General features: G+C 40.6%; 21 protein-coding genes across 21 annotated transcripts in view; 9 read left to right on the top strand and 12 right to left on the bottom strand.

Moving 5' to 3' along the window:
- Nucleotides 1–7549: 7549 nt before the first annotated feature.
- Nucleotides 7550–10197, bottom strand: FSST1_001136 (uncharacterized protein; the record flags this gene model as incomplete). Its single annotated transcript, XM_083225370.1, has 12 exons — nt 7550–7906; nt 7957–7981; nt 8033–8093; nt 8141–8316; nt 8368–8404; nt 8453–8509; nt 8556–8579; nt 8630–8930; nt 8981–9257; nt 9311–9404; nt 9455–10042; nt 10095–10197. The coding sequence occupies 12 exons, from the start codon at nt 10195–10197 to the stop codon at nt 7550–7552; spliced, it is 2100 nt and encodes a 699-aa protein (XP_083091318.1).
- Nucleotides 10198–11119: 922 nt separating this feature from the next.
- Nucleotides 11120–13515, top strand: FSST1_001135 (ankyrin repeat domain-containing protein; the record flags this gene model as incomplete). Its single annotated transcript, XM_083225359.1, has 2 exons — nt 11120–11526; nt 11577–13515. The coding sequence occupies 2 exons, from the start codon at nt 11120–11122 to the stop codon at nt 13513–13515; spliced, it is 2346 nt and encodes a 781-aa protein (XP_083091317.1).
- Nucleotides 13516–13826: 311 nt separating this feature from the next.
- Nucleotides 13827–16107, bottom strand: FSST1_001134 (Zn(II)2Cys6 transcription factor; the record flags this gene model as incomplete). The annotated part of the gene is made up of 2 exons (XM_083225349.1): nt 13827–14868; nt 14915–16107. The coding sequence occupies 2 exons, from the start codon at nt 16105–16107 to the stop codon at nt 13827–13829; spliced, it is 2235 nt and encodes a 744-aa protein (XP_083091316.1).
- A 1686-nt stretch (nt 16108–17793) lies between these two features.
- FSST1_001133 (Protoglobin-domain-containing protein) lies at nt 17794–18701 on the top strand (the record flags this gene model as incomplete). The annotated part of the gene is made up of 3 exons (XM_083225338.1): nt 17794–17893; nt 17959–18229; nt 18281–18701. 3 exons carry the CDS (start codon nt 17794–17796, stop codon nt 18699–18701), a joined length of 792 nt encoding a protein of 263 aa, XP_083091315.1.
- Nucleotides 18702–26345: 7644 nt separating this feature from the next.
- On the top strand, nt 26346–29278 carry FSST1_001132 (trehalose-phosphatase TPS2; the record flags this gene model as incomplete). Its single annotated transcript, XM_083225326.1, has 3 exons — nt 26346–26510; nt 26733–28680; nt 28731–29278. 3 exons carry the CDS (start codon nt 26346–26348, stop codon nt 29276–29278), a joined length of 2661 nt encoding a protein of 886 aa, XP_083091314.1.
- Nucleotides 29279–29901: 623 nt separating this feature from the next.
- FSST1_001131 (uncharacterized protein) lies at nt 29902–32312 on the bottom strand (the record flags this gene model as incomplete). The annotated part of the gene is made up of 6 exons (XM_083225315.1): nt 29902–30424; nt 30477–30839; nt 30890–31224; nt 31287–31596; nt 31665–32095; nt 32154–32312. The coding sequence occupies 6 exons, from the start codon at nt 32310–32312 to the stop codon at nt 29902–29904; spliced, it is 2121 nt and encodes a 706-aa protein (XP_083091313.1).
- Nucleotides 32313–33603: 1291 nt separating this feature from the next.
- FSST1_001130 (C2H2-type zinc finger protein) lies at nt 33604–35828 on the bottom strand (the record flags this gene model as incomplete). Its single annotated transcript, XM_083225304.1, has 2 exons — nt 33604–35293; nt 35344–35828. The coding sequence occupies 2 exons, from the start codon at nt 35826–35828 to the stop codon at nt 33604–33606; spliced, it is 2175 nt and encodes a 724-aa protein (XP_083091312.1).
- A 7940-nt stretch (nt 35829–43768) lies between these two features.
- Nucleotides 43769–45520, bottom strand: FSST1_001129 (DUF2434 domain-containing protein; the record flags this gene model as incomplete). The annotated part of the gene is made up of 1 exon (XM_083225294.1): nt 43769–45520. One exon carries the CDS (start codon nt 45518–45520, stop codon nt 43769–43771), a length of 1752 nt encoding a protein of 583 aa, XP_083091311.1.
- Nucleotides 45521–46592: 1072 nt separating this feature from the next.
- Nucleotides 46593–47912, top strand: FSST1_001128 (Golgi transport complex subunit COG5; the record flags this gene model as incomplete). The annotated part of the gene is made up of 1 exon (XM_083225283.1): nt 46593–47912. The coding sequence occupies one exon, from the start codon at nt 46593–46595 to the stop codon at nt 47910–47912; it is 1320 nt and encodes a 439-aa protein (XP_083091310.1).
- Nucleotides 47913–48264: 352 nt separating this feature from the next.
- On the top strand, nt 48265–49455 carry FSST1_001127 (gelsolin family protein; the record flags this gene model as incomplete). The annotated part of the gene is made up of 1 exon (XM_083225273.1): nt 48265–49455. The coding sequence occupies one exon, from the start codon at nt 48265–48267 to the stop codon at nt 49453–49455; it is 1191 nt and encodes a 396-aa protein (XP_083091309.1).
- A 2179-nt stretch (nt 49456–51634) lies between these two features.
- FSST1_001126 (Endonuclease/exonuclease/phosphatase) lies at nt 51635–52534 on the top strand (the record flags this gene model as incomplete). Its single annotated transcript, XM_083225262.1, has 1 exon — nt 51635–52534. One exon carries the CDS (start codon nt 51635–51637, stop codon nt 52532–52534), a length of 900 nt encoding a protein of 299 aa, XP_083091308.1.
- A 546-nt stretch (nt 52535–53080) lies between these two features.
- Nucleotides 53081–54030, bottom strand: FSST1_001125 (uncharacterized protein; the record flags this gene model as incomplete). The annotated part of the gene is made up of 2 exons (XM_083225251.1): nt 53081–53596; nt 53647–54030. The coding sequence occupies 2 exons, from the start codon at nt 54028–54030 to the stop codon at nt 53081–53083; spliced, it is 900 nt and encodes a 299-aa protein (XP_083091307.1).
- A 2113-nt stretch (nt 54031–56143) lies between these two features.
- FSST1_001124 (uncharacterized protein) lies at nt 56144–60260 on the top strand (the record flags this gene model as incomplete). Its single annotated transcript, XM_083225240.1, has 3 exons — nt 56144–56223; nt 56276–59534; nt 59583–60260. 3 exons carry the CDS (start codon nt 56144–56146, stop codon nt 60258–60260), a joined length of 4017 nt encoding a protein of 1338 aa, XP_083091306.1.
- Nucleotides 60261–60921: 661 nt separating this feature from the next.
- FSST1_001123 (uncharacterized protein) lies at nt 60922–71368 on the bottom strand (the record flags this gene model as incomplete). The annotated part of the gene is made up of 9 exons (XM_083225229.1): nt 60922–61674; nt 61723–62359; nt 62406–62626; nt 62674–64442; nt 64500–67237; nt 67301–67578; nt 67741–68945; nt 69047–70878; nt 70938–71368. 9 exons carry the CDS (start codon nt 71366–71368, stop codon nt 60922–60924), a joined length of 9864 nt encoding a protein of 3287 aa, XP_083091305.1.
- Nucleotides 71369–73121: 1753 nt separating this feature from the next.
- Nucleotides 73122–74649, bottom strand: FSST1_001122 (uncharacterized protein; the record flags this gene model as incomplete). Its single annotated transcript, XM_083225217.1, has 3 exons — nt 73122–73949; nt 74013–74133; nt 74522–74649. 3 exons carry the CDS (start codon nt 74647–74649, stop codon nt 73122–73124), a joined length of 1077 nt encoding a protein of 358 aa, XP_083091304.1.
- Nucleotides 74650–75331: 682 nt separating this feature from the next.
- On the bottom strand, nt 75332–78227 carry FSST1_001121 (uncharacterized protein; the record flags this gene model as incomplete). Its single annotated transcript, XM_083225206.1, has 4 exons — nt 75332–75400; nt 75466–77943; nt 77997–78084; nt 78139–78227. The coding sequence occupies 4 exons, from the start codon at nt 78225–78227 to the stop codon at nt 75332–75334; spliced, it is 2724 nt and encodes a 907-aa protein (XP_083091303.1).
- A 21034-nt stretch (nt 78228–99261) lies between these two features.
- Nucleotides 99262–100131, top strand: FSST1_001120 (proteasome regulatory particle lid subunit RPN12; the record flags this gene model as incomplete). The annotated part of the gene is made up of 2 exons (XM_083225195.1): nt 99262–99801; nt 99859–100131. 2 exons carry the CDS (start codon nt 99262–99264, stop codon nt 100129–100131), a joined length of 813 nt encoding a protein of 270 aa, XP_083091302.1.
- Nucleotides 100132–100514: 383 nt separating this feature from the next.
- On the bottom strand, nt 100515–104458 carry FSST1_001119 (coatomer subunit alpha; the record flags this gene model as incomplete). The annotated part of the gene is made up of 6 exons (XM_083225184.1): nt 100515–100757; nt 100818–101938; nt 101988–103886; nt 103940–104259; nt 104321–104370; nt 104429–104458. 6 exons carry the CDS (start codon nt 104456–104458, stop codon nt 100515–100517), a joined length of 3663 nt encoding a protein of 1220 aa, XP_083091301.1.
- An 849-nt stretch (nt 104459–105307) lies between these two features.
- Nucleotides 105308–109854, top strand: FSST1_001118 (UDP-glucose:glycoprotein glucosyltransferase-domain-containing protein; the record flags this gene model as incomplete). The annotated part of the gene is made up of 4 exons (XM_083225173.1): nt 105308–105432; nt 105489–105842; nt 105894–106719; nt 106768–109854. 4 exons carry the CDS (start codon nt 105308–105310, stop codon nt 109852–109854), a joined length of 4392 nt encoding a protein of 1463 aa, XP_083091300.1.
- Nucleotides 109855–111212: 1358 nt separating this feature from the next.
- On the bottom strand, nt 111213–114346 carry FSST1_001117 (white collar 1; the record flags this gene model as incomplete). Its single annotated transcript, XM_083225162.1, has 2 exons — nt 111213–111554; nt 111608–114346. 2 exons carry the CDS (start codon nt 114344–114346, stop codon nt 111213–111215), a joined length of 3081 nt encoding a protein of 1026 aa, XP_083091299.1.
- Nucleotides 114347–117476: 3130 nt separating this feature from the next.
- Nucleotides 117477–120576, bottom strand: part of FSST1_001116 (importin PSE1) — a gene marked incomplete at both ends in the record, with an annotated part of 3551 nt that continues 451 nt past the window's right edge. The window contains 4 exons of the mRNA XM_083225151.1: nt 117477–117684; nt 117755–119826; nt 119888–120319; nt 120391–120566. Of these exons, the coding sequence (XP_083091298.1) occupies nt 117477–117684; nt 117755–119826; nt 119888–120319; nt 120391–120566 (2888 nt within the window). The remainder of the gene's footprint in view (nt 117685–117754; nt 119827–119887; nt 120320–120390; nt 120567–120576) is intronic.

The following is a 120576-nucleotide window of genomic DNA, read 5'->3' as shown; positions in this document are numbered from 1 at the left end:
TATAAAGGTATTCTCTTTTTTAATCTTATAATATAATATATAAAGCTATTACTTTTTCTATTAAATTTATTATAAATCTTTTTAAGAGATAAGAATATTAAGGAATTATAAGACCTTATAGTTAAATATAGCTAATACTATATTATCTTTAATTAAAAGTCTTTAGCCTATAGAGATATATCTTAGCTTTATTATTATAAGGTTATATAAATCTTAAAATAAGGCTAGGCTAATATATAATACTTTAATAATTTTATTATATATATAATAAAATTACCTTATATATTGCCTAGCTATAAGGCTATAGTTATAGGGTTAAATAGTATAGTAATATAGTATTAATATTATAATTATAATCTAGATTAGCTTAATATATTAAATATTAAAGGTAGGATAATTTGCTTTTTTATTATTATTCTTGCTTTTTTTTACTAATAGTTTTATTATATAAAGAAAAAGAAAGTATTTATTATTATCTTATTATTTTATATAGCTTTATTTTAATATAGAGTTTTATTAAAAGCTTATTTAAAAGTATAGCCTTATAGCCTTATAATATTATTAAGTTATTAGATATTTACTATTTAAGCTATTTTATTTCTTTATAAAATAATTAAAAGTCTTAAAGATATAAATAAACTTATATTAAGATTTATATTAATAAATACCTATTTAAATATTAAAAAAGCTTTAAAGATTAATTAAAAAGGAATTATTATTTTAATAGTATTATTATTACTAATAATTATATAAGTCTTATAATCTTTTAAAGAATATACCTCTATATATATTATTTTTTTAATATATATAATAAAATACTTTAGCTTATTTTATATTATATTAACTTTAATATTTACTTTATTAATATTTTAAGTCTTTAAAGTATTAAAATTATAAGCTATTATTATATTATTTAAGTACTTAAATTACTTTTTTATATCTTTTATATTAATAGCTTTATATTTTATATATAATACTTTATAAGCCTTTAATATTAACTTTATAAGCTTGAAATAATTATTATAAAAATGCCTATATTATATCCTATTTATAGGCTATACCTTTAAGTTATAATAGCCTTATAAAATATTTATAGTATTTTTAATTTCTTATTTTATAGTAAATATATTATAGCTTAAGATTAAATCTACTTACCTTATAGTTATAAGTAGGTTAAATTATATAATAATAGTATTATTATTATTACTTTAATTAAACTGCTAGTTAAATCTTAAATATAGCTCTTTAAGCTATATCTTATTAATAGAGCTTAACCTACTTATAATACCTATTTATAGCTATAGAATTTATTATACTTAAAGTATTTCCTATTTACCTATATTACTAGACTTAACCTATAATATTATATAGCTTTTACCTATTAAATACTAAATATAATATTTACTTACCTATTTTTACCTTTTTTATTAAATAATATTAAGTTATTTTATAATTATACCCTAGAATACCTAGATAATTAATTTAAATACTTTTAAAATATATATACTTATACTAAGAATACTTAAAATTATATATCCTAGCTAGAAAATAAGGCTTAAAATATAAAGGATAAATACTAAGTATATAAATAATTCCTATAGTAAATTACTATTAAATATAACTCTGCTTAAGCCTAGCTTAAGTATATTAAATAATAATATAAAAAGGCTTTAAAAAGGAAAAATAATAATATCTTTAAGGCTTACTTTATTAAATATTATACCTTTAATATTATTTAACTTATTATACCTAATATCTATAAATCCCTTAAAATTAATACTTTTACTAAGCTTTATATAATAACTCTTATAAGAATAACTTCTCTGCCTTTTTTCTAATTTATTAAATTAATTAATCTTATTAAATAATTACTTAACCCTAATAAGTTTAAGGATAACTAAATTAATCTATATTACTTTATTTCCTAGATATACTTAAAACTAAAAGCTAATTATAATTAATTCTTAATATACTTTACTTAAATATCTTATATAACTAGCTATCTTAAAGGATATACCTATACCTAGGTTTTATTATATATTTAAGCTAAAGAATATTAACTTTTAAACTACTAAGATATTATTAATTTACTAGAATATACTTTTAAAGATTTAAACTATATTAATAATACCTATTTTAAATTATTTTACTTTTATTAAATCTATAAAGATTTTAATATTTTCTTTATTAAGTTTTAATACCTTATATTAAAAGGAGAAATATTAAAAGAGGCCTTTTTTACCTTATTAAAGTAAGCTATTTCCTAAGAGCTATATAGAATATTAATATATAACTTATTGCTTAACTATTAATATTATAACCTAGCTGCCTTCCTATAAAAACTAGAAAACTAATAATACTATTTTATAGCTAACTTATAGCCTATAATATAAAAAATAAATATATTATAAAAAGAGTATCTCTAGATACTTTAAAAAAAGTCTTTATTACCCTATAAGGAAAAAAGCCTCTTTAAAAACCGCTAGCTAGCTAAAGAATCTATAAACCTTAGCAATTAATATTACTATAACTATCCTAATTAATAATAAAAGAATAATTAATATTTTTACTATAACTTAATTAATTATTACTTTTATAATTATTTTAAGCCTAATAATTATCTTATTAGGTTTTATTAAATTATTATTATATATAGCCTTCTCTATAATAGCTATTAATTCTCTTTTTAATTTTTTACTTTTAATTAATTAAGCTTTTATAGTTTTTAAGCCTTATAGGAAAATAAAGTAAGCTTATTATAAGTTAATATTAAGCTTCTGCCTTTATATTTACCTTAATAAGAAAAATAAAGATATTTATTATTACTATCTATAGAACTTTAATTAAAACTAAAAATAATTAATATTTTAACTTAATAATATTACTAATTAATATAAATATAGCTAAAAAAGAACTTATACCCTTATATATTATAGCTAATATAAAAGCAGAGGGTAAAGGATTTATAAATAAGAGTTAAATTAAATCTTAAAAGCTATTATTTTAATCCTTAAAATAACTATTTAAATTATCTATATTTAATAATAAATTAATAAAAAGTAACCTAATAATCTACTATATTTATATTAGCCTCTATATTAAAGACTTTTATTAAAAGAATATAATATTTTATATTATTTAGCTAGCTAGCTATTTTATTATATTAAGAATACCTTTATTAAAATAATATAACCTATAGGTAAGCTTTATTATTTATATATTTACTTTTAATAGTAAATATTATTAAAAGAATTATAATACCTTTATTTAGCCTATACAAATTAAAGCCTTATAAAATATCTTAAAGAAAATCCTCTACTAAATAAAATAAAAAATCCCTATAAGCTTATAATAAAAAGATATTCTACTAATATCCTTAAAAGCTATAAAGCTATATAATAAGAGGAAATACTGCTATTTCTTTATTATTACCTTAACATAAATTAATTATACCTTATAAATTAATATCCCCTAGATTAAATTACTAAAAGAATTATTAGAATTTTAAAATATCTTTTTACTTAAAGGGGCTAAAAAGCTATTCCTCTATAGGGCAAGGGATTATTATATTAAATTAAAGCTTAAGTTAAAACTGCCCTTTAAACCCCTATATAATATATCTTAAAATAAGCTAATAGCCTTATATAAATAGCTAAATAAAAACCTAAGGAAAAGATTTATTAAATTAAGCTTATTCCTTATAGCCTCTTTAATCTTTTTTATTAAAAAGCTAAGAAAAGGATTATAATTCTATATAGACTATAAGGCCTTAAATAATATTATAATTAAAGACTAATACTTATTACTATTAAGTAAAGAATTTCTAAATAATTTATTTAAAATAAAGTATTTTTTATATATTAATATTATATTTACCTTTAATAATTTAAGAATTAAAAAAGGCTAAAAGTATTTAATAGCCTTTTAAATCTACTTTAGCCTATATAAATTACTAATAATACCCTTTAATATAATAAAAGCATTAATAATCTTTTAATACTATATTAATAGTATACTTTAAAAATACCTAGATATATTTTATATTATTTACCTAGATAATATCCTAATTTATAGCTAGACCTAAGAAAAATATATTAAATACTTAAAGATAGTATTATAAAAGCTTTAAGAAATTAGCCTTTATATTAACTTAAATAAATATAAATTCCTAGTATTTAAAATAAAATTCTTTAGCCTTTTTATTAATAAAAATAAAATTAAAATAGACTTAGCTAAGGTTAAAACTATTAAGAATTAATAGACTTTAACCTATATAATAGATATATAAGCCTTTACTAAGTTTATTAGTTTTTATAGGAAATTTATTTAAGAATTTTTTAAGCTTATTGCCTTAATAAACTGCATAATATAAAAGGATATTCTTTTTATTTAAGATAAGAAATATAAAGTAAGCTTTAGGAAATTAAAAGAAGCCTTTATATTAGCCTTAATATTATACCTCTTTAATTAAATAAAGGATATTATCCTAGAGATAAATATATTTAACTATATATCTATTAATATATTATTATAATATAATAATAATAAAAGGCTATACTTAATTACCTTTTTTAATAAAAAGTATATAGCTATTAAATATAATTATAAGATTTATAATAAGGAGCTTATAGCTATTATCTGCTATTTTAAAGAATAAAGACTTAAATTAAAAGGAATATCCTTATTAATAAGTATAATTATAAATTATAAAAACCTTAAATACTTTATAATAATAAAGCTATTTAATTAATAATAAGCCTAATAGTTTAAGTTTTTATCTTAATTTAACTTTTAAATTATATATTAACCTAGGAAATAAGGAATTAAGCTTAATACTTTAACTAAGAAGTTAAAGGATTTCTTTAAAAAGGAGAATAAATACTTAGTATATTAGAGCTAGGTAATATTAAAGAAAGAGAATTAGTAATTTCTATTATTATAAGTTTAAAGAGCTTATATTTACTATTTACTATAATAAAGCTAGCTTATATTAATACCTAAGGAATTATTACTTTCTATAAAGCTATTAAACGAGATTAATTATTTACTAGATAAAGGATATTAAATTAATAATAACCTATAGTTAATATTATAAGCCTTAAAGACTAATATATTATAATACCTAAAGATTATACTTATAGAATATAAGATTATTTAAGAATAACTATTATATTAAGACTATATTTATATTTTAAATTATAATCCTCTTAAGATTACCTTATTAAAGGCCTATTATAAATACCTTATAGTAAAATACCTAGGTTATATTTATACTTATAATTTACTTTCCTAAGATTACTATTAGCCTAAAATACTAGCTTATATTAAATAATAAATTAAGAACTGCTATATATACTAAAGAGCTAACCTAGCTTAAAAAGTAAAATAAAATATATTAAAACCCTTATTTATTCTTAAATAAGCCTAATAATATATATTAATAGACTTTATTATATATTTATTGCCTAATAAAGAAAATAATACTATTCTAATTATAGCTTATTACTTAATTAAAATAAGATATATTATTATATATAAAAGAATTTATAATATTAAAGATATAATTTACTATTATCTAAAGGAAATATAAAAGCTATATAGGCTTCTATAGACTATAGTATTAAATTAAAGACTTTAATTTATAGTAAAATTCTAAAAAAAGCTTATATAATAATTATTAATTAATTTACTATTATTTACTATATATTACCTTAAGATAAATAAATAAACTAAAAGATTAAATACTATATTAAAATAATACCTATAAGTCTATATATTATACCTATAAAATAATTAAACCTAATAGCTCCCTTTAGTAAAGTTTATAATAAACTCCTTAAAATTTAAGACTATTAATATATCCCTATTTTTTATAAACTATAAGTTTTACCTTTAAATAGGCTTTAAGCCTATAATTACTATTAAAGGAATTTTTATTATTAAAAATATAAAATAATTTATAAAAACTATAAATAATATCTTAAAGTATTTAAAAGTAAAAAGTATTATTACTTAAGCTTATTATAAAGCTTAAGTAAATTAATATAAATAGCTAGCCTAATAATATTAAAAAAGAGACTTTATTTAATTAAATACCTAGAATATTAAAACTTTAAGATTATAAAAAAAACTAAACTAGAAAAATATTAGCCCCTTAAAGATTATAAAGATTATATTGCCTTATATTTATTAACTAGAATTACTAGTTAATATAAAGATTTACCTTATATTTTATATAAACTTATTAAAGCCTATAGCTATAGATTTACTATTTAAATAAAACTTAAAACTATTATTATTAATAAAAGCTAAAGGAATAGAAAAGTAAAAAGTTAAAGATATTATTAATTTATAATAAAATAAATAAAGCTAAAGAAATTACTTTAAGCTAAAGTATATTATAAAGTAGGCTAGCTATATTAATTTAATAAAGGTATTTACTGCCTATATAGAGAATACTATATAGATTATAATAAACTTCTATAAGAAATACCTTAATAAGCCTAGACTTTAATAATTTATTTTAATAAAGCTTAATATTAAAAAGGGAAATACTATTATAGCTTAAGACTAAACCTACTTATTTTATAATTATAAGTAAATTAAATTATATAGTAATAATACTATTATTATTACTTTAATTAGATTACTAATTAAATCCTAAATATAATTCCTTAAGTTATATCTTATTAATAGAGCTTAACCTGCCTATAGTGCCTATCTATAGCTATAGAATTTATTATACTTAAAATATTCCCTATTTACCTATACTACTAGGCTTAACTTATAATAAAATAAGCCTAATTTATATATTTAAATTATATAACTTATTATTATTTCCTTTTTTTCCTTTATTAATATATATAAATAGCCTTTTTTTAAATTTATAAGTACTTTAAAATTAAAAGTATTAATTACTTTAAGCCTCTTTATAATATAAATAATATATATATATAAAAAGCTAAAGAATTAATTTATAATAGCTTAAAGACTTAAAAGGTATTTAAGGCTATTAATAATATTATAATTAAAGGCTTAAGTATACTTAAAGTATAAAGAAATAATAGCTTAAATAGCTTTTAAATTAATTAATAAAAATATATTAAATTTAAACTTAAATTAAATAAATTATATTAATTTATATTTTAAGTTTTAATATATTTAATAAATAAAAGTTATTTATTTATAATAATTAGCAGTATCTAGCTATCCTAGTCTTTTATATATATCCTGCTATTTTATACTTAACTAAGCTTACTTAATTGCCCCCCTCTCCCGGCTAGCTAACGAGTAATCATTCTAGCCTGTACCTAGACTAGATAGAAGTGGAGATATGGAAAGTTTAAAAGTTTAAATACGAAATGCGAATAACTACTAGATAAATACCTACTGATAAACAAGTTTGGGATCGACGCCCAGAATATTAGTCTTGCTATCCAGTATCCGATGACGTTTCGACAAACCAAAGATTCCCAAAGACCCTCGAACCGAGCGTCAAAGCCAAGCCAGCCAAGCCAGCCAAGCAATATGCGATTCAATCCTGCTTCCTTCAATCTCGCCCGCCCCAATCAGACCCTTGTCTATTTTCAAGCGCCCATTCATCATACGCCTGAGGTCTCTCGGCATCTTTCCACAGCAGATACTTTCTGGAAAGAAACGGGAGACGGCGGGTCATTTGGTAGTTTACAAATTGCCTTTTGGGATTGTCAAACACTTGGTCGAGTTCTTCAAGAGTAAGTTGTTTCGTCTCCTCGACAAAGAAAAAGATGAGAATAAAAGCAACAACGTTGAGACCAGCAAAGAATCCCAGTGTGCCGGCTATCTTGAACTGTGCATTGATACGAGGGAGGAGAATCGTCAGGAGGCCTGCGAAAAAGAGATTGATGGAGATTGCAACGGATGCGCCCTAGCGAACATTAGTGACTTGAGATTATCATACAAAGCGGTATGGCATACAGCCTCTCGATTCTTTAGAGGGAAACTACAACATGTAAGTTATTGTTAAACAAAAGATCGAGCAAAAATGACTTGCCTCTCTGATGCCAGAGTAAACGGGATAGGGCCAAGCCCAGGGGAATATGAAGCAGCAAACACTGCAAAAGATCAGCGATCAGTCTAATACTGATGTGAGTCTACCCACGGTAAATAAAAATGATACCGGCGATTGCAGCCGAAGTGTTTGCTTCAGGCCTGGACTGGCCTCCTGTAGTATCTTGGGGTCCTACTGCGTATGCGATCGTTGCTGCCATAAGAAAGAGACTCATCAAAGGCAGTGTTGACAATAGCCAGCGGCGTCGCCCGATGATATCAATCGACCTACCGTTAGGTTAGAGATGCAAGCCAATAGATGAGTGTGCAGTGACGTACCTCATAGCCAACAATCCAAAGAAAAAGTTGACACAGCCTGCTTTTGTAAGCCGCCGATAGCATCAAATAAGGACAGGATACACACCAAAGCCAAAGCTATAGCCCATACTTGTTCTGACACCGTAATCGCTAAAGATTCCATCTAGTAGAGTGTCAGTAATGGCCGAGGTTGATAGTATGTGTCCTACTTGAGTAGAATGCGAAAACGTTGACTGCAAAGATATGTTAGCTAGGTACATTGTATGGCGCCAGAGCAACGTACTTCCACAGAGTTGCTGTGCGAGAGCGACAGTACAGCTACTCCATAGGGCGTTTCTAAGCCTTCGTCTAGTGAATAGAGGCTTGAACTGATCCGCCGATAGTTGCATTACAACCAAAATGAGCGATGAATACGTTAGTCCAGAGCTCGCTGTTCTACTGCTACGAAAACCGTCTGCACTTTCCGCGTTACGGTGGTCTTGGTGAATAGTCTCTTCGTTGTGGCTCTTGTGTGGTTCGGCAAGGACAGCTCTTCCCTCCTCATTAGACCACCATATTAGGAACAGATCACGGGTAGCTTGGAGCTTGTAGCACATCAGCACCGACAAGACAGCGTGTATACAGCTAGACTTACTCTTGTCTTTCGGACTTGGAGCAGAATATCGAAGGCACGGCCAAGGTTATAATTGGGCGTATCAGGTCGCATGTAGAACCGAGGACTCTCGTAGCAATAGCAGACAGCAATGAAAAGTAAGAGGGATGGGATAGCGGGAGCCGCAGCAATCCATTGGAGTGCGTGGTATCTACCACCGTGTTGATTGGGCTCAACGTTGGGCTTCCCATCTAGAGTGTTGGTGGCAGCAGAGATAATAAAGTTGGCAACAAACCCTATCATAATACCACAAGCGACCCTGCATATAAGCGTTAGCTATGAGAGAAACAGTATGGAAGTGGCAATGCTTACCAAAGCTGCCATGCCAGGATCGTGGAGCCTCTCCAGTATCCAACAGCTGTCTCAGAGGCGAGGATGGGTGCGCTGACTGCCTTGATGCCCATAGCTATGACCCTGATGTCAGTTTAAGTGTTGGTAATTAATTGTACTACCCACCTATTCCTCCAACAATTCTAGCACCAAGAACCTGCTGCCATGTCTTGGCAAAAGCAGATCCAATCGAACTCGCAATGATAAGAAGGGCTGAAAGGCCGAGTGCTCCTCGTCGACCGAGACAGTAATTGACAGGCAGTGATAAGGGTGCGCCAGGAAACGCGGCCGTGAGAAATGGTATCGCATTCATGGCTCCAAGTTGCCATTGAGCAATGTTGTCGGCGCCGTTTCCTTGCGTTTCACCTTGGCTTTCGATGTCGATGCCAACAGTCTCGACAAAGAGACTCATGGCGTTGATGGACGATTGGACATGACCCTGGAGGAAGGCTGCAAGTGAAACAGTGCAGATGATGCTAAGCATCCCTCTTTGACTGAAGAGTCGTTCTCGTTCGGATACGAGATTATCTTTCTCATCTTGTGTGAGCTCAACGACGGGGGAAAGGTTGGTGATCAGTCCTTTGGACAGGCGATAGTAGTAGTTCCCATTCTTTGCTACTTCGGCGGCTCGTTCGACTTGGACACGTTCGAGTGAAGGGAGTTCGGTGCAGAGAGCATCGATGCCTTTTCGTAAGACGGGCTCCGATACACCAGCTGGAATAGTAATTAGCATAGGAGGTGTTATTTTGACAAGATTTTTGTTCACCTAAGGAATTGCCGAACTCGTCGCGCTCGTGAATCTGTCTCTCAAAAAATGCTTCCAGTCTCTGTCTGAGACTGGCCAGTCTACCGTTATCGCTTCTGGACATGGCCGTTGTACGATGCGCAATTGATTCAGAAAGAGGGCTCCTAACCTCAAGACAAAATGATGAGGAAGGAACAAACGACATCTTGTCGTTCCCATTGTCTATCCTACGGCAGCCTGATTTAATTCCAGGCCTTGTGCATAATGGCTGAAACGAAATGTACCAACATAGCCCCCAAAGCCAAGTATGTAGGACAAGCAAAGCCTCTAGTCTAGAGTCATGAAGTTATGTACGACCTGCGGGTAAACCAACATGGTCAGCACTGCGAGCTCGCCACCCACCAGAACATCGCAAGAGAGCAGCGCAAATCAGCGGGTCATATCGCCATTTTGGGAAGCACCCCACGGGGAAGTTTATTTCAGCCCTCTCCTGGACTGTTTGCAAGAAGTCATGATCCTTGGACCCCAGTCCCTGTCTCAGCTCAGCAGGGAGCAGAAGAGTTGACCTCTAAGCATTGGGGTACAAAAACAAATAGTCTAAGAAGTATAGTCTAAGTGGCATAAAGTGGCTTACTAATTTCGTCTCTTTTGCTTTTGGCCTTGGCAGTTCAGGGAACCGGAATACTGATGCCCACCAGCAATTGATCGAATAATGTTGCAATACAATTACAAAGCCAGTGGTACAGCCTTATTCTCAAGCCAAAGAGAGTACCTCTTCGTGAGCCCAAATATTAATCACCGAGGTCATCTGACGGCAGGGTGTGTGTCACAGGTAAGAGAGAGATATTGGAGCGGGCTCACAGCCTGATTTCGTATGCGGGGATGCATGCTGCATAAGTATATTCCGTGTACAACCCAACAAGTACTTGCGTCATCCTCAAAACCCACTCCTGTCTGCCTTGAGGGTGCAGTATAGCGTTGTCAGTGGTCTGGCAAGCTTACCTGCGACAAACAAGAAAGATCACCATGATCCTACTGCGTCCAAAATGGCAGAGTTCGCCTCAGCCATCCTGAGTTTTGTTGTTGCTGGTCTTGCTTCGTGGAGGAGAATCGATCAAGTTGTCAACTCAATAAAAAATGCGCCGAGGAATGTCGAACATTGGAAAGTCGTGGGAGGAGTGTTGGCCGAGTCACTTCGTCTGATGGACACGAGGATCAGGGCTCGACAAGGCAATTTGACAAGACCCGAACAGAATCTCTGCAAAGCCATCGATAAGTTCACAAGAGACTTTATGGATGATCTCCAAAAGTTGGAAAGAACAATAGACCCAAGAAGGAGTGGTAACAAATATTGGCTACCTCTCAAGCTGAAACTTCAAGAGGACTGCCAGTTACTTGAACGTCTGAGTCGCAATACCCAGATCTTCCAGCTAAGTGCTATTGGTCTATCGTTGTATGCTGTTTTCACCCTCTCACTTTGCACGATACTAACAGTTTCGCCAGATTAGATCCCCCTTCTGCACCTGCATCTGGTCCTATTGTTAGTGTCAACCGAGTCCAACAGTTTCTCGAGGGCATCAGCGACGAAAATCCCGAGAAACTAGACGAAGACGAACAACCCGATTTGAACAGATGGAGAGAAGCTCTCTATGAAGTCGCCGACGTAGCAGCTCAGCGCGAATTTCCGGACCCGGTGGTTGCCAACGCCTCCCCGCCAGTAACACCAAGTACATTCAGCAGAAACGAGGCATCCAGAAGGCCTTCAGGTGTCATCAGTCCTGAGGAGCTTAAATATAGGTTTGAAGCCGCCATCTCTCGGTCAAAGCGCATGTACGAAGCCGGATTACCAATGATTGCAAAGAAGGCACACGAAGAAGCGATACAGCATCGAAAAGAGATGCAGTCAACGGATGAGGATGTGATTGCGACTTCGGTATCGGTTTCGATTCAGATGGAAATATCCTATATCCGTATCATCAAAGCATGTGTGCCAAACGTCAAATCTTACGAGGCCCTTGCATGGGAGCGATTGAAGAAACTTAGAGAAGGTCTTCTCGACAAATCTGACCTCGATGTCAACCCCGAGTTTTGCGATGAACAGGAACAGGTTGGAACCCTATGCGCCGAACTACGCGACCGTGAGGAAGCAATAGACCTCCTGAGATTATCTCTCAATACATATTTGTCTGATCGCAGCAACAACTCGGACAAGATACAGCGTATATCAATGCTGATATGCGAACAATACGAGTGTTTGGGACAATGGGACAATCTGGATGCTTTTAAGAGGATTTTATCCAAGACACTGCTGTATGACCCTACTTCTGAGCCCAATGCACTCGCAAAGACAATCAGCTGGTGTCACAAACATGACTTCCAAGCCTCGGAAATAGGAGGACGTCTTTCTATACCTGATGAGTACTTGGTTAACAGTACACTACTCCACAAGGCAGCTGCAGACATGGCCATTGAGCCAGAGGTAATTCATCAACTGGTTCTCACAGTATCTCATGCAGCTCCAGACACCAACGGCGATACGCCTCTACTGGTGGCGGTTCAGCACTCGAACAACACTGTACTGCGAGCACTATTGCGAGTCACTGGCTCAGTCCATGTATGGGATTCTAAAGGACGGACGCCGTTGCATCGATGTGATACCAAAGGTACGATGGAGTTGCTTCTTGAAGAGATCAAGAAGCCTGTGCACCATTCGCCTTCTACAGAGCTGGGCCTCAAGTTGGTTCATATAGACTCAACTGACGCATATGGAACAACAGCTCTTCATGAGGCATGCGATAGAGGGAACGAGAGCATGGTCGGGCTTTTGCTACACGAGGGTGCGGGCGTCAATCTCGTCTCGGGGCTGAATGAGACGCCATTGATGCTCGCTTGTGCTCCAAACGAGTACAAAGGCAGAAAGAAATTGAGCAGGGACAGGCGACGGATCTTAGAGATGCTAGTGAATCGCAATGCAGACACGACGTACAAAGACGGCCGAGGAAACCCGGCAGTAACCAAAAGTCTAAAGATTAGAGGCTACAGCGATGCCGATATTGAGAGAATGTTGTCACCGGACCCGAGAAGAAGATTTACTGGGAATTTGGGGTATGGAAGAAACTCAGACTTGACAGTTGACGAGTCTGAAAGATCATCTTCCGTGGCGCTAAGCACATCAAGTTCACCCGTTGAACTGACGGGGGACATCCCAACAAGGTCATACGAACTGGACACATCACCACCACATTCCAACCGCAATATGCCGACGCATGATACATGGTCCAACCTTCAGCTGGCTGAGTTGGAAGGATCCATGTCAGGCGCAACAGCTGTAGAAGCAAATCACGGGACAGTGAATGGAACGGCTGAACCATCGAACCAAAAATTCCTTGTGACAGGGCCTATGAAGAGTATACGGCGAAAGATGAGGATACGGAGAGGTTGATCTACAATGAAGGATGGGCGTTAATAAATTATGTTGGCAATGATTGACAAACGGGAAATGAATACATTGCGGGATTGCAAAGCTTGCGTCTGGCCTATCACATCATCTTTGTTAAGTTGCTAGCTCTTTGAACTTTGCAACCATGGACAGATGTTCCCCAAAACTCTATGAGACTATTCACCGCGCCAACGCCTCAGTATCATACAGGACTACTGCCTCTCACTAGCATCAGGTCTTCTTTTTCCATCCCCGATAGTGATGCGATGTAACAGGGTCGTTCGACGTGTCATAATCGCCACCCAACCTTTTCGTTACAGATTTCCGGCGAAGCCTCCCTGCATCGCGAATCTTATCTGATAATCTCGTAGATCCGCCCAGTGTCTCAGTTCCTCCTCCTCATCCTGTGATGTCATCTGTGATGGGTCCTGTGCATCGATGCCTCCTCCGCTGGCAGGGCCTGTCTTTTCCAGCTTGACCAAGATGTTGATTAACTGCGACAGTGCCTCTTCCGATTTAACCGCGAATGGCCCCTTTCGCTCCGGTGCGTCATTGAGAAGTGTTGACGCTACTTGACGAATCTTGTTGATGAGTGATCCGCCGTTGGGCTCCATATTTCGCTGCGAAATAGATCCTAGGACAGTGAGCAGATTCTGCACAATAAGCTCACGCTCCGCCGACATAAAATCGTGTATCTCCTTCTCGTCGGCATCTTGAGCCGCCTTCTCCTCCTCTGATTGGCCCTCGATAGGATTGTTGTCCTGCTGTTGCTGCTGTTGCTGCTGCTCCGTCAGGTGGACATCCCGAAGGTCAAAATACAATTCCACAAAGTATGAACGAGTCGCAAGTTGTGAAACAAAAATGTTGGCTTTTTGTATCTCGTACTGGAGATGTCGACGCCGCGCAGGCTGGTTCTTGATCACATTGCGCAGATCGTGGGCCGGCTGGCTGTTGGGCCAAGCAGGGGGCGCATATTGCATACCAGAGTCGTCGAAGCTGGTCAGTGCATTTGCTTCGATGCCGTGATCTCCAAGCTGTAGCTCGGGTGGTAGATTGTCGGTGATACTCTTGGCTGCAAGCAGACCGTCTCGAAGAAGGATTCGCTGATCTGCCCAAGGTAGGGTGCTCATACCGTAAGCTAGCTCAAGACTCACAATGCCGTTCATGGTAGTGTAGATATCGATCGCAAAACGGAATCCTGTTAACAGAGTAACACTGCCGTCTTGTTGGTGGATGACTTCGTTGGCAAGAACGCAGATATCGTCAACATTTTCTGGATATGCGGGATAGGGCAGACTAGGTGTAGATGGGGCAATGACCATGTCAGCAGACGATGCACCAAGTTGCGAGAAGGATCTGTAATATGTTAGATTGGCTCAGAACAACCATGATCAATACATACCGCACGCCTAGAAGCAAGCAGTAGAAAATGCGTTTCCCGATCTGATCCTTGACATGATTGAACGGCAGAGGATCTGGCGAACAATTGTCATTGCCAAAGGTTGGCAGATCACCGGGGTGCTTGGGCCGATTGAAACCCAGCTCGCGAAGGAGGGTCAGTGTCTCGGCCATGAAGTGACCTGAGGCGTTCCATTGGTGAGTATATCCCGAAGCGAGACCCAAAAAGTAGCTGGTCGCAGCGTCATCGAGCGTTTTGGGCTGCTTGAGTTGCCATTTGCTCCCACGTGTCAACAAAGCAATCTCACGGCATTTTTCAACCATGACGATAGCTCGAGGGAACAGATGAGTGCTGTGCTGAGCCTTGAGGTGCTCTCTCGCACTTCTGGGAAAGGACGCAACAAGGGTACAGATCATACTTGCCAGTAACCCGAGGAACTCGGGCTTGGTACGATCTTCGCGATTTGCGAAAGATTGACGGAATGTCGGCTCATGAGGGAAGGGTGCAAGTGGGTGAATATAGGTGAAGAAGTCATCAACGAGGAGTTCCAAGACTGGCATGGGCGCAATAGTTTCAGCATCCAGAACACCCTCGGTCGAGATGTTCATCAACGTCTTGGCGGCAGTCTGGGGTGAAGGAGACAATGACTCAAACACTACTGCTGCTGCCGCCGCTGCTGCTGCTGGAATATCCGGCCGTGTCCGCTTGGCGGCTTTTGCAGCTTCAGCATGCTTGTTGGGTGGTCCTCGACGCTTTGTCTCTCGATTGAAGGTGCAGTCTACACCGAGGTCTCGGCATGGTCGGCAGGGAATGTTGGAATCGTCACATTTAACCTTGCGCATGCTGCACATATCACAAGCACGTCGGAGACGAGTCAACTTTGGGTTGATGGTGGGATCGCGCATAACAGCTCCATTTTCAGGCATAAGCTGTGTCGGTAATTCGGACGTGTGGATGAGGTCTTCTTGGGGAGGTTGGTCCATTGGTTGATGCTGATGATGCTGCTGCTGCTGCTGCTGCTGCTGCTGATGGCCAACAACCTCAGCAGCAGCTAAGGCAGCATGCTGCAAGTTCTGGGGACTATCAATGATGGCATGCGCCGCATCGCTGGCAGCCTGCAGCATCTCAAGTCCATTACTTGCGTACGCGTGAGCCGTCGCGTGTGAGGATGGCGATGGGGGGGGTGAGTCGGACATGGTGAGAAAAGCAACCAGGTAAGGCCTGCGCCGGGCCTGAGCCTGGAAAGGCGGCGGCGGAGCTCGGAGCTCAACTCGATGGGCGGAGCTGGAGTAAGCGGAGCGGGACCCTTGGAGACGGCGCCGGAGTGGACTGGTCTGGATCGGATCTGAATGGTTGCGGCTTCGCGATGGCTGATTGTCGGCGGAAGCCCGGTTGTTGGAGGTGGTTGAGCCGAGGAGGAATTGGGATTTGTCTGAGATTGATTGTGGGTAACGTTTGGGTATATGCATGCCTCAGGCTGCAGGTGTCCTCGTACAATTTGACTACCCTGAAGTAAAACTTCATACATGGTTTTTACAAATAAACATGACTGCGTTATAACGATTAAAGCTAATAATGTTTTTTTTTTAAAAAAATTGAATGTATATAGCCTTTGAGTTTTTGTTTTTCTGAATTAGTATTCTTCTTTATATGGTAAAGCTGCGCTTGTGCATCGCAAAACCATATTCAAGATGAATTGATCAGAAGCAAAATAATAGGATAGGTTTAACATCTCAAAATTGGGAGTTTTGATGTCAAAATGTACGAAATATTGAGCGATTAAACAGAAGACGGTCACTCACTCAAGGTCAAATGGTAACACATGTATTATGTATTAGTTCAGTCTTCCATGCCATTCTTCACGTTTACAAGTTTTGTATTTAGTATATTGCTTTCGGGTTCCAACGCGACCCAACTCTGAAAAAACAATTACATGGCGCATCTCGAACAACTTCCGGGAAGCTAGGATTGTCTTGCTATCTTGGTAGGTAAGATATTGACACTCATCCTGCAGGTTGAGTATCGCATTTCGCCGTCTCTTACAGTTGTCCAGTGTTAAGTAGGGAAGCTTACACCAATCACAGTAGACCGATTTCCTTTATGAATAAAGTGGATGATCGTTCTCCACAAGCCGCCGTTGTTTCCACTTCTACATGTCACTCGAGTCGACATAGCTAATGCTAGACATTTAAGCGACTAACCATTTAATTCACTGCCCCCAGAGGTCCTCAATTTTATTCTTTCTTACAAAACACCAACGAATACATGTGCTATAATGCTGGTGATTAGGTAATCTATTATATTCGTTTCATCTCATCTCGGGCGCGTCCGGCTGCCAGCTTCCTCCTAACAGCATCACAGACCCTGGAACGGCCCCACCATCAGCCCATGGGCTGATTTATCGACCTGGCGTGATCGATCAATTCAGCTACCGATACAAATCATAGCGGAGCAAGGCGAGAGTCGGGGAAGACCTCTCATGTCATGAGGACGCGTATGATGAGGGAGGGAATAAAAAATAGTTGTCATGGACCAGGGACTGAGGGGTAAAAGGATGGAAGAAGCAGAAAGCGAATAAATATCGTGCCCTGGCTGTCTCCTCGTGGCTTGGGATTTTTGTATATTTGATCTGTTTATTGACTTATTACACTGAACTCATAGAGAGTCCAAATCTACGCACGCCAAGCTTCATATAGACTCATTCTCTCTAGCTGACCTCTTATCACAAACGTCTCATATAACACCTTCCATTTTGCGCCTGCAAACAAACAGCAACCTGCGATTTCACTACAGCAGGATAACCATCTCAGAATTACGACATCACTACGACAGTTGAATAACGATATCTTCACGTTGAACAGACCAACCATACCACAGCTAAAATGAATTCACGACCTGTGAAGCACATTGATCGCGAGGATCTCTACACCAACCTAGAAGCTCGTGTTCAATATTTACACTCATTCCTCGACTTTTCTAGCCGTACGTACCCTAGTATTGCCTACCCAGGACATCATCATACAGTTGAACTGACAACTTGATTTTAGGTGACATTGAAGCTCTCATCACTGGCGCAAAATACGTCAAGGCTCTTATCCCCGCCGTCGTCAACATCGTCTACAAGAAACTTCTCCAATACGATATCACAGCCCGTGCTTTCACAACACGCAGTACCTCCTTCGAAGGCCCTCTCGACGAAGTGCCCGACGAGAACAGTCCTCAGATTATGCACAGAAAGATGTTTTTGCGGGCTTATCTGATGAAGCTGTGTTCGGATCCCAGTAAGATGGAGTTCTGGGAGTATCTGGACAAGGTCGGGTATGTAGTTCTCGTCCATTGAGACAAATAAGCATTGACTAACATGAATAGAATGATGCACGTTGGTCTTGGTCGCAAGCACCCTCTTCACATCGAGTACGTCCATCTTGGCGTCTGCCTTGGCTTCATCCAGGATATCATGACCGAAGCCATCCTCTCGCATCCTCGTCTACACATTCAGCGCAAGACAGCCCTCGTAAAGGCACTCAACAAAGTCATATGGATTCAGAACGATCTTATGGCCAAATGGCACGTCAAAGACGGATCAGAGTTCGAGGTTGGCGACTCAGATATTGAGATCGAGCGCGAAGGCTACTTGCATGGAAAGCGAGTTATCGGTGATACAAGCGATTCGGCTTCTGACGATGAAGCTTCAGAGCAACTACCGCCCTCACGAATTCCCCATCCTAATGGTGCGTCGGCTGGAGGAGTGTGTCCCTTCTCGGGGATGGGTGCTCCATCTGAAGAGTAAAATGCAAACGATCTGGATTACCGTGCCTAAGGCCAGCGCTTGGGCACGATGGATATCTCCAACAACACATATGGCGTTTGTGATAATAACTTATTCAGGGTGGCGGGCATGGGACACTGGGGGTTCTGGGAGTCTTTTGGTATAATTTTAGGATAGAGGGAATTGGTACGAAAACAGGACTATCTTGCAATTCAATTCAATTCATTTTCATTTTGTGTTTGGCGGATAAGTATACTGAGCATGCTTGTTCAAAGATTTGAGGTGTTTTTGAGATTGTCAAATGTATTCACGACGGATCTATGAACTGTCTTTCACATGTCCTGTCATATTTTACGTGGGAGAATTTTGTTGCGCTGAAAGGTAGATTAGATAGAGACAACAGCTTCAACGGAGCTTGATCAACTTGACCCGAATTTCTCTCAGTTGCGTCATGCGGCTGGAGCTTTTGGTCCTCTTTGGAGGGGCAATGGGGCCCACGGTTGACAGATCACGATTACTTGAATTGTTGAGTCTGGACCATCTCCGTTACATCAAGGTTCCTGGACGATTCCAACTAGAGGCTCCATTCGATATTAATATGAGGCGTATGATTGGATCGTGACCGGGCTTCCGTAGCGGGATGACGGTAGTCGTTGAGCTTTGGTCATTGGGTTAACCCCACAGAGGGGTATCCAAGCTTGGAGCTGAAAGGATATCATGATATGAGGATTCTAATAGTCACTGAAAGAGTAAGATGGAAAAGAGAGGCATAAATACCGAGACGGGAAAATGGTGAAACAAGAATTGCCTAATATGTTGGTGTTCGTTGCATGTGCCCTTGGTGTCACTTGTAACGGAATTGCTGGCCGGCATGTCCGAATCTTTCCATGTTCCAGACAGTCTCGAACCTGTCAACCTCCAATGGCAGGCCGTTTATATACCACACGATCGGCCAAGACGACGAGGACGTACAAGTGGGAAGTGTGAGCCAAAATGCAGAGTGTAAGACATGCCATACTCGGGAGTTCCTTGATAGGATCGCATAGTAGAAGCTGCTGTAATAAGAGTGTGCAAGCAAGACAAAGTGGATAGGTAGCTAGCTCCTTTGTTGTTGGGCAGCAGTAGAACAGAACTCAAAAGAGGCCAAAGATGGTAACGACTTTCTGTAAAATAGCTCACAGGTGCATAGAGATGCAAGCCACCATCGAAGATTGTACAGTAGAGGATGCAGTAAGGGTAGCTAAACCACACCTTGTACCATTATCTACATGCACCTGCATCGGATATTCTCGCAAGAAGAAAAGTCCAAATAGAGATAGATATTGGACTAGCCAACAGGAACGTGCGGCCACGTCTGGCGGTGGATGGTTCATAAAAAAGGTGACAAAGTTAATGGCCCGGCCCGTGAAAGATGGATGCGTGTGTGTGACTTATTGATTCTGATCCCATCTCACTGATTTCCATACCATGTGTCAATTCCATGGTGGGGGAGGTGCTGTGACACCCGGGGATTTAACCCCGGATGCGGCTCGCCATGGGTATTTTGGAGCGGACTGGCACCAGTGGACTGCTAATGTTTGAGTAAATGCGCACCATCTTTTAGTAACCTGAGTACTAAGGTTAGATGCTATTTATTTATTGTAATTGCGGCGTCATATCCCACCAAGAAACATCAAGAACCCCGAAGCTTGGATTAAAAAATGTGCATTGCGCTATTTTGGATTGATTCTTGCCAAGATTGTCCCAAATGTATTCGTAAATTCTACTTTTGTAATTTTGTACATGCGCTGGCATATCACAGCAAAGTATGCCCAGAACCTCGGGAGTGCAACTCCGTTAAAGAACCCGGACTCACCGTCTTTTGAACAAGTCATTCCGTTGTGTTCACTCGCTTCTACGATGCAGTCAGTAGCTTACTGATGCTGGTGCTGGCGCCGTGCCGTATTGCTTGTTTACTGCTGGTGCATTAACCTGTGGAGACTGCGAAAATAGCATTGCATCTTATCAATTATCAGAGTGGAACTGTCGATGATGAATAGAGTCGGTCGATCTTGGAGATGTGTAGACAATTGATGATGAGTAAAGGTCAGAGTAGCTGAGTAATAATTTAATACTACATGGAATTACACGTACGGACTGACCAAGGTCGTCTACGAACCCCAGAAACCCAAATAAATAGTCGACTTCTCCCGATGTCTGCCCCTCCCCCGCCATAGGCACGGTCACATGGGAATAAACTATGCGAGACCGGAGAGACAAAGTTCTCAAGATTTAGCCAGTATGATCTGATACCAATGCTGCAATTAAAAAGTCAGGCATAATAAAAGATCTTGACTCGGAAGAAGAAAGTGGTGAGATGCATATCCACCACGTCGCCCTCGTGATGCCGAATCTGGCGACATTGAAAAGGATCATGTTGGAGATGATGCATGACAGATATCATATCCTATCCGTGATGCTGGTAAGCCATTGAATGTCCATCTGTACCTGATCGGCATCGACATGTTGGGCTGCCGCCCCCAAGTTGGCAGTTAATGTCAATGGATCTTGGCAGTTGTCGGGCCTTTAGCAACTTTGCTCCGTCCCATGAGCTAGAAAGTGTGCTGAGAATTCGAGATGGCAACTGATTATGGAGTTTTGGACAAATAGATCAGGCGAGGAGACCAAAGTTCTGGGTATTAAATTGCTAAGTAACCGATTTTGAGAGATAATATTGTACTTCATTGCCATGGATCAGAATTACAATATTTTGTAGTCACCAAAAGGTAATTCAGTGAATATAGTTAGTCTACAATGTGTGAGATTTAATGCACTTCCAAGGCACCTTCCATCATATTGCCCCACCATCAAGTGGGATGGCTCTAACGTCTATTACCCCATAACTGGCTACCTAATTTATAACCTAGCTACTTAATTTATATTTTACTATTTTAATAATTTCTTTATAACTATATATTAAATTAAAATTCTATTTTTATTAATAAATTTAAAATATATAAATAAATTAAAGATAATATAAATTATATTATTTTAATAGTAATAAAATATTATTTTTTTTATTTTAATTTAAAATATAATTTAAAATTTTAATATCTTAATATATATAAAAGTATAAGTAATATATTATATTTCTTTAATAGATTTACTATTAAAACTACTATTAAGATTATTACTTATTATAAAGTATTTTATTTTTTTTATATTTACTTAAATAGTTATTATATAATTTATTCTTTTATAATACTTACTAATTTATAAGAAAGCCTTTACTTTAATTTAAAGCTTTTTATTAAAACTAATATAGCTATATAATAAATATTAACTTATTTTACTTAACTTTATTTTAATTGCTATAATTAATTAAAAAGCTAATTATTCTTTATATATTATTAAATTATTTAAATATCTTAATTAAATATTTTTATTTATTTTTTATTTATTTTACTTTATACTTTATAGAGCTTAAGTTATCTTAAGGTTTTTCTTATAAATTTAAAACTAAAGGATTTATATAAATTAAAAACCTAATATATTAAACTTAAATATCTCTTAATAATTAACTTTCTTAATAAGATTACTAATAAAAGAAGCTTCTATATATATAATAGCTTCTTTTTTCTATAACCTACTAAGTACCTTTAAACTTATTTAAATATTAAGGCAATTAATTAATCTCTAGTCTATTTACTATTAGCTATATTATATAGCTAATTAATCTGCAGGACTTATATAGTATTATATTTCTTATTCTTAAAAAAAAAAAAGCCTTTATAGTAATATTTATAACTATTTTAATAGCTATTTCCTTAGTAAAAAGGATATTATTAATATTATTTTACTTAGTAATAATAATAAAGGCTTAAAGTAATTAAGATATAAGGCTAAGTATTTCTAAGAAATTTAATATAATAATAATAATTATAGCCTTATTAAATTAATTGCCTTTAATTATAAGCTTTTTTTACTTTTTATAATATATTTCTAGATTTATAAGCTAGGCTAGATAATAATAAGGCTTAAGTAAGAGCTTAAATACTTAAGGGATTTTAAAAAAAGGCTTATAAAAGGTCTTAATATTTATAATAATAAGGCTATTTTTTTTTAAGAAAATTAAGTTTAATTATAAGTATAAGGACTAATATTAATACCTTAAGTTATAAATAGCCTAGGCTAATAAAGTCTTTAATAATCTTATTAAATTAATTAAAGATAAGATTATAAAGAATATTATTAAGGTAATTAAAATAATAAGGGTATTTATATTAAAGGCCTTATAAGGAAAGCTATATATAGGGTTAATAGGGTTAATAGGGCTAATTAAAGGTTAATTTAAAGGGATTATATTAAGGATAAAGAAAGTTAAAATATAGGCTAACCTTAAGGTAAAAGTTAACTCTATAGGAATTAATATAATTATATAGTATACTGCCTTAAAATTTTATTATTAAACTTATATTAAGATATTAAAATTTTAAACTATATTTTAAACTAAGGAAGACTTATATTATATTATAATAATTATAAAATTATAAGTAATATATTATATTTCCTTAATAAATTAAAAGATTAAATAGTTATAATATAATATATTATAATTATATTATATATTTATATATAAGAGGCTTAAGCTTTTTATAAAGATTTAATATAATACTCTTATAATATAAGTTTAATAATAGAATTTTAAAGTAATATATTATATAATTATATTAATTTCTATAAAGCTTTTATCTCTAGGTTAATTTATATTTTAATAGTTTTTATTTAAATTAACTTTTAATTAGCTTTATTAACCTTATTAACTCTATATATAGCTTTTATTACTTATAAAGCCTTTAATATAAATATCTTTATTATTTTAGCTATTTTAATAATATTTTTTATCCTTAATTTAAAATATAGTTTAAAATTTTAATATCTTAGTATAAGTTTAATAATAGAATTTTAAGGCAGTATATTATATAACTATATTAATTCCTATAGAGTTAGCTTTTACCTTAAGGTTAACTTATATTTTAACTTTCTTTATTTTTATAAGGCTTTTAATATAAATACCTTTATTATTTTAATTACTTTAATAGTATCTTTTATAATCTTATTTTTAATTAATTTAATAGGATTATTAAAGACCTTATTAGCCTAGGCTACCTATAACCTAAAGTATTAATATTAATCTTTATACCTATAGTTTAACTTAACTTTCTTAAGGAAGATAGCCTTATTATTATAAATATTAAGACCTCTTATAAAAAATATTATTAAAATAGTTAAAGTAATAAAAGTATTTATATTAAAGGCCTTATAAGTAATAAAAGCTATATATAAGGTTAATAGAGTTAATAAGGCTAATTAAAAGTTAATTTAAAAAACAAAAGTTAAAATATAAGTTAACGTAAAGGTAAAAGCTTTATAGGAATTAATATAATTATATAATATATTACTTTAAAATTCTATTATTAAACTTATATTAAGATATTAAAATTTTAAATTATATTTTAAATTAAAGGCTTTTAAGTTATAGCTTATTAATTTAATAAAAGTCTTATTAAATTTAATAGTTATAAAGACTTATATTTTACTTATTATATTAATCTTTAATAAAAAAAAATATTTATATATTTTTAATACTTTTTAATTATTTATATAGCTATATAACTTTATTAAAATTATTAATAGTATAATTATATAAGGATTAAAATAATTATATAATATAGTAAAAGGTTTAATTATATAATTTAATTTAACTTTATTAAAATTATTAATAGTATAATTATATAAGGATTAAGATAATTATATAATATAGTAAGAGGTCTAGTTATATAACTTAGTTTAATTAACTATAGTATTAAGTAAATTTATTTATAAGTCTATATTTAACTTCTTTTAAATCGCTAACTAATAAGTTAAATTTCACTTTAATATTTTAACTTTATATTAAACTCTTAACTATATATATAAATTTCTTTCTCTAATTTTAATTTAAATAGAATTCCTTATAATTTAAGCTACTATAGCTAGATATATAAAAAAGCTATTACTTAGAATACTTATACTTATCTTTAATAGTCTAAATAAGTACCCCTAGTTTTATTAATTATAGCTTATATTAACCTATTATATTATAAAATATAATCTCTTTTATTATAAAGATATTCCTTTTCTTAATCTTATAATATAATATATAAAGCTATTGCCTTTCTTATTAAATTTACTATAAGTCTCTTTAAGGAATAAAAATACTATAGAATTATAAAACCTTATAGCTAAATATAGCTAATATTATATTATCTTTAATTAAAGGTTTTTAGCTTATAGAGATATATTTTAGCTTTATTATTATAAGGTTATATAAATCTTAAAATAAGGCTAAGCTAATATATAATACTTTAATAATTTTATTATATATATAGTAAAATTGCCTTATATATTACCTAGCTATAAGGCTATAGTTATAGGGTTAAATAGTATAGTAATATAGTATTAATATTATAATTATAATTTAAGTTAATTTAATATATTAAATAGATAATTAGGGGTAAAATAATTTACTTTTTTATTATTATTTTTACTTTTTTTTATTAATAGTTTTATTATATAAGAAAGAAAAAAGTATTTATTATTATCTTATTATTTTATATAGCTTTATTTTAATATAGAGTTTTATTAAAAGCTTATTTAAAAGTATAGCCTTATAGCCTTATAATATTATTAAATTATTAGATATTTACTATTTAAGCTATTTTATTTCTTTATAAAATAATTAAAAGTCTTAAAAATATAAATAATAATAAAGAAATAAAACTTAAAAAATAAATAAAAATTATATTTAATAGAAATATTAAATTTATAAAAATTAGCTTTATTAAAAATATCTATAAAAAGATTTAAAAAATACTAAAGCCTATTAAAATCTCTAGAAATATCTAATAAATAAAACTTTTAAATTTTTATATTAAATTTTATTAATTAAATTCTTAATTTTATTACTTTATTATATATTATATTATATTAAAAATTATCTATACCTTTACTTTTAGTTAGTTATATAAAAAGTGGCCGATTATAGGGGGTGGCCGGTTATAGGGTGACGGACGTTAGTTCTGGTTCTGACTCTGGTTCTGGCTTCGTCCGTCTCAGCAATACACGACGATGAATCGCCGAAACCGCCCGGACCGATTTAAGACTAACCAGGCCTACAAGTCGAGTTAGTGTTAGTAGCCAGACCAAGTTACTAGGGAAAAACATCAAACGTCACTGTTACTGCTGTCTACTCCAGGTACCTTATCAGACTTCTGTTCTTTCCCCTTCTCTTGTCTCTCTCTCTCTCTCTCTGCTTCTATCCCTCTACATTCCTCCGTCAACCTCTCTGTTTCTTCTCCCTTCTCCTCCTCTTCCACACCTCCACATCATTCTCTCAACTACTCTTTACCCATCGCGCAGCTCACCTCTTTGCTCCTCCCCTCGCCTTTATATTGGCCGACGGTAGACCTGCGCGCATTACTACCACAACATAACTACCTCGCGCGAAAGAGACGGCGATTCCTTCCCTTCGACAGGACGACACCAAAGGAGGCTCTAGCTGACAACCCTCCTCCTCCTCCTCCGTGACGACACTCCTCTACCGAGCTCTTACTCTACCAAACCACATCATCCCCATCAACAAAAATGGCTGCCAACAGCGAAAACAGCGGCAGCGAGCCCGCCTTGCGCCGTCGCGAGTCCTTGTCCGAGATTCGAGCTGCCAACCCCGACTTGGCTCTCAGCGGTAACATTATCTCGGCCACCTTCAACACACCGCACTCTTTTGTTTATCGAAAAGGCGGTGATTGGGTATGTAGACTAATTCTTCGCTTCACTTTCGCTTCCTAAGACATCCATGGATACTCGTCTCGTATCAACTGTATGGACTAGGGTCAGCTCTTTAGCTTGCATTCGTTTTCCCCTCTTCTCCAACCACAGCTAGCTAATTCCCTGACCCCCCCTTCCCCTCGCGCTCTGTTCTGCGCTGTCACATGAAAATCGAACTCAGCTAAACATTGTCTTTCTTTTTAGGATTTGAAATCTCGACGTGGTCAATCCGCTCTCTTTGACTCCTTCGCATACCTTTCTTCCGACGCTACACCATGGAACCACACCGTCGTCGCGTGGACTGGTGAGATCGACGCTCCCATTGATGACGTCGTTTCCTCACCTGGCACGCCCGCCCCAAACACGTTCGGTGCCACTTCTCTCAACGCACTCTCCGCACCTGTTCCCATTGATGGTAACACACGCCTACCGACTCCGCCCCCCGTTGATGGTCTCTGGGTCCCCCGCGAGGACCAAGACCGTCTCGAGTATCGCTTGTCACACAACAAGACCATCCGAACCTACCCAGTTTGGCTCTCCGATGAGTCCGAGGCTAGCTCAGAGGGTATTCTTCTCAAGGACCAGGCCCGCTGGCGACGATATGCGGAGCACGATCTTTATACACTCCTTCACTACAAGCAACATGAGCCAACCGACGGCCGACGTGAGCGCGTCCAATGGGCCGATTACTACCGCATGAACCAGAAGTTCGCCAACAAGATCATTGAGATTTACAAGCCCGGCGACATTGTGATCATCCACGATTACTTTCTCATGTTGCTTCCTAGCATGTTGCGACAGAGAGTGCCCAACATGTACATCTCGTTCTTCCTGCACTCACCCTTCCCCAGTAGTGAGTTCCTCCGCTGCCTACCTCGTCGCAAGGAGGTTCTCGAGGGTGTTTTAGGCTCAAACCTCATCGGATTCCAATCCTACAGCTATTCTCGCCACTTCCTGAGCTGCTGTACTCGAATTCTCGGCTTCCCATCTGACACTCTTGGGATTGATGCATATGGAACTCGTGTCCAGGTTGGTGTCTTCCCCATTGGCATTGATGCCGCCAAGGTTGAGAGCTTTGCCTGGACCGATGCCGTGACAGAAAAGTGCAATGCCCTGCGACAACTTTACCGCGGCAAGAAAATCATTGTTGGACGTGATCGTCTTGACAGTGTCAGAGGTGTTGCTCAGAAACTGCAGGCTTTTGAGCGCTTCCTTGAAATGTACCCTGAGTGGCGCGAGAAGGTGGTCCTGATTCAAGTCACCTCACCCACTAGCGTCGAGGCAGAGAAGGAGGATATGGAGGACGACACAAAGGTTGCGACTCGCGTCAATGAGCTCGTTATGCGCATCAACGGCATGTACGGCAGCCTGGGCTTTTCACCAGTGCAGCACTACCCACAGTACCTCAGCCAGAATGAGTACTTTGCCCTTCTTCGAGCTAGTGACATCGGACTTATCACCTCTGTTCGTGACGGCATGAACACCACCAGTCTGGAGTACATCATCTGCCAAAAAGATGGCAACGCTCCCCTTATTCTCTCCGAGTTCAGCGGTACTGCTAGCAGTCTGGGCGACGCCATTCATATCAACCCGTGGGATCTCAGTGGCGTTGCTGAGAAGATCAATGCCGCTCTCACCATGTCTGACGATAAGCGACAGGAGATGCAATCTAGACTTTACCGACACGTTACTGAACACAACGTCCAGTCATGGATTACAAAGTTCATTCGCAAGGTCTACAATGTTCTGGGCGACACAAGCTCGGCAAACTCAACGCCTCTACTTGACCGCGCTCTTCTTCTCACTCAGTACCGCTCAGCCAACAAGCGACTGTTTATGTTTGACTACGACGGTACGCTGACACCAATTGTCCGTGAGCCTAGTGCTGCAGTGCCCTCACATCGTCTTATACACACCCTCGACCTGTTGGCTGCTGACCCAAAGAACGCCGTCTGGATCATTTCGGGACGAGACCAGGAGTTTTTGAAGCAGCACCTCGGTAACAACACACGTCTTGGATTCTCAGCTGAGCACGGTAGCTTTATGAAGCATCCTGGCTCAGATGAGTGGGAAAATCTCGCCGAGAAGTTCGACATGGGATGGCAAGCTGAAGTGTTGGAAGTGTTCCAAAAATACACAGACAGAGTTCAAGGTTTGTTCCTCCATAGCCTTTCAAGGCCGCATATACTAACATGCATATAGGCTCCTTCATTGAACGAAAGCGATGCGCCTTGACGTGGCACTACCGACTAGCTGATCCTGAGCAAGGTATCCACATGTCTCGAGAGTGCCATAAGGAGCTTGAGTCGACAGTCGCTTCCAAGTGGGACGTTGAGGTGATGCCCGGTAAGGCGAACATCGAAGTCCGTCCCACGTTTATCAACAAGGGAGAGATTGCAAAGCGCCTCATCACCATGTACCACACCCCCGGTACCGCCGATGACAACGATGGAAACGGACACCTCGAATTTGCGCTGTGCATGGGCGATGACTTCACCGACGAGGACATGTTCCGTAGCCTTAACGCTGCTTCGGGCCCTGTGCTCGACGCCAACCACGTCTTTACAGTCACTATTGGCGCCAGCACAAAGGTCACACTAGCCAAGTCCCATCTGCTGGAGCCGGAGGACGTGATCGAGTGCGTAGCTCTTCTAGCGGGTGTCCAGGACCAAGGCGAGCGTCTCGGTGAAGTAAATCTTGGAGCACTGAGCGCTGTTGAGGGGCATGTTCCCGTACAACAAGAGATGTAATGACTGGCAAGCACGAGGTGAACAACATAATATTTTGCAGGCGTTTCTGGACAAGATGATGATAAGCCATGATATGATAGACAGGCGATGAGGAGTACGGGCAGATGGTACGCGGGCCGGCAGGATATGGAAAATCGGAGAAGAGCGACAGCGAACGATATGCTATTCAGGAATTTTGTTCTTGGAGCTTTTATGATAGCTGTTGTATGCCAATGATAATGATTCGAAAGCGGATTGAAAACTTGATGACCACAAGAGGGGGTATTGATTGATGGCAACGCTGCGTTGTAAAGAATCAAAAACTTACCACTCACTGGTTGGTTGGATTTGGTGATGATGTTGCCATTCATATACGCGGAATTTGTGGATCTGATAAACCATGCGTCGCCGCGTCTTATGAAAGAAATCCTTTATCTAACTTAACCAATGCTGAAAAGAAATACCATCTATCTGCTCGCTATATGCGTACATAAACCTAGATGGCAGCAGAAGCGTTGGCCTCCAAGCCTTGGGATACAACAATGAGCTGCCTAAGAATTCTAACCCAAACAACATAAACTGGCCTGCTGAGTCTCTTTTGTTTCAGTTTTTCTGATACCCTCAGATATGTAGACCTAACTGGATTAGGTCCCACTGGGCGTCAAGGCTGAAAGTAGCCCCGTCAAGGCGAATCGATTCTCGTTGCTCTCCGAGGCCTTCTCCGCCACAACAGTATGATCACTGACCTTGATATCCGTCAACTCCGCTACTCCTTCATCCAAACCATGTGGCATGTACTCCTTTGCATATGTTGGTAGAATTATCCCTTTATCCTGGACAACTGATTCTATGGAGTATCGAACCTTCTCTGCTACAGGATATGCTTCGCCCAGTTCTAGCAGTGCGCGGCATGCTTTTATAAAGGTTTCAAGTTGTATGGGGCTTTCTTTGATGGCCAAGAGGACGCGGAAGGCGCACACAGCACTTGCTTGGATGAGCCAATGTTCGTTGCGGAGAGTGTAAAGAGCGCGGAAATGCCAGATAGTCGACATGGCGTTTGTAGCGTGGGCATAGGCCGTAGAACGTGGATCAAAGGGACCAAAGGTCGACTTAGGGATGTTGTCGAAAGGTTTCAGAACGCTGATGGCCACAAGATCCGCACTGAGGCTTTGGAGATGGTCATGTTAGAATAAGTCTTTGTCTTGGTCGGGATACGTACTGTAGAAGTATACCAGCCGGAAGAACAACATTCTCAGCCCTCAGTGGTTCCGGTAGAGAGAACTTCCACTCCATTAGTCGAGAGTATAGTTCGGCCGCCCGTCCAGCATTTAACGATGATGAACCCCCCTGTTCTAAAGGGATGATAAACTCAAGAACTTGTTCCGTAATTTCTGCGAAAGTGCACTCGGCGTCAAAGATTTCGCGCTTTAGAGACCGTTGAGGCGCTACGGACACAGGATAAGGAAACCACCAATACTCAGGGCTCTCCTTTCTGTTCAAAGGCGTCATATCCTGCTGCCACGTCTTCTCTCGTGCGGGCTTGTTGATGACGAAGCGACGACAGATGCCATGCATTGGCTTCCTGGGCCCTGTGTTAGTCGGACTGACTCTCACGATGGGTGTGCGACTCACCAATCCCAGACATAGAATCCCCACTGGATCCAAGATAAAGCATGCGCTTCAGCACGTTGTCTCGAGCCAGCAATAGCTGTGTCTGTTGAACGCTGGATGTCATCAAGCCGAAGCTCCATATAGCGCTGCTGCATAAGACTGTGAAACTCAAGCGCAGTGTCTCCGTCGCCCAATGCACTTTCATACACATACATGAGCGCCATGCCTTGCACAACTGGTAGCAGAGGGCGTGTGTCTTCAAGCTTTAGACACCGTATAGCCTCCTGGGCGAACCCAAGGCCTCTAGTGCTGATATTATCATGTGTGCTGAACGTTGCTGAGTTAGTAGAGTACAACTACAGGTACACGGTCAGTCAAAAAGTCGGACCATGGAATGGAGGTCCAATAGCCTACATACACAACTAACGGCTAAGAGGGCATTGACAAGGAATGGAGAGCAGAAGCGGAGTTCCCCAGGCGCGATGGCGATAGCGGGATCAAGGTTCTTCAGGTCTTCTTCGAAAATGGTTCGGCCAATAATGCGGTTACACAAAGTGTCCCATGTCCAGAATAACAACAACAAGTGGTTCAGCAGCTTATCATCTTGGTGCACGCTTGTCCACCGTGAAAGCGGTAGCGCATATCCTGGGAGATCAACGAACATGTCGTTTGAGACTCTTGGGGCATCTCGCCAGGCCTCCTCAAAGACATGACTAAGGTGGCCGTATCTGAATTCCTAGTATTAGATACTGCGTATATGATTTTGCGTCTACGTAAAATGCTGTCCTTTACTTACGAGGCTGTGAGTCTAGGTTGGCGCATTTGAGAAAAGCTGGCGTAAGTAGCAAACAGACTAGGCGAACTGGCACTTCCAGACGTATCAGTGCTGTTTGAATTATTGGCACTGTCGTTCCGGATTAGAGGATCCATCTGCTGTCTGGATAGCATGGAGGCATTGCTCTGCTCGGCCGCATGCACTCCTTTCATGTCTTCAGTGGCTGTCTTGACGTCGTGTCCTGCACGTATCCTTCGCAGAATCTCATCTGTCTCGTGAGGCTCTCGGGTCTTTAGAGACGAGTACAGGTGCTCATGCTCACTCATGCGTTCCTGGAGTTCTTCATGCTTCCGCTTCAAGGCTGCAGCCTCAACCTCGAAAGGGTGGCTAGCATAGTGGCATTCGCGCCCACCATTGAAACAAGCCGAGCATTTAGGTCTCTGACCATCACACTATAAACCTAGTTAGCAGTGAAAGAGCAGCGGTAATTAGTGGTAACGTATAAGTCACCTTTGCTTTGCGCTGCCTGCAAGTTTGACAGGCGGTCTTGACAGAAGTTCGCTTGGGAATGTCTAGCTTGAATGGAGGAGGCTTAGATTCAAAAGCGCCATCGCGAATTGGACCGGGTAATAAAGGGCGTAGTCGGCTGGAAGCTCCGTTGTCATCCATTTTCTGCTGTTCTGTTTCTGGAGGAAGTGATGAATCTGAGTGGTGCAAAGCAAGGTTGCAGCGCAATCATGAGTTGCTAATGATGCGGCAGATTGAAGTGCCGGAGATAACAGTTGGCATTCCAGGAGCAAATGTGAATGGAAGATCCTGTAAAAGACCCGTCATGGTACTGTTAGACTAGACGGAATTCTGCCTGTATATGATGTATCCACGACGTCACTTTGACCCCCAGGCTTGGAGCTTTATTAAGCGAATATTGTCTGTCAAATTTGAGACTCAACTCCAAAAAATCACTTTATCATTGTACAATTTGTGGGGTATAACTTTCTTTCATCTGTCTATAAGTCTGACGGTACCTAGTCTAAGAAGTATCTAGATAGCATAAACTGACCTGCCAACTTCGCTTCCTCATACACACCCTCAGCACATATCAATCATTATGACGTCCAAGGTATGCAATCATAAGTCAACTTTCATTACAGCCCAGCTTCATGCCTGGGCAATACTATCATAACTATGGAAGGGCATCACCATAAGTTTCAAAACTATGTCTCCTCTTCATCAATCTGTAACTGTAAACAGAGCCACGACTCCATCGTCAAGCCAACTGCCCATGACAAAAAGAGGTCATGAGAATCCTGAGAAACATGTCTAAGCCAATCATCTTGCTAAACGCCAACAGAAACGCTATAGTCATAGGGTATCAAGTTCAAACCCATCCTCCAATCCCGCGCGATAAACGTGTCAGAAAACGTCTTCAAGACCCCCTGACCGGAGGCAGAGCATTCTTGTCCATCCGTTGCAGACTGTGCCCGGTCAAGTGGAGAAATAGGTCGAGGAACCCTTAATGAAAGAAAAAAGGCGAGAGAAACATTGTCATAGGAACCGAATCTACGAAATCAAGTGTTTCGAAACGCCCCATGGGTTACATAAGCAGATATGCTGAAGTGAATGTTGTTTTCGGAAGAGACCTATCAAGCTGGGATATCGTCGAATGCTATCGTTTGTGCTAAAAAGAAAAGGGTCGATTCCAGAGTAGGGAGTTCGTGATGTAGACAAAACAAAGAGATCATGCTCGTGTATCATGTGACAAAGCCATGCCCGTAACGTGCTTCGTTTGCGCTTCCGGGTATAAAATCAAGTCGAACCAGGTTCAAGGAAATGTGTCGTAAAATCGTTAATGTCATTATCGTCTCAAAGCAACCACGTACAATTGAGGCGGCAGATGTTCGGAGGCGATGAGTGCTCCATAAGGAGTTATAGTGCAGTCAGGGAAGAGCGGCATGGCATCTCAGTACGCTTTGGCGGTTGACCCTTCGCTTGTTGCAACGGCAACCAAAGCTTCCAGTCGTCCAAGAGAGCCATTACTTCCTGGCCGACCCTGTTGCTGTTGTTGTTGCTGCTGTGGGTGTTGGACTTGCTGATACTGATGCTGCTGGGTCTGCTGTTGAGCCTGAGGGGCCAACTGTTGTTGTTGTGGATGTTGATAATGATGATGTGAAGGAGGGTTTTCCTTTACAGGAAATCCGCTGAAACCAGTGAAGTTGGGGTGCACCATCCGTTCAACATGCGCCAGTCGGGGGTCCTGCGGCTCCTGTGGCAATCTTCCATCCCTTTGAACAGATGCTGGTCCATGATACCAACCCCGACGTTTGTTTTCTCTAGACGTCGTGATGGAAGGAGCCGACATCGTATGCTGATGAAACGATCGCGGGGCAGATGTAGGCTTAGAACCGTGGTAGACCGAGGGGCGTTCCTCGAAACGGACAATGGGTGGGTTGAGTCGCACATGCTCCGCCTGGGCTTGAACCGCCTTATTCGCTTCGGAAGCCCATGAACCAGCGCTGTCACGAGGGGGGGTATTATGGTTGATGTCCAGGCGATTGAGACCACGCTGAATACTGGCGTCGTACATGTTGAGATTTCGTCTTTCGTCCTGCATCGGTGTCTCGGGGAGATGTGGCTGATAGAGAGCGCGTGCATGAGCTTCCGCGTCAACAATCATTGGCGAAGGTTGTCTCCTGGACGGGGTGGCTGGGCGCGGTGGGAGAGGATCGAAGGATTCAATACCAGGCAGGCGGAAGGACGACTGAGAGTTGGAAGGGTTCGCGATCGGCGGGGGCGGATTCGGACGGACTGAGGACTGATTCACAACGGAGCTTAGCTGACTTGGATTCCCATTGATATTGCGGCTGTCTGGGTGCCAGGTTCGTCGACGCCAATCGCTTTCAGACAACGACTCTCTGCGTGGCCATTGAGAGGTTGCGGAAGTTGGGGATGAAGGGATGCCATTACTGGTTGGCGGAGGAGCACCCACATTCAAAGCGTTGGCAGGACCAGAATTGGATCCAAACATCATCGGTCTACCTCCTGGTGCACCGGGGGATTGGAACGGATTGTTTCCTGAGGGAACACTCAAACGACGGCCAGGCGTACGAGAGCCTGTTGTGTACATGCTGTGAGATCGTGAGTGCGATGTTGCCGGAGAAGAAACGCCAGGTCCCCATCGAGGGCTACTCTGCCCAGTCGAGAACGTCGAGGAAGTGGGAGTTCCGTATTCACTTGGAGAAACAGGTCGATATTGGGGCAAGCCGCCGTCCATAGAACCTCGGTAAGACTCGAATGATAGCCGTGACCGAGGATCGGCCATAACCAAAGGCGGCGGTCGTCGCCTAGAATCTTGGACGCTGTAAGTAGAGCCAACCGAGCTCACACTAGTAATACTCGATGTTGATAATGATTTGGAATGCCCTCGTTGGGGACCGCCAGCGCTACCGCCTGTTGATGCTCTTGCTCGGTTACCAGCTTGTCTTACTCGATCGGGACGCATTTGCCGTTGAAACCGAGATCCTGTTGCAGCCAGTGAATCCATAGGAATATTCTCGTTGACATGGACCGTTTGTGCATGCTGTCTTAAATTGTCGAGTCTCGAAAAACGTCGTGAGCAGTGGCATTGGAATGGACGTTCGCCAGTATGCTTTCTGTAGTTATCGGTTAGAGTCACTCCTTATAAGTCCGAACCTTTACAAACCTGATATGTCTGGCTAAATGCTCACTACGTGTAAAGCTCAAATTGCATGGAGGGTAGTCAGTGCAGTAGAAGCGTTGTGATTTCTTCTTCTTGCTGGAGCGGGGTCCATCGGCTCCGATACTTTCGTCGTCAGACCCAGCGCCGTCGTCGATCGTACCAGTCTCTCCATCGGAATCGTCCATATCTACATCTCCTGAGTCGCCTGATTTATTCGAATGCCGTGAATCGTGACGCTGGGGCATCTTCGGTTTGAGTGGCTGTTCGGGTACCTGAATCCCCTGTGGAAACGGACTCGAGGGAAGGGGTTTCTGGCTAGCCATATTAAATGTCGCCCTCGTCGGGGTTGAACCCTCGTCTGTAGTTCTCGATGGGTGTGGTTGAGGAGCTGTACTGGGTCGGGATGTTGAGGACGCCGGGCCCATGACGTCTTCTCTTGAAACAGTCATCGCCAGTGGTGAGTTCACTGGTCGAAAAGCGGCCGCCATTGCGACAAAGTAGAGATCAGTATTAGATGCAATACTACTGACAGTTTTAACGTTGCGCAGGATGACTTTGCGGAAGTAGGCAAGAAAGATGCCCGCGGGAGTGCGATGTCTTGATCGCACAAGTACGACAATAAGTCGGTCGGGTAATCGTTGTCCACGTATGTATAATGCTCTCGTAACTGCGTTAATTTCACTCGTATGCGCCAATAGTCTTTCTGACAACGTGAATCGGAAGACAATCGAGAGAACTCCTCAGCGGGCGGCGCGGTTCGGGTTGTGATGACCAGGCGCAGGGAATCCCGAGAGGACAAAGGCACGCCTTCCGAGATTTGGGGGAGATGGAGATAAGAAGTAATATTCCGGGAGGGTCAAGCGTAACAAGACAAGCACACACGACGAAACAGGTCAGGGTTCAAGGCTGATCCCAGCAGGGCGAAGGGATAGAGATATGTAAGGGGTCAAGAGGAGAGACAACACTATGTAATAATGTAGAAAGAGGGAGCGTGTGTGAGAGTTGTAAGAGAATGAGCGGAGATGTTTTCAGACTCTCCTACAGTACACTACCACCCACGACGTGCTAAGGTCCACCTCAGAGCGTGCGAAATGCCGGCGGGGGGAGGCGTGCGTAGTGGTGATGCAAGCGAGCCAAGGCCAGGGCCTAGATCCATCAAGCGACACGGACCAGAGTAAGGTGAATTGATATTTTCTGGGTGACAGCTGTGAAAGTGATACAGCCCGTTAGACCCTGTCGACAAAGGTTATGTATCTTCAGCACGTTTGATAGTCTCAGCTTAAATTCGACAACAAGTGCCCAAAAAGCAAATGTATGTTGAAACTGTATCTGCTGCAACTAAACGGTAGTGACAACATAAAGCCTGCCGTACGTGACGCAGAAGAAAAGAAAAAGAAAAAGGTTGACAGTTACAACTGGCGAGTCGAGACGAGACAGGGGCACAGAGAGAAAAAGTGGCAGGGCCGCAGGGGCAAGCGTGGCGATGATGTATGTGTTTATGGTTGCTTTCCCACCCCAAATCGATTGTCCCTGTGGAGTCCGGATCCGGGAAGGATGCATGGAGACATGGATCGAGTCGCCCAACTCTCTTGTTTCCCTTACACTAGGACAGAGTCTTTGTTAGTCGCGTTGCCCGACCAATCAGTCCAGGTGCTAGCCACCTCACACAGTTGTCCTTGCTCTTGTCATGCTCATCGACCCAGATCACCGCAGGTGGGAAGACCGACAAGAACCTAATTCTCTAGGGCTCCCGCTGGCTGTAAATCGAGCCTGGCAACTGGGTGCCATCACTCTTGAGTTTCGCTGGGCGCGGAGCTCTAGGCTCGGTTCACACGGCGCCAACAGCCATCTGCGTCTCCGCTTTGCCAGTTTGCGACTGATTACAGCTCGACCTGTCTTGTGGGAAACCCTGACAAGCAGGCAGGGCACTGCCAGCTTTGGTGGGGAGAGTGTAGCAGGATGAGTCGATGCTTGTCACGGGTAGAGGTCTCCGTATTTTGAGCGGTGACTGTTAGGGACAATAACCAAGACATAAGATGGGTGTGGGTGTGGGTAGAATTGCAGCAAGTAAGAACAACTTGAGTGCCTGTCGTACCCAGGCGCGCGGGTCCAATGTCCAGCAGTGGCATCAACCAGCCTGTCCAGACTGATTGGAGTCATACAACACCCTGCTGAATAATTCTACTGTACTATGTATTTGAGGGCGCACAGAATAACAACTCATGCCAGTCAGAGACGTCAGGTACAGGTCACCTGCACTGCTGAGCAGGGGGCGGGCCAGGTACATAGCGCCAGCATTTATGTACCTGATATTATGACCCATGCTAGGTACAACCCTGCAAGCGTTGCAGCTCGATCAACCAACAAGCTGCAAGCTAGTGGTGAAGCAAGCTGACGGTTGACCAGCCTGACCGAGAGCGACATGAACTTGAGGGTAACCAGCCTTTTGGTGCGTTTTTTTTTAGATGACCGCCAAGACACAATGCATTGAAAATGTTCTTTCCGTTATGGTGTCTCACTGTACATCGTGTCGTCAAGTCTGTGGGGAAATAACCTGTTGGTCAAGGCCTACAGACAGATTGTTCAGGCCTTGAATCAGGTTTCACCAACCGAATTAGGGCCAGCATACATACATGCGAGGGGTTGGTTTCTCAGCCATGAGTGGGGCCTGAGCCATGTTGCGAGGGTTGTATGTAATATGTAGGCGGCGCTTTAATAGTTTGACTCACTAAAGACCCCCAATCTGCTGTTGTGTTATGGTAAAAATAAACCTCGCGCCAGCTGCATGGTGAACCAAAAATCTGTGTTTGACTCGAAGCGAAGCCGTTCCTGGCCGACCGGCCGCAAGGGGCCGTGAAGGGGCCTTGGCGCTCAGATCGCAAGTTCCCTTATCTTGTTTCTTCATACTATGTAAAGAGTACTTTGTCAATCTTTTTCCTGGTTGCCATGGACACGCATACGCCAAATCGTCTGTTTCATGTTGAATCCAATACGTTGCTGATACAGAGTAAGAGTAGTTCGACCCGGAAGAAGACGAGTTGGTTGCCAGCCGGTGCCCTGTACAAGTCATCTCGATGGATGACCAGACCATACAATTGATTCGACAACCCCTCACAGCATTATTTGCTTTGGCTCGACTGATAGGTTGAAAGACATAATGGTGCCTGGATCCCGCAGGCCGGTGGGCTTGAGATTCAGGTCGACAATAAACGTAGTGCGGAGAAATAAGGTATGGAAGCAGAATGCAACCCTTTCCTATACTTCTGTCGCTAAAAGCAACAATACCAATATGTCTCTGCTACATTATTATTCGCCTCAGATGTTGCGGTCTGAAACCGAACAAAGACTCGAGATGGAATTACCTTAATAGGTCCAGAGGTCAAAAACTCAAGGCGTGTAATCAATATTCGAGACCCAGCGCCCTGGCGCCGTTGTGCGCAACTAATGACGCAAAATCTTGCGAAAATGCCGATGTATCGTGGGTGATAAGTAACGGTCGTGGTGAAAGGCTCTGTTAGTTCGTAACATGAGGCTGACAATCGATTCCGGAGGTGCCGTACATAAATCAGGCCCAACTTCATTCTGACTTTGTATGACGCACCAGTAGAGGTTCTGTGTAGTGCTCTGTTCCTCCAGTTGCTGCGACGTTCTCAAGCTCAAAGCTCATCCATAACTGTGCATGTATCAAATGTTCTTCATACAGGTCGAATGATACCTATAGACTACAATTCAAATGCGTGCAAAATGTTTGCTTGTTGTGGTCGCTTGTATTTCACGGCGGTGTGCCTTTGTAGTTGAGGTGAACTAAAGTGGATCGTGATCAAAACCAGGCACTCTCAACCTAGACCAAACTCTAGAGGACAACTGGAGCCCTTCGTACTCTCCAGGGGGATTGGCGTATGCAGTATCGCAAAAGATGAATAATGGCATCAAGGTTGTACCTTGCCTGTACAGTATCGCCATGCCGAGACCAGGCATCAAAATCTCGAATATGCCAGCCAGGGCTCATGCCCCATCCGTCCGTCCACGTTGAAAGAGGCGTGCAGCGTGTGGGGAGAGCAACATAGGTCGCGTTTACGTTTCTGCAAGCTTTAGGTGGACGTTGTTGAGCTTGCAGCTTGGTAGGAATGCATTTTTGCTTCGGGGTTCACAAGCTGCCCACATGATGTGTAAGAGGAAAGGTTCTAGTCGTTGACGAGAATCATAATCTGCAATGTAGTGAGCACAATACACACATATAGAGAGAGGTTATTGCATTCGGTACGCACTTCTGATAATGCCGCCACAATTTGCCCATTCATACACATGGCGATGCTATCACCAGATATCTCTTCCATGAGCAGCCTGTGACGATTCCATGACATTGGAAAGATCGGAGGCGGCCGATTGAAATTGACTTTTGGTGTCTTCCTAGAGAAGCTTTCTAGAGTTTATGGTGGCTGGTTGATGTGTACCTTACCACAGCTCCCATACCGAATAACTCATTAAAGAGTCTTGTCCCTGAAAGAGACTTCCCTAACCCAGTGTTAGTTAGGCATGTTTTTTTTTCTTTCCTGGGCGGTCGTTCCGTTCTGTTGTTCGTTTCTTTCGAAACGGTGGTGCTTGGTGAGCTGTCAATCTTGGACGAGACTAATGCTGCTGCTGCTGCAATGATGGAGCCACTAAAGCGGTGCCTCCACTTCTTCCTCAAGTAAGGTAAGTGCTAATCTACCCCTCCTACCCACGCACCGTCCCAGGCGTCCCAGCGTCAAGTCCGTCCGTTCTGAACCCCTCCACCATGTACGGCAACTACCTACCCCACCCCCTCTGTCCATGCACGTCCCCCCTCCTTCCCGTCATCAAAGCGTCCTGTGACCCTGTATCGATAAGAAATCCCTAAGAAAGTGGGATGCAACTGTCCAGAAAAAGATGAACACTTGAGACACTTCTTTCAGTATAGCGAGGATAAAATAGACCATTATTCTTCACATTCTACCACAAGATTTGTCGTCTTTTTTTTTTCCCACGCCTCCTTGATTATCTTGCTTCTTTTCCTGCAACCCACTGACTTGCATGATTCAGGGTTCCCCTTGATATCGACACCTCCGATGATCTTTGTTCTTGATGCTTTCGATTGGCCTAAACGATACAAACCTGTAACGCTATTGTTAATGCATATCACATGGGTTTTTTGTCGTGTTCGCCAGATATAATCCGTAGACATACATGCCTAATCATCACAAATAAGGATCTCGAATATACTGTTCACGATGCCAGGCAATAATCCACCAAGTCACGAAAGATTATACCCGTCCTACGTTTCTACTGGCAACCGGATTGTTAGTGGCAATCCCATCAATTGGCGGCAATGGCTAGACTTCCGGCCTCTTTCTCCTCGTTTTCATCAGCCGCCATATCATAGCATGACTGCTCTCTTGATTTTCAGGCACCTTTCAAGTTTGATGGGGCAACTCACGCATTTCGTCAAGCCTCCGTTCCGTCTATCCTCCAGCCCAACACCGTTCCCTTCTCAGACACTTCAGGGATCACGACAGAGTAGATGCTAGAATTGACCTGCATACGCTAAAACATCGCAACCAGCCGCCTCTAAAGCAGCCGCCGTTTGCGCCTTATCATTATGACAGCTCCACTTGGCGCCTGTGATCAACATCGAGGGTCTTTTCTTCAACTCTCCCTGATCATGGAACTAAGGGTGTGGCTGGCTTAGTTAGCAGTGCTAACTTAACACTGGCTAGTGGGTAGCAGAAAAATAGCCTCCTAAGTCTCGGGGGTTGAAAAATAAGTAGTCTAAGAATCTTATTCTAAGGAATATAAAGTGACCTACTAATTTTGTCTCTTACGCTTCTAGCGGTCAATTTTTCTGATACCCTGAGGACTGGGTCTCCAAATGCACTGGCATTCGATTCCTATTTCCAGGTACGATTTGTGGTAAGAAATCCGAATATCATCCCGAAATAGCTCTGGCACATATAGATTGGTCCGAAGCATCTGTCCGCTGGAATGAAGAGCCGCAGATTAACTTACCGCCTTTTGGTTGTTTCCAGTCTGTTGGTTGCTGGGAAACAGTCTCTTTTCAACACTTGTCAGACTGCTCCCTTGCCGGAAGAAACACCATGAATCTTTTGAACGAGATATTGAATGATTCCCTCAACATGTGCGGTACCTTAATCGTTCCTGAACTACTGTCTGAGCCCTCGTCCTAGCCTTTGGCCCGCTCTTCAGTCATGCCACCAAATGCAAGGCACGGCGCAGGTTGACGACAGAGTTATCCACCAGAGTAACATGGCCCCTCAAGGATGCCACACTCCACCCTGGGCCTAACCTGCATGTGCTTGCTCGTACTCTCAGTACACCAACTGAATGTCAACGACAACCGATGACTCTTCTTTGGGAGATTCTTGTTATGAGCCCCGCGCCCGCCCATTCCGACCTGGCCCATGTGACAACTCCATAGGCAGTAGAATATCACTCAAGGGTCGGTAGACTACGGTACATAGTACGTGGGCTGCCGGTGAAGCAAGGGATCCCAATTTGACTAATTCGACCACAAATTCTATCTGCACCCGTTGATGTTCAGTACATACGTCGCCCCCCGGTTGAGTTGGCTACCTACGAAGTTATTAGAGCCGCCATTTCCCCAACCTCCCAGTTCACCATCTGACGTGCTCTGGAATCTAATGGGTTTCCAATTGTCTCATCGGACACGAGAGACTAACAATTTCATGTTGTCTTTGTTCCAAGCCACATGCTAGTGGCCATGCACTATTGCCCGATAGAGATCATCTGTTCATTACCTGTCTTGTCCTGAACCTGTCTCATCTTGCTTTTGACCTATCTAGTTCGGGCCTTTATTTCTACACCGCTCTTTTATACTCAAACCCAAATTCCCATAATAACCTTTATAGCACTTATTTTGGTGGATACTCCTGTGTCTCTTTTTGGAGCCTCAGCCTCGCTATTTACAACAATTGACGTTTGGAGTTGGCTCTCGGGTCAGATCAAGCGATCGTGAAGCTGAGCTTGGATCTGGATGGATGCGACTACTAAGCTAACTGTACTGGGTTGGGACTGGGTTGGACTTTCTTTTTGAGTCGGGTTCAGGACCCGACGTGATCCCAACGCAACACGAGCTACAGAGTAGATGTACTGTTACGTATCATGGCTGCATGGCCTTCCCTGCAGGTATCCTCATTTGCGTGCGCAAACGCATGGACGTATGCACGTCAAAAGTCTCATGATTTGATTCGCGATTTTTCTGTGCAACACTTGAAGCTTATCCATATCACCAAGTCTACCTGTTGTACAAAAGTGAAGCCCAAATCTGACAGTCCTTATTTCTTACCATCTTTCGCCGTCCCGCCACGACATTTACATCCGACCCCATCCCTCGGTTCCATTCCGTATTTCCGTGCCGATGTGCTGACTGACTGTCTTGGAGTTGACACGCCATTCGGGAGTTTAGCAGTTCGCAACATCGTAAAATCCTGTTATCCTTTTTTCATACCTTTGCAGAGGTGATAACCCTAATTCGTCTGGCGTTCAGGCCCAAGTTAGCGATGGGCTTTCGACCCAACTTCTACAGTTTCTCTTGTCCAGACCTGTTTCTGAGGCTCCGCGATCAATGCCAAGTAGCTTATCGCCTTCAGCTAAAGAACAGATCCCCCGCATGTGATTATCCTGCAGACTAAGCAAGCACCGGTCCAGATGTAGTAAGAACTGACATCATGATGGTTCTAGTGTCGATCTCAAGGGTCCTTGACGATCATACTCACGATACTTCGTGTCAACGACCGGCTGCCTCACTGTGGCAGTCTTTCTGCTCCACGTTACAATTAGAGAGGTATCAGTGTAGCTTAATGGCACATAAACTGTTGGTTCTTAAATGTACTTTAATTTTTGGTCACAGCATGTGTGTGTAACTGTAGCAGCTATGGCATCTATAGGGTAGCCCTTTTTTTCGCCATGTCTCTGGTGACCATGTCTTCTTACCTGAATATGAATGAATTCATATAACATTTCTCTTGTTTGATAACATAGTTGAATATGGCCCTGCTCCCTTTGCTCTAAGCACATCAACAGCCCAAATCAAAATAGCCGTCTGTTGAAAATTAACCACTTTTTGCAGATAGGATTTCTAGGTGACATAATCGATAGTTCAGTGACAGACAAAATGGCGAGAAGAAGGAGTAACTGGATATCATTGACAACGTATTGATTTTCATACAACTTCATAGCTAGGCATCAATAAAGTTTAATGCGACCGACGATGGTAACACCGCATCAATAAACACCACACTGCAAAACTAACAGCCTATTTATGCATACAAATGTCGACGCCTGTTGCGTAATTGCCAACGTTAACTGATTGTGATTCTAGGCTTTATTATATGGGAAGGTCGGGGCTAGTAGACGTTTGAGACATGGTCCTCTAGACGTCCAGCATGCTTTTAACTTGCTGTGGAGGAGCTGTGATGGAGTTGGTAGTCTCGGTGCTGTTGCTGCGACCGGTGGATCCGGGTCGCCCAGGAGCTCGGCCTCTACCCAGGCCATCGGTATAAGGAGGAGGCGCGGGACCATCGAGGCCAAGTTGGGCTTCACGACGGGCGCGCTCCTCGGCGAGGTTGTTAGGAAAGAGGATACTGGCGGCAGCTTGCATGTTACGCTCATGTCGACGACGATCGTTCTTACCGGTGTAGGGTTGGGCGTATGACGCCCGTGATGCATTGGAGGAGATGGACGCAGCACCGGCACGATCCACTCGAGGGTTGTTGGCAGCGTCCAGAGGGCGATGCATGTGACCCATCTCATAACCGTCGTCGTTTCTGGCAGAAGCCAAGGCTTCTTCTCGCAGGTCTCGCTCCGCATCACCCTCGATACGTCGGCCGGTGGCGCGACCGCCACCAATCTCGTGGACGTTACGGGTGAGCTTATCCTTGAAGGTGAGCAGATGGTCGCCCCTAACACGTTTCCACCAGGCAGGCTTATTGACAAGTCCGAGCTCACGGTCGAGCATCTCGCCGCGCTCACGTCTTAGTCGGACAAGCTCCTTATCTTCGTTAGGCGTCAAAAGGCCATAGAAGTACTGGATAAATAGGATCAGGAGGGCTGGTAGGAAGCCCCAGCAATAAATCACAGGAATGTTTCCATTGTACTTGACAATGGAATACTTGAACTCCCATGAAATGAAGCCCTGATATGCGATAGTTGCTGCTGACAAGGGCAGAATAAGCCAGAAACGGAAGGGCACATATCGAAGGGAGCCCACAGCTCGATTGAAGACACCGCGGTGGCGAGGCTTGTAGTGCTTAATCGAATGATAAAGGGAGAAGACAATAGTGAGCCATGCGACAACAAGACAGAAAGCACCAGCCTTGAACCGGGTGTTTGTTGCTCCTGGGATTGCCTTTGCCAATGTCTGTTCCTCCGAGTGTTGAAGCTGAGTGAACTTCCAACTGCGAGGAACAACCATGAAGAAGTTCAACCAAAGCCAGAGATAGAACCACAGGGGCAACCAAAATTCGACCTTGGCACGGCGATCATCATCTTTCACGATGAATGGATCGGGATCGACGAATTTCCTTTCTTGCCAGGAGCCCCAATGACGAACAGCCTCCCATGTCAGGGCGACAGTACCTATACATAGAAGATACCAGAAGAAGACGTTGACGGTTATGGGTAATTCCTGGAGGTAATAACGATCGATGTCAACACCAACGAAGAGACTGATGAGAGCAGCAGCAGCAGTGAAAAGCGCCCAGTACCATTGCCACCGACGACCAACAGGATAAAACCGGGAATCGCGAGGAGTGTACATTTTTCCATGCTTGGCCAGGACAGTCAGATTCAGGACGAGAGCGATTCCAAAAGCAACGGCAAAGCCAATGCCTACGAAGCCACGGGTTTTGATATTTTCGATTGCGGTATAGCACTTGGTAGCATTGGTCCATGAGCCGTTCGGGAAGACATAGGCCGGAGTGTAAGGATCAAAAGCCAGGTAACACTTGGAGCCATTGGAGACAGTCTCGTTGCTGTAGTATGTGTAGTTGAAATGTTTGAGGGTGGTGAGATTGAAGGGGACGTTGGAGATGATGGTCTCGCTGGTGTTGCCTTTTGATCCAGCTGGCCAGTCCTTCACGGCGCGGGCCGAGATATGAGCGAAGGCGTCGCGAAGACCGTCCATGGTGGGCGTTGGTTGTTTTTGATCGAGGCGAATGCGAATGGGTTATTGATGTTGTTTATATTTGCGCCAACTGTGATCCCGGCCGTATCGGATGCGGGGGCAAAGACCACAAGCGGAAGACTCGGGATGATCTTCAGATTATGCCGTATCGTGTAGATGTTGCAATAGAATCGCGTCTGTAAGAATGCCGTGGTGTTTGTCAGTTAAGATGAAAGAGGCGATTCAACAGAACGCATCAGGACATGACTCAAATCGACGAAGATCTCAACTAAAAGAAAAAAGAGATAAGACAACGTCGAGATGAAGAAAGAAAGAAGAAAGCAAAAAGAAAAGTAAAGTAGGAGGGAAGAGGTTGAGAAAAACAAATGCCTGTCTGTCGCTGGATGGCAATGGCTGGCTGGATCGACGGGTGCCGGGCATGCCGTTGCGATGGAGAAAAGACTTGAATGAGTGGATGGCAGTCATCTATTTTCTGGGTACGTATTTCCGTGTGTGGAGGTGGGGACGGTCCGTTTTGGTTGTTGAAATTCTCTCATACTGGACACATGGAAGGGAAGTATGTGAAATTGGAAATGAAAAAAGGTTTCCAAGTTGGCCGTTACTACAATTAATCCAAGGATCGCAAGTAATTAAACGCAGCATGTATAAATAACATCTGCAGCTTCATCATATATACCGTTGTCTGATGTTCGGTGCTCACAGCATCCACCCACTCTCAATATCCATGCACCTGTGATGACCTCACTGTAACAAGCTCTTTCACTCCACTTGATTGGTTGCTATGACAAGCCTTGTCAATTTTCCCACTTCCTAATCCTCGCCCCACGATCCTGAATTGCTCCGCAGCTCCGCCAGAGCCGCCATGTCAAAGAGCTTGCGTTCCATGCGTCGACAGTCAGCAATCAGGTGAGGAGGGTACGTACCAGCGGGAGAGCGATGCCCGAAAAGGCCAACAAGCTTCCAGAACATCCACCAGGGACCAATTGACAAGTTTAAGCCTGGCCTTTAACGGTTGTAACCTCGAATTGATCATCAAGACAGCCCAATTGTCTTGCACACACCGTCTTCGATCATGGCAGCCGACACAACAGCTGACGAAGAACCATCCTATATTGACTACGAAACCTTTCTCGACCCTGATTTCTCCCCCGCGTCTTTCGCGAATACACTCGTCGTCTCAACCAACAATCCCAACGATACACCCCTCGACCTCTCCACCCCCCTATCCCGTGTTCTATTCGATGCTCAAGAAATTGACTCACATATCGATGTTCTGACAACTCGCTCCGCCGTTCCGCTTCTCGATTATACCCAACAACAGACCCAAGCGTCAAAAAATATCGTGGGGGAGCTAGATGGTCAGATTCAGAGCTTAAATGACAGCTATCGCCAGCTCGAGAAGGAGGTGATTGACAAGCATGCTGAGGCGGACGAGGTTCGGCTTGTAGCTATACGGTTATGGGAGACTCTGAAGCTCGGCCGCTCGGTCGGACGTTGCTTGCAGCTCGGTCGACAGCTTGAAGTCCAGCACCTGGAGCTCGATAGCGGCTCTGGGAAGGAGGATCACCGGGCCCTTGTTCGATGCGCGTATACAATCTTGTCACTGAAAGAGATCCTTGATCGCAAAGGCCCAGGCGAAGAAGGCTTCGGGCTGAACCGCGTGGACGCCGTCAAGAGTCTACAAGATACAGTGATAACCCCCATTGACCGATCGGTACGCGAGCAGGCAGAGCGCATCATTCGCGAGTTTTCAATTCAGCAGACCTCGACTTTTGCTCAGGTCGAAGAGATCAAGGCCCGTACCGCATCTGCTATAACCACGCTTTATCTGCTGTCACCAACTCTCGGTTTGAAAGCTGATAAATGGGTTCCACGGCTACTACTCCAATCTCTGGAGACATATATTCGAGCGGCCCTGCAGGCGAGCATTACAGCCTTGTCCCGGTCTTTGGGCCAGTTGCCGACGCTGGACAAGGCATTGTCTGACGTTATGTCCAGGTGTCAAAATGTAGTCTCACTTGAGGCTGTCCTCGAGATAACAAAACCGCCAGCCCATCCCCTCCTTTCCGCCTCAAACCAGCCGAGCCAATCAAGCTTGCTTCATTTTGTTCTCGCTTATCTCGAGACGGCAAGTCTTGCCTCGTTCTTTTGGAGGACCATGGCAAGTAGCCTTGCAACACGTGTGCAAGATATCATGAACCGTGGAGGCGTCGTGGCTAGAACCCTACGAACGAACAAGAATACGGTTGGAGATGCAATCCGCCAGGCTGTTGTCAAGGGGTCCCAGTTACACGGCGCATTGACAGGATCCAAGGGAAGGACAAAGGCAGAGGCGAATTGGGATAGGGAGGTGGCTGTTATGGTGGGAAGCGTCGTGAATAATCTTCGATAGATACTAATTAACAATGACCTGTGATGTGACGGTCCAGTTGGATCCCTAGTTCTTTGACTATTTGATCTACCACGGCCTTTTGATGTACAGAATCAGACCTCATGCTTGTTCTAATAATAAACGGTCGTTGTCGAACGAAGCTCGCCTCACGGATCAGTCATCACTGCCAAGCAAGATCCAATCAGAACACATTCTCTCCCCGCATTGAGTAATCTCACATAAAAGAGGTCCGTATCAGTCAAGAGCTGTCGCATTCCTTGTTTCAGATAATTTCAAGCTTCTATCAATAAACAAAACCTCGCCGTGAGCCATATATTTCCTCACTCTTAATTGTACAACAGGCGTGTTCAAAATGGCGCCAAACCAAGGCCTCGTTCATCCCAAGGAATACGACATCAAGGACAGCAATGTGGAGCTGATTGGAACCGATATCGACCATCAGGTAAAATACAATTCCGCACTTACCGAACCGGCGTGGAATGATGGGCGAGTTGGCATCGAGCCTGGGCTGTTTGTCTGGCGCATTGAGCAGTTCGAGGTCGTTCCTTGGCCAAAGGAAAAGTACGGCCAGTTTTACGACGGGGACAGCTTTATTGTCCTCTTTTCAGAGCTTATCGGAAGCAACAATGGCGCAGAGAAGCTTGTTCATGACATCTTCTTCTGGCTGGGCCAGCATACCTCACAGGACGAGGCGGGAACAGCAGCCTACAAAACGGTTGAATTGGACGAGTTTCTCAATGGTACGGCAACTCAACATCGAGAGATTCAGGAATCTCCATCAGATGATTTCCTAGCGCTGTTCCCACGCATATCCATTCGCTCTGGCGGAGTGCGTTCTGGGTTCCGACACGTGGAGGAGGAAGAGGAGCCACTGGAGACACATACCTTGCTGCGTGTGTTTAAGAACCCCGCTGCTGGTGTCAATGGTGTCGTGGTTCACGAAGTCAAGCCTGTCTGGACAAGCCTCGACGACACGGATGTGTTTATCCTGGATGTCGGCAACAAGATCTGGGTCTGGCAAGGAAAGGACTGTAGCCCCATGGAAAAGGCAAAGGCCGCTCAGATCGTCCACGACATGACCGTCGCAAAACATTCCGAAGTGGAAGTCATTTCGCAGACCGAGTCCCGCTCACGAAGGATTGTTGATCTCCTCGGTGGAGACGACGAGACGCCGCGCGATGGATTCCACTGTCGAAAGCCCTTCAGCCCTCGTCACGTCGAGCAGGTATCCAAGAAGCTCTTTAGGCTTAGTGACGCTTCTGGCCAGCTCTCATTTGGTCTCGTTAAGGAATCTGAGCGTATATCGCATGGCGATTTCGAGAGCAACGATATTTTCTTGCTGGATGATGGTGGAAAGGCGATTTGGGTGTGGCAGGGAAGCGGATCGAGCGCTGCGGAAAAGAAGAGTTGGTTCAAGGTTGCTCAGGCGTATGTGAAGCATCTGTCAGCTGAGAGCGGTCGTGGTGACGCGTATCTCACGCCTGTAGCTAAGGTTGTTGAGGGTGGCGAGGGTCGGGCTTTTGCAAGGGCTCTTGCAGCCTGAGGTGGTGCTCCTGATTGAGTTTCGAAATAAGGTCGGCTAAGATATGACCTGTTGGCCAAGCTTTGAAGATACCTCATAGACTGGCTGTTACTAAATGAGGCGTGTAAACGATGGTCAAGTCAAATATGTTGGGGTTACCATGAAGAACAGTATGTAGTGCACTGTAGGGTTGCCTAAAAAAAAGTTGGATTTCCCTACGCCATGATATTTGAGAAAAGTAAAGCTGTTTCTGCCCAACAGCTAGCTCGCTGGATAGTTCAACCATGGTGTCTCACGGTTGCATCTTGAAGACTAACGAGGAAGTTCAAATATGCCTGGTGGGGCCAAGGATTGCCCTAGACCCGAAGACTGCAAGATGCGAATGGGAGAGTGGCATCTGAGCAATCAGAAGTGACTTTTCGTATCCTTGCTTGCTTATCTTGATCTTACCTGGTCGGTAGGAGGAGCGTTTATGAAATGCTACGGTTACTATTGTTACAATAAAGCTGTGGGTTTTGTTTATTTAACCCTTGTCAGCTACCTGCCTAGGTACCCAGATACACAATAAGCGGCAGTCTTTTCTTTTGTACAAAGAAGAAAATCGGTCATAGTGCTTCCTGATAGTGTGACTGAATTCCATCCATAAGCATGCGACTTGAAACCCAAACAAAGGATCGACAATGTGAGATAGGGAGTAACGGTTTAATAGGAGCTGCCTACTGAGGTATCAATCAAGTGTCAGAGGGTCAAAGTATTGCTCCATCTATCGTCTATAAGGTCATTCAACTGTTTGTGCTCTTGCTAATATTAATCGAAAAAGGTGTTGGACAATGTTGTGTCGGCGAATGTTACCAACTACCTACCTACTATCTACCTAGGTACCCAGGTAGTCTAGCTAGTTAGTACTAATTGTACTGTTATTGGTAGCTAGTCTCCTCATGGCGATGACGAGCTGGCATTCGTACCCCTGGTCTGCCACGTCCGCCGTGATTGCCCCGTCCCGTTCCTTGGCGTGCATGCGGGAGCATTAACCGATGCTGAGTCGAAGGAGAGAAATTGACCCCTGCCCGCCCTGCCGTACAATGCAACGGCTAGCTTGTACATTACCTCCTTGTAGCGTAAACTCTATCACTTAAAGGCGAGCGAAAAACTTGGATAAAACATTTAACCAAAAGCCACACTACGGTTGGGTTCCAGATTAGGTTTTAGTTGGAGCGGGACATAACTCGTTAACGTTTGATGCTGTGAATGGAGCAAATGCCATGGAGATTAGGTATCGACCATTGAATATGCGCGTTGCTGAATGGCATATGATTTGCGATACCAGCGGAGATAAATAGTCTTGGCAGTCTTACCTACCAACCTCTACCAGTCCGCAAGATAAGACTGCTGAAACCCATGTGTATTATCCGTTGTCGCTGAGTGGATGATTGCATTCTCTGCGTGACCACGACACGAGGAACTTTTTTGAGCAATGCGGTGTGATAGCGTAGATGCTAAAGATTCAACGCAATGTGTATAGCAAATAAGTGAAAATTAGGCGAGCGCCTAGCAAAACCCTTGGCGCTCAAAAAACTTGCTGCTTTGCAACACTTTGCGTCGGTTAGATAGGCGCTTGTGTAATCGGGTCGTCGGCTTGTGGGAGATGCAACCGATGCCAAGAATCCTGTAGTCGTTGCTTTTCCAGGGGACTAACGATTATACGCCACTGACATAGGGCCACGGATGCATTGCGTAAGTACCAAGTCAGGTCATGTTAGTAGTTTGCTAAGGGAGAGAGCTACTGTAATAAGCTAGAGACACCATGGGTCAAGATAAACGTGCTAGGCTAGAGATAATAGCGGCGTCATCGTCATGGAGTCTTCCGTCGTAGCGGCACTCCGAGACTGCCGGAGTTCCAACAGTACAAGAGGTCATAGGTCCCCGAAAGGACTGCACAGAATTGCTAAGGTCTTGGGAGCTGCGTCAGCATCACTTTATGCCAATATGTGCGTTACTGCCAAGTCTTAGCAGCAGCGTTTAACACAAATCATATCTACATAGGTACCTACCTAGGCACCTTGCTACCGAAACCCCTCGACTCAAAAGGTGCCATACCAAAGTACTTTCAAAGACCTTGAACCAAGGTACAAAAGTCGGACGCATACGAACACGCAAATTCGTTTCTTCCACTATTCACAGAACTTGAAGAGCGACAAACATGAAATTCGCTACTCTTCTTACCAGTGTCGTGGCTGTTGCTGCAGCGCCTCTATCACGGACGACAGATGTACGGCTTATGACTTACAACATTCGTCTGGCCCCTAACCACCCCGAGCGAGGCGAGGAACTCTGGCCTGTCCGTCGACCACGCTTGGTCTCCCAACTAAACTTCGAAACTTCGGGAAGGCCGGAATCTCTTGTGTGCATGCAAGAAGCGACATACCCACAAATTCAAGATCTTCAACAAGACCTTGGCGATGAATGGGATTACTATGGTGTAGGACGAAAGGGCGGCAAGAGGGGAGAATTCTCGCCCATTTTCTATCGTCCCTCTGTCTGGAACATGGAGGATTCCAAGACCTACTGGCTCAGCTCAACACCCCAAAAAGTCGGCTCTCGAGGATGGGACGCCGCATTTCCAAGAATTGTCACGGTCGCACGGTTCCAACATATCAGCACTGGAAACCGGTTGGTGTATATGTGCACACACTTTGATCACAAAGGAAAGACGGCTCGCGAAAACTCAGCAAAGCTTGTCTCTACTACAGCTGAAGAATGGTCTTCCCATGGATTCGAGAATGTGCCTGTTTTTATCGGTGGCGACCTGAACTCGTCCCCCGACGAGCCGGCTTATAAACATCTTGCCAGCGCGATGAACGATGTAAAGAGTATCATCCCACTTGCGAAGCGATTTGGACATTCATCCTACACATACACAGGATTTACTGTCAGTCCATCAGACGATATGGATTTGGATCACATTTTCGTCAAGGATACAAGCGGACTCCAATTCAAGTCTTTTGCCGTTCTCAACAACTTATATGAAGATGGCGTCTTTATTTCGGACCATCGGCCGGTCGTTGTGGACTTGCGGTTGAACCATGTTAGCCGCAAATAGCACGATGCCTAAAAAGTAAGAGATGGAGTTTATTATTATGACAGGGCGTTGGCATGTATTTAATGTTATGATACCCATATGAAACGATTTAGATTCCAATAAAAAGAATTATAAATTATGTCTTGTTTGTGCTGGTTGCTTGTATTGGTGACGTCTCCTTCGCAACCACTCACGATTTTCACCAGACCTGCTGCTCCATAGTTTTCGCTTTTGACAATTTGGTACACTTGGGATGCATCCAATCACATTATATGGGAAGATCAAAAACGCTTGGAACAAGTTCCCGATGACTCCACACTCGCGATGAGATAGATATAGAAAATAACGGAAAAGCTATAGACGTCGCTTTGTTTCGTCTCACCACTAAGCCTTAGCTTCAGGCAAATACATTGCCCATATAGCGGCAGTCATTATGTTCCATGGCGTAGATATGTACAAGAGACTAAATTAGCAGGCCACTTTATGATATATAGACTGGTGTAGGTAGTTTTAGGTCTTGTTTTTATATTCTAAAGTTTAGAGGCAATAACCAATTAAGTGGCACACTCATACCAAGTCAGTGTAAGGGGGAGGAGGCGCATCAGGGTGATCGTACTGCTCGCTGTGCCCATTGTGATCCGCATCAGGGGTTCTGTCCTCATCTTCGATTTCTGCCGTCCATTGAGCAGCTCCTGCCGTAGTTGTCAGGAGAAAGAATAACGACAAGACAGGAACGAGTTCCAGGATCATAGCAACTGTGCCGAACCAAACATACTCCCATGCGCGGTCCCTCAGCGCCTTCTTCTGCTCAACCTTTGAGTAGCCCTTGAGTTGGAACCATCGATAATGAGCGAGCTTTCCAAGCCGGGTGCCTGTGATGATGATGAAGGCGGGCGTGCCAACGACAGGGACGAAGTTGAGTGGCAGGAATACGATAAGCTCAACGATTTGAATTATGCTCCAGGGCGTGTAGACCGCATCAGCTGTAGGTTTTCCAAGCATCCGAACGGGGCTTGGTGCATCCAAGAAGAGAATTCGCTGTGGTGCAATAAGATCCTTATGCCCCAGCTTGATGAGAGCGGCCTGCTTGATGTCAGTATCTCGAACAAAAGTATACTAGAGGGAAAGCTTACATCAAACACATCCACGCGACATTCATCGACAAAGAACCCCTCGAATAGACCCTGTATGATGACCAAGCCTTCCCCCAGCACCAGTACCACAGTATTGACCCACGCGCCCCAGCCATGAAAGATGGCTAAGAATGCATACTGGGGTAAGAAGGTAAACGTGAAGAGAACAAAGTATACAAGAAACGATATCAAAGATAAAGGTAAAATCCTGCTCATAAAGAGTGGCCAAAACTCGCGGTTGCATAGAAAGAACCAGATACCACGTAAAGGAAAGGACCCGGCCTTGCCGGCTCTTTTGAGGTACATGAATGGCCGATGGAGCGGCCCTGTCCATGGCCCTTCATGGGGGTGGTGTTGGTTCGGATAGGGGTCTCTGGTTGGCATTTTGGCGAATCTTTAAGAATAGATTTGTGAAGGCATCACCGTAAGAGAAAGCAGTCCAATGTCGAAAGGCAAAACACAAGGGAAATGACGTCAATTGGCGAAAAGCCTTGGTCAAAGCGGAGCGACGCAATGTTAGCCCCGGCAATTAATCTTTTTGTTCCCTGACGCCTACCATTAGTAGTTAGTTAATTGCAACAGCTCTTAAGAGGTTTCATTACCATTTATAGATGCAAAAAGAAAGCCTCGCAAACGCTCGCAATCGAATTTATATAGAAACAGCCCGATGCGGGGGTCGAACCCGCAACCTTGAGATCGCGTACTCGTAAGAGTCTCACGCTCTACCGATTGAGCTAACCGGGCGTGGCTCTTATTGGTTGAGAGCCGGAGCCCCAATTGGCATATTGCAATTGACGTTGGCAATCTAGATAGTGAGTAGCATAAAAAATGCCTGGCCTTCTAATAAGTTAGGGTATAGAAATAAGTAGTCTAAGATTCATAATCTAATAAGCATAAAGTGACCTACTAATTTCGTCTTTTGTGCTCCCAGCGGTCAATTTTTCTGATACCCGGGGGCAATCCCTTGGTACCAGAGCTTGAAACACCTAATGTGTTGGCAAACTTCCTCATCTTCCTTACTTTGAAGTGTCATTAGTTTCACGGGGGCTATGTTATCGAAATTGTGGTTTCTAAGTGAGAGCCCTTTATGTTGAAAAGTGCAACGATAGAACCTTGTCTTTGAAAATCAGAAACCAGCCGGGATGTCATCGTATAACCAACAAGTCCAGTCTACGATCTATATCAATAACAATCAGCCCACAAAGAAGAGCCAAATACGCTTACTATGAATTTAAACAATTTCTTCAACGGATAGCATACCATAAACCCTGACAGCGCCTATCAAAACTGGCGTTTAGAAATAGCATGCTAACGGGAAGGGAAATACCCTAGAGTGTAACCTTTGCAAAACGATGCCGAGCTCTCAGAAAGATTGGCCGCTGGAGGCTCAAAAGACGAAATTAGTAGGTCAGTTTATGTTACTTAATCACACTTTTTAGCCTTTTTGTTTTTGTACCCCAAATCGTAGGAGTCTAACGTTTCCAGTTCCTGTTGGCCGAGCATCAAGCGGCCAACGTTTCTTATATCAAGGTCTTCCTAAGAAAGTCTATTCATTCTGCTGAAAATCAGCTCTGCTCTAGACGCTCCCTCGCCCAGGGTGGTAGTTATTCGGTCGCTGAAAATCTCATACTCCTTTTGCACTTGTCAGCTGTCACCTCTTATTCATCCACGAGTGCGAAGCACTCCAGTGTGCAGCAACGCGGAGAAATTGCAAATGCGTTACAATGACCCAGACCCGAATACAGGATTACAATATCCTCCTAATCACGTTTATCTCATACTTTTGGTAGTTCGTACCGTGCCACAGGCGAAAGAAAAGAGCAGGGTATTCAGGCAACCACCCCCCATCCATATACTTTCCAGCATACGAATATGAATTCGAACCAATCGCCCACCTGGAGGTTGAACCAGACATTTGACATGAAATTAATATATAGTAGTAATGTCTAAGGTATTATTGATAAAGCTATCAAATGGATTACTGCATAATACGCAACAAGTTGCGCTTCCCCCTAAATCACCTTGATCTCTTGTAGATACTCCGATGCAGAGTGCACTGGTAATTGCTTGCACTCCCATATGTATGGCCACTGCACGCTCTTTCCCTCTCTGCAGTGCCTTCCTCCCGTTGCGTTTTTGATCGCGTGCTCAACGCGTCATCCCCAACGAAGTTACTCACCAGTTCTTCAAGACGGAAGGAGCTCCTGCCTCGTCCCCGTCCTCAACCCACGGACCATCACCTTCTCCCCCGTTACTCCCCCTCCAAGTTTCTTCTTCTCCTCCTCATCCACCTTCATCCTCTTCTCTCTTCACCATCCATTCTCACCACGAGAAGATTTCCCTTCTCATTCCCTTCGTTTACTTTCGTTCATCTTCAAGCACCCTTCCGCTCTCTTCTGGAGCATTATCTTACACTTGCCCGCTTACAGCAGCTCGCCTCTTTGCATTCGCAAACAATCCAATCATCCGGCTACTTTCACGACTCCGCTCGCACAGGATGCGTATCTCCGCATCTCTCGGGGTCCTTGTGGCCAGCGGCCTTTTGGGTCACTCTGCCTCACAGGCCACTGATTACAGGTAAGTGAAATGCCGTCGCTGTTCAAGATTTCAGGCTAACCTTCAATCATAGTAACGCCAACGGCAGCCCCAGCGGCCAACCTGACGGCTCTGGCAATGCCATCCCTGGCAGCAATGGGGGAGTGTCTAACACCTTTCCTTACCCAAGCACCGCTGTGGGATCCATCCCCGGAAACCTTCCCAGCTCTGCCTCTCCCGGTGGTGGTTCCAACGGTCCCTACCCCAACGGACCCGGTGGCATTCCCGGAAACCTTCCCGGAAACCTTCCCGGCTCTGGCTTTCCAGGTGATGGCTCCAACAGTATTCCTCCCAATGGACCTGCTGGCGGCCCTGGAAACCTTCCTGGATCTATCCCCGGCAGCTCTCCAAGCAATGGCAATGGTAACATCCCAGGTGCTGGATCTGTGATCATTCCCAGCAACTTTCCTACCAACATTCCCCAGAACGTTCCCGGTTCCCCTGATTCTCCCCCTTCTGGTGCCTCGGATATCCCTACTTGCCCCCTCCGCTCTACCAAGACTTTGGTTGTCACTATCTACCCTACGGATACTCAAAGCGAGTCTGGCTTCCACTGGCCCGATGATTCCGATTCCGATGTATCTTACACCCCAACGCCTACGCCCACCACGCCTCCTGGAATCACTTCATTGCCCCCAAACTCTGGTGTACCCATTTTCACTACCTTAACACTTGATATTTGGGGTCCTGATGGCAGTCCTTCCAATCCTGGTTCGGGCAACAACGGCGACACAAGTACCAGCAATGGAAGCCAGTCTAGTGACGGCGACAGCCCCAGTGACGGCAGCAGTCCTGGAGATAGCTCCGGCAACAATGATGGAACCGATTCGCACGACGGCAACGGCCCCGATTCCAATGGCGGAAATGATTCTCACAACAACCCTGACTCCCCTTTATTTCCTCCAACCCCTGACTCCAACAGTGCTCCCCAGTACTCTGACAGTACTTCCGAAGGCTCGTCCGCTGGAAATCCTGGAGCCTCAGGAATCAACACACTGGCACCCACCCCTCTCCAGACATCTGGATTTCCCAACGGAGGTATACCTGGCAACCAGCCCCAGTTGCCTTCCGCAGGTCCTGTCCAAGAAGCCAGCGATAGCCTTCCAGTCACCACCCAAGCCGGCGCTGGAGGCCAAGGCGAGACTCCTCCTTGGTTCACAAACATCCCTGGAAGCAACGGTGCCGGTCAGCCATCGTCCCCATATATCACCATCACTGGCCAAGACGGTCTTCCCACTATCATCAGCAGTGATGGGAATGTGGTGTCGGGTGACGCTCAACCGCCAGCAGCACCAGAATCCCCCGAAAATGGCAACAGCCCAGAACTGCCCGGTGGAGTATCTTCAGGCTTTCCTATTCCTCCCCCAATCTTCACTGGTATCCCAGGGTCTCAGAACCCTTTCAACTCCCCCACTGGATCCCCGCCTGGCAGTGGACCTGATGCAGGTATCACAACCTGTGCGACATTCACCATCACCGGCCCCGATGGCCTCCCCACCGTCGTGGACTCTACGTGGGTCGTCCCTCTTAGCACCCTTTCCTTCGAAGCATCTTCTCAAGTCTCCGCCACCTTTGATCCCCAAGCACCACTCTCAACCATTTCACCTGAACTTGGTCTTCCTACTGTTCCAGTTCCTGCATCTGGGTCACCCGAAGATGGATCTGGAGGTTCAGCCGCGATCACAAGCACAATTTTCACCATGATTGGCGCTGATGGTAGTCCTACTGTCGTTTATACCACTTGGAATATCCCAGCTGCCACTGTGTCATCCGGAGACCCAGGTGACGCTTCTGCCCCTGCCTCATCTGGAGACTTCATGACCATTACTGGACTTCCTCCCTTTGGTTCCTCCAGCCTTGGCGGCGAAATCACTACTGTTACTGGCCCAAATGATGCCGCCCAAATCACAACCTGCACCAGTTACACTGTTATTGGTGCTGATGGTCTCCCTACTGTTATTGATTCAACATTTGTTATTCCCGGTCCAGGTAACACTGATGTTACTATCGGTGGTGATCCTGAACTTCCCTCAGGGGCTTCCGATGCTCTTCCCAATGGTGTCACATCACCTGCTACTTTCCAAGTCACAAACACTCCCGAGATTCCTTCACTTATTCCTACTGCTGCCACTGGATCGGGAGGGTTTGGTAGTGATGGTATCACAACCTGCACTAGTTACACCATAATTGGCTCCGATGGTCTCCCAACTGTCGTCGACACAACTTGGGTCATGCCTGGGTCTGCCAATACAAAATCTGAGCTGCCAGCCAACCCATCATTTGTCTCCGACTCACTTCCAACCGGCTTACCTTCTGGTTTCCCTGGCCCATTGACTTCCTCTGCAGGCATTCCTTCCGATGGTAACCAAGGAAGCGTGCCTGGTGTCATTACTTGCACCACTTACACTACTATTGGACAGGATGGTCTCCCTACCATTGTCGACACAACTTTTGTGATTCCTGTGACTACTACAACGCCTTCTGGAACAGGCCTGACACTCCCAACCGCCAATGGCGACGGCCAGACTGGTTTGTCACTTAACCCTACTGGAGCTTATACTACTACAACGACAGCTGCGATCCTGGGCCCGGATGGCAACCCAACACCAACGGTTCAGACTATCGTCTTCAGTGACTCTTCCGCCCTCGGAGTTTCAGCCAGCGCCCCCCAAGGTGGAACCTCAGGTACTGTACCCTCAGGCATTTCTGGACCCCTCTTCACCTCTGGAGACTTGAATTCTCCTTCCACCGACACACCAAGCCTCAATGGATACGGCGATGGTATCACCGGCGCTTCCATGTCAGCTATATTGACCGATGGTAGCGCTGCTGCAGAAGGTACATCTGTTACTGGTACAACCACCGGGACCCTCACCTGGACTGTCACCTCAGTCACTAACCCTCCTGGTGTCCCCGTCTTCTCAGATGGAGCTTCCCAGCCCCCATTTGTGTCTGAATCTTCAAATGATGCCCCTGATGGACCGGCTCAGCCCGCCTATGGATCCGTTGCCACTGAAAGCACCCTCTGGCCCCTTTCCGCTGTTCAGACCTCTACCTGGACCAACGTTATCAAGGCGGAGACCACTTCTTACACCTTCAACTATCCTCTTACCACCCTTGCTACCGTCAGTGCACCCATGAGGCGGCTTGCTCGTCGCCAGTCCATGACTCCTTGGTCGAATTCAACCACTTCTTTGCCAAGTGCAACATCCGCATCCACAGTCACAACCTCTGAGGCCAGTTCTCCCACGGTCTGTCCTGCAGGCGGAAGCATTGGTAACACCACCATTGATGTAAGTCCCCTTGTCCCAATCATTTTGACTTTAACTAACTCTGCCCAGTTTGACAACTCTAAGCCAGGTCCACTCTTCAACCCTGTTGAGAACATTTGGTTCTCTGGCGGCTTCCTCATCGCACCCCCAACTTCACAGCAGTCCCAGCCATACATCCCATCCTCTGGTGGACAGCTCGTGGAGTTCGTCCCTCCCGCTCTTTCGAATACTACAACCACCATCTCTGGAGACGTTGCTCAGATTGGTATGGGCCCTCATGCCGCCAGTCCCTGTTTCCGCTTTGACTTCTTTGGTGCGAATCTTGGATGTGATGCACGCGGAGACGAAAAGTGGTGCGAGTTTGATATCTCAGCCTATCGCTGGAATGAGACTTCATCCACCGAAGAATCGATCGCTTGGTCAGAAACTAAGCAAGTGCCTGCTTGTCCTAAGTTCTCAGAGGGCGGTTACGAGCTGACCCGGGTTGATCTGGATGGGTACAAGGACCTCTCATCGATCTTGATCACCTTGCGTGTTTCGTCAGACCTTCGAGTCTGGTGGGGAGATGATTTCCGTATTGGTTGGAGCGACAACAGCTGTATCGCTGCATCCTGCCGCGCAAATGCGCCATCTCAGTTCGTCAAACGAGAGACTGTCATTTCCGCTCTGCGACAAGGTGTCTATCGGTGGACACCATATGAACTGAAGCGACTTGACGACAGTTTGGTGTGGGAGTCTGCCAACTGAATTATGTCACGTTGCAAAGACCTTATTTGCATTATCGAATGACGCATTCATGTCGAGCGATTTGCTCTGTATTATTGTCACGATTTGAAACGAATTTTCTTGGACGGGCGGTGTAAGGCTTGATGCTGGGACACGGGTTTAATTGAGAGGCAGTTAGATGGATGGGAAAGCATGATGTCAGATATGATCGGATAACTCTTAGCCCAAGTAATCAAGATAAGAATGCATTACTTCTCCCAAAACTTGGAGAATGGCCACCCTGTGAGCCCTGTGAGTTCCATCACTAGATACGTCCAATTGTATGTTCTAGTGTTTTAAGTCCCTTGATTGCTGTAATGCATTGTCTTTCGTCACAGGCCTAACAGAGCCTGTATGTATTGGATCCTACATATAGCCTTATTCAAAGTCAAAACCTCCCTTGATTATTGATATTTGGTCTCTAACGATGATCTGCGGACGTGAAGCAAGTTTTACTTGTGAACTCCGTGGTAGAGATTCTGTAGGAGAACTCCAGCCTAGAAATTTCAAGGCTTTGGAGGGCATGTCACTGTTTCATTCACGCGTCGTTACAACAGTACGACAAATTGTTCAAAGAATCTATTACAGTATAATACATTCTGTTCCGAAACAAGTTGTTCATGTCCGCCCATTATGCAATCAATCAATCACTCGAGGACGTGCTGCCATACTCGGACTCATCGTACTCGATCTCATCATCGCTCGCGTCGCTACAAGCTTCATTGGCACCCATGTCATCCACCCCGTCCTCTACATCGTCTCGTTGCTCGTGTCTATCAGTTGGAACACTGATGGGGAGCGGAGCCACAGTATCGTTGCATTCGATTGAGACGGGTTCAGCCTGCTTGAAAAAGATGTGGTCTTCTTGTAGGCGTTTGCCTTGGCTGACAAAGCCCATTGGGCTGTGGGCAAAGTCCTGGCCTCGGCGACGGACTGCGAGCCATTCTTGCAAAAAGGTCAAGGGGGTCTGGACAAGCTGCTTCTGCTCGCATACAACGGGCTCACTCACTTGGCCATCCTCGCGACTGACTTCGTCTTCGGGACCTTCACCATCTGCTTCAACGCCATTCTCTGGGGTACCCTCCTGGATTCCAAGCAGGGTGCACATGGAGAGATACTCTTCCCATTCAAAGTACAGTCGTCCACTGTAGACTCCAAGTTCGATCTGCAACCAGATTGGCGCCTTCCAAGACGAAGGCAGAGGGGGGATGCTATGGAAGTTCATGTCGTTGAACTGAAGCATCTTCCGGGTTATCGGTGCAGAATAAACAAGAAGGTGCGTATTAACATTGACATTAAGGTCTCTCATGAGGGGAATCAGAGCTTCGGCTTCTTCGGGTACGATAATAACAGCGATGTCAGCGACTGAACTCCAAAGAACCCAGTTAACAGGGCGCTAAGACTTTGTCAGTACGGCTTAGCTCAATTACTTTGTAATACTTACCAAGAAATTGTCCATGGAGAGATCACCATGAGGTCTGATGGTCCGTCCGAACTCTACTGTTTCGAAAAGCTTGGATTTCGTGGCTCCGGATTGCACCTTGAATTTCCGACCAACACCTGTTCTTGCAAGCGCACGGGATACATGAATGAAGTAGTTGTTGTCTGCAGGGAGCCTGCCAGTCCTGACAAAAGCCTCGAGGCTGGCATTGAGACCCGGAAAGGAGAGCGCTGCATAATGCTGGGGCTTCTTGACCTGTCGAACAGATTCAACTTCAAAGGCAACCTCTCTTTCCTGCTCGACCTCTTGCAAAGCCGACGCATGGACTGCTTTGCCGGTATCTTGGAAGGTCTTTCGTCGGCCATTGAGTTCCTGAATAAACCCTTTCAGGATTTCATTGTCCGATGTCTGCATACCAGGCATGCGACTTTTCGTCTTTGGCTCGTAGAGATTTTGCAAGCTTTGCTTCTCATCTTGTTTGATCGCCTGCACATATGCCTTCCGCTCCGCCTTTTCGGTTAGGAACTTAGGGTAGTCTAGTGCGGCTTGCATTCGTCGGCAGTAATCCATGCCTTGAGAGTAGTAGAGGGGCTGTAGCTGCTCGATTTGGTCACAGGTATTGTCCAAAAGCCATTGGATACTACAGAAAATATTAGTTGAGTTGACAATGTATAGAACAGACTTACACATCGGCCGAGTCGATTGGCTCGTGTATAGTTTTCCCCTGGAGATCTGCAATGCTTTGGTGGACTTCGGGAGGGATAAAGAAGGAAACTGCTTGCGTTGTCCCGAGCTGGCGAAGGCGCATGGCAGCTTGTACAGTATGGTCCTTTGTTTGGCCAAGTCGGAGAGTAAGAGCGCCTTTCGCATCAGGAGGCAATCTAAGATCAGTACCGCGAGTGTGTGCCTGACTACAAGTTAGTATGATATTATTTGAAGAGTAATCTTACGCACCTCATCGAGATAGATCAGACAATTACTGAGGTCGTCGGCGAAAGGAGAAGCAATAAGGGGTGTTCTTCGTCCTTCCCTCGTCAATATCCAAGGTTTATTGTCCTCATCAAAATACAAGCCTGCCGAGGCATGGTGATCGATCTTCAACCATTGTCCGACCAAAGTGATGTTGTCCATTTCTAGAATTTGTGCACCAGCATCGATCAAAATGCGAATTGACATCCATTTCAAGCAATTTAGAAGATCAACTTCAGACGCTCTTCCAATTTTTGACTTGAGTACGTCTTGTGGCAGAATACAATATCTGTTTCGTGGATGAAGAAGATATGTGAGAACCTCGGCACTGGTGTGATGGAGACTCTTCAAGTCTTGCTGTTCAATGTTTAGCGGCAGCATTGTTCGGTTATCGTTTGTACCGCTGAATCCTGTACTCAGGGACTTGTCTGTCAAGCTCTTTGGGCTGTCTGAAGTGGTGCCGAGTGATGATAGGGGGATATCCCAACCATTCGACTGCAATTTCACTTCGAACTGTTTTGCATGCCGTGGGAACACAAAGTTGTTCAAAAAGTAATCGACGACAACACCATTGTACCGGACAGTTTTCCATATCTCCCACAGCTGCATCTCATCATCCACGTTGATCGAGTTCCATGCCTTGAGAGATGGTGGAAAGTTCTCTGTGCTGCTTGTCCATGTATCGTACTCGGTTGAAGGATCGTCGGATTTCAAGATGTGTTCTAAAGATTGTCGAAGTTGAGACAGATTGACACCGTCATAGTAGAACGCTAGACAGGTAAAAAGAATAGCCACGTCAGGATGGCCCCATTCGGACTGGTCGCTAGGAACACCTTTGGCATGAAACGGGACGGCGATCGGGTCACGCTGAGGGTGGAGGCCGTATTCAACGTTCCAGCGCTTCTTCAGTGTCATCATCAGGATACGGCTGACAAGGAGACCGCGAAGAAGGTAAATGGTTTGCCTCAAGCTAGGCTTATCTGGCGACAGATTGCGAACAAGTTGGATGCTTGTAGACCGGGGTCTAGCTGAGGAAATGAAATCCTTGACAGCAACCCGATCTCTGGCCGGCATTGCCTGCTGGGTCAATAGGAGTATACCTCCGGCGCCTTGGCAGATATCTGTTGTCAGTCTACGGACCAATTCGTCCTCAACATCCTGTCGAAGGAAGAAGACAAAGGGAAAACCTCCACCCTCTCGGCGAATCACGCTGATAGAATGTGGGAATACGCCTGAAAGATCGTACAAATGGTTGTCAACAAGTCGAAGCACAGCTTCGGCAACAAGCCACCGGTGTGGGTGGCCGTCAACTGTCGTCTGAGAACCAGACGGATAGATGAGTTGAGTTCGGACTGCCAGGGTATAATCAGACTCATCAAGAATATCTCGTGAAACTCTGCTAAGCCAGTCATGTACTTTGATCATTGGTCCCGCCTGTTGGGGTTGCTCATCCAAAAGTCGTTGCCGACCACTGAGCATGAAAGACATGTGGTGTTCGGGCTGACAGATCATCACACCTGCGGACTTGAGCATCTCCAGATGGATAGAGTGATACGCTCGGATATTCTTCTCAGTTGTGGGCGTCCTTCGAGAGAAAGGAACGTGTCGGATACCACGACCTAGGATGCCTCCAAGCCTGGCTTGTAGCAACTGGGCCGTTTGTTGAAGCAGAGCTTTAGGTACAATGATCCGAACAAGTTGTTTTTTGTTCGCAAGAGCTGCGGCAGCCATCGGGATAATACAAGAGGTTTTCCCTGCATAATGGGTTAGTCACTACGAAGGTCATGTCAAAGATCTTTCCGATCACTTACCTTGACCCATATTCATCTGTAGAACAGAGTTGGATCCGGACTCGGGCGAAATTGTTGCCAAGGCGACATCGATCTGGACAGGACGAATCATCATATCAGACTCGATTTCAAGAAGTAACCAATCTGGATATCCCTCTGGGCTCCAATTTGAGTGACCCTTGTTGGAGTCTTCTTCGTGGTACCTGCCGGATGTTTTCTTCAACGCCAGATCATGAAGGCGAACCTCTCTTTGGTATTTGGTGATATTGACTCCCATATTCAGAAGAGCCTGTTTCATTCCACTCCCAAAATGACAACCTTGGGATGCCACAGAACCGAGGCAAGAAAGCAAGGTAGATTTCGTAACGATAGGCCATAGGTTTCCAGCCTTGAGCCAGAAGATGCGCCTCTGTGAACATACAGGACTAGGCACGTTGAGGGCTGAGCTGATGGCATAGAACCCGTCCTCAATGTTCTTTGAACTCAGTGAGATGGCAGCGTCCTGTGTCTGCATAACGCCAGTGAATCTTTGCGAGGTATCAAGCCGCTCAAATGAACTCAGGCTTTGCTGAAAGTCATTGGCGTAGCGGCGTCTGACTGCTGATTTAGAAGAGCCTAATCGCTGAGCGATCGTTCTCAGTCTTGCAGCAGACTCAGTAACCTGCCTGCCAGTAGGGAACAACCCTGCCCCATTATTTGCAATGCCAGGAACTCGTAAATTGACACTTGTACCTTTGCCTCTGTTACTCTTCCATGCAAAGTTTCCAAATCGTTGGCCAAAGTCATTTTCGCTGAGGAAAGGCCGCTCTGTTGAGCCACGAGATTCCACCGAAGTGGGCTTGGCCTTAGTAGCCACCTTGACAATTCTGTACGGTTTCGCCAGCAGCTGACGCAGGTCCACAAGCTCGCCTCCTCGTATCCTCACGGTGTAAGCCTCCTCCGAGGAGGGCACTGGAGGAGGTTCGTACCTATCATTCAGTGTACGTCTGTCAAGAATAGTTTGAACATCTTTCACGTGTTCGGCCAGGTCTCTGTTCATGAACAGGCGTCTCCATTCTGGGCGGATAGCCTCCAAAGCAGGTCCGATATCAATCAGAAGTGAGCGTTCCAGGCCACTTACAGTAGGCTCCAGGCATGGCCACTGGCTCAGGAGGTGATTGGCAAAGAACTTGCAGTCTTCTTCCACCTTGGTTTCATGTTTAGCTCGCTCGATTTGCAACTTTCTCAGAAGCTTTCCGCTCGAGTATTGTCCCAGTCCCGCTGCAACACTCTCTTCCGGGGCGACCTTGTAGGGCTTGAGAAGTTGAAGGACATAATCAAGTTGTGGTGTCTGGTTAGGTTGAAAATGTTCGAACTCTTCCCACTGCGGAAGATCGAGGTCTGTGAGATCTGTGAAGACTGCAGAGGCGACCAGAGTTCTCAAGAGTGGCATGCTGGCATCCAGGTGGAATGACATTGGTCCAAGCAGGTACATCAACTTGTAACGGTCGGCTGCCGCCTCTCGAACAAAGCGGACCAACGGACCCCATGACTGGAGAATGTCGACCTTCAGTTTCTCGTTAAGGGATGTCACATCCAAAGGAGCCACGAAACCACCAATAGTCCCACCTTGCGAGAGTATTTGAGCCAGACCATCAGTAGTCTTGAAGCTTTTTGGCCATTGCCGAATCAAGTAAACAACCTCCAGCACGTTGCGATGCATGATGTTGTTGACAGTAGGGCGGTCTCGAGACACGTAGAGGCGGTTTGCAGGTGACATGCGATTGGAGGTACTTTCCAAACATCTTTCAACGGCTTCTTGCCGCAACATTACTCGCGCGTGTAGGTGTGGCTCACCGGCAGGAGGCAACTCTGGCTGTTCAATGGTAGCTTGGTCCTTTGTTGCAAACATCGCCAAAGTTGAAGAACCTCCTAGGATCCGATCCACTATAGGTCGAAACGCTGAGCTCTGCAGCCTCAGAGGTAACTCATCAATCCAGTAATCTGTTCTCATCACTTGAAGGTCTTGGGGGTAGTATGCTCTCTGGGGTGTTAATTGAGCGATCCTCCGCAATACATCCATGGAAGGGGGTGTGAGTGGTGTCCACGGTTGTGAAATACCTGCTTGAAGCCACTGAATAGCTTCTTCAGTTCCAGTACGACCCGTCAAGGGGTCTGGCAGAAGGAAAGAGGTGCAGGCATGAAGGAGCGCCTTGGTGAAAACTAGCGTAGGCTCCGGCGCACAGTCAATCCTTCCCAAGGTCGTGTTGATGTTGAACCTACCGAACTTGCCAGTCGCTGCGATTCTCACCGTGACATGGCACCCATCCGAATGCGCAGCCAGATGACCCAAAGGTACCAAGATAGATCTGTGCATAGGGTTGGTAAGGCTAGTACATACTAGCTTGCTGCGTAGGCCGTACCAGGTCCCGGCATCCTGATTTTCGTCAATCTGGCATTGCAGTTGAGGTGACTGAAGGAGCCGGTTCCTGTTAGTATGGAATGTAAGGTTAAGCCGTCGAAGCTCGACAGTAAGGTTTCGGCCTTCGGGCTGATACACTAGGATCTGATCACGATCCTCGAAAGAGTCGAGGATTCTAGTGACACGGTTGAACAGCGGGCTGTAAGGATTGACAACATAATCTTTGGCCGGTTTTCCCTTATAAAGTCGTTTCCTCGTGCAGGTGGAATCTCGGATGCTAAGGACGAATGATTTAAAGTCCCTGTCCGGCCAAGGTTTGGTTTTCCTGGTGATCAAGACCTCGCCATTCCTTAGATTCCTATATTTGTTAGTTAAGATGTAGAGCATGCCATGATATTCTGATTCAAAATAAAAAACTTACAGCCAGTGGAAACAATCGTCCACCAATGGGCCTGGTAGGTCGGAATGAATGCCATTACGGAACATCTCTCGGGGTATGAGCTGCAATGAATATTGATTGCCGAAGGCTCTCACAATGAGTTCCCTCGTTTTGCTGAAGCCGACATGAACTTGGTAATACTTAGGGGTTAGACATAGAACATATTGCATTCCGTTACGATTCGACGGGAACGTCATAAGAGATTGGTTTCCGAAAAGCTCTCCTAATACAACTGCATGATTCGGGTCTTGCGGGAGTTTCTATGAATAAAATTAGCATTGTGTAACCAATAACGATCATGGGAGGAAAATGAGTATGTAAAAGGCAAAAGAACCATAGAGATGGGTGTAAGTGCACCAATGCCTTTTCTATGGAGTCCTCTCCATGTCCCCCTTTTGGTCAAGCGGTCAGAATAAACTTACCCCCATTGGACGACCGTCCACGAGCAAGGTCCCTTGCACGTAGTTGTAAAAGACAGTCTGCTCCATAACATCATAAGCTTCTCCTGCTCTGGTGCGGCAAGAGATCCAACCGCCGGGCACTTCAGGCTCCAGTTTCAGTTCATCGAATGTCCTGGCACATCCCTCCTCTTCTGGCCACATTTCCTGAAGTGAAAGGCGGAATGCGTCGGGACTCTGAAGGATAGTTTCAGACACCAACTTAGAAAGCCGGTGTGAAAGTCGGATGTCCCGAATGATGGCATGTTGGAGGGCCTTTGGCAGAGCTTCTAGCCTGACTACAAGATTGTCGTTCAGCATAATGCTGCTCTGAATGTAGATTTCCAGAGCCTTGCCGTCCAGTCCCAATGGTCCATGCGTCAGAGGAGTAAATGTGCGCTTGCACAAAATAGCAGCCCATAAGGCATATTGCTGAAATCTCTGAGCCGTCTCAGCATCTACAAACTTGTAAGATTCCACACGAAGGAGTTTGAACCAGCGGACGCAGGTAGTTCTTGCTCGTAGGAGGAGGGAAACTGCCTCATCGGCTATGCTGGGCATATTGGCCTCCCATGCGAAGTCCAATGTGCGTATCGTGAAGGTGATGATCAGCTCCATCAGGTGAGTTTCTCTCCAGTTGGCAGATAGACTATCAAGGCGAAACAAGAGCTGCTCGAGGAGTCTTGCACAGAAGTTCGGATCGCGGAATACTTCATGAATGAGTCTGAAAGTACTTCCGTTGCTGTCTAAGGGACCACACTGGGTAGCCAGATGACACAGAAGCATCACAGTTGCCTCATTAGAGAAGTTCAAGTTGGCAGATGCTAGCTCCGTGAGGATTGATAACCAACGTCTGGACTTTCCGGACGCAACAGTTTGAAACGCAAGGTACTCGTGCACGTTGATTCCCTGGGGGCATCTAAATGCTGTCGCCATGATCTCGTAAGACGAGGCTCCATATACACTCTTGGCGGAGGTATCTTGTATGATCTGAAAGAAAGTGGATTGTGACGAGCGAGGGATCTGAAGCTTTACATGTTGTAAGAAGCTAAGATATCCTCGGCGACTAGGCCACCTCTTCGAGCGATCATCACAATAGGTCAACTTCAGTCCGTTGGGTCGGCAAACCCCAGATCTACCATCGTCCCACTCAACAGGAAATCTCAAAGTGGCGTAATGTGTGGTGAGAACTAAATAAATCATCATTGTCAGCACATTCCAACTTGTTTTGCAAATAAAATAAAGGAAGGGGGCCACTGTTCCCAGAGGAGAGACTATAGTCTGAACTTACATGGCTTGGTGACTGATGCCAGAGAGCAACTCATGGACGACTTGTTACAAAATTGATTCAACTGCTGATATTCCCGGGCCCAGCACTTCGGTTCGATACCCTCCTCCGCTGGCATAGCTAAGTGCGATACGATAGTCCAGGTTACATCTCGATAGGTCGCCAAAGTCTGGGGACAGAGGAGCTCAAAAATGACAGCCTTCGCAGCGAATTGGTCCGAAGGCAGAGGATGTTCGTAGGCCTGTATTTGTATTCTGTTCATGGTCCGCTTTAGGAAACATCGGCGGCAGTTGCGGTCATCGTGGACAGATGGAGCGAATGGATCGTTATCGTCGACCAAGTACAAACATGTGCTCTCATCCACGTTCTTGGATAATCGAGCGTATTCTTCTGTCTTGGTTCTCCACTCAGCCTCCTTAGCAGTACGCACACCGGTGGCCCAAGTTTCGATTGACTCATGCAAGTCCTTCATCTCTTCGGACATTTCGGACGAGTCATAGAAGCGATGTGCAAAAGACCCACGGACCGGATCGTCGAAGATGCTCACAGTTGACCCTTTACATGAAGCAATACGATCTTGAAGATGGACTTGGATCCGCTGAAGTCGCTTCATCTCAGCTACCGTCGGAAGGAGTAGAATATCAATCATCTCTGGACGGAAAAGAGGATGGAATTCTTCCAGGATAGGATAAAGGGAACAGGCCGCCTTGTCCATGGCAACCCAAAGATCCATGATGTTTAGGATCATTGTGCTCTTGAGCTCGGGAATTTCCGCGTAGACGGAAGCTTGTGGCAGATATTCCTTGATAAAACTGCTTGCCTTTTCGACCCTTATGCGAGGAAACAAACTGCAGTCGTCGCAAAACTCGTTTTGAGCTGTCTCCTTCTTTATCAATTGGAAATGTTCACGAGCGAACGAGCACAGGTGTTGCTTGGCAGCATCTGCAACACTGACAGTGTTCTGTTGGTTGAGCTCAAATTTCACAGGTCGAGTGAAGCCTTGCCAAATCTTGTACAGATGCTGTCCAGCGATCTTCAAGTCCACCTTCATATCTTCAAATGTTGCTTGTTTTGGAAGAATGGGGATAGTCTTTGTCATGGCGAACTTCTGTTGCTTCCAAGAAACTTCGATAAGCTGAGTTGCTTTTGAGACTGCATTCTGGATGCCAGGGCTCAGGCGTGAGAACAAATACTCAACCCTGTCAGTTGTAAGGGGGTCTTGGGCCCTCTCGTTATCAAGATCCAGCTTGACTAGGCGTCTGCAAATCTTCTTCTTGAGGAAGTCCAGCCGGTCGATACCAATGTTTGTTCGCTGCACATGGCTAAGGAACTCACTTAGGAGATGGGCCAACAAAAACTTGTACTCGATACGGCCAACCTCTCCTCCAAGACGCTGGGCAAGGTAGCGGGAAATGGCGACACGCAACACAAGCCAATAAGGGAGTCGTTTCCAGGGTTTGTCTGCATTCTTCCATAGGACATCGTCTCGCACCATCTTCTGTAAAATGGTCGGTGCAAGTCGACGGCCATTCTGTTGGAGGATTCCCATGAGCATGGAGGATATGAGAGCGGGCTCAGAAGCATTCCGGTACTCGGGCATAGAAGTGCCAGCTTTGAGTGCATGAGCGGAGAACTCTGTTAGAGTTTCACGCGACGCATTGTCGAGGAAATTGGCGAGGTGTGAAACGAATCCATTCTCACGAAAAGTGTCAAGCGGGACAGCTACTGCACAACCAGGGAAGTCCCACTGAAGAGCGTTGTCAGTCGCTAGAATGTCTTCGTTACGCGCTGAAGCCTCGAAGGCCTCGAAGACTACTGAGGCACCAAGGACCGGACTATTTAAAATGTCAGTAAGGCAGAAGACGACTGCTATTGAGTTTTGTGTGCGACATACTCTTGGGATCGGCGAATGTAGATCGCGCAATTCTGACTTGAAGCATAAACGACTAAAAAGTCCGACTCTCCAAGGTCATTCAGTTCTCTTGCAAGCGCAGTACGATCGACATGTCCCCCGATGTGAATATTCTTGGTGGTATCGAGGCCACGTCGGACGGACTCCCATACAGAGGCACTGTACTCATTGTTGGGAAGGTTTTGAAGATGCTTGACAGAAGCCAGCAAGCGTTCAGTGAGGGCATTTTGTATGCTATCGAAGTTTGGGTCCTGTCTGTGAGGAAGGTTTGGGGGCAGCACAAGATGGTTGTAAACTGCCTCGTCGAGTGACAAAGGCCGCTCCTGCTGGCCTTTCGCTTTACCAGCTTGCGGCGGTCTAGCCTGGGCCCCGTTTTGAGTCGGCAACTGTTGACGCGTGGGCCTCGCGGCCATAGCGCAGGATTTTCAGAAAATTGTTGTAGTAGGTAGTCAAGGTAGAAGAAGAGTTGGCTGCCTGAAGTTGTCTAAGAGTTAGGCAACACAGTCGACGGAAAGGAAATGGGTATGGGGTGAAGAGGGGAAATGATTTAGAAAAGAAGAAGAAGAGGAAGAAGAGGAAAGAGGAGTAAAGAAATAAAAGAAGAAAAGAAAATCCGGTGATCAATAACAAACCCCAAGGCTGTCGATGTGAATACCTTTCATGCAGCTGCCAGCTGTTGACGGCTGGCACTTGGATTAACACTTTGCCCCCAGCACTGGCACCGAGTACCCAACAGTTCCAAGGAATGAATTTCGCAAACTCGAGAATTGAACATGATTCTTTGTATTACAATCAACATGAAGTAATCGATTATTTTATTCACTTTATCGGCGTCTTTTGAGAATTCTATCCTAAAGTCCCCAAGTGATGGTTGAAGATAATGTGGGCCGGTCGATGTATATAAACCAAAAAGGTACATCCAAGGTTCACAGCTGAGTGAAGCAGCGTTTTCAGCAAACAAGAGACTCGATTCGTATACTTGATGCAGGCAGAATGCAGGTTAATGCTTGGCCAGTTGCAGGGGGCCGACTGTTGTTGCCCGCACCCTCCTGATGGACGGCATTTTGCAGATAGGTAGCTACCCGATCCCTTGCCGTTATTCATTTCATAATAAGTCATTAGCAGAGATAAAACCACCGAGTTTCTTTATGCTGTCTATGCTCTATCTGTTTTTGTATCCTAAGCCTCAAATGTTGACACCATCTCGACTGCCTGACCGAAAATATCACAAGCAACTAGCCTCCCGCTTCGAATTGAGAACATAATACTCAATTATCGTGATGCCAATATATCCAACGGCGGCAAGACTCCCAACGGGGTTCCTAGCAACGATACGGCCAGTGAGGTTGTTTTTGTTGAGAACAGAGTCTCGCTCGTCTTAGTGGGCGATTGAGTTTCTCCTATTACTGATACCGAGTTGGTAACTGCGCGCTCAACCGGAAGATCATGACTTGCTGTAAATGAGGATGGGATTCTGGCTATATATATTATCTTTGATGAGAAGTTGTTTACAAAGCTGCCTGAGCACCTCAAGGAGTTCGTATCTACTACCATCATTGATCGGCGATTTTCTGTACGCGGAATCATCGATGGCTCTAAGGATGACCAAGACGAGCATGATCATGGTTACTATATCCGTGACGCAGATGACATTTGGGGATATTCTTGACCCGACTTGATCTTTTAACAAAGCTGACGAGGCGATTGAGTATGTTTGGCAGGGCAATCATATTAGGAAGGTTGTTGTTGAGCTCAATGACTAAGTCAGGCAGCCTATGCGGGGATAGGACATATACACATACCTACTACCTACATATTGCATACTAAGGTGATAGAAACGTTGATTCCATGATTTAGGGTATTTGGTGGTTCTACGTGATTTCTAAAGCTTAGGTAGGTAACATTAGTTTTGTTCCTCACTCTGCAGCTAACAATCATGACTATAAAGTTCAGGTATCGGAGGATTTAGGGTGTGAAAACAGATAGCCTAAGAAGTATGATACAAGGCGCCCAAAGAACTAGCCGCTAGAAACATAAGAGACAAAATTAATAGGTCAGTTTATGCCACAGGGTGTGATGTAACTTTTAAAATTTGACTGAGATGCGTTTACCGAACAGTGTTCTTATTGGTCTTAATAGAGAGAGAAAACATGAAGTGCAGTCGATCTATAACTTGAGATGATCCGATAGCTTCACTGTGATGGCCAGCACCATAGTGTACTCGAGAATCGAAGAAACACAAGCCCCAACTCCTCCTCCCGAACATGAGAACCTGTTAATCCTCGGATCCTTCCTAGCTACCCAGCTTTGGTTCTGTTCATCCACATCATCTTGGCTGCAGCTAAAGATGCAGAACCCAACAGTGTCACCAATCCAGCAAAAACCTGTGCACCCATATAGCCCCCCTTGAAGCTTGATGAGTGTGTCTGCAATGGGCGGCCCAGTCAGCGCAGCGAGGCTCACGATCATGAGCGCCATCCTAGCTCTCACACCGCGCCTGTCTTGCTCTTCTGTGAATGAAGGTATACTCATGTATAGGAGACTCTGTACCGTTGCGGCAGCGATACGATAGAACACAGACAGACGTGTATGCTGACGGAATTGTGTATGGCTATCTAAAAGTACAGAAGTACTGATCCGGTCAGCCATGCCCAATGCTGATACGTTGATAGGTCCGTAGGCATGACCTGTCGTACACGTGATAAAATAACTCGCAATACCTACACTATTAAAGATCGCAAGCAGGACGAATGATTCGTCGGACGAGAAGGGGATATCGACGGTGGTTCTTGAATACAAAGCTAAAAAATCATAAGCAATGTAAATCCCTATCGTGGCACAGAAGTAAGCGACGACGAACAGGATATAACCAATATTCTTGAGCATGGCAACCCCGATTATCGGGTGAAACTGATCAGGCTTGGCTTTCGGCTTGACCAGTAGTAAAGCGAGGATCAAAGTGGCCAACTTTACCGAGTTCACAACCACCAACATCTATCCATGACCTAACTTCGGGGTAAGGAGCTGTACAATGCCAGGGAACAGGGTTCCGCCTACCGCACTTCCACATAGAGCAAACCCGATCTCGCCGGCCCTCCGTGTCGCAAAGTGAGTTGAGAGAACTACAAGAGCGGGACAGAAGATGAGACCGTGACCTAACCGATCAAAAGGCCCTGCGCTAGGAGATACTGCCAGTATTCCCTGCATACCGAAGTAAGGGTAAGGCCAAAAAACTGCAGGATGATACCAATACTAAAGATCCAACGAACAGTATTAGCATAGACCAAGCAACTCGTCAGAGCCCCGACGAAAAAGAAAAGGCAAGCACCGGTAGATCCGATCCACGAGATCTTGTCTGCGGAAGAGACATGTTTTCGGAATAATATATCTGGAAAATACTAAAAGAGTCGACCCAGCCGCAAGTGTTCATAAAGATCAAATGACATGAGATGATACACCAGGGCCTCCAACCACGGTCAGGATGAGGTGCCTGACCGCTTTGGCCGCTTGATGAGAATGCATCCTAGGCAAAATCCACAGCTCGCTCCAAGACGCTCAATTCGAACTCTTCCAAGGTAGCTTCGTTGGTGTCGGTGTCAGTACGAGAGCCTGCTCGTTCTGGGACTGGTTGATGCTGAGCTGAGCAAGTTGAACCAAGGGACTCAAGCTCAATGTCCTGACTGGAGCGTTCCATTTTGCTGGTATTTGCAAGTTACTTAGGAGATTTCAAAGTTGGCGTGAAATTTATTTTCAATGTTGTGATGTTAATGTTGATGCAGGCAAGCGTATTGAAAAGTGTTTGACTTGTATGTTTGCTGGCATTATGTAGTTACTTACTTTTTCGGTTTAATTTCCTGTCCTCGGTGTCAACATGTGTGTGACTACAACAGACGCGTGATTCCAACTCCTTGTTCACTTAGACAGGCAAAGGTGGAGGGTTGAAGAAAGGTTGACATCTTAAGTCTTGGGGTACAAAGAAAAGCAATCTAAGTCATGTGTTTTGAATAGTATAAAGTGACTTATTAATTTCGTCCCCTATGTTCCTAAGGATAGAACATAATCAAATGGCTCGAGTATTTAACACAGCGGCATTGTTATCGCGTGGACGCCGAACAAGAAAGTGCTGCAGCAGTAGCCACGTGAAAAAAAGCATACAAATCATCATAATGTATCGGCACCTACACAGGGCTTTTCGTGGTTTATTTCCACCAAATACATTGAGAAGCTATACTTACAATAGTTGATATCCAAACAAACAGCGCATCCGCGCCATAACCCCGCCAGCCTGTTCCATTTCACGAATATTTACTTTAGAGCCCAATACCAATGCTTCCGCTTGTGAGCTTGACTCCAAAAAGATAACCCTGCTCCCAGCTTTATGTGTTCTTTATCAACTGATTCATGCTTCCTCCGCCACTGTGATCTTGCTCATCTACTCCCCAGGTCTACATGACAACCTGAAAATTTAGTTAGCCATTAGTTTGTAACACTAATGTACGAAGGAACTTACGCAGTCACCGTCCGCCTTTCCTTGTGGAATACCCATATCTTCAAATGTCGCTGGACCCTGCTTACCAGGTTTTGGGGGCATGGTTTGAGCACTGGGGGCTGGACTCGGCTTGTTGTCTGGTCTCTGGAACTGTGACGGGGGAGCACTTCCAGTCCTTGGCGGGCCAGAGGGACCCCCTTGAGGTCCTCCCTGAGGTCCACCGAAAGGTCCTGGGGACGGTCTACCGCCAGGTCCGCCACCACCCATAGGCGGCTGCGCACTTGAAGTGCGTGGAGGTCGTGCGTTAGACGGGGGTTGCTGCTGCTGCTGGCCCTGAGGCAGAGAGCTCCCGCGCTCGGGACGACCGCTGGCTCCAGGTACTCGAGAGAAGCGTTCGTAATTCTGAGACTGTGGGCTCTGCAAGCCTGGCGAGTATTGTCCACCAGTTGGAGCTTTCTGAAGGCCTCCTGGGTACTGCGCTCCATTGTCTTCGGGATAGGGAGAAGGGCGTCCTCCAGGACCTTGCTGGCCACTTTCCCATCCTGTAGATGCAGCTCTATTGCGAGGGTCGGGTCGGCCTGGTCCGCCAGGGCCACCAGGGTGAAGGTTACCCATGGACTGGGACTGAGGCATGGGTCGACCAGCACCCGCCTGAGGGTTGATGCCAAAGGCGCTTGCTGCGCGATCGGAGGGTGGACCCATGTGTTGACCCTGGTTAAATCGAGGGGAAGTCTGAGTATCGTCCTCTGGATACGGCGCTGTTGACTTAGAACGGACGGTCAGGGGCGGCGGTCGATCATCCTCGGGATAAGGAGCTGCTGACTGTGGTCGGGCTGGTGGCTGGTTGGAATCCAATCGGACGTTGAAGGCAGGAGCTCTATCGGCCGAGGTGGCAGGCAGTACGAAAGAAGCCCGCGAAGGGTCGGGGAAGTTGACATGCTCTGAGACGATGGTAGGTCGCATTCCTAGCGAAGAATTAGCTGGCCCGTCCGGCGAGGGCGAGGCAGGGGCGCTGCCCTCGTTGAGTGTCGGCATCTGCTGTGATGGTTGCTTGAAGCGGTCGGGGCGCTTGCCCCGTTGGGATCCATGTTGCGATTTGATACGAGTCAGCGTGGTAGTCTCATGATCGGATTTAGATAGAGTGTTGTTATCGTCAAGGGACTCGAGGCGGCCGACGGCATCTTGGTTACCATGCTCTGCAGCGAGTTGGTACCACTTTCGAGCTTCTGCCAAGCTCTTTTCAACGTGAATTCCTATTTCGTTGTAATAGCCCAAGGCAAATTCTCCGGTAGGTAGTTTGGCAGCTGCAGCCTCCTGAGCATATTTGTATGCTAGAGACTCGTTCTTTTTGAAAACACCCTCATAGCCAAAAAGGAACCATCGGCTGACGCCTAGGGCGGCCTCGGGAAGGCCTTGTTTGGCAGCAAGACCATAGTAATGGAGAGAAAAGGATGGGTTGAATTCGCAGCTAAATTGGCAAAGTTCATATGCTTGGCCCATCTTGAGTTGGGCCTTAGCAAAACCCAAATAAGCGGACTTCTCGATATACATCTTAGTCGTTACGGGGTTGTTAGGCAGCAAACCGTCGGGGATAGTAATGTCTGGCAGATCACGTCCTATGAGCATGCCATAGACATATGCACCCTGGGGAGCATCTTCGTCCGAGCTATCGGCCGCGGCTTGTATCCGCTCCAGACCAGTCTGATAATCCTTGCTCTCGCCGTGTTGACCTAAAAGACTCATCATGCCCATTCTGTACAAGGAGGCTGAGTCCTTGAGAGAAAGACCGCGGTAGTAATGCTCCTTAGCCTTGGACATGTCATTAGACTGTTCGTACAACATGCCCATGCGATACTCGGAGCGTCCATGGCCGAGCTCTGCGGCGCGCTTGTAGCCAATATAAGCCTCACGCTTGTCGACACGGTTGCCAAATTTGCCAAATTCGAGCCATTTCGACCGCATGTATAATGCTTCGGGATGCTCTTGTTGTGAAAGGTAGGTAATGATGTTGATAGCGTCGACTCGAAGCTCGTGCTCGATTCGAGGCGTGGCAGGACGAGCCTTCTCGCCATATTCTCGAATCATGGACTCTTGGGAGATGTCGGCCCAAGTAAGGACGTCGCGCGCCCATGTAATTTGCATGGAGACATTTTGTGAGTGAAGAACATGCTTGCGCGCGTTCCAGAGAATTTCTTCCTTTTCCTCGTCGGTTGGGGGGATGTTATCGCCCTTGACCTTGGGAAAAGGCGAAAATGAGGGGGCGTCGAAGCTCATAGTGTTGAGGCTCTCGGTGATCTTATCGGTAGACTGATATGCACGGATGTCGTCGTTTGAGACCTGTGTTGCAGTCTGGGGCCGAGGCGGGTCGGTTCCCCGAGGATTGGTGTAAGTCGACAGCGAGGGTTCTCGAGAGTGACGAGGGCCGGTTTGAGATCGTGGTTCAACAGAAGTGGCTTCAAGCTCCATGCGTTGGAGGTCCTCTTGCATATTTTGAGGGACCTGAGGGGTTACCCTAGATACAATAACAACAAAGAATCGTCAGCATGCCCCACCTTTTCACCGTTGCAACCGCATCCGGTCCTGGCACGCTCTATAAAGGATCGGGCTGTGAAAGGAGGATGGATGTCTCGGAAATAGAAACTGGAGACTGATTCGGAAATATGATTAAGGGGGGGGGGGGCCAAGAGAATATACCTTTGAGGGGAGGGAGCAACAACTTCTGGCATATAATAGTCATCGAAACCGCCGGGGACGAATGTCGCGCCTAACTGTGGGGGAGCCATCTCGGTTCGTTGACCGTCTATCGCAAAGAGGACGTAAGATGTCAGCAAGAGGGTCGGGGGATACGACGAATAAAGAAGGGGGCCCTTGTTATCGTTCCTTAGGAACAAATGTAAGAGCTGACGGGGCGCGGTCGCCGATGACTGCAGAAGCGGCGGCGTAACCCCTCTTTGCCTCGAGCCAGCAAACGGTAGGCTGCTTAAAATGCGCGTGCGTTAGGCGCTGGCTTGATTGAGTTCCCAGGCTGGAATGTTTGCTTGCTTGCTTGCTCGGTTGATTGATTGACGGCAATGGTTCCAATTTAAAGTCTGCAACGGCTAAATTTGCCGCAGCGAGGTCGAGAACCACGTAGTAGTAATATGCTGAAGCCCGACCAGCCAAGAGGGGGGGAGTGTATTGATTGCACTGTAGCAATTATAGAACGGGGATACTGGACAGAAACCTAACACTCTTCAGGGGCTGATGATCAAGCGCATGGGTCTCGCTACAGGGAACATGGAGGCGCCAATTTGTAGGTAAGACCCAGTTTGGGACCGCCGATTGGGGCTGAAGATGAATTGCGATTCCCATGTAAAGAAAGAGCGAGGCCTCAACTGCCGTAAGATCTGAGATTGCAGGTAAGGTATCAAGGTATCCGTATCTTGAGCAACAACTTGCAGTAAGCCAGAAGGCAATGCACCGGACAAAATATGGACTCTTCGGATTTTTCTGATATTCAGGCATAATTGCACTCTGAGACGAGACGTGTTTGAGATCCATAGTGGCTTGGCAACTCAGTACCAGCAAGGCAGTGCACTAGGCACCAGACGTTAATAGCTTTGTAGCGATGAGCATCAACACTTGAGGCCCCAGGAACCTAGCCAGGTTGCCTTCTGTGGGTGACCACTCGCAACGAGACATTCCCACTGTTATGCACATGTTTTGCACTTTGAGTTTTGGATTATGGACAAGGGGTCCATGTCCGGTTGTTCGAAGTTGACCATCAATCAAGCAAGCAAGCAAGCAAGCAAATCAACCCGGTAAAGGAGCTTCGCCGACATGTTCCCAGGCCGCTTCTGCATATCAGCTCTCACAAGGGGTACGGGACAAGAAGATGACGAAAGCACTGTGGATTGCTTACATGAGGAATTGCCAGCAGCGGTTGAGCTGTTGTTAGATTTCTTGCCGAGCTGGGCATATTGCTGATAGCTTGCCATTGCGGCTGGAACTGCGGGTGACGAAATGCGTTGCGGCTGAGCAAACAAAGTCTAGAAAAAGATAGCAACAAGTAGGCCGATGGCAAAGAAAAGAGGATGCGGCTGGCTGAGGTCTGGAGGGTTCGTTATGTATTCGTCAGTTCAAGACTCTCCAGTATGTACTTTAATCAGAACCTGCTTGGAACTGTAGCTGTAGCTGTAGCTGCGACACCACAATCACTACTAGCCGGCATAAGGAACCCTGCTTAGAAGGTGGGCGGTTGGGAGATGGCGGGGCAGAAAAGAGATGCGCGACAGAGTACCTACCTAGGTGGGGAAAGCGAGCGAGGCTGGTGTTGTCTTAGACTATCTAGTAGGTCGATCTTGTAAGCCGCAGCACTGATTTGCGACAAATCTTCAGACGACAAACAATGAATCACCTAAGAATCTGGTTTAAATCGACTTACTAACCCACCTCTTATGTTCTCAGCAATCAAATGCTCTAATCGTGAGCAAGGAATAGTGTTGCGATTCTGGATTCGCAGCAGGGATCTTGCTCCAGACCCTTTAGTAACAGCGCGTTTGGTTTCAAGAATGTCAAGCTGAAAATTGAACGACGGTATTTGGGTTATCGGATCGATTGATCGACGAATTGATATGTGTGGAGGGGTAATGCACAAGCGGCTCAGCTATTTTGGTAGGTAGTGATACAGGGAAAGCGAGACAGAACAAGATGTAAAAGAAAGGTTTTTGATGAGTCTACAGAGTTCAATAAGACCTACCAGAGACGTTCGACGTCAGATGGCTCTTGCCTGATCGCTGGCCCAAGTGAGCCTGCTGGCCCGCTTAGATGGAAGGAGGGTGCCACAAGAAACAACCTACTCCCCGCCTCTATATCATGTTAACACATCTCAAGTATCCATGCCTACTAGGTACCTACCAAGGTACTACCTAAGGTAGCTAAAAAAAGAAAAAAAAATTATAATATTTCCTTATTATCAGTTTAAAATATAGTTTAAAATTTTAATATCTTAGTATAAGTTTAATAATAGAATTTTAAGGCAGTATATTATATAATTATATTAATTTCTATAGAGAGTTAGCTTTTATCTCTAGGTTAACTTATATTTTAATTTTCTTTATTTTTAATATAATCCCCCTAGATTAACCTTTAATTAGCCTTATTAACCTTATTAACCTTATATATAGCTTTTATTATTTATAAAGCCTTTAATATAAATACTTTTATTATTTTAATTATTTTAATAGTATTCTTTATAATCTTATTTTTAATTAATTTAATAAGATTATTAAAGACCTTATTAGCCTAGGCTACTTATAACCTAAGGTATTAATATTAATCCTTATACTTATAATTAAACTTAATTTTCTTAAGGAAAATAGCCTTATTATTATAAATATTAAAACCTTTTATAAGCCTTTTCTTAAAATCCTTTAAGTATTTAAGCTTTTATTTAAGCTTTATTATTATTTAGCTTAGCTTATAAGTTTAAAAATATATTATAAAAAGTAAAAAAAGCTTATAGCTAAAAGTAATTAATTTAATAAGGCTATAATTATTATTATCTTTATTAAAATTATTAATAGTATAATTATATAAAGATTAAAATAATTATATAATATAATAAGAGGTTTAATTATATAACTTAGTTTAATTAACTATAGTATTAAGTAAATTTATTTTACTTTAGTATTTTAACTTTATATTAAACTCTTAACTATATATATAAATTTCTTTCTTTATAGACTTTAACTTAAATAAAGTTTCTTATAGTTTAAGCTATTATAGCTAAATATATAAGAAAGCTATTACTTAAAATACTTATACTTATTTTTAATAATTTAAATAAGTATTCTTAATTCTATTAACTATAGCTTATATTAACCTATTATATTATAGAATATAATCTCTTTTATTATAAAGGTATTTCCTCTCTTAATCTTATAATATAGTATATAAAGCTATTACCTTTCCTATTAAATCTATTATAAGTCCCTTTAAAAGATAAAAATACTAGGGAATTATAAGACCTTATAGCTAAATATAATTAGTATTATACTATCTTTAATTAAAGGTCTTTAGCCTATAGAGATATATCTTAGCTTTATTATTATAAGGTTATATAAATCTTAAAATAAAGCTAGGCTAATATATAATATTTTAATAATTTTATTATATATATAGTAAAATTGCCTTATATATTATTAAGCTATAAGGCTATAGTTATAGGGTTAAATAGTATAATAATATAGTATTAATATTATAATTATAATTTAAGTTAATTTAATATATTAAATATTAAAGGTAAAATAATTTACTTTTTTATTACTATTCTTACTTTTCTTTATTAATAGTTTTATTATATAAGGAAAAAGAAAGTATTTACTATTATCTTATTATTTTATATAGCTTTATTTTAATATAGAGGTTTATTAAAAGCTTATTTAAAAGTATAGCCTTATAGCCTTATAATATTATTAAATTATTAAATATTTACTATTTAAGCTATTTTATTTCTTTACAAAATAATTAAAAGTCTTAAAGATATAAATAATTATTATTATTATATTAGATTTTTTAAAAGTATTTATCTTTATATTTTAATTACTTTAAGCTTTTATTATTATTATTAAATAAAATAGTATTAATTTCCTTATAGTAATTAATACTTTAAAAAGAGCTATATACTTAATAGTAAGTATAAGGTAATAATAAGTTAATAGTAATAGTATAGTAATACTATAAGGCTTAATATTAAATTAAAACCTTATATTAAAATAAAAGCTTTAAACAAATAGTAAAAAATCGTCTCTCTTTTATAATATAATTATTATAGGCTTAAGCTATACCTATACCCTAGTCTAATAAGGAATTTAAATAGCTTATCTTATCTCTATATAAAGAGGAAAGAGAGATAATTATTTAAAAATCTCTCTTTTTCTTTAAGTTAAATAATACTATTTATTAATACCTATAAATAGCTACTTAAGTCTAGTCTATTATAATTATTTAGCTTTTTTTAATTAAAGTTAAAAAAACCTTTTAATTAAAATATACTTAAACTTTAATATAAAAAAAGAATAATAATTAAAAGTAATATTAAATATAATACTTAGCTAAATTAAATTTAAATATAAAATACTATTTAATAATATTTAAGCCCTTATAGCTAAATTAATATAAAATTAGTAAAAAGCTTTTTATAATAATATAAATAACCTAGAAATATACTTTAAAGCCTTTTTATAATTATACCTATTAATATTAATACTTTAATATATAAATTTAATAGTTTTAATAATACTTTAAATTAATAAAACTTATTAATAAAAATAATTACTTATAATTTACACCTTTAATAAAGATAAGAATATATAGCTTATATAAAGAATAATAATTAAGTATATAATTAATACTTTAATTTATAAAATTAAAAACTATAAGAATTAATAATTTTATATTTTCTTTAATTTAAAGGAAAAGATATAATAAGAGATAATAGCTTTCTTTAAAGATAGACTTTTTTAATATTATAATCCTTAGAAAATTTATAATTACTTAGAAAATATATATAATAATTAGTATTAATAAGAAATTATATAAATTAAACTTAAATATATTTAATAAAGCCTTAATAAAGAATTTATTAAGTTTTATATTTATTTTAATTAAAAGCTTATAATAATAAAAGGATTAAATTAAAATAATAATATTAAACTTATAAAATTATATTCTATTTTAAATAAGTAATTATATAATTACTTAATTAATTAAAATATTCTTTATAATAATTATAATAAAGTAATATTTTAATATTAAGCTATTACTATTAAACTAGAATTATATAAATTTAAAGAGAAGTTCTTTAATTATTATACTTTAACTTAAATATTATTTTAACCTAGGGTTAATAAGAATAATAATATTATTATATTAAAAGTTAATATAGCCTTTATTAAGGCTATTTATAATAAGTAAAACCTCTATATTAAATATAATATAAATATTAAGCTTAAAGCTTAATAAGTTTTAATAAAAATACTTTAATAATAATATATATTAAGATTATACCTTTATTATAATTCCTAAGGCTATATAAAAGCTTTATATTATTTAAGCTTAATATTATAATTAACTAATTAAATATAAATTTAAATATTTTAAGCTAAAGACTAAGATAATAATAATATCTAGTTAAAGGATAATTAAGTAAATTAAAAATCCTTAAATATAATCTTATATAAGGGTTAATAGTTAATTATAATAGCTTAATAAATATATATTAAACTAGAATAAAAACTTAGTTTTAAAAAATAAATATAATTATAAATAGTATTTTACTTATAATCTTTATCCTTTTAAATTTATACTTATTTATTAATATATAAGTTAATAGTAATTATAATTACTATAAAGCTATAAATAAATAATTAATATAATACTTTAAATTAAACTTAATTAAATTTATATATCCTTATAAAATTAAAATAACTATAAAAATATAATTATAAGGTTATTTAATATAAATAATAATATTATAAATTATATATATTATATAAATTATAATAAACTTAAATAGCTAATAATCCCTTATAGCTTTTTATATTATTTTAAATTCATTTTAAGAAATAATATTAAAACTCTTATAGTTAATATATTATAATATTATAATTTATATTAAAAAGTATAAAATTATAATTAATATTATAAATAATATAGTAATTTAAAGTATTAAAATAAAGATAATATTAAAACTAATTATATTTATTATAAGATTTATTTTTATAGTATTTATAAAATAATAAATATAAAGTATATAATAACTAGAAACTTTTATTATTATTAGCCGTAATAAAATAACTAAGATCTTTCATTTTATAATACCTATAAAATATATATTAAAGCTTTACCTAGAGAAAGATTAGATTTAATTATCCTTAGAATTATTAGACTATAAAGACTTATTTAATCTTAAGAAAGTATTTACTTTATTATTATTTTAAAGTATATAAGATTATTATATTTAATTTAAGCCTAATTTAAATAAAAAACCCTTAGACTTATTATAAGGACTATTATATAATATATTAAAAGATTATTTACTTAAACTCTATAAATAAATTATAAACTTTATAAATAAAGAATAAATTAAGGCTAATTTATTATTAGCTATAATATTTATCCTATTAATAAAGAAATTAAGGGAAAAATAGTAATTTTATATAGATTATAAAGTATTTAATAAAGTTATATAATAAAATTAATACTTTTTATTTCTTATTAAAGAAATATTATAATTATTATTAAAAGTAAAATAGCTTATAAAGCTAAATATTTATATAATATTCTATAAAATATAAATTACCTTAAGCTAAAATTACTTTATAATATTTTAAATATACTTTAAGCTTTTTAAATAATTAATAACCTTATTTAATTTAATAAATACTTTAATTATATTCTAGAGATATATTAATAATACCTTAAGTATATCCCTAGGTATTGTTACTATAATATATTTTAATAATATTCTTATTTATAATAAAGAGTTATAAAAAGACTATATATAAAAAGTTTATAAAATATTAAAATACTTATAATAAGTAAAGCTTAATTTAAACTTATAGAAATATAACTTTATAATAAATATAATTAAATACCTAAAATATATTATTTAAATAGAAATTAAAATTAAATTTAACTTAGAAAAAGTTATTACTATTTAAGACTAAGAGCCTTTAATATATCTATAAAGATTATAAAGTTTCTTAAGATTTATTAATATTTATTATAATTTTATTAATAATTTTATTACTATTATAATACTATTAAATTACTTAATAAAGAAAAATATTAAGTTTAAATAAATAAAGGCTATTTAAAATATATTTTAATAGCTTAAGGAAATATTTATTATAGGCTTTATTTTAATATAATAAAGGCTAGATAAGAATATAATTATAAAAATAAATTATTTTAATATAGCCTTAAGTAAATACTTATCTTAAAAGAATAGCTAAGGAATTTTATATTTAATAGCTTATTACTTAATAATACTTAATTTAATATAATATAATTATATAATTTATAATAAAAAACTATTAGCTATTATTTTATATTTAATAGTCTAATTTATAAAGCTTTATAAACTTTATTATTTTTTTATAATTTATATAAATTATAAAAACTTTAAATATTTTATAAAAACTTATAAAATCTTAAAATAATAAATATATTAAATTAACTTATTAATTTAATTTAACTTTTACTTTTAATATTAATTAAAAAAGCTAGCTTTTAAACTTAATATATTTTCTTAAAAAGATTAAAATTACTTAAATATAATATTATATAAAGGCTAAGTCTTATAATTAATTAATATCTTAGTAATTATAATTAACTTATTAAAAATTAATAAAAAACAATATTTATATAAAATAAGCTAGCTATAAATAAAAATAATATTAATATTATTTAGATAAGGCTATTATAAGGATTTATAATCTTTATTAATATATACTTATAATCTCTATAGGATTAAAAAGTAATAATATTATATATATATAAAGCTTAATTATAAGCTATTAAAAATAAAAAATAAAAGTTTTTAAAAATTATAAAAATAACTAAATAAATCTAAGACTATTTTATTAACTTATAAAAAATACTTTTATATTAAAAATAAATATAATTACCTTTATATAAACTATTTATAATAATAATTATTTATAATATTTATAATAGCCTTATTATAAAATACCTAGAAAAAAATATAATTTTTAAAATAATTATTTATAATTATTATTAAAATAGTATATTATAAGCTATTAAGTAATTTTATAGGAATTACTATTATATTAAAGTATATAAAAATAAATAAAGATAATAAGGCCTATTATACTTATTACTTATTACTAATAAATACTTTATATAAATCTTAATTAACTTTATAATAAAATTATTAGGCTAAATAAAAGCTAATTTAATATTTTATATAATTATAATAAATAGATTATTAAAGTATATTTAGCTAAAGGTATTATTAAGTATTTTAATAGAAGCTTATATTATATAGTTTAAATACTATTAATAAAGGTTTTATAGTTTTTTAAGATAAATTATAATTAATAAAGAATTAAATTAATTAAGTAAATTTTAAAGAAAACTCTATTAATTAATAAAAATAAAGTAATTTTTATTTATTTCTTATTATCTTTAAATTAATAGTAAAATTAAATAAGCTAATTAAAAAGTCTAAGCTATTTTATATATAATAATATCCTTTAAATAGTTTAATTAGCTAAAATACTTCTTAATAATATAATAAGCCTTAAATAATAAACTATTTATAGTAATAAGCTATAGCTTAAATAGATTATTATATAGATTTAATTTTAATACTATATAATAGGCTAAATAACTTTAATTATTAACTATAAACCTTAAAGGATAAGTTATTTTTTTTATTACTTAATTTTATAAAAAATTAAAGATAATATAGGCTATTATTATATACTATTAATAATAAATATAAGATTTTTATAATTAATATTAATATTTAACTAAGAGATTTTAAATTAAGGATTAAGTCTAGCTTAATTTATATAATATTAAAATAAATTAATTAAATAAGAAATTTAATTAAATAATAGCTAAATATAATATAATAAAAGTTTTAAATAAACTTAATATTTACTTCAATATTTTATTAAAGATTTATTTAAACTTTTATATTAACTTAGTAAAATAAATAGCTTTAAATCTTTTATCTTTATAAGTATAAGTAAATATAAGATTATTATTATAGCTAGTCCTTTAAGAAAAAAAATTAAAACTTTAAAAAGAATATAAGGTTAAAGCTATTTTAATAGCTAAGAATATACTAGGATAAAGATAATATTATAATATATTAATTAAATAGAAAGGCTATATTAAATTATAATAATAGCTATTAAAAAATATATTAAATATATAGGTATTAAATAAGTATAAAGTAAAATATAAGAATATAGTTTATTTAAATAGCCTTAAATAGGCTAGGATATTACTTAAAATAATAAAGGATTATAATAATATATTAGCTATAATAATAATATAAATAATAAAGATTAAAAATAAATTATATAAAATTAAGAATAAAATAACCTAAGTATAACCTAGGTATAATATAGACTTAATTAATATAGTAATAGCTAAATTTAAGTTATTTTAAAAGATATAATAATAAATACTATTAATTAAAAGCTAGTTATTATTATAAGGGAAATAAAAATAGTTAAACTCTTTTAATTTAATAGGTTTATTATATTAATAATAATAAAAATAAGACTAATAATAAGATTTATAAAAAATATAAATAACTTTAATAAAAGTAATAGTATTAATAATAAAAGTAAAAGCAATTTAAGTATTTTAATTATATTACTTATAAATAAAAGTATAGCTTACTTAAGCTAAAGCCTAGAAATTAGCCTAGGTTTATTATTAAAAAGTAATAATATTATTATAAGTAAGAGAGATAATTAAATTAAAGTTAAAAAGTAATAAAATAATAGTTTAAAAGCTAGAGATAAATAAGGTTAAATTAAACCTAGTGATTTAATAGGTATTAAAAAGAGAATAAATAGGCTAAGTAAAAATCTAATTAATATAAATAATAATAAGTAAATCCTTAAACTAGTTAATATAATAGTAAAATTCCTTAATAACCTAAAGGTATTTCTTCTTTATACTAAGGATAATAATATATATATTATTCTTAATAATAAATTATAAATAGTATAATTAAGCTTATAAAGTAAAATTAAAAATATAAAGTAAATCCTCCTAGGAATATATCCTTTTTACTTTTAAATATTATTTATAAGTATAGCTATTACTTAATAAATAAGGTTTAAAAATCCTAGATTTATATAATTTAATAATATATTAAATATAAAATATAATAAAGGCTATAAAGACTTAAAACTCTTTATTATTACTATCCTTATTAATAATATATATACTAATAGTATAATACTTAATAAGGCTATCCTTTTTATTATTAAAAGGAATAAAGAGATTACTAAGAAAATTAGTAATAATAGCTATAATAATAGTAAAATCTAAGATAAATTAATAAGGGTTTATATTAATATAATATAGATATTAATAGGCATAAATATAAATATAATAAAATAATAAGAAAAAAAAAAGTAAAATAAAATAAATATATAGAGAAATATAAAGCTAGTTATAATAAGAAAATAAAATAGATAATAGCTAGATATTTATAAATATAAAAAATATATAAATAAGAATATAAACAAACTTAATAAAATAAAATAATAAATATAAAGAGAAATAATAAGAAATTATTTAAAACCTTTAATAAAAATAAATAAATAAATAATAAGGATAATTAAAGTATATAATAAAGTATAAATAAAAATATCTCTAGGATAATAATTAAAATATATAAATCTAATAATATTTATAAATAATAATATAATAAAAATTTAAAAATATAAAATAATATTTACTAAGACTTATTTTAAAATTTTATTAAGTAATTCTAGAAAATAATTTCTAATATTAAAATAATAAAGAAAATCTAATTAAAACCTTATTTAAATTTTATTTAAATTAAATTTAAAAAATTCTTTATTTAAAATAATATTAAAAGGTATAAAAGAGAAATATATTATAGGCTTAAGCTATATTTATACCTTAGTTTAATAAGGAATCTAAGTAATTTATTTTATCTTTATATAAAGAGAAAGAAAAAGTAATTATTTAAAAATCCTTTTTTTTCTTTAAGTTAAATAATACTATCTATTAATACTTATAAGCAGCTGCTTAAGTTTAATCTATTATAATTATACCTTTTAAAGTAGCTTAAGTTTAGCTATTATTATATTAATTAAGTTTATATTATATCTAGGTTATACTTAAGTTATTTTATTTTTAATTGTATATAATTTATTTTTAATTTTTATTATTTATATTATTATTATAATTAATATATTGTTATAATTCTTTATTATTTTAAATAATATCCTAGCCTATTTAAAGCTATTTAAATAAAATATATTTTTATATTTTACTTTATATTTATTTAATATCTATATATTTAATATATTCTTTAATAGCTATTATTATAGTTTAATATAGCTTTTCTATTTAATTAATATATTATAATATTATCCTTATTTTAATATATTTTTAGCTATTAAAATAGCCTTAACTTTATATTCTTTTTAAAGTTCTAATTTCTCTTTTTAAAGAATTAGCTATAATAATAATCTTATATTTATTTATATTTATAAAGATAAGGGATTTAAGGCTATTTATTCTATTAAATTAATATAAAAATTTGAATAAATTCTTAGTAAAATATTAAAGTAAATATTAAGTTTATTTAAAACTTTAATTATATTATATTTAGCTATTATTTAATTAAATTTCTTATTTAATTAATTTATTTTAATATTATATAAATTAAATTAAATTAAATATTTAATTTAAAATCTCTTAGTTAAATATTAATATTAATTATAAGAATTTTATATTTATTATTAATAATATATAATAATAGCTTATATTATTTTTAACTTTTTATAAAATTAAATAATAAAAGAAATAACTTATTCTTTAAGGTTTATAGCTAATAATTAAAATTATTTAATTTACTATATAATATTAAAATTAAACTTATATAATAATCTATTTAAGCTATAGCCTATTACTATAAATAGTTTATTATTTAAGGCTTATTATATTATTAAGAGGTATTTTAACTAATTAAACTATTTAAAGGATATTATTATATATAAAATAGCTTAGACTTTTTAATTAGCTTATTTAATTTTACTATTAATTTAAAAATAATAGGAAATAAATAAAAGCTACTTTATTCCTATTAATTAATAAAGTTTTTTTTAAAATTTATTTAATTAATTTAATTCTCTATTAATTATAATTTATTTTAAAAAGCTATAAAATCTCTATTAATAGTATTTAAACTATATAATATAAGCTTTTATTAAAATATTTAATAATACCTTTAATTAAATATACTTTAATAGTTTATTTATTATAATTATATAAAATATTAAATTAGCTTTTATCTAGCCTAATAATTTTATTATAAAGTTAATTAAAATTTATATAAAGTATTTATTAATAATAAGTAATAAGTATAATAAGCCTTATTATCTTTATTTATTTTTATATACTTTAATATAATAATAATTCCTATAAAATTACCTAATAGCTTATAATATACTATTTTAATAATAATTATAAGCAATTATTTTAAAAGTTATATTTTTTTCTAGGTATTTTATAATAAGGCTATTATAAATATTATAAATAATTATTATTATAAATAGCTTATATAAAGGTAATTATATTTATTTTTAATATAAATATACTTTTTATAAGTTAATAAAGTAATTTTAAATTTATTTAATTATTTTTATAATCTTTAAAAACTTTTATTTTTTATTTTTAATAGCTTATAATTAGGCCTTATATATATATAATATTATTATTTTTTAATTTTATAGAGATTATAAATATATATTAATAAAGATTATAAATCTTTATAATAACTTTATTTAAGTAATATTAATATTATCTCTATTTATAATTAGCCTATTCTATATAGGTATTCCTTTTTTATTAATATTTAATAGGTTAATTATAGTTATAGAGATATTAATTAATTATAAGACTTAGCTTCTATATAATACTATATTTAAATAGTTTTTATCTTTTTAATAAAATATATTAAATCTAAAGGCTAGCTTTTTTAATTAATAATAAAAATAAGAATTAAATTAAAATAATAAATTAGCCTAATATATTTATTATTTTAAGATTTCATAAGCTTTTATAAAATATTTAAGGTTTTTATAATTTATATAAATTATAAAAGAATAATAAAGTCTATAGAGCTTTATAAATTAGGCTATTAAATATGAAATAATAATTAATAGTTTTTTATTATAAATTATATAATTATATTATATTAAATTAAATATTATTAAATAATAGGCTATTAAATATAAGATTCCTTAGCTATTTTTTTAAAATAAATATTTATTTAAAGCTATATTAAAATAATTTACTTTTATAATTATAATTTTATTTAGCCTTTATTATATTAAAATAAGGCTTATAATAAATATTTCCTTAAGCTATTAGAATATATTTTAAATTGCCTTTATTTATTTAAATTTTATATTTTTTTTTATTAAGTAATTTAATAGTATTATAATAGCAGTAAAATTATTAATAAAATTATAATAAAAGTTAATAAATCCTAGGAAATTTTATAATCCTTATAGGTATATTAAAGGCTTTTAATCTTAAATAATAATGATCTTTTCTAAGTTATATTTAATTTTAATTTTTACTTATATAATATATCCTAGGTATTTAATTATATTTATTATAAAGTTATATTTCTATAGATCTAGATTAAGCTTTACTTATTATAAGTATTTTAATATTTTATAAACTTTTTATATATAATTTTTGTATAATTCTTTACTATAAATAAAGATATTATTAAAATATACTATAGTAAAAATACCTAGGGATATACTTAAGGTATTATTAATATATCTTTAGAATATAATTAATATATTTATTAAATTAAATAGAGTTATTAATTACTTAAAAAGCTTAAAGTATATTTAAAATACTATAAAGTATTTTTAACTTAAGGTAATTTATATTTTATAAAATATTATATAAATATCTAGCTTTATAAGCTATTTTACTTTTAATAATAATTATAATATCTCTTTAATAAGGGATAAAAGATATTAATCTTATTATATAATCTTATTAAATACTTTATAATTTATATAAAATTACTATCTTTTTCTTAATTTCTTTATTAATAAAATAAATACTATAATTAATAATAAATTAGCTTTAATTTATCCTTTATTTATAAGGTTTATAACTTATTTATAGAATTTAAATAAATAGTCTTTTAATATATTATATAATAGTCTTTATAATAAGTCTAAAGGCTTTTTATTTAATTTAAGCTTAAATTAAATATAATAATCTTATATACCTTAAAATAATAATAAGGTAAATATATTCTTAGGATTAAATAGGTTTTTATAGTCTAATAATTCTAAGGATAATTAAATTTAATTTTTCTTTAAGTAAGGCTTTAATATATATTCTATAAGTATTATAAGATAAAAAATCTTAATTATTTTATTAAGGCTAATAATAATAAAGATTTCTAATTATTATATACCTTTTATTTATTATTTTATAAGTATTATAAAAATAAACTTTATAATAAATATAATTAATTTTAATATTATTTTTATTTTAATACTTTAAATTATTATATTATTTATAATATTAATTATAATTTTATACTTTTTAATATAAATTATACTATTATAATATATTAATTATAAAAGTCTTAATATTATTTCTTAAGATAAGTTTAAAATAATATAAAAAACTATAAAGGACTTTTAGCTATTTAAGTTTATTATAATTTATATAATATATATAATTTATAATATTATTATTTATATTAAATAACTTTATAATTATATTTCTATAGCTATTTTAACTTTATAAAGGTATATAAGTTTAATTAAATTTAATTTAAAGTATTATATTAATTATTTATTTATAGCTTTATAGTAATTATAGCTATTATTAATTTATATATTAATAAATAAATATAAATTTAAAAAAATAAAAATTATAAATAAAGAACTATTTATAATTATATTTATCTCTTAAAATTAAGTTTTTATTTTAATTTAATATATATTTATTAAGCTATTATAATTAACTATTAACCTTTATATAAGACTATACCTAAGGGTTTTTAATTTCCTTCGTTATTTTTTAATTAAATATTATTATTATTTTAGTTTTTAACTTAAAGTATTTAAACTTATATTTAATTAGCTAATTATTATATTAAACTTAAATAATATAAAGCTATTATATAGCCTTAAGAATTATAATAAAAATATAATTTTAATATATATTATTATTAAAGTATTTTTATTAAGATTTAATAGGCTTTAAGCCTAATATTTATATTATATTTAATATAAAGGTTTTACTTATTATAAATAGCCTTAGTAAAAGCTAAATTAATTCTTAATATAATAATATTATTATTTCTATTAACCCTAGATTAAAATAATATTTAAGTTAAAGTATAATAATTAAAGAATTTTTCTTTAAGCTTATATAATTTTAGCTTAATAATAATAGCTTAATATTAAAATATTACTTTATTATAATTATTATAAGGGATATTTTAATTAATTAAATAGTTATATAATTACTTATTTAAGGTATAATATAACTTTATAAGCTTAATATTATTATTTTAATTTAATCTTTTTATTATTATAAGCTTTTAATTAAAATAAATATAAAACTTAGTAAATTCTTTATTAAGGCCTTATTAAATATATTTAAGTTTAATTTATATAATTTCTTATTAATACTAATTATTATATATATTTTCTAAGTAATTATAAAATTTCTAAGGATTATAATATTAAAAAAGTCTATCTTTAAAGAAAGCTATTACTTTTTATTATACTTTTTCTTTTAAGTTAAAGAAGATATAAAATTATTAATCCTTATAGTCTTTAATTTTATAAGCTAAAGTATTAATTATATACTTAATTATTATTCTTTATATAAGCTATATATTCTTATCTTTATTAAAGGTATAAATTATAAGTAATTGCTTTTATTAATAGGTTTTATTAATTTAAGGTATTATTAAGATTATTAAGTTTATATATTAAAGTATTAATATTAATAAATATAATAATAAAAAGGCTTTAAAATATATCTCTAAGTTATTTATATTATTATAAAAAGCTTTTTATTAATTTTATATTAATTTAATTATAAAGGCTTAAATATTATTAAATAGCTTTTTATATTTAAGGTTAACTTAATTAAGTATTATATTTAATATTACCTTTAATTATTATTTTTCCTTTATATTAAAGTCTAGGGGTATTTTAATTAAAAGGTTTTTTTAGCTTTAAATTAAAAGAAATTAAATAATTATAATAGACTAAACTTAAATAGCTGCTTATAGGTATTAATAAATAGTATTATTTAGCTTAAAGAGAAAGAGAGATTTTTAAATAATTACTTCTCTTTCCTCCTTATATAGAGATAAAATAAGCTACTTAAATTCCTTATTAAACTAAGGTATAAGTATAGCCTAAGCCTATAATAATAATAATAAATACTATTAATTAAAAACTAATTATTACTATAAAGAAAATAAAAATAATTAGACTTTTTTAATTTAAAAGGTTTATTATATTAATAATAATAAGAATAAGACTAATAGTAAAACTTATAAAGAGTATAAATAACTCTAATAAAGGCAATAGTATTAATAATAAAGATAAAAATAATTTAAGTATTTTAATTATATTATTTATAGATAAAGATATAGCTTACTTAGGCTAAGGCTTAAAAGTTAACCTAGGTTTATTATTAAAAAGTAGTAATATTATTATAAGTAAAAGAAATAATTAAATTAAAGTTAAAAAGTAATAGGATAATAGCTTAAAAGCTAAAGATAAATAAAGTTAAATTAGACCTAGGGATTTAATAAGTATTAAAAGGAAAATAAATAGGCTAAATAGAGATTTAATTAATATAAGTAATAATATATAAATTTTTAAATTAGTTAATATAATAATAAAATTCCTTAGTAATTTAAAGGTATTTCTTCTTTATATTAAAGATAATAATATATATATTATTCTTAGTAAAAGATTATAAATAATATAATTAAGCTTATAAAGCAGAATTAAAAGTATAAAGTAAATCCTCTTAGGAATATATTCTTTTTACCTTTAAATATTACTTATAAGGATAGCTATTATTTAATAAATAAGATTTAAAAATCTTAAATTTATATAATTTATTAATATATTAAATATAGAATATAATAAAGGCTATAAGGACTTAAAACTCTTTATTATTACTATTTTTATTAATAATATATATATTAATAGTATAATACTTAATAAAGCTATCTTTTTTATTATTAAAGAGAATAAGGGAATTATTAAGAGAATTAATAGTAATAGCTATAATAATAATAAAATATAAAATAAATTAATAAAGATTTATATTAATATAATATAGATATTAATAAATATAAATATAAATATAATAAGATAATAAAAGAGAAAAAGGTAAAGTAAAATAAATATATAGAAAAATATAAAAGCTAGTTATAATAAGAAAATAAAATAAATAATAGCTAAATACTTATAAATATAAAGAATATATAAATAAGGATATAAAAAAACTTAATAAAATAAAATAATAAATATAAAAAGAAATAATAAGGAATTATTTAAATATCTTAATAAAAGTAAATAAAAAAATAATAAAGCTAATTAAAGTATATAGTAAAATATAAATAAAAATATCTTTAAGATAATAGTTAAAATATATAGATTTAATAATACCAATAAAAAATAATATAATAAAAATTTAAAAATATAAAGTAATATTTACTAGGATTTATCTTAAAGTTTTATTAAGTAATTCTAGAAAATAATTCTTAATATTAAGATATTAATAAAAATCTAATTAAAATCTTACTTAGACTTTATTTAAATTAAATTTAAAAAGTTCTTTATTTAAGGTAATATTAAAGAATATAAAAAGGAAATATATTATAGGCTTAGGCTATATTTATACCTTAATTTAATAAGGAATTTAAGTAGCTTATCTTATCTCTATATAAAAAAAAGGAGAAATAATTATCTAGAAATCCCTCTTTCTCTTTAAGTTAAATAATACTATTTATTAATACCTATAAGTAGCTACTTAAGTCTAGTTTATTATAATAATAATAAAAATAAGGAAATTATTAATACTAATAATTAAAGTAATATAATATATAAGTCTTTTTATTTAATTGCTTATATAATAAAGAAAGCTAATTAATAGTAATCTTAATAATATATTATACTAGGCAGGTTTAAACCCTAGAGATAATAGCCTTAATGCCTTAACCTATAGGAATAATAACTTATATAATAATAAAAAATAGCTAGTTATTATATTAGCTAATAATAAAAAATATATTAAAAAGTTATATTAATTAACTTTTTAATAAAAAAAGCTTTAAAATATAAGAATTAATAGTATATATAGAAACTTTATATTTATATATAATAATAAGCTTAATATTATATTAATATAATTTAGCTATAAAGTTTTAATCTTTTTATATTTTATTAAAATAAATTATTTCCTTATAATAGTTAATACTTTAAAAGGAGCTATATACTTAATAATAAGTATAAGGTAATAATAAGTTAATAGTAGTAGTATAGTAATACTATAAGGCTTAATATTAAATTAAAACTAAGAAGCTTTTATATATATAATAGCTTCTTCTTCTTATAATCTATTAAATACTTTTAAATAATTACTTATTTAAATATTAAGGTAATTAATTAATCTCTAGTCTATTTACTATTAGCTATATTATATAGCTAATTAATCTGCAGGATTTATATAGTATTATATTTCTTATTCTTAAAAGAAAAAGCCTTTATAATAATATCTATAACTATTTTAATAGCTATTTCCTTAGTAAAAAAAATATTATTAATATTATTTTATTTAATAATAATAATAAAGGCTTAAAATAGTTAAAATATAAAGTTAAATATTTTTAAGAAATTTAATATAATAATAATAATTATAGCCTTATTAAATTAATTACTTTTAATTATAAGCTTTTTTTACTTTTTATAATATATTTCTAGACTTATAAGCTAGGTTAAATAATAATAAAGCTTAAATAAAAGCTTAAATACTTAAGAGATTTTAAGAAAAAGCTTATAAAAAGTCTTAATATTTATAATAATAAGGCTACTTTCCTTAAGAAAATTAAGTTTAATTATAAATATAAGGATTAATATTAATACCTTAGGTTATAAATAGCCTAGGCTAATAAAGTCTTTAATAATCCTATTAAATTAATTAAAAATAAAATTATAAAAAATATTATTAAAATAATTAAAATAATAAAAATATTTATATTAAAGGCCTTATAAATAATAAAAGCTATATATAGGGTTAATAGGGTTAATAAGGCTAATTAAAGGTTAATAATAAATTATATTAAAAATAAAGAAAATTAAAATATTAGCTAATTTAAAAGTAAAAGTTAACTTTATAGGAATTAATATAATTATATAATATATTACTTTAAAATTTTATTATTAAACTTATATTAAAATATTAAAATTTTAAATTATATTTTAAATTAAAAAGGTTTTAATTTAATATTAAGCCTTATAGCGCTATTATATTATTATTATTAACTTATTATTACTTTATATTTACTATTAAGTATATAGCTCCTTTTAAAGTATTAGCTATTATAAGGAAATATTATTTTAATTATTAATATTATTAATTTTTATTATTATTATTATATTAAAAATAAAATCTTTTTTTATTATTTATTTAAAGCTTTTATTTTAATATAAAGTTTTAATTTAATATTAAGCCTTATAATATAATTATATTATTACTATTAAATTATTATTATCTTATATTTACTATTAAATATATAGCTCTTTTTAAAGTATTAGCTATTATAAGAAAATAAAGAAATTATTAAAATAATAAAATATAAATTAAGTTATTAAGTTATAAATTAAGTAGCTAGTTATAAGGGATAGCCAGTTATAGGGTAATAGATATTATATAAAATATATTATAAGGTAATTAATGCTAACTAACTTCACTCCCAGCCTTTTCTTAACCTATTTTACCTCGTCGGATTTCGAGGTTAAAGCAATTCTCGAGTTCATGCCAACACGTGGTAGCGGTAGGTATACAAGGAGGTTGATTACGATGGCTCACCCTCCATACCTGTATGAGGCCTCTTAATTCCTGGGCAGTCAGTTCGGCCTCTAATTAGTTGTCAGCTGGAGGGACACCTCTGTGCCATTCGCCCCAACACGTTGCCGAGCTCTCATAGCTGAGCCAAACTACGTGCTGAGACCACTCAGCCATAACCTTAGTGGCTATTTTCGTACATGTCTCGGGGTTAGCAACTGGAGGTTGTAAGTTTGCTATACGTCGGAGTATATAAGAGTTGCACGTACACAAACACAGGGCCGTGCAGCTCTGCAGAGCCACAAAGCATGCCAACGGCGACACGAATAAGTGTGAATGATTGTGAAATGGATACGTACTATCAGCGGCAGTCCTGTAAATCGAAGCTAGAGTTGAGACCCCCTAAACTCCATCTTTAACCTTACTACAGCACAAGCCGAGAACAAGGGTCTCTCATGCTGGACATACGGACCAAGTGTAGAATAAATATCAACTAACGCGGCCATTTCGTTCGGTATCATATTTCACAGTGGTCTCTAAACCAGAATATAAGATTGAAAGTTTAGGACAGCATTATATATTCGAGAAGCAACATAATCCCAATAGTTATGGCGTTTAACACCTTTGCTTGCTTGAAGGTTTCTAATTGACCATGTTCACATTATCGCAAGATATGGAGGTCCCGGAGCATCATTTATCCGACATATCCCTGCAAATATAGCAACCAGCACCAACCACAGGCATGTGCCGTGGCCTCGCGTCACTGGATGCAGCCTGCTGAAGCTTGAATGGATATCATCATCAACACCACCCTCAACCACAAATAACACTCTATTGATCGCATATCCACCACGACAACTCTCTAGCCACCCCCTCACTGCTCACTCGTACTTTCGATACTTTGGGCTACACACTTACAACCCGTCGCCCACCATGGCCGAGCGCAACCTCTCCCAGATCATTTCTCAGCTCAAGCATTCCCCCTCCATGAGCTATACTGATGCCAACGCCCTCCTCTCAAAGGCCAAGCTCGCTCTTCTCAAGCTCAACGCCCTGACGCCCTCTCCTTCGACTCCTACGCAACTGCTGCCTCTCGCCCGTGAGACCTACGAGCAGGGCGCCTTATTTGCCATCCGCGCTCGTAATCCCGAAGCCTTCACCCGTTACGTCCAGCAACTCCAGCCTTTCTACGAGCTGCCCGCCTCCGTTCTCCCACCCAACCTTCTCGAGCGTAACAAGGTTACTGGTCTGAGCTTGCTTCTTCTCTTGACACAGGGTCGATATGCCGAGTTCCACACTGAGCTTGAGAGCTTGGAGAATCGTGAGGGAGGTGGCGGTGACGTCGAGAGCGATCGATACCTGGGCTATCCTATCCGTCTGGAGAGATGGTTGATGGAAGGATCCTACGACCGGGTATGGAAGGCCATGAAGAGCAGCGAGGTGCCTTGCGACGAGTACAGCGTATTTTCCGAAGTAAGCCGCCCATATAGTTCCTAGTCTCCCTGCCAGCCAATACTGACCTCGTTGTAGATCCTTAAGAACCAGATCCGTTCTGAGATTGCTTCCAGCAGCGAACGCGCGTATCCCAGCTTACCTATTAGCTCTACAAAGTCCCTCCTCTTCCTGGATTCCGAAGGCGACGTTATTTCCTTTGCCCGCCACCGTGGCTGGATTGTTCGCGATGGCCACATCTACTTCCCCGATGCCGCTGAAGGCGAGAATGGCAATCAGACCAAGGAGATGAGTCAAATGGTGATAGAGAATGCTCTGGGTTATGCCCGTGAGCTCGAGACGATTGTTTGATGGGTGTGCTCCTACACCACAAAGAGAATACGGAGACGAACATAGACAAGTAGAGAGAAACAGAGGATTGTTGTACGACTAATTTTAACTTGATGAACTCGACTTTCAGGCGAGTCCCCAAAACATTTATCAAACATACATCTCTTAAAAGCGTGATTCCGTGATCTTGTGCTTCGCGCATATATAATCAGGCTAAGTTGCAACTACAAAAACATGACTCCTTTGTCATCTTTCTATCAGCCAGTCGTCCAAGTTCAACCCTTTTTTTTGAGCCCGAGACCTTTCGTCTCTTCTAGCCGGCCCTTTTCATGCATCGTTGACTCGAAACTCCTTATCCCAGCTGCCCACTCTCATCATTAAATCTTTGACTATGTTCTGCGAGTTCAAGCAAACAGCTTCAAGCCACTTCCATGCTTGCCAATCTCACAAACTTCGCACACGCGGCACACCGTGCCTTTGTACTTGGTGTGGTACTTGGAGCCATCAAAGGCACACTCCTCATACGCAGTACCACTGTAGATGGGTGTATGGCTGGCAGCGCACACATCAAACTCAGCGAACTGGTCGAACTCGATCTCAATGGCATCATTAGGGTTGCGCTCGCATTGAGCCTTGGTCTTCTTGGCCTATAGAAATCAATCAGCAAATGAAGCAAACTAACAATCCCAAGCCTTGGGTTGACTTACGTTTTCTACAATCTTGGTTGCCCCTCCATTGGCGATGATGCGATTGGCAAAGCTCAAGGCGGAATTGTAATTCTTGTTTCGAAGGGCCAACTGCATAGCACTCAGCAGAGCAAGCTGACGGTGGGGCACCTCGATCTTGGGGATGGTGAAATAGGCCGACAGTTCCAAACTTCTTTGAAGCTTCTCTGAGTCCTTGGCAACATCTTCAGGAGAGCCGAGTTGTCTCCTCGAGAGCTCAATACTCATAGCAACAGCGTATTCGCTGGCCGAGGTAATGAGCTTCTTGGCCTCAGAAACCTCATCTTCGCTTGAAACAGCATTGACGAGAATAGAGTGGAGGATGCCCTTGAAGATGCCAATGCCATCCTCTAGTTTATTGGCCTTCATTGAATCGTAACCTGCTTGGAGATCGTTGGAGGCAAGGTGCTCCAGATCACGAGGGATGATAGGCAGAACCTTTCTCGGATCAGTCTCATCTAGAGTCCTGCGTACGTAGTTTACCAAAGGTGGCAGCCCCTCAGAAGCAGGTAGGAAAGTCTTGGAGGCTGAGTAGACTTCCAAGAAACGTGATTTGAGAGGCGCAAAATCGACAGCGCCGACCTGGCGATTAAGAAGCTGCATAGCAGTTTCAAAGGAGCCTCCGGCAACGTGGTCAACAGCCAATGGTGAGTTTCGTGCCCACATATCGGCCTCACTGCTGGCAGCACCCCCTGCATCAACACTCTCAACGTTGACAAAGTCGCTATCAGCCTCAGGGACATCGTCATCTCCCATGTCCCAACCGGCAACATCCTCGTCATCGTCATCAATCAGAGTACCGTTACGCTTGGCGGCCGAATCAACCTCCATTGCGTCCTCGAAGCCCGTGTTGGCAACGGCGGGCTCATCTTCCAAAGATAGACCTTCAACCTGGCCAAGGAGAGCCTTCTCAAAGAAAGACTGCGAGGTAGCCTTGGTAGGCCAAGACGCCTTGAAGGTGGGAACGATAGGTGCAGTGGCGGATAAGGGGCTTCCTAGAGCAGGCAACGTAAGATCTTCCTCTATGAGGCCAGTAGCCTCCAGGATAGATTGGCACTCCTCCTCAAGGCCGTGGGACTTGGCAGTCATGTAGGCAAGAGGGTCTGGGATAAGTTAGCAATGGTCATTAAAGGAAATAATAGAGGCACCTACAAAGGTCGATCTCCTTAAACATTTGAATACGGTCCTCGACCTCTCCAAGGTAAACAGCGTTCTGGAATCGTGACGTGAAGTCACCACGGTGCTCTGCAATCTTGGCCATACGGGCAAGCTTTGCACGGTCACCAGTGGCAAGGTATAAGAAAGACAGCTTGTCAAATTGTTTAAGCTTCTGGTAGCACATCTCAACAACCTGATGGTTGCCGTGTGCCAGTGCTTCCGTACCAAGACGGGTCCAGAATTTGGGCTTGTCAAGTTCCTTCGCCATCTCAACGGCGACATCGAGGTTACCGCACTCAACAGCAAGATCGAACCGAGTGGTAGGGTCTTGGACGAATTGGAGGGCGATTTCGGGGTAGCCCTTCTTCTGCAGGTAGGAGATGATAGATTGGCCAACAAGGCTCGAGTTTCGAATAATGTGGAGCATTTCCTCATAGTTGCGCTTGACCAGAGCCAGCTTGAATCGGTATTCTGTAGGGTCAATTTGGAGGATACGAGGCTTCGCGGCTCTGTCAAGGCAGTACACGTTGCGGCCCTTGACCTTGACCAGGTAAACGGTCTGGTCAAGGGTTCGGACAATACCGTTATCGCCGTTTAGAAGAGTATACTTGACATGGTTAAGCGTAGAGTACAGCAAAACGCCCGCATCGTCCCAAGTAGCACTCTTGATACGAATGGTCTCGTGTAGAGTGCTGACCTGTTCAAGAGTCTTCGACACAATAGTTACATTGTGCTTGCTCAGGAGAGCGGCGTAAAGTCCGTCGTTGGACCAGACGACATATTTAACACCGTTCACAGCAAGCTCAGCAGTACTCTTCTTCTGCTGAATGTCATAAAGGTGGACAGCAGTGGGAGTGATGATCAAGAGGTTACCGGTACCTCCAAAATAGATATCGGTAGTGCCGGTAGGGGGTTTGAAGGATCGGGTAGTGTTGTTGGAGAGATCCTTGATATCGATGGTCTGGTTGGCGGTGTTGAGAACAGCAAATCTGTTACGGGCGACAAAAATGGCAGAGCTGCCAGCACCTCGCTTAGACTCAGCTGGCTCGATTGCGCCTGAACCATCCTTGGGGAGGTTAACCAATTCGTAAGAGCCTCCATCGGCCGGGGACGTGACTAGGATCGATCGTTCCGCAGGGTTAAAGGACAGAGTTCGGGGCGCGACCCAGGCACTGCCAAGCTTCTTGAGCGAGAGGAGTGTAGGGCTCTCGATGTTCTTTTGAAAATCGTAAGACCTGACGTGCTTCTCCTTGGTGACGTAGAAGAGAAGATTCTGGTGCACAGCAGAAGCAGGGCGCTCTCGTTCCAGCTTGAAGACCATAACACCATTATCGTGACCAGCAGCAAAAAGATTGATTTCTGGATGGGCTGCGATAACCCAGAAGCGGTCGTTCTCTCGCTTAAAAGATTGGACAGCAGTTCGCTTGTTCAAATCCCATACGCGAATGGTTTTGTCCTCTCCGGCAGACAGAATCAGATCTTGATGCGGGTGGAAGAGACATCCTGACGCATTCTGGAAATGGCCTCGGCACGTATCGACTTCCCAAGCTTTAGTCTCGCTCATACGCCATAGCTTCACCAAACGATCATCGCCAGCGCTGACAATGAGGGGCATAGTGGGATGGAAAGCGACCCAGTTAACGCCACGGTCGTGACCCTCTAGAACGAACTTGACAACAGCGTCAGTGTTGCCAAACATGTCGGTCTGGTTCTGGTTGGCGCGTGCCATCTGGTCCTCGAAGGACATCGAGGTAGGCGCGGAGTGCTTCTTTCGGAGGCCGGAGATGTCCCAAACACGGACGGACTGATCGAGCGATGCAGATACGACGAGGTCTTCCTTGGGGTGGAATTGAGCGCACATTGCATAGTGGTTATGGCCGGTCATGGTGCAAACTATCAGAAGGTCAGCATTTAGCAGCCAGGTCAGGGTTACCGTTTTGACATACTCAGCGACCTATTCTGCCAGTTCCATATCCGAATGGTCTGGTCATCGGATGCTGACAAAATCCACGGAAGCTCATGATGGAAGAAGACGGTTCGGACGTAATCGAGATGGCCGTTGAGGGTGAAAAGGCAACGTCTGGTCTGGTAAGACCAGACTTTAATCTTGTAATCGTCACCGCCAGAGACAAAAAGCGGCTGCGTCTTGTGGAAGTCCACGCCGCGGACGGGACCATCGTGCTCTTCGAAGCGATCAATTAGAGTTCCCATTCGATAATCCCAGAGCTGGATGGTCGAAGAGTGTAGTGAAACGAGGATCCATGGTCTGATGTAAACTTGTCAGCTTCGGAGCTTGCGATGCGGTTCAGCGACGTGGAATAACGAACCTCTTGGGGTGAAAGGCAATGCCTTTAGCTCTCGAGGACTTGGACTCGAACTGCGCAAAAGGAATACTGTCAGTCCTGTCAAGTTGCGTCATCATCATGCTTCCATACCTTGGTCAACATTCCCGGGGAGGATTGCATTATGGCGGGGACGTGAAGCCGCAGCTTCGAGCATTAAGGGGTGGAACAATTCAAGACGCCCAGGAAGCGGTTGATGGAAGTAGCTGTTCGGCTGGCTTTTAGCTGGATCGCAAGAGTCGGGGGCGAGTTGACCAGCACAGCACGGCAAAGGCAAGGCGAGGTGAGGTGAGGAATACAGGAGTTGTAAGGGAGAGGGAAATGTAGTTGAATGCTGGCCTACGAAGCGAACTCCTTCCTAGGCTTGGGCAATTGAACACGATGCTCAATGTGGGCTATCCTATCATGCTGGGGGAGTACAAGTGGATCTCAGTGCAAAGCCACTGCTAATCATGGAACATTGTTCGCCCGTTGTAGAGGGGCCAGGTGTTAAGTAAAGGAAAATCGGGGACCAGCTCCCTGAATGTGGCTGCCCAGAAATGTATGAGTTAACTTAGTACTGCCACGTAGGTAGGAAAGGAAAGGAACCTAAGCACTCCTGCCCATTAACGTCCCTCCGCGCTAAACCTAATTCAAGCAGCTCCTGGCTTAAGTGACGCTGTCCGATTCTGAGACCTACCTTCTTTGTACTTGGAGACGGTCAGGTCAGCCTTCTTTACCTACTATTCTTATGCCCAGTAGTCTGTTGTTGCTGGCAGTTCAGGTAGAAACCAACCTGTGGGTATCCAATTCCACAGATTGGCTCCAGATCGAGGACTTTACCATTACTACATGATTCAGTGTCAATTCCTATCCTAGTTTTTTGAGAGCTGTCCTCTGCCCTGCCCCTCCATCGCGAGCAGCGAAGCTCTTAAGCTGCCATAATCAACGACCAAAAGCAACTGTATGCATTATCTGGTATAAGCTGCAAAGATGCCGTGTCTCTCCCAATACATGGCCATGGCCGTGTTGGCTGCCACAGCTACGTCTACTTCCCCTTCAGTCAATGTGGGCATGCACGCTGCCTTCCCTCACGGGCCGTATCTGCTTGAGCTCCTGTAAGCTTATACTGTTTCTCGTGAGCCTTTCGCGGATTAGCTCTAACGCCTTGTAGTGAGACAGCTGCTGGGGAAAACTCGACTGCGTATTTCCCACTTCTCGATAAAATTGCCAGTGGCCATTTTGCATCAGCCAATTCAGACGCAGAGCTCTACCATCAGTTCCTCCAAGTTCTTCAGGAAGATAGCCATATCATCACACCCGATGCCCTTTCTACATTCAAGTTATCACTTTCCCTACGGGCTGCCGCACCGCGTATTGAAGCGCACTACCAATATTACAGTACAGCTGTGGACTCCGGATCTCAAATAGATGCTGCTGATGATTGCCAGAGCTGGGCTTTGATTGATGGCCAAAAGTATTGTTCCCCGGGGCTTGACGCGGCTGTCGAGGGTGGAGTAGCCTCCAAGTACGTTTGGTAATTACCACATACCCATCCTCCGTTTCTAACATGAGATAGACAAGCAAAAGTGCTACCATTCGATCGTGTTCTGGGGCTTGGAAAAGATGCCGTTCTTTATGCTGATCCTACGCACGCCTCTTTTGGTCCATTCCACGATACCCTCTCCCAAGCTGCAAGGCAAGGTGGTCTTTCCTACAGACTGCGGTACCGCCGAAGCCCCGGTGCTTCCAATTCTTCCTTGCCTGTGAGCGGCTATGGTGTTAAATTGGATCTGAAGCGGACTGATTACATCGTAATTGATGATCGTGAATCAGGCCCGGAGACCCCAAAAAAATCTATTATGCCAGATGTTGATCTTGACACTGATGAGGAGGTTGCTGACCTGAAGCCTCTTTCATCTTCTGAGCTTGCATCTTTAGGTCTCAAGACTGCATCTTTCATCCTCAAAAGCGACAGCCCCCTCGATGCTTTGGTAAAATCGACACAAGACTTTCCCAAGTTCTCGGCGTCCATTGCCTCCCACGAGATTACTCAAGGGCTCGTGGAGGAGCAAGAGAAAAACGTGGCGGCCGGCGTTCCTAGTGGAATCAATTTCCTTTGGATGAATGGCGTTCAACTCATTGAGCGTCAGATCGAACCATTCACACTCATAGAAATGATCCGGCGTGAGCGCAAGCTTATTGATGGTGTACGCGAACTTGGCTTCGATGGCCAGCAAGCTGTCTCACTCTTGGGCCATTCCGAGATTGCCAGTTCTAAAGCCGATGATGAACCTCCAAGATTTGACTGGACTGATCGACTGGAGGACGGGAAAGCTGTCATGTGGCTCAACGACCTCGAGAAGGATGCCCGGTATCAAAAGTTCCCGGGCGATTTGACTGCTGTATGTAAAAGTTTGGTCCCTGAAGTTGCATCGCTAATTATCGTATAGCTCCTCCAACGCGCATATCCAGGGCAGCTTCCACAGGTTGCCCTCAACCTCTTTCATGTTGTTGCACCTGTCGATTTTACCAACCTTGAAGATGGAAGAGCTTTCGGGCAATTAGCTCAGTTCATGAAACGTGGGATCACTATACGATTCGGTATTGTACCTTTAGCCGCCACTCCTGCCTCTATTGCTCAAGCCAAGGTTGTCTATCATTTAATGGAAACTTATGGTTTTGAATCTCTCATTACTTATCTACAAGAGAGCGAAGAGGGCCCCGAGGGTGCGGCTAATAAGAGGTCGTTCGCCAAAGCCATCGACGGACGAGAACCGCTGCCAACAATGACAAAGATGACCTTGAGCGAGGTTCTTGAGGCAGAGTCTTACGTGCAGAGAGTCAAGGCAGGCCAGGCCTGGGCAAGTCGGCTTAACGCTGACACCACTGTGCGCCCAATTCTCGCCAATGGCATAGTTATCCCACGTGAAAAGAATTGGGTACAGATAATGGGTCAGCGGCTAACTGAGGATCAGCAGACAATCCAGAAAGCTGTATACTTTGGGCACGTTAACGAGGAGGCGCCCGTTTCAGATCTCTTTCTTAACATTGCCCTTTCAAAGAGAAATGCGTATGTTTTCCCTGATGATGATAAGACTCTTCGTATCCTGGATGTCAACAAGCTCTACACAGATCATGCGGAGCTATTTGATAAAATAGCTGTCTTGCCTGCCGCGGTTGAGAGTGCAAAAGAAGACTGGGTCGTGCTCACCGTCATCGCTGATCTCAACACTAACGACGGGCAAGATCTCCTGCTTACCGCTCTTGAATTCAAACGCAACAATCAGGGGGTTCGACTTGATCTTGTTCACAATCCCTCTTCACTTTCAAATGCCCATGCCATCAATGGTGCATTCAAGCTCAGCGAGGTTAAACTTGCAGAGATGAAATACAAGGACGATCTGAAGGCTGTGCTCGAAGCATCATGGACAGCGGAAGAGGATGGATTTGGTACTGCTCTAACTAACTTTCTATCTACTTCCAACATTCAACCCGGAACAAAGGGCCTGCTCCTCAATGGCCGATTCGTCGGTCCCCTACCATCTGGTGTCGCTTTCAGAGATGACGACCTGAAGCAACTTTTGGAGTTTGAACGACGCAACAGGATCCTTCCTCTTTATGCTGCGATCAAAGAACTCGGCTTCACGGATAAATTATCCGACCCCGTTGCTGCTGCGAAACTCACTTCCATTACGGCGCTTTCTACCATCTCGGACCTTCCTCAGGGGATATTTGAGTCCGCCCCGTCGATACGAAGTACCCTTTACAGCACTTGGAATTCGACACACAGCTCTATCGAGGTGGGCAAGCCGGAAACTGCGAGCGTCCATATAGTCGGTCTCGTCAATCCCACTAGTGAACAGGGACAGAGATGGGCTCCTATTCTCAAGGTTCTGTCAGAACTTGATGGCATATACCTAAAGCTCTTCATGAATCCAAAGGAATTGACAGGAGAACTCCCTATCAAGCGCTTCTTCCGCTACGTGCTTGATTCCACGCCATCTTTTGACGATTCTGGTCATGTTAAAAGCCCCAAGGCTACTTTTAAGGGCCTTCCTTCAGAAGCACTATTGACGGCAGGCATGGATGTCCCTCCTGCTTGGCTGGTGGCTGCCAAAGATTCGATCCAGGATTTAGACAACATCAAGCTCAGCTCTGTCAAGACAGATATCGATGTGGTTTACGAATTAGAGAACATTCTCATTGAAGGCCACTCGAGAGACGGCAAGCGGGGTGCTCCAAGGGGTGCACAATTGGCGTTGGCAACCGAGAACGATCCTCTCATAACAGATACCATTGTTATGGCTAACCTCGGATACTTCCAGTTCAAGGCCAATCCCGGATTCTATAGTATCCGACTCAAAGAAGGCCGCAGCTCAAAGATCTTCACTATTGAGAGTGCTGGTGCCCAGGGCTATGCTGCTGTACCTGGAGACGAAGGCACAGAAATTGCACTCATGGACTTCAAGGGTACAACTTTATACCCACGTCTGAATCGCAAGTCCGGAATGGAAGAGGCTGATGTTCTGGAATCGCCCGATAACGAAAAGGATAGCATTGTTGCCAAAGGTCTCAAGTTTGCGGAAAGTCTCCTTGGGGGCGCCAAATCGCCCAAGGAAATCTCAGCTCAAGAACATGCTGAAATCAACATCTTTAGCGTTGCCAGCGGCCACTTGTATGAACGCATGCTCAACATCATGATGGTTTCAGTTATGCGGAACACAAAACACACAGTCAAGTTCTGGTTCATTGAGCAGTTCCTCTCCCCGTCGTTCAAAGAGTTCATCCCCCATATGGCAGCTGAGTACGGGTTTAAGTACGAGATGGTCACCTACAAATGGCCTCACTGGCTTCGTCAACAAAAGGAAAAGCAGCGCGAAATATGGGGATACAAGATCCTTTTCCTTGATGTATTGTTTCCTCTCTCTCTGGACAAAGTCATATTTGTTGACGCGGATCAAATTGTTCGAACCGACATGATCGAACTCGTGAACCACGATCTCGAGGGCGCGCCATATGGTTTCACGCCTATGTGCGACTCGCGCACCGAAATGGAAGGCTTCAGATTCTGGAAACAAGGCTACTGGGCGAATTATCTTCGCGGACTACCATACCATATTTCGGCGCTCTACGTTGTCGACCTTAACCGCTTCCGCCAGCTAGCAGCAGGAGATCGCCTTCGACAACAGTACCATACACTTTCAGCTGACCCCAACAGCTTGTCTAACCTGGATCAAGATCTGCCAAATAATATGCAGTTTGCCATTCCAATCCACAGTCTTCCTCAGGAGTGGCTCTGGTGCGAAACCTGGTGCAGCGATGAGAGTCTGACTAGGGCACGTACTATCGACCTTTGCAACAATCCTCAAACCAAAGAGCCAAAGCTCGATCGTGCAAGGCGCCAGGTCCCAGAGTGGACTGTTTACGACAAAGAGATTGTGGCCCTTGATCGACGGCGTAAGGGTGTTGCGGGTATGAACGAGAACAATGAAAGCAGAGAATTGGAGAATAAAGCAAACACAAAGGATGAGCTCTAGTCTTCAAACCACTCGTGCTCTAGTCGCGAGAGATTTAACAATTCATATAACTCGGTAGCTCTCATCTATTTATACAGCATTTTCCATTGGACATAGTTCTCAATCCCTAGTCTTAGTTCACATCTACAAACCGGAGAGTTGCCTTTCCAATTAGTACATAAGCTAAGATTGAGCCAAGACTCCTGTCCTAAATTAATTGGCTTCTGACACAGCAGTGATACAAAACTCCATAAATTGACTGATTGCTTACCGTTGTGTGTTTTGTCAATGCCCCTTGGTCTGGCGATGTGGCAATATCAATCTAGCCTTATCAGTCTGAGGGGAGCCACTGACGTCAATCAATCATCTGCTTCTGTAGTGGTTGTACCTTTCGATCAGAAGATAAACCATCACACGCTGTTGTTGGCAATTTAGTGTTTGATTTGAATCAATTTATGTGTAGCCTCGCCTGGTACCATGATAAAAGCAAATGTCAGGCCTTGATTTCGAGATGAGGCTTTTCGGATCACGAGAATTACCAGAACGGTATATAGCCGAAAATCACAGTGCCTAGACAGTTAATAACATTCATGTTGTTAGATGTGTTTCAAAATGAGAGTCTGCACCTTTGCTCAATTAGTTTCAATAAGATACTATGAAGGAAGATAAGTTAGTATGTGATTAGTTTCTCTGTCGACAAGTCATTGCAGGGTAGGTAGCCAAACAAGGAAGTACTTCGTATATATTTTATATTGTTTGCTAATTCGCCTCGCTTCTCGTTTACTGTATGTGCATGCCCAAACATCCTCCCATAACTTATTGGTAGTAAATATGCCCATTTTAACACTCAGTATGTATAACCCAGTTGTAAACCCAACTGGTGGTATCTTCACAACTCCATGTCACCCAGTATCTTTGACTGAAAGCATATATGGAGCCCAGAGACAGATCGTTTGACCATGACTGTTTCCGACAACCAAGTGTAGAATCTGTTTGAGTGACATGGGCTGGATGTGTCCAATTCACCCTCAATGTTCCATTCCATTCCACAAACGCCTCGTATATGTAGTAAGTATGTTCGCGTCTATTCCTATACCAAACGTCCCGTCTTCATACACCGTATAGAGCAATACCTCTCATACCAAAAAATAAAACAGACTTCGAATGCTCAGTGTCATTTTTGAGCCCTAAGTCATTGTTATCACAAATGTCTTGTTATGTCCATCGGCCTCAAATGTGAATGAGAGGCTACGGAAGAAAGAAAGATGATGGGTATCACAAATGCTGGACAATCAAGACACCTCGCTCCGTATATCCTTTACCAGATTGCAACCACGAGGAAAAAGAACCAAGAAAGAAAAATATATCACGCCCAGCGCTCAAGGTTGGCTTGTTTCACGCTCTTCTCGGATCGAAGCCATCGACGAAGGTTGCCCAACACCCAACATTGAGGAATGACTCAAGGGCGGCATTCCGGCCGATGTATTGACACCAGTAGCCGAAGGAGCACCGCTGGGCGCAGCTGTTCCGTCTATGATCTTCTGCTTCGAAAGTTGGGCAGGGTTGATGCCGTTTTCACCATTAGCGGTCTGCGCGTTGGAACTGTCGGCCGAAAGTTCTTTATGCAACGGCGATGAGGGAGAATTGGACTTCTTGCTTCGAGAATCGCCGTTGGCAGTATTGGCCCCACGAGAAGAATTACGAGGGGAAACTCGACCAGTCTAATAAATAGGTCAACAAACATCCTGAGTATGACCAAGATTAAGAGGCTTACCTGTTTGGCCCAACGGAGACCACAGCTGTTACAAAGATCCCTCTGACCACTGGGTCCTCGACGCCACTCAGGCGTGTTCCTTGTGTGGCAGTTTGCACAGTCCCGAACGACATTACCAACTCCCTTTCTTCTCTTACGCTTCTTCTTACTAGAAAGCAGTCCTCCGAGTTCCTCGGCCAATATGCGATTCACCTTCTCCATCTGTCGTAGTTCGAATTGCCAACTGGAGCATTTAGTGGTTCTTAATTCGTCGAAAATGTTGTCTTCTGAAGCCAGAGCTGCATCTTGAGTACCTGGTGCGAGTGCGCCACCGGCAGGCTGCGAGACGTGGCCTGTCGCATGGCTTTCGCTTCCATTGTTTGATCTCGGGGTAGCAGCGATAGACCTGGAACCAGATGCGCTAGGAGGTGCAAGGTTGCGCGAAGAAGCCTTTAGTAGTTTTGTTTGAGCAAGCAAAAACGATGGCTTTTGGCCTTCGGAGGCGTCGCCCGGGTAAAGGGTCGTCTGTGCTTGCAACACTTGGCCCCTGCGGTTCTGAACCTCGTGCTTGCAAGTAACAGTTTTCCCACGCCTTGCCTTTTCCATCGTTCGTCCGAACTCAGGCCGTGATTCTTTCCGCATAAGATCCTGTATACTGGTTCCGACCAGGCTATCAGGCTGAAGGTCTAGCAGTGACCTAATGTTCGAAGAGACATACAAGAAAAGGCCCGAGGTCGAGAGCTTTGTCCATAACTCACTGTCACCAATACCTCCGTTTGCTTCAAGATTGCGGCGGCTCAAAGCGAACACTGGTCGCTTACGACCCACCAGAATGATACACTTTCGGCCTTTCCCTTGTTCGACAAAGAGTGACCCATGGCTTTCGAACCACGTATAGCCGCTGTGTTTTCTCCGTATTCGGAAAACGATATTTACTGGGTTCCCGGTCGTGGTGTCCTTTAATTCTCGTGTGACAGGGACAATATCGGACGGATGACAAACAGTCGAGAGTGAGTTGCCAACAAGATCAGCGGCCTCGTATTCCAAAACCTTTTTGCACGACGGCGAGAGGTATAAAAACAGGCCTTTAAGTGAAAGGACATGGACAACGTCGTCGGTATTCTCGAGGAGCATCTTGTCCCAAGATTGCTTGTGCCAATCTGATGTCAAACCCTTCGGACTAAATTGCTGTAGTAGAGTTGACACATCGTCTACACCCAAGGTCTGACCATTCTCAGGCTCCCACTGGCTAGATTGTGGTGGTGTCCAAATATATTGACCGATGTCGCTGTGTTTGTAGTTCACCTTAACACCTCCTAGATCTTGACTAGATGCGATTGCATCAGGACATTCGACAAGATCAATCTGGAAGCCAATAAAATATCTGATCTCATCCGTGTCCCAAGGAATGGGAATCATGGTTAAAAGATTCAAGAATGGCTTCCCGCCCTTTCTATAGTTGATAAGGCTTTGTTGGACTTCTCTGCCCTCATGAACCATCTTTTTCAAGTTGTACACGGCACCATCGTCGACAAATTCGCGCTTCGATCCCGCTTCAACTTTACCATCAGGCGCTTGGAGAAACCGACAGTTTTGTCCAACAATCTCGTGACGGCTGTAACCAGTTAGGTTCTGAAAGTTGTCGGAGACATATATAATGGGGCAATCGTTCATGGAAACATCGCAGACAACGAAAGCACACGACATATCAACGGCACCAAGTTGAATCCGTGGATTTTTGCGCGTAGCAACTAGCCATAAAGCCTTGAGCATGTCAAATCCGCTTTTCGAGTATATTGTCTTTTCTTTTGAATCTCTGGGGACATCACTGGTTGATGGTGTCGTAGCGACTGATGTACTGGTAGGCTGGGTAACAGTTGTCGACACAGTCCCGTGTGACTGTTGCTGTGAAGGAGAAACGACAGATCCAGAGGCGGTTGAGACCTGCCGGGACAAAGACGGCAAATTTTGGCTATTATCTCCGCTGTTTGCGTTATTATAAGGCTGGTGGCTGTTCATCATATTGTCGCCCGGTTCTTCTATTGTGTCCATAGTTGTACTGGCAGGGGCAGCAATCGAATTCGGTCGAGGAGGGTTGCTTTGATTCATGTTCATTGAACTACCGTCGGGAGATAGATCCATAGAGAAGTCGTTACCAACTTGGACTTGAGGGGTAAGTTGACCCTGTGGAAATTGTCCGATGGATGGAGAGTAGAGGTTCATGGGCGAGCCGTTGCCTGCCATCTGCGCCCCAACGCTCATACTGGCAAACGTATTGGGCATCATTGAGCTCATCATATCAGGAGAGATAGCCGAGTAATCGTTAGGGTCGGCTGTCATATAGTTGCCCATTTGGTCCATGCCGATAGAGGTATTGATGGTTGGGAAGCCTGGCCCTATAGGCTCATTGAATTGATAGGAGTTAAGGTCGCCGTTATCAGTCCCAAAGGTCATTATATCGCCATTGCCAACAGCAGACATCCGTCTTTGCACTTGATGATGTTGCTCCTGATGCTGTGGCATCTGAAACTGACCCATATGGTTAGCAAATGCTTGGGGCATGCTCTGCCGGCGGTATAGCTTGTCCTGGTTATCGCGAACAATGTCGTCGAGGGAATCCCTTCCTGGAAAGTAGGAAGGGTCATTCATATTGTGTTGCATGTGATTCGGTTGATTCGGTTGCATGCGTTGTTGTTGTTGCTGTTGTTGCTGTTGCTGCTGTCGTTGCTGTTGCTGATGGGGGGAGTAGAAGCCATCCATAGCGATGGCATCTGGCTGGACAGCCTAGCCAGGCGCTCGAAAAAGAGGTTAAACGGGCGTTATCCCGTATGCACACTGCTCAAGGAAGCAGATGGTGCCCTAAAACAATTACCAAGGGTTGGTATGTTAAGGTTGGCGACTTGTTAAAAGGGTCTTGGCTGCAGCACAAAAAATTGTTTCAAGTATCGCCAAATGCCACAATACAGAGAAACTGAAGATGTCGTAAAATTGGAAAGTCGAGTGGATCGATGAGTTGAGTCAAGTCGAGTTCGGATCGATATTTGACGTGATAAATCAGGCCGGGTAGATCAAGCGACCGAGCGAAAAACGAGAGGGACAGGGTATGGAAAGTCGCAGACGGCAAATGCGCGGGGGTGGATATTCGTGCTCGCTCGAATTTGTACTCAATATTGAATTATGACTCGAGATTTGTCGGTGGAAAGCTCGGAACAGGAGGAAACAGGTGATCAGAGGCAGATGCGCGGAACGTATTTTTTTTGCATTTGTAGTCGGCTCGTGTCGAGTTGAAAGGGAGGCTGAAGATCGCTTCAAAGTCGTTTGGAACGGGAAAGACGAGAGGGATGGAGAAGTAGAGTAACGGTATAGTAGAAGAAGAATGGGAATGCGTGAGATGCGGATGGGAGTGTGAGTGGGGGAAAGTAAGTACCTTACTAGGATCAGGCCAGGCAGAACGGCTTGGGAAAGGATGGTAGGAGGTATGCACGCACCGCCGCTAGAAACATAAGAGACGAAATTAGTAGGCCAGCTTATACTACTTTGGTCATACTCCTTAGGCTATTTATTTTTGTAGCCTAAAGCTTGAAGGTCAACTTTTCCGCTACCCACTAGGTATCTAGGCATGTACGGTAGGTACTGTCCAGTGGGAGAGTGTCCAGTCCAGTGTGGCAGAGTGGATGGATGATGCAAAAGGCAAGACCAGATCAGTGGATGTGCTGGGACTGGGCAGCTGCTGAACTGAAGCTGCCCGGCTGATTGTTGGCCTAGGATAAGGGGTGACTGTTGTTCTCAGCAGTTGACCTTTTCCCATTGCCTGTCCGTTGCGCAGGCCAAGTAATTGAGAGAAGGGGGTGGGAACCCAACCCAACTTTCCCAGTTCGTTCGTTCCCTTCGATAGATAGAACGGTACTTGGGCCTGCGCTCAAGTCTTGGTGTCATGGAGAGGTACCCCAGTATAAACAGGACTTTACCCTGCCGAGAGGCGCACCATCAGGTACCTTAGTACCTAATGTGGGGAAGGACTTGAAAGGCGTCAGGAGGGACATACATAGAGGCATCTACTCTGTATGGATAGTACATATTACAGCAAACACCACAACCCTCAGGTCTAGGTATACCTTAGTACCTACTTCGGTGTACCAAGGTATACTGTAAAGCTGGTAATAATGGATCGCTGGCAACTCGGGAAGAACCCGTGCTTCGCTTTTCTCCGCTGAGGCACGGTAACGAAACGCAATATTTTTAAGTCAACTCACCCTCTGTACCTATGTGCCTATGGCTAATATCATTTCCGTTTTGGGAAACATGCGAATTTGCGCCAACATGACTATTAAAAGCCATCGAGTTTGAGTCGTGGACAATGCGTGTTTCTCCAAAAGACGACAAATTCATGCTTACTTACCCAGCCCTTGCTGTGTCTATGATACCCTGCATTACCATGTCTCGAAATCACTAGATAGCACACCCGACCGTTCCTTGTAGGCTATAAAAACTAAGATCAAGTGTGAGGATCAATAGTTCAATACACCCCTTGAGGTGGCTACTCTCCCAGTCATGCCCAATGATAGATACCTATTGCAGTGCCCAACCTTTGGGGGGGGGGGGGGGGGGGCATAATAATTGGCTGCAAAGAATGTACAATGTCAAGTGAGTCTTTGATTTAGAGTAGATCCTTGCTTGGGCTCACAGCATCTATCTTCTTCGCCTCAAAGGCCATGGTTGCATACAACAACGTAGACTAACTGCATGGCATGTATATTGTATCAACAGAGTGTTATCACTGACATTCTCCGTACGCTTACTACCTGACGTGAGAGTTCAACATCGTTGCTGTAGATAGGGAAAGACTTGAGAAACTTTGCACAAGGACTATCCAGATACCCCCAACGAATTGCACAAGCGAATGAAGTATACTCATCATGCCTGAAAGCTTTAATAGCTCATTAGTTGTTAACTAAGGCACAGACCGCGAGTAAACCAGCCTGAGATGCCCATAGCGAATATTGCATACATTGCAAGTCTAATACCCTTTCACCCCAAATAACATAAGTGGCCTTGTCTTCAGCAATAGTCTCATTCAACATGGATTAGAACTTAGCCAGGCCATCGTGTCTTAGAATACCACCGATATAATTGGGTCCCAGCCGTTCCGCATCTAAAGACAAGACAAGGCAATCTTTCCATCTCTCCCTCGGCCTGCTGGGCGAAGTGCTGTGACGAATGGATTTCCGATACACTGTCTCACTCCCCTATCAGCAGCAGTGTTTCACCACCATGGGGCCATTCATGCATTTAAAAGTCTTCGAGTCATCATAGAATATAATGTAAAGGTGTTGACGAGAAGCTGTACGTTGACTGGCAAAATCACCTCGACGACAACAAATAAATGGGTAATCATTTAAAACAATGATGAGCATACTCATAACTCTAATGTAGCATTAAAAGGCGCCGTGCGATGTCAAGTATATAACCTTCCTAATCAAAAAGCCCTCTTGTTTTTGCCTCGACGCCTGGAACCGACGTCCTCTATCTCTTCTTTTGCCTGTGCCTAGAGCATGTCAATTCTTTTGATGCTGATTTTGAACCCGCCCTAGCCAAACTAGGAGTGCCACACCCTGTCGCATCGATACCAGCATCGCCCTGTGGATGTTCGCCTGCCACAAACGCTTGACAGCTGACCGGGTTCCTGGTCTGAAGCTGGCACCTTGTGGCGATCATTTTGGTATCATCTGGAAACAAAATTCATGTCCCTCGTAAAATTCGCACGCTTATCAATCCGACCTTACTCTTTTAGACTCATGCTTCGTGACTCAATGTGAATAACTACCATCGACGCTGATTGAATCCCAGCCACACGGCACTTCACGATAACCAACCCTAATGAGGTCCACGTCTAGTTGAAGAATCCCGTGATTGTTTGTTGCGCCTGGAGAGAGAATTGTTGTAGCAGCGGCGAAGGATCAACAGAAGTCGACTGCAGGAGTCCTTTGGTAACTTGGACTACGCGGTTGGCAGTCTGGCCTACAAGTGTCTCCGCCTCAAGGGCTTGGGCAATGAAAACGAAAACCTTGGCAACCTGGTTAACAACAGCTGGGTGTTGCCTGGAAAGTAAAAGATATGTCAGCTCCTGCGGACCACAAAAACGCAAGCTTAAACAACAAAAATACTTACTTTTCAATCAGCTCCGCCAAGTATGCATAGGCATAGGGCGCCGCTTCCTCGTCATTTATCACCGGCAGAGTCTCAACCCATTGTGTGATTACATTTTGCACGTCATTAACGGTGCTGGAGTTGTAGTGAAGAATCTTGGCAATTGCTGCGCATGCGTTCTCGGTCGCATACACATTGTCCTCATTACGAGCATCAGGAACTTGGGTAACTTGGAAGAGGAAAGGTACCGAGCTCCCCAAGAACTGGGCCCATGGTGCTCCACCACGGTGCGCTGCCACGCCGATGCCGTAGGCCGCCGCCTGGCGGATAGCCGGAGAAGGGTCTCGGCAGCCGTCAATCAATGGTTGTGTAATGAAGTTAGCATATCGCGTGCTTTCGGGGCCACAGTACTCGAGGACATCATCCATGATGCACAGACCCCATTGTCGCTGAGTTGGGTCAGGAGAACCGAGGAAACCTTCGTATGTGGTCATCAAGCGCTCCCAAGCAGGCAGGAATGCGGCACCATGGTTCTTGAAGATGGCGTGGAATGCCTTGTTCATATCCGAGAGCAGGGTCTGATCGTCCTCAATGGCTATCAGAGTATCCTCCGCCTCATCCTCCACGTCGTCGGCAGTGGCCCCTTCCTTGTCCTGCTCACGTTGCGCAACACGATCCTTGTAGTCCTCAAGTGCAGAGTGAACGGAGTCGATAAATCGGTTTAGATGATCAGCAGAAAGACATTCCCTTCCTACAACCTCGACAGATTCATAGAAGCATTGGTACATCTCGGCAAGAGTGTCAATCGCAGGTTCTGCAGTCAGGACCTCGAGAAGCTTGTCGACGGTGGCGTTCCATAGACCACGGAGTTCGGCAGACTGAGGACCGTAGGCTTTCTTGTAGGAACTCAGCAGCTGAGGGACAAGCTTGGCGGAGATATATCTGACAGGGTCATGGAAGAAGAATGCAAGACCGGGAAGCGCAATCTTCTCCATGATCTCTGAGACGTAAGGAGCAAAAGAAGCCTCAAGAACTTGGGCGTAGACAACCAGGAGTTCTATAGCCATGTGCTTATCGTCCATGGTGCTCGTCTTGATACCAATCATCTTACCCTTGAGGGGAACAAGCTCCCATCCCTCCTCGTTCTGCATCTGCTCGACTTGGTCATCGTCATCCAGCAGCTGAATATCAGCCTTGGCCACGGCAAGTTCAAGCAGAGGTGGCATGACGTTATGAAGGAATGGGAGGAAGTCGGATCCTAGGACACGGCACATACGACCCCAGCAGTGCATGAGGTACTGTGCTTGGGGGTCATCAGCGTCGGTGATGTTGGCCTGGATATTGGCGAGGAGGTTGACAAGGGTCATGGCGTCCTGGCCGAGACGTTCCTTTCCAACAGCCAGGGCAATCAATGTCGCACATTCCATGGCCTTGGCACGCAGAAGTCGGTACTCCTTCTCGCTTTGGTTCTGGAGAACATTAACAAGGAGAGGCATGAGGGTATCGTAGTATTTGGAAAACGCCGCCTCAGCAGCATCGGCAATAGTGGCAATGGTAGAAAGAGCTTGCTCCTGGACGTATCGCTTGTCGTTCTGAAGAAGCTGGAAAAGTTGTGACAGAAGGTCGTCCAGGTATGGCTCAAGCGTGGACTTCTCAGCCTCCTCACAAAAGTTGACAAGGGCAGCAGCTGCGTGGGACTTGACTCGACCCTCGGGGGAGCTCAAGACAGGAACAATGGCCTTGAGTACGCGGTCATAGTAGTCGGTTTGCATTTTGGGTGCAAAGTCAGTGCTCATCTGGCCAAGAGCATTGCAGCCAGCCCATCGGACTCGAGGGTGAGGGTCTTGGAGTGCGGGTACCACCAAATCGAGCACCTGGCTAAGCTCGCCAATCATAAGATCTCGGCAACCTTCTGAGATGGCTGAGATAGCCATCAGGGCGGCATGTCTGTCTCTCCAGGCCATGGAAGTCATCATGCGAGGGAGCCAGTTGAATGTAGGAGCCAGAATGGTTTGGCCACCAAGCTTGTTCGCAAGTCGGTCCATGGTCTGCTCTCCAGCGACATGGTTTTGGTCACTCTCGTCCTGGTCAAACTGCGAGGTCGTTAGTTACAAAATTGCACAAAGACGCGACAGGCGTTTTTCGATCACGTACATCGTCCGATGCCATCCACTCAGACGCATCGTCATCATCTTCACCGAGATCCGTCATAAGACTCAAACACTGCGTAATCATATCGTTTGTGTAAGAGGGGTCCTTTCGGCAAACGGAAGGCGCATAGTCGGCGAAGGTCGCCATAAGCTCCAGGGCGTTCTGGCGACATATATTATCGAGTTCCTTGTCCTGGACTACAGAGATGCTGAATTGGACAAGATTCGAAAAGAGCGGCTTAAACATCTTGGGAGCTGACTCGGCGAGATCGATAAGAGCAAGGAGTGCTTTGCTGAGGTCGTCGGAGTCCTGTGTATCCTTGATTGGGGGGAGAATGTTGAGCACATCGGGAATGAGGGCATAGTATTTGGCCTGCCCCTTCTTGCTTATGGTTCGGAAGAATGAAGCAAAGGCTTCCATGGCGGCAAGGCGTACCTGCAGCTGTCGTTAGCGGCGCAATGATATAGTGTGGGCAGAGTATCTGCCCCGTAGGGAGGGGTATATACCATAACGGCGTCGTCTTTGAACCCTTTTTGGAAAGCTTGAAGAACTGCTTCCTCGTGCTGCTTCTCGATGATCGCAGGAGTTGTAGCAAACACTCGGAACGCATTTTCTCGCTTCTCGGCCTCGGGCGCTTGGCTGAGTTGGAAAAGAGCACTGAGTAGGTCGGGCCAAGCATCACCTATAAGCGA

Source organism: Fusarium sambucinum, chromosome IV (assembly GCF_050947815.1).
Source record: "Fusarium sambucinum isolate potato_lamoka chromosome IV, whole genome shotgun sequence".
Classification (NCBI taxonomy): Eukaryota; Fungi; Ascomycota; class Sordariomycetes; order Hypocreales; family Nectriaceae; genus Fusarium; species Fusarium sambucinum.
The sequence above is the reverse complement of the archived record's forward strand: the minus strand, read 5'-3'. Positions and strand labels throughout refer to the sequence as shown.